The sequence below is a fragment of the Suillus subalutaceus genome (genome assembly GCF_016647625.1).
Source record: "Suillus subalutaceus strain FC151 chromosome Unknown DFJ58scaffold_154, whole genome shotgun sequence".
Lineage (NCBI taxonomy): Eukaryota > Fungi > Basidiomycota > Agaricomycetes > Boletales > Suillaceae > Suillus > Suillus subalutaceus.
The window spans coordinates 1-126,340 of NW_024540403.1; the positions used below are offsets into that span (position 1 = coordinate 1).

At 45.2% G+C, this 126,340-nt stretch overlaps 28 protein-coding genes across 28 annotated transcripts; 12 read left to right on the forward strand and 16 right to left on the reverse strand.

Annotated features, from left to right (window-relative positions):
• Window positions 1–18,361: 18,361 nt before the first annotated feature.
• DFJ58DRAFT_718674 (DNA breaking-rejoining enzyme) lies at window positions 18,362–20,202 on the reverse strand (the record flags this gene model as incomplete). The annotated part of the gene is made up of 3 exons (XM_041384508.1): window positions 18,362–18,400; window positions 19,083–19,557; window positions 19,607–20,202. 3 exons carry the CDS (start codon window positions 20,200–20,202, stop codon window positions 18,362–18,364), a joined length of 1,110 nt encoding a protein of 369 aa, XP_041238264.1.
• A 1,133-nt stretch (window positions 20,203–21,335) lies between these two features.
• On the forward strand, window positions 21,336–22,047 carry DFJ58DRAFT_718675 (uncharacterized protein; the record flags this gene model as incomplete). The annotated part of the gene is made up of 4 exons (XM_041384509.1): window positions 21,336–21,440; window positions 21,479–21,650; window positions 21,700–21,945; window positions 22,010–22,047. 4 exons carry the CDS (start codon window positions 21,336–21,338, stop codon window positions 22,045–22,047), a joined length of 561 nt encoding a protein of 186 aa, XP_041238265.1.
• Window positions 22,048–27,166: 5,119 nt separating this feature from the next.
• Window positions 27,167–27,697, reverse strand: DFJ58DRAFT_668180 (uncharacterized protein; the record flags this gene model as incomplete). Its single annotated transcript, XM_041382677.1, has 2 exons — window positions 27,167–27,546; window positions 27,595–27,697. The coding sequence occupies 2 exons, from the start codon at window positions 27,695–27,697 to the stop codon at window positions 27,167–27,169; spliced, it is 483 nt and encodes a 160-aa protein (XP_041238266.1).
• A 1,792-nt stretch (window positions 27,698–29,489) lies between these two features.
• Window positions 29,490–34,434, reverse strand: DFJ58DRAFT_733659 (uncharacterized protein; the record flags this gene model as incomplete). Its single annotated transcript, XM_041386324.1, has 15 exons — window positions 29,490–29,642; window positions 29,691–29,978; window positions 30,030–30,326; window positions 30,937–31,187; window positions 31,231–31,322; window positions 31,376–31,986; window positions 32,038–32,376; window positions 32,424–32,495; window positions 32,526–32,855; window positions 32,903–33,008; window positions 33,056–33,222; window positions 33,275–33,524; window positions 33,573–33,799; window positions 33,831–33,846; window positions 33,905–34,434. 15 exons carry the CDS (start codon window positions 34,432–34,434, stop codon window positions 29,490–29,492), a joined length of 3,729 nt encoding a protein of 1,242 aa, XP_041238267.1.
• Window positions 34,435–38,222: 3,788 nt separating this feature from the next.
• DFJ58DRAFT_845945 (uncharacterized protein) lies at window positions 38,223–39,060 on the reverse strand (the record flags this gene model as incomplete). Its single annotated transcript, XM_041393228.1, has 2 exons — window positions 38,223–38,807; window positions 38,890–39,060. The coding sequence occupies 2 exons, from the start codon at window positions 39,058–39,060 to the stop codon at window positions 38,223–38,225; spliced, it is 756 nt and encodes a 251-aa protein (XP_041238268.1).
• Window positions 39,061–41,126: 2,066 nt separating this feature from the next.
• Window positions 41,127–42,908, forward strand: DFJ58DRAFT_845947 (uncharacterized protein; the record flags this gene model as incomplete). The annotated part of the gene is made up of 8 exons (XM_041393229.1): window positions 41,127–41,224; window positions 41,272–41,418; window positions 41,471–41,591; window positions 41,647–41,864; window positions 41,912–42,050; window positions 42,098–42,232; window positions 42,284–42,426; window positions 42,473–42,908. The coding sequence occupies 8 exons, from the start codon at window positions 41,127–41,129 to the stop codon at window positions 42,906–42,908; spliced, it is 1,437 nt and encodes a 478-aa protein (XP_041238269.1).
• A 1,214-nt stretch (window positions 42,909–44,122) lies between these two features.
• DFJ58DRAFT_860846 (uncharacterized protein) lies at window positions 44,123–46,361 on the reverse strand (the record flags this gene model as incomplete). The annotated part of the gene is made up of 7 exons (XM_041394025.1): window positions 44,123–44,322; window positions 44,413–44,665; window positions 44,697–44,969; window positions 45,046–45,136; window positions 45,190–45,590; window positions 45,960–46,106; window positions 46,236–46,361. The coding sequence occupies 7 exons, from the start codon at window positions 46,359–46,361 to the stop codon at window positions 44,123–44,125; spliced, it is 1,491 nt and encodes a 496-aa protein (XP_041238270.1).
• Window positions 46,362–46,757: 396 nt separating this feature from the next.
• DFJ58DRAFT_845949 (uncharacterized protein) lies at window positions 46,758–49,390 on the forward strand (the record flags this gene model as incomplete). The annotated part of the gene is made up of 8 exons (XM_041393230.1): window positions 46,758–47,320; window positions 47,640–47,662; window positions 47,726–47,825; window positions 47,922–48,171; window positions 48,202–48,348; window positions 48,399–48,711; window positions 48,764–48,933; window positions 49,040–49,390. 8 exons carry the CDS (start codon window positions 46,758–46,760, stop codon window positions 49,388–49,390), a joined length of 1,917 nt encoding a protein of 638 aa, XP_041238271.1.
• A 1,733-nt stretch (window positions 49,391–51,123) lies between these two features.
• Window positions 51,124–52,203, forward strand: DFJ58DRAFT_718678 (P-loop containing nucleoside triphosphate hydrolase protein; the record flags this gene model as incomplete). Its single annotated transcript, XM_041384510.1, has 6 exons — window positions 51,124–51,229; window positions 51,280–51,411; window positions 51,461–51,730; window positions 51,782–51,825; window positions 51,856–51,867; window positions 51,928–52,203. 6 exons carry the CDS (start codon window positions 51,124–51,126, stop codon window positions 52,201–52,203), a joined length of 840 nt encoding a protein of 279 aa, XP_041238272.1.
• A 34-nt stretch (window positions 52,204–52,237) lies between these two features.
• Window positions 52,238–53,898, reverse strand: DFJ58DRAFT_860853 (uncharacterized protein; the record flags this gene model as incomplete). Its single annotated transcript, XM_041394026.1, has 5 exons — window positions 52,238–52,723; window positions 52,780–52,995; window positions 53,097–53,448; window positions 53,472–53,696; window positions 53,764–53,898. 5 exons carry the CDS (start codon window positions 53,896–53,898, stop codon window positions 52,479–52,481), a joined length of 1,173 nt encoding a protein of 390 aa, XP_041238273.1. The 3' UTR covers window positions 52,238–52,478.
• A 1,045-nt stretch (window positions 53,899–54,943) lies between these two features.
• On the reverse strand, window positions 54,944–56,112 carry DFJ58DRAFT_813402 (uncharacterized protein). The gene is made up of 6 exons (XM_041391603.1): window positions 56,069–56,112; window positions 55,560–55,958; window positions 55,308–55,507; window positions 55,127–55,257; window positions 55,054–55,078; window positions 54,944–55,019 (listed from the first exon to the last, which is right to left on the reverse strand). The coding sequence occupies exons 2-6, from the start codon at window positions 55,882–55,884 to the stop codon at window positions 54,948–54,950; spliced, it is 753 nt and encodes a 250-aa protein (XP_041238274.1). The 5' UTR covers window positions 55,885–55,958; window positions 56,069–56,112; the 3' UTR covers window positions 54,944–54,947.
• Window positions 56,113–57,668: 1,556 nt separating this feature from the next.
• On the reverse strand, window positions 57,669–59,669 carry DFJ58DRAFT_733667 (phosphoenolpyruvate carboxykinase-domain-containing protein; the record flags this gene model as incomplete). The annotated part of the gene is made up of 10 exons (XM_041386325.1): window positions 57,669–57,982; window positions 58,008–58,054; window positions 58,108–58,190; window positions 58,240–58,289; window positions 58,358–58,523; window positions 58,607–58,936; window positions 59,061–59,084; window positions 59,136–59,218; window positions 59,270–59,527; window positions 59,579–59,669. 10 exons carry the CDS (start codon window positions 59,667–59,669, stop codon window positions 57,669–57,671), a joined length of 1,446 nt encoding a protein of 481 aa, XP_041238275.1.
• Window positions 59,670–60,303: 634 nt separating this feature from the next.
• Window positions 60,304–61,812, forward strand: DFJ58DRAFT_813413 (ubiquitin-conjugating enzyme/RWD-like protein). The gene is made up of 5 exons (XM_041391604.1): window positions 60,304–60,485; window positions 60,542–60,723; window positions 60,776–60,939; window positions 61,053–61,064; window positions 61,132–61,812. Exons 1-5 carry the CDS (start codon window positions 60,348–60,350, stop codon window positions 61,644–61,646), a joined length of 1,011 nt encoding a protein of 336 aa, XP_041238276.1. The 5' UTR covers window positions 60,304–60,347; the 3' UTR covers window positions 61,647–61,812.
• A 2,606-nt stretch (window positions 61,813–64,418) lies between these two features.
• On the forward strand, window positions 64,419–65,752 carry DFJ58DRAFT_689912 (uncharacterized protein). The gene is made up of 5 exons (XM_041383373.1): window positions 64,419–64,553; window positions 64,601–64,843; window positions 64,897–65,024; window positions 65,077–65,182; window positions 65,232–65,752. Exons 1-5 carry the CDS (start codon window positions 64,551–64,553, stop codon window positions 65,595–65,597), a joined length of 846 nt encoding a protein of 281 aa, XP_041238277.1. The 5' UTR covers window positions 64,419–64,550; the 3' UTR covers window positions 65,598–65,752.
• A 37-nt stretch (window positions 65,753–65,789) lies between these two features.
• Window positions 65,790–66,480, forward strand: DFJ58DRAFT_718682 (uncharacterized protein; the record flags this gene model as incomplete). The annotated part of the gene is made up of 5 exons (XM_041384511.1): window positions 65,790–65,792; window positions 65,914–66,055; window positions 66,111–66,176; window positions 66,229–66,376; window positions 66,429–66,480. 5 exons carry the CDS (start codon window positions 65,790–65,792, stop codon window positions 66,478–66,480), a joined length of 411 nt encoding a protein of 136 aa, XP_041238278.1.
• Window positions 66,481–66,585: 105 nt separating this feature from the next.
• DFJ58DRAFT_718683 (uncharacterized protein) lies at window positions 66,586–68,460 on the reverse strand (the record flags this gene model as incomplete). The annotated part of the gene is made up of 5 exons (XM_041384512.1): window positions 66,586–67,448; window positions 67,496–67,590; window positions 67,650–68,101; window positions 68,153–68,290; window positions 68,344–68,460. The coding sequence occupies 5 exons, from the start codon at window positions 68,458–68,460 to the stop codon at window positions 66,586–66,588; spliced, it is 1,665 nt and encodes a 554-aa protein (XP_041238279.1).
• An 86-nt stretch (window positions 68,461–68,546) lies between these two features.
• Window positions 68,547–72,872, forward strand: DFJ58DRAFT_813431 (Nrap protein). The gene is made up of 12 exons (XM_041391606.1): window positions 68,547–68,683; window positions 68,735–68,811; window positions 68,862–69,182; window positions 69,234–69,402; window positions 69,452–69,925; window positions 69,976–70,031; window positions 70,083–70,184; window positions 70,240–70,364; window positions 70,413–71,937; window positions 71,987–72,175; window positions 72,227–72,364; window positions 72,413–72,872. The coding sequence occupies exons 1-12, from the start codon at window positions 68,638–68,640 to the stop codon at window positions 72,533–72,535; spliced, it is 3,345 nt and encodes a 1,114-aa protein (XP_041238280.1). The 5' UTR covers window positions 68,547–68,637; the 3' UTR covers window positions 72,536–72,872.
• Window positions 72,873–83,316: 10,444 nt separating this feature from the next.
• On the reverse strand, window positions 83,317–85,341 carry DFJ58DRAFT_845959 (uncharacterized protein; the record flags this gene model as incomplete). Its single annotated transcript, XM_041393231.1, has 7 exons — window positions 83,317–83,604; window positions 84,034–84,221; window positions 84,304–84,407; window positions 84,462–84,590; window positions 84,639–84,684; window positions 84,714–84,885; window positions 85,093–85,341. 7 exons carry the CDS (start codon window positions 85,339–85,341, stop codon window positions 83,317–83,319), a joined length of 1,176 nt encoding a protein of 391 aa, XP_041238281.1.
• A 481-nt stretch (window positions 85,342–85,822) lies between these two features.
• On the reverse strand, window positions 85,823–86,466 carry DFJ58DRAFT_845960 (uncharacterized protein; the record flags this gene model as incomplete). Its single annotated transcript, XM_041393232.1, has 5 exons — window positions 85,823–85,952; window positions 85,997–86,049; window positions 86,142–86,255; window positions 86,295–86,376; window positions 86,402–86,466. The coding sequence occupies 5 exons, from the start codon at window positions 86,464–86,466 to the stop codon at window positions 85,823–85,825; spliced, it is 444 nt and encodes a 147-aa protein (XP_041238282.1).
• Window positions 86,467–86,955: 489 nt separating this feature from the next.
• DFJ58DRAFT_845961 (uncharacterized protein) lies at window positions 86,956–87,619 on the forward strand (the record flags this gene model as incomplete). The annotated part of the gene is made up of 5 exons (XM_041393233.1): window positions 86,956–87,021; window positions 87,054–87,128; window positions 87,163–87,282; window positions 87,375–87,427; window positions 87,472–87,619. 5 exons carry the CDS (start codon window positions 86,956–86,958, stop codon window positions 87,617–87,619), a joined length of 462 nt encoding a protein of 153 aa, XP_041238283.1.
• Window positions 87,620–89,070: 1,451 nt separating this feature from the next.
• DFJ58DRAFT_733676 (uncharacterized protein) lies at window positions 89,071–89,546 on the reverse strand (the record flags this gene model as incomplete). Its single annotated transcript, XM_041386326.1, has 3 exons — window positions 89,071–89,328; window positions 89,391–89,407; window positions 89,459–89,546. The coding sequence occupies 3 exons, from the start codon at window positions 89,544–89,546 to the stop codon at window positions 89,071–89,073; spliced, it is 363 nt and encodes a 120-aa protein (XP_041238284.1).
• A 1,134-nt stretch (window positions 89,547–90,680) lies between these two features.
• Window positions 90,681–91,825, reverse strand: DFJ58DRAFT_845962 (uncharacterized protein; the record flags this gene model as incomplete). The annotated part of the gene is made up of 7 exons (XM_041393234.1): window positions 90,681–90,799; window positions 90,923–91,016; window positions 91,074–91,210; window positions 91,266–91,368; window positions 91,508–91,527; window positions 91,571–91,660; window positions 91,765–91,825. The coding sequence occupies 7 exons, from the start codon at window positions 91,823–91,825 to the stop codon at window positions 90,681–90,683; spliced, it is 624 nt and encodes a 207-aa protein (XP_041238285.1).
• A 1,208-nt stretch (window positions 91,826–93,033) lies between these two features.
• DFJ58DRAFT_733677 (uncharacterized protein) lies at window positions 93,034–93,652 on the reverse strand (the record flags this gene model as incomplete). The annotated part of the gene is made up of 3 exons (XM_041386327.1): window positions 93,034–93,151; window positions 93,222–93,579; window positions 93,628–93,652. 3 exons carry the CDS (start codon window positions 93,650–93,652, stop codon window positions 93,034–93,036), a joined length of 501 nt encoding a protein of 166 aa, XP_041238286.1.
• A 1,722-nt stretch (window positions 93,653–95,374) lies between these two features.
• DFJ58DRAFT_718685 (uncharacterized protein) lies at window positions 95,375–96,298 on the forward strand (the record flags this gene model as incomplete). Its single annotated transcript, XM_041384513.1, has 6 exons — window positions 95,375–95,519; window positions 95,593–95,735; window positions 95,841–95,932; window positions 95,981–96,029; window positions 96,070–96,146; window positions 96,169–96,298. The coding sequence occupies 6 exons, from the start codon at window positions 95,375–95,377 to the stop codon at window positions 96,296–96,298; spliced, it is 636 nt and encodes a 211-aa protein (XP_041238287.1).
• A 3,372-nt stretch (window positions 96,299–99,670) lies between these two features.
• Window positions 99,671–100,091, forward strand: DFJ58DRAFT_733679 (uncharacterized protein; the record flags this gene model as incomplete). Its single annotated transcript, XM_041386328.1, has 2 exons — window positions 99,671–99,768; window positions 99,827–100,091. 2 exons carry the CDS (start codon window positions 99,671–99,673, stop codon window positions 100,089–100,091), a joined length of 363 nt encoding a protein of 120 aa, XP_041238288.1.
• Window positions 100,092–100,193: 102 nt separating this feature from the next.
• On the reverse strand, window positions 100,194–101,304 carry DFJ58DRAFT_860869 (YIF1-domain-containing protein; the record flags this gene model as incomplete). Its single annotated transcript, XM_041394027.1, has 5 exons — window positions 100,194–100,340; window positions 100,405–100,452; window positions 100,503–100,626; window positions 100,749–100,951; window positions 100,999–101,304. 5 exons carry the CDS (start codon window positions 101,302–101,304, stop codon window positions 100,194–100,196), a joined length of 828 nt encoding a protein of 275 aa, XP_041238289.1.
• An 8,526-nt stretch (window positions 101,305–109,830) lies between these two features.
• DFJ58DRAFT_733681 (eukaryotic translation initiation factor 3 subunit C, N-terminal domain-containing protein) lies at window positions 109,831–110,463 on the reverse strand (the record flags this gene model as incomplete). Its single annotated transcript, XM_041386329.1, has 2 exons — window positions 109,831–110,040; window positions 110,089–110,463. 2 exons carry the CDS (start codon window positions 110,461–110,463, stop codon window positions 109,831–109,833), a joined length of 585 nt encoding a protein of 194 aa, XP_041238290.1.
• A 5,844-nt stretch (window positions 110,464–116,307) lies between these two features.
• On the forward strand, window positions 116,308–118,952 carry DFJ58DRAFT_845966 (uncharacterized protein; the record flags this gene model as incomplete). The annotated part of the gene is made up of 15 exons (XM_041393235.1): window positions 116,308–116,368; window positions 116,419–116,545; window positions 116,668–116,812; window positions 116,894–116,962; window positions 117,025–117,236; window positions 117,327–117,382; window positions 117,453–117,648; window positions 117,714–117,836; window positions 117,893–118,058; window positions 118,154–118,174; window positions 118,280–118,426; window positions 118,451–118,538; window positions 118,593–118,673; window positions 118,722–118,753; window positions 118,806–118,952. 15 exons carry the CDS (start codon window positions 116,308–116,310, stop codon window positions 118,950–118,952), a joined length of 1,671 nt encoding a protein of 556 aa, XP_041238291.1.
• Between the last annotated feature and the right edge of the window lie 7,388 nt (window positions 118,953–126,340).

Genomic DNA, 126,340 nt, shown 5'->3' on the forward strand with positions numbered 1-126,340 from the left:
CTGCGACGCTTTGGCATCCGTATATCTGTCAGAATCCCGAACTCAGCAACTCTACTCTCCCATCAGCTTCTCCATTGTCTCGCACTCATACCATCCGTTCCGGATCGCTGATTCTTGTGCCTCTAGGGATCGGCCCTAAGGGGGGGATACTGTCATATACCATATATCCGGTTACAGATCCGATGATCTGGATCTCAGATCCGATCCAGATCCGATGAACATATCCATCGTCCGGTCCACAGATCCGCTTTGATTCTTATTTCATTTCCTGTTCATATAACTCTAACTATCGTTCAACTCCTTTCGGTATTCTGTACACCGGTATACCGGTTATCCTTTACTTCCGCTTTGCTTACTGATCCGCTATGCTTACTGATCCGCTACACTTACGAATCCGCTTTACTTGTACTTCATTCCCGGTTCATGATTCGTGATCCATCCAACTTACCAATACGCTCCACTTAGACTTTGCTTATACTTTCGTACATAGCCTCGCACCTTTGCTTATTGATCATTCCGTTAGCTATCCGTAGTATATAAACCTTTGTATATGCGCTGTAGTAGATCAGTTCGAATATCATCTTAGATTGCACTCATTCCGACTGGACTCTGAGTCCCTCCGTTATCCATCCGGACTTGAGTACGCTACTCTTGTCTACTCCGAGACTTAGGATAGATTCCTATAGTCTACATATCCGCCTCTGTCTTCGGACAGTCCTCACCCGTTAGTTTTCTAGTCCGGATCCGATCCGGATTGGCCGTTACTCTATACACGCGATACTTTAGCTCTCTGAAATAAGGGGCAAGACTCGGGAAAGGGGCACAGCGCACGAGCTGAGGCCGAAGCCCTTCGGATCCGATACTACTTGAGTACGGTCTTAACAGGATGTCTTAACCTTTGGACCTCCGGACGTCCTGTCCTTTGGACCACTCCTCTTATCCTATCCTGCTTTGGACTCTGTCCCTTGCAGCCCATCCTCTATGTGTTTCTATCTAGGGAACTTACCTTGGGAAGTCTTACCTTCGGATCTGATACAGCGGATGAAACTCCTCCGGAGTTTCCTATACTGCTCTGGAGGTTTCTTGCACTCATCCAGGAAGTCCTCTAGCACTCTACTAGAGTAGCCAGCCTCCAGAAGTCCTTCGGACTTCGTCAGATTCCATCTGGACTTCATTCTGAAATTAAGGGCACGTACTCTGGGTAAGGGGCACAGCGCACGAGCTGAGGCCAAGCCCTTCGGATTCCGTCTACCCTTGAGCTACGGTTATAACACCCACAGATGACTCTGCAAATGTGTCTGGAGAGAAGGAGAATCAACTGTCATCCAGGAAGAAGCGCAAATCTCGCACTAGCAAGCAGTCCTCACAGTTGAAGAATGTGCAGCCAAGGAGCCGTGAGATCATATCGGACAGCAAGGTCGAAGAGGTCATTAGCAGCACGGAGGCTGCCCTTGGCGTGTAGCTCATTAGTTCACTGTATCAAGTTTCATCACATGTGCATAGCCTCAATTAGAGTAGCTATAGACACAATATATACATATATTAGTCTATATAAGCAATCATGTTCTCTCTGCAACTTGTCTGAAGCGAAACGGCCAAGGAACATTGAAACGCGAGCTCACTGTGGTAGACAGCGAGCTCAAAGGTTCCCGGCAAGCGCTGAGCATTGCCGAAGCCAGGAACCACGTCCTTGGCAACAGTACCATTATTAATAGCACGTATGGATGTTCCCAAGGTGCATACTCATCAATTCCCACAAGTCCGAGGGCAGCATTATCCAGCAATTATTCATCCAAGCGCTATATTACTTGATCACCCTCTAATTAGAGGCACACACCCGGTCCACAGGTACCTCTAATTACAGGGCCTATGTGGGAGTCACAGGTGAATTTGGTCACCTACTCCACTTGTGTTTGCCAAATATATATCTAATGATGTATTTTTTAAGGATTATGATGGAGACTTCCATCCTTTTATAACAAGTCTCTCCTTCTACCTACTATATAGTTTAGTAACCTTGTATTGTACAAGGTGCCTCTGTAGCCTCTCTTCTCTCTTTCAATGTTGTAAACATCTTTACCAATTACAAGTAAAACATCTTAATGTTTGCATTTTGGACTTTCATTGTGAATCTAATTGGCACCTTGATCTATCAAAAATCAGAAAGCACACTCTGCTTAAGATTGAACTTGACTCACAGCTGAGAGGTCATCATCAGACCTAAATACTAACCAGGCTTTGGGAAAGTTGACACTTTCTACAATCCTTGTGGCTAAATATTTAGACCCATAGGTCACACTGACAGAGTCTCCTGGCATTATGTCATAGCCTTTCTCCTTAGTGAACTTTAGGGTAGGGAAAATGTACATATGGTGAACTGCAGAAGCAGTGACTGCAATGAAGGGTAGTCTGACATTGTGCTCAAGCCATCACCAGAAGGGTGGTATCCTGAAACTACACCATGATCCCTCCTGGAGTAACCCATTTGATAATACCAGACTTTTTCAAGTGCTCTTCCCTCACTACTTGGATGAAGTCTTCAATTTCAATGGATTTATTCATGAACAGAGGTTCAACATGTTGAGGTGAGAGGAGTTATCCTTGAAGCAAGTGCTTTAAGGGCTGGCAATCCAAGTAATATTGAGACACCTGGACCTACAAAATGGATTAAGAAAGTATTTCTTTGTTATAATGGAAACATACATTCCCATTGGTCATATGTTGACATATATCAAATATCTTTCCTGGTGTTCCAATAATATGGCTTTGAACTCCCAAGTAAATTTCCATCTCATGACATCACTGCAACATATAGAAAATCCCTTAGGGGATTAAGACCGTAACAAACTTGCTGGTTTGATTGGGATCAAAGACATAGGTGATGTTGTTTTTGTATTTCCTGCCTTTGATTTAAACCCACAAGTGATTGGGAAGTTTCAGGGTGGCACATTCAGGAGTAGGAAAGAGATGAGAATATTATTTTTGGACTATCAGAGATGATGTATACTGCCCTGGAGACTAAGGTGACACTTTGACTGAGAAGTTCTTCTTTCAAGGTGGTTGACCACAAATTGGTACAGAGTATTGAGTTAAGCACTATATAATCAAAAAACACTTACTTTGAACATAAAACAAGTACATCTTTTCCTTAATGTGAATCTTTGAGGAGGTGAACATGTTACCTGTGTATTTTTCTTTGAGTCTGTCAACTGCTTCCACAAACTTGAGCTTGGAGACTGGTAACCTACCAGATGGCCAGGATTGCAAATTGATTTCCTGGAGGATTTGGCAAGTACTTCATCCTTACAAGTCTGAAGTTCATGAGAGATAGTTCATCATCCGCATCTCCTAAAAACAAAGTTTCCATGCCCTCTGACCAATCATCTACAATATATTGGTTGCCCAAGTAATTATTTATTACATTTAGTGTCTTGCTGTAGCTGGTGGTGTTTGATATTAAGAAGGACTTGAAGATGTCCCATGTGTGAAGATCTGCTAATAGTGACCCCAGTCTCAAATCAGCTGTGTTCACATCAGTTAAGACATCATGGAGCATGCCATTTGTGGCAACTAACTTGGGTTTCTGGTACATTTCATGCAAGGATCATCATCAGAGACACTTGCAGTGTGTTTAGACATTGCTGAATGTCTACTTTAATTTATTGTAGACAAATTTAGATGAATGCACTGCATAGTTCAAGAATATGCTAGGTCTATATTCTAAGGTTTGTAGTACTATGATAAGATCATGGAGGAAGAAAAGAGAGCTGCAATCACAAAGGTCAGCATTTCATAGGGATGTCATTTTTTGACAGCTTACCAGATAATGTTGGTGGACATGGCAAATGGCCACAGTACTTAAATCATGGGCCATGTGATGAGATCGATATTTATATAGTCCCAGTGTTATTATCACCAGCTGTTCAGAACAGTGAATGGCTAGTGGAGCATAAGTACTGAGTTAATAAACACCTCTAAACCCTCAATAAAAGTCCTTATTGGTACTAGATTCAGTGGTGTATGTATACCCTGTAAATGAATTTAATAGTGTATCAGCAGGCTCAGATGTAACTCACCATATATACAGCTTCATATATGTCCTCTATGGCTAGGGTCAGCAAAATTACTTGCAAAGGTAGCATATGAGCCACCTTGAGGAAAATCTCCTTGAGGGTCTCAACTGCATATTACTAGAATATTTCATGTAAGCTTAGAATATGTCAAAAGATAAGAAACCACTGAGTGACTGAACCAGTCAAATATAGTCTCATCATTTTTATCTGTAGGGAGACTGTAAATATGGTCTATTTGAATCTGCAAGGACATTATGGAGAAAGATCAGTGATATTCTCTCAGATGATAAGTTAGAATAGTGGTTAGCTATCTTCAATAAGCTTGTAAAACCCTACCTAAATCTTATATCATTCATTTGTATTTTACATTAATGTGTTGATCTTCTGAGTGTAAAGAATATAAGATAATATGCTCAGCCCCGGTTAATGTCAATAGTGTACATCATTAGACACTATCTATGATTGCAAATAGTAAGTCATAGGCTTTTTATGCAACCTGTTACATCTGCTTCATAACATGAGTTTAGCTGATCATAGTCAGATTCTGTTGATGAATCATTTAGCACTTAAATAATCTGTAGGGGATAAATGGTGGTACAAAGTTGTGAGTATAGATTAACAAACTAGTGCTACAGCATAATCAGTCATTTCAGCTTAATATTATATAGGAGGTGGAGTGCTGCCAATAAAAGGTCATGATGTTCCAAATAGTAGAATATATATTACAGAGCATAATTAAAATCTAGCTTTTTAAAAGTAACTAGCTTATATATTCAAGATATAAAGTGAGAGTTAGATGCATGGAGAGTCACCTTATCCAGAGTACCAAGGCTAATGATAACTTGAAATGCCTGGATTTATTCAATATAATCATAAGTGCTATGATCATTAAAAGGGACTATAAAAATATTTAAGTTTCATCTATATAAATAAGTACTGCCAGTTTGCTGATAGTGTGTGCCTGTTAGTTAAGAAGGGAATTGAAAACATATTAGGGCCCTGTCTGTTAGTGACAGAAAGGACTTAACACTCTTATATTTGCTCATGCCTAATGCACCCATACCACACATTGATCGCCTAATAAAGAATAAGGGCAATTTTCACCCTGATCGCGCATTGCAGGTCAAAGAATTTGCCGGCTTTCATGCAAACACAGCTAATGTTACAGGCAGAGGTGGCATATCGTACGTGCAGGCATATTGCACTTCAAAGAACATGACATATCAACTGAATCCTGGAGTATTCCACCAACGTCAAGCTATGGAGCTTCTACAAAAGGAGACGGAAGAGAAGATCATATGGGACCTGGATGTCATGAGTGAGATCTTTTTCAAAATAAATGTTCACATATTACACAAGTGTTTTGGGAGGTAGCATCTAGAAAACTATACATGGTAGGTAAAGAAATAAATATGATAGGACAAGTACGGTGGACTGCGTCCAACGAATATGCATACATATGTAGGTTAGAAATGCATAAACAACTTGAGGCAAGACTGCAGCGCTTCTCTGCTGATAAGGTCTCCTGAGTCAGTTTGACTAGTACCAGGTTTGCGATGTGTCTTGATGGCTGAGTCGAGGTCTTGCCAGAAACATTCGATAATTGCCTTTGAGATAGCCCTTGCTTGTCCAGTGCTATTAGTATCCAAGGATTTTTCTTGTTGGAGCCAGCGGCCAAATACTTGTGTGCTTGTAGGACCATGACACATAGGGAAATGAGCGGCCTGGTGTATATCCCTTGTGGTGGTGTTAGATAGGTATAAGTTCATTGGGAAATAAGAGTTGCTTACTTATGCGGTGGTTTATGTGCGGTAGGTTAATGACCATGTGTTGAAGTGTCTCGAGTGTGTGTTCATGCATTTGGTTAGTGAAAGATTTGCCCTTTTTGATGTCCAAGTAACGAGACAGTTCCATTAAATGCAGCCATTCAAAGTTGAGGGCATGCCCCCCATTGGCAAGTGTTTTGACAGGTGTGTAGACTTCATGGAATTGTCCCGGTGGCTGGACACTTGTAAATGTTAGTTGGGATCGGTGGTGTATATGTTGAGGTACCTACAGAAAATCCCCTGAGAGAAGAGTAATGACTTCAATATGCCATGTGGATTCAATATACTTCTGATTCTTTTCATAGTCCGTTAATAATTTGGCCAGCCTGATCAGCACAGTCCGACTGATTAAATGTTCATCTTTGGGCTAGAATAATGGCCATTTTTTCATTCCGATTGTGACTTTAACATATGTGGCGCTGCTGTCTGAGTCATGATGAGGATAAGTGAGAAATCCGCCATGATGGAACAGCAACCACCCCCTTATGGTGAAGTTATCGGGGTGGACTTGATCGCTGACGGGGCAGTCATTTGTAGTTTGATTCCATCCGTTTACAATGCCATGATTGAGAGTACTACACGTGAGGTGAGAAGTGATGATGCAAGAGGTGAGTATGAACACAGTGATCCAAATAGTCCCAAATGTGCTTGATAATGCTCATATCCAGACTATTTAGGGGCCAATCCTAGCGTATCAACCATCTTTTTCAGGAACCATTCTCATAACAGTCTTGAAGTATGCTTGAGATTGTTGTCTTGCTGAAAATAAATCTTCATTTTGTTGATTTTGAGGTAACAGAGGGTCTCAAGGAAGTCATTGTTCAGGATCTCAACATATAGCATAGCATCTATGTTGCCATCAATGCAGGAAATGCAGCCTAAACCTTCAGCTACTATTAAGATGAGAATGAAGTGGGCCACTTCTAGAGGCTAATAAGTGACCAGAGATGATCAGAAGTAGAGTTCAGAGTATGTATGGCTGAATTTAGAACTTTTCCATCATCCACTTGTGATGCCCTTACTTAAATCAAAGAGATAACTTGTCTGGCTCTTGAGAAAGATATCCCATTAATAAGATCCTAAGTGTGCATATATGGAAAAGCAGAAGATGTTAGTAAGTTGTTGTAAATAGTTATTATGTAGTTACTCATTTTGGACACTTGAGTATCACACCAATAGTGAACAGGGACTAGGTCCTGTCATAGCTTTCTTTTTGCTAGGTTCTGTGGCAGTCATTAAAGCTGTTAATGTTGGTCCTCTGGCATGTAGGTTCTGTGTATAGAATCTGTACTTCAATGATGTGGTAGTGGAGGACAGTGATCCACATGCATGCATTGCATATCTTACCATCCTAAAGCTATTGAACTTTTGATGCAGGATTGCAAACTGTCACAAGTATGTCAATTTAACATAAGTACATGCAAACCTGGCACCAAATGTACTCATCTAGTTCCTCTTCCACTGATTCTGATACATTAACTTGTGCATTATGGTATGTGATTATGGGATCATGTCACTTCAAGTGTCATTCATGAGCATCACTATACAAAGCTCATTACAACTTCATACACAGTTCAATGTCTTGTTCAAGTTCTATCATCACTATCAATGCTTCTTCCATCACACAACTGGACTTTGTAGACCTGCTGGGCTCTGCATCCCACATCCTAAATGTTGCCTTGCCTATAGCCTTCCTGAGAGCTAGAGTCAGTGGTATAGGCACTACACCATCAATCTGTTTAAATTGCTGTGGTAGATGTCAGTTTATAGGTGGGAAATTTAAACTGCAGCAAGCACTCACATCATCAATAGCCCTGTCCATCTCCTTTGCCTTCAAGGTTGTTTTTTAGAAAGGAAACATAATGATACTGGATGGTATACTAACCATCCCTTCATCCTCAATGGTGTTTTCTACCTTGTATGGTGCAGTGACCTTGGCCTGGCCAAGTTCATTGACAATTCTCAGCAACAACTTAATTACACTATTGCACAATTGCTGTTGTTGGTGTAATTACTAAGTTGCTCATGCAGTTCAATAGGAAGGATGCTTTTGACAGTATTGTCAGTCACATTGATAATCTCAGTGATGTGCAGAAGGTCATGTTTTGTAACTACAAGTCTCACATCACAATTGTTGGGAAATTGCAGCAGCAATCTACCAGCATATTAGCTCAATTGAACTTCACGATAACCCTGGAAGCATATAATAGATACCATACACACTTAGAATTGTTGTTATTCTTGATTTCATGGTAGTCACCTATGCCTGTAACTATTATGTCTCCCATGGATTATAAAATGACAGTCACACGTCCAGTGAACAGTTGATGTACTAATTGATTGTTGAATTTCACTACATTGACTTCTCACTCAATAATGTCTGCTACAGGAAAAACCAATGCTTAACAACTTATCAGTTTCGTGCATCCATTTCTCACTCAATATCGTCTGCTGCAGGGAGAAGTGATGCTTAATGACTTCTCAATTTCATGCATGGACACCCAGCCGGACTTTGCGGTTCGTACTCTTCTTTTACTCTATTTCTCATTCAATAGTTTTCACCAAGGTTGAAGTTGAGAACACTCTTCTTATTACCAAACACAGTGCTTTAAAACTATAGAGCTTTTATATCTCCCATGGATTATAAAATAACAGTCACAAGTCCAGTGAACAGTTGATGTACTAATTGATTATTGAATCTCACTACATTAGTGGTCCAAGGAGGGTTCTTGTTGAATGTCTGTTAAGAATCTACATACCTCAGGATTCCACCTTTAGATAGAAGAAGAACAATAACAATCTACTTACATATCATAAATAGGAGCAGTTTCATGCAGTCTGGTGCATCTTGCTAGATCATAAGTTTGTCCATACTTATTACAATGACATTGTGGTTAAGTGCTATGATAGTGTACATCAACCTATTTTCCTAAGAATATCCACATATTCAGCATCAATGTTTGACGATGTTGGATTTTTGTGTAACATATCACAAAGAATGAACCAGGTATGTATATTTTTTACTAAGAAAAAAGCCCATATGATAAATACATATATAATGCTCCTGTCAAAGGAGCCTTAGTCAAGAGTGTCCTAAAAGATTTTTCATTAGTGCCTAATTGCTCTCAGAATGTGAATCTAACATTAATGCATCAGGAAAATGTGTTTGAGGTTATTTTTACCTGAGGTAGATTATTTGACAAAATTTATACTTAGCAGGTAAAAACCATAAATGGAAATCTGTCACACCCACCATTGCTGACCAAGTGCACCCATCCCACCAGATCTGTTCTCTACCTCTTCATTGTCCTTCAACATCCTTCAATATGAAAAGACTGACTATTACGAAAGGTCCACTGCACTGCCAGTAGGTCTCCAAATTTATAGATTTACCAGATTTATGACCAACATTTGGTGGTCCTGCACTTAACTTCTGCTTAACTTGCCTTAACAGCTCAAAACTCAACTTAGTTCACCTTCTGAGCCTCCTTGGCTGGTGGCATCCCATTTTGCAGCACACTCTCTGTGGTTTGCTGACCATGCCAAGGACCAAGCCAAAATCTTATGAAGGGCCTGCTCCTCATGCTTTTGAGGCCAGCTTGAAGAAGTAATGAAAGGGATCACCCATGGAGACTGGCCATTAATAAAGTCAAGGACATGAAGACCACTAGCAGGGGGGCCAGTTCAGATTTGGAGACCATGTCTATTAGTACTGGGTCTTAAATGTGAGGATCAACCTCCAAACCTTTCTTGTATTATTCCAAAGAATCAACACTTTTAGACAGAGAGCACAGGAAATAAGATGAGGAGACAGCTGTGCCCTAGAACCAGCATTCACCCCTTATCTGGTGGGTTGCTGTCTGTATCAATCTGTCACTCATCAAATTTATTCTCTCTAGCCCCCCAAGTTAGCTGCACAAATTACTCTAATTTTCTTCTTCAGAGCTTCTGAATCCCATAAGACAAAAATTTGTCCACCATTTAGAAAGAGCCACAGGTACTAAAAGCAAGTGCTATGCTGCAGAGATGGAGCCAGAGTGGAGTTTTTTAAGGGACCTCCTAAAGAAAGGGCTAATATCAATGATGGAGAAGAGGAATCTCAACAAAAACCAAGTAATGAAGAGGCTACCTGGCAAACTGATAGATCTCCTCCTCTTCCTAACACAGCTATGTTAACCAGAATTGTGGAGTTAACAAACCTGTGCTCCTCAAACAATATAAAACAAAACTGGAATCTTCTAGCTGTTATCTACAAACAAACATGTGTTACTATCAATCCCACCTCTGCAGAAGATCTCACTTTGAAAAAGCTGATCCACAAGTGCCAGACTAATGATGAGCATAACATATATCTCTCCTTCATTTCTATATTAGACATCATCCAGCTGGCTTTTTATTTGGCCTTGTATGCTCTTGGTCATTTGACCATTGCTATCTATTGACTTCAGTGTGCTATTCAGTTTTAAACTATTGCCTAGAGCTAGTAGTCTGATATGTCAAAGCAAGAACAAAGTCTTTCAAGATTGCCATTATCAGGGATGAACAGATGGCTTGATCATTGAAGCAAGGTGACACATGATATAATATCTACCATTTGCAAGGTTCTTCATTCTCCCAAATGTAAGTAACCTTGTAGTGTTATTTGAATAACTACTCATTCTACATAGTGTGGGGCAAAGAAAATGAGACTGTAACACATGCAGCTAGGATAGTTGAGCTCATGACTACAATAGATATGCAACCTTAGTCACAATTTTAATTCCCTATCCTTTGCAAAGGGGCTGGATGGCTGCTCTAAAGATATCATTTAAAACTTTTCTGACATATCAGGATGTGATGATTTACTGTCTAGTCTCCCTTTCAAGTACATTTTCTAATCTTGTAATTTATGGAGTCATCTAAAGATCTGATTCCTTCTAGTACATATAAGCATCCTGAATAAGACTAGATATCCGGCGTCCTTTAATATATCTTGATATCAAATCACCTCATTGCATGCAAACTTTTGTCTCCTGTCAATAAAGAGAATCATTTTTGGTGAAATAGTCGAGAGACAAAAGGCCATGAAGGCTGTTAGGGTTATTGACCTGTACAATATTCAGCCCAAAGTAAGTTATCTTTTCTCACATTTCCATTTCCAGTTTAGCACTGAAATTTTGATATGAATGAATGAACTCCTTGCTGGCAGCATTAGAAAAGATGGCCAGCATCCATATATCTCTCATGAGACCATCAAACAGTAGGTTTGTTCACTCTGATCTATTCTCATAATATTCATGGAAATGCTTTCAGCCAGCATGTAAAGTTTTCAAACAGCTCCAGAATTATCTTCATTTGAAGATGCCTAGTCAAATGAGTTCTACTTAACTTTGTATGCTCACTGTACCCTTTACTGGCTTAGTACTTAACATCCAGTACAGCACCACCAATCATTTGGATGCTGATGGTGATTTAATATGTTGTGTTATTGTCATATACCATATTCCCGGGTACAGATCCGAAGATCTGGATCTCAGATCTGATCCAGATCCGATGGACATATCCGTCGTCCGGTCCACAGATCCGATCTGATTCTTATTTCATGTCCTATTCATATAACTCTAACTATTGTTCATCTCCTTTCAGCATTCCTGTACACTGGTATACCGGTTATCCTTTACTTCCATTATGCTTACTGATCCGCTACACTTACTGATCATGCTGTGCACATACTTTGATTATACTTCGTACATAGCCTTGCGCCTTTGCTTATTGATCATTCTGTTAGTTATCCGTAGTATATAAACCCTTGTACATGCGCTGTAGTAGATCAGTTCGAATATCATCTTAGATTGCACTCATTCTGTCTGGACTCTAAGTCCCTCCGTTATCCGTCCGGACATGAGTACGATACTCTTGTCTACTCCGAGACTTGGGATTGATTCCTGTAGTCTATATATCCGTCTCTGTCTTCGGACAGTCCTCACCCGTTAGTTTCTAGTTCGGATCTGATCCGGATTAGCCATTACTCTATATGTTCGATATCTGGAAGCCTTAACGGATCTGTTACGAGACTTATCCGTCTCACTAGACGCGATACTCTAGCACTCTGAAATAAGGGGCAAGACTCGGGAAAGGGGCACAGCGCATGAGCTGAGGCCAAAGCCCTTCGGATCCAATACTACTTGAGTACGGTCTTAACAGTTATTTCACTTTGGTCATCTGCTCAGTGATGGACACTTTGTCTAGTATGAGACTGCACTCATCTTTGATATTGTGGCAGGTGATTTTTTTATTTTTCCATCTTCAAAAATACCCACTTTAACCTTCACTTCTCTGGTTTCAGAGGTTCCTTAGCTTTACCTTCAGATGGATTGACAGATTCTTGAGTGAGGGACAGAGATAGATGGTAGCATCATATAAATCCTACTTTCAATTTCTCAATTCCACTCTAATAGATCATCTTACAAATTATGTTCAATCACTTTAGTTGTGTGCACTATAATATTTGAAGAAACTCAGTGATGTGATACCAAAAAAGCAGTCTTCACTAGTGCTTTTGGGCTGGTGCCATGCTATTTTCCCCAAATGTCATAAGTTTTTGTTTCAGGACTATGTTTTAATCAGCTAATCACATGAGAACTATATCCACTTACCTTGAGAAAAATTATACCATGTATCATACAAAACTCAATGTGTCTTTTAGCTTTTTTTCTTATTAAAGTCACATCTATGTGTTTCCAAATTTGTATATGTGGACTGACCTGCCTAAAATTTACCTTTAACATAATCATACCAGTCTCTTAGTTCACCAGTACCAACAGGGTGATACTTCACATAACAAGCATTAACAATGGTCTTTCCATTCCACATGACAGTTCAGTGCTCATGTTTGTCTTCATATTTTTTGAGTACTGATATATCAACCATCAAATTTCACATGATGAACATTAACTCTTGTATTGGAGTTATTTAGCTTTCCTTACAATCCAAGTGACTGGCTCAGCACATCTTACAGTCATTGTTCACAGACAATTTATTCACTACATGAGATAACAAATGCCCTGAGTGCCTATATTTAAGGTACATTGAGAACAGCTCCCTACTGTAGAAAAGGTTGGGGATGATGGTGATTGTTCCTCACTCAACCTGATGCTCTCCTTGTCAGGTGTTTAAGGTGTGAGCTCAAATGTTGATGAGTCTCTTGTCCTCCTACTATCGGTATACACAAGCTACCTGTAATGTATTACTATAGCTAGAAAAAACACATTAATATGGTTGCTACCAGTAGGACTTGAGGCACCACTAAGGAATTCACTAGATGAGAAGTGAAAAGCACATGCTAGTGCTGCAGAAAGGTGAGGTGAGGGGTGTATCTGGGTTACTTGGTTGGAAAAAAAACTTCCTTTGTTTCTTTCATGATCTCATTCCCCTTGTGCATTGCAGAAATCTATATAATCCACTTGTCGCCAGTCCTTTCAATACAAACTTGAATATGTTTCTCTTCCACTCACTTCAGCTTGTCCATACAGGTATCTAGATGGCTCAGATCGTCATTGCTCTTCTCAACATGCCCTTATACATCATCTTAGTCACGTACCTGGCGTGGCTGACCTTATCTACTGGCTCTTTAAGTCAGATTCCTTGTTCTTTTCCTTATGCTTCTGATTTTCTCACTTCATGCTTGCCACCGCCATCTGAATCACACCCGGGTGTGGACTATCAACAAGCCTTGCAGGTGGAATTTGATGGGCTTGATAGCCTGCTCTTAAGCGGGATGGAAGCTATGTCTCTGTCCCAGCATATGATGCAAGCCCGTTTTTCTTTGGACAATCTCATTGTAGTCATGCAGGCCAGTATTCTTGGTTCTCGTGATATGCTATCCGAGGAGTTATTGAAGACCAGTATGGAAGCCAAAGACATTGCTGTCAACCTCCAGCAATTTATGCACGGAGTTCAAAGCACTGCAGACATGTGGGTGTCTTGAATACCTGGATTGTCATGCCTGACTTTGTCCTACCGCAGATAACACTAGTAGGGAACACTGTTTCTCATCATTTTTGCTTTTCTCATGTTTTGCACTGCATTTTCATGGTGTAGTGATGTCTTGCTGATCTTTTAATAGGTGAAACTTATGCTGGTCCCAAAGTATACCTTGGACCGAGATCCCTGGACCGCCAGCTGAATAGTGAGTGGTTTCTCCGTGGACACCTTCTTCACCCTGAGCTGATTGGCCAGAGACATGGACATGAAGTCTGCTAGTGATCCAGTATCCACTAGAGCTTGGGCTGGACATCCATTTATGTGGACAATGATGACCATTGGCTTGGGGATCAGGTGTTTGAAATCACGCGTGGTTGCCAAGTTCCATTGGATTGCAGAGTAAGCACCCTGGGCCACATGTTGCCTGCTGAGTTCAACCAAGTGAAACTGATTCTTTGTTTCAGTGAACTGAATGTCCGGCATTGCGAACAACTGGTGCTCCACCTCCTCAAGAGTGCGGTCTAGTGGGCTCAACAGCTCAGTGTAGAAGAGCTAGTGGTGATAGTATCCACCATTCAGCTCCTGTTCCATCATCAGATGGTCCAACCTCCAGTAAACTCTAGTCAACCTCTTTAGGTATCACCCAGTGATATTCAGCTTAGGTAGGTGTCATTGGGTCTAGGTGAGTGAATCCCTGGGAAGTTTGGCTCACTGTTCAAGATATCACAGATCTTATCTGAGATCAGATCACCCATAGGGTGCCTTATATGCATTAATTGGACAAAGGATCAACACACATCTAGTGAGACGGATAAGTATCATAATGGATCCATTAAGGCTTCCGGATATCAAATGTGTAGAGTAACAGCTAATCCGGATCGGATCCAAACTAGAAACTAACGGATAAGGATTGTCTGAAGAGAGAGGCGGATTATATAGGCTATAGGATTCAATCCTAAGTCTTGGATTAGACAAGAGTAGAAGACTCAAGTCCAGATGAGTGCAATCTAAGATGATATTTGAACTGAAGTACTACAGCACATGTACAAGGGTTTATATACTATGGATAACTAACAGAATGATCAATAAGCAAAGGTGCGAGGCGATGTACGAAGTATAAGCAAAGTATGATCAAAGTGTATTGGCAAGTTGGATAGATCATGAATCATGAATTGGAAATGAGCATAGTTAAACAGATCAGTAAGCATAGTGGAAGTAAGGATTACCAGTGTACAGGAATACTGAAAGGAGATGAACAATAGTTAGAGTTATATGAACAGGAAATGAAATAAGAATTGGATCAGATCTGTGGACTGGACAATGGATATATCCAACAGATCTGGATCGGATCTTCGAATCTGTACCCAGATAGGTATATGACACCACCTCTGTCTTTGGACCTGTTAGTTTCTAGTTTGGATCTGATCTGGATTAGCCGTTACTCTATACATTTAATATCCAGAAGACTTAATGGATCCATTACAATACTTATCCATCTAGCTAGACGCAATACTTCAGTACTCTGAAATAAGTCTTAACAGGAGGCGAGTGATTTGGAAGTGAGCCACAGATATATGCCATCAACGATTGATCGCTGTTGCGTAGCTCAAGTTGATTCCTAACTGTTGTGAGCCCATAGTTATGAGGTAGAGAAAAGTAGCTACTCACCTTCTCACTAATGAGTTCAGTATAAAGATATATGAATCGGTGGGCTTCACTCCACTGACATAAAACTCTCAAGCTTAGGCATGTCAGCTTCATCAGCAGTTTGAATAATGTAACATTACCTTTGACCATAGGCTGTCAACATTATATACCTCCTCTGCTTTTGCTACTAGCTCACGTTCATGCTCGGTCCATACTGTATCTGCTGCACTTTCCTGAGGCATTGGAATTTTGCTATTCTCCAACTGGCTTCCATTGTATAATGTGTTGATGACTTCTGCAGAAATATGGACTGAAGGATCTTGCTGAGGAACTTCACCCTTGTTGATCCCAGGGTGAGGGGGACACTCTACCAATCTAAATGTCCTTATTGGATTTCATCAGTCATATCAAAGATGTCAAATATATTATATACTTGACAATGAAGGAGTTGAAGAAAAGGTCCGAAATGGCAATGTTGGTGCAGTCAATCAGAGAAGGAAGATTATGTGTCGCCAGAATAGAGGGTAGAAACAAGGGATCAATTGTGATGGGAAATGTACCCCAGAGCATATGAATGACTGGGATTATCTTGTCAATGACGGTGTGTCCAATCACAGTATCTGCTTTGGGGTAAGTCTAGAAAACATGAGGCATTGCAGATGTCCTTACCAGGATCCGGGTGCCTCAAGGCATTTCCAAGATGGCAGGCAAGGTCCCCTGGCATGGAAGCCAGTGATGTCCTGAGGCCTAGACCCACCACCAAGACAAGAAAGTAAACAGTACTACCACCCACCAGAGCTGCAAACTTAGTCCCCATTGTATGCCAATGCTGGAAGGTGCGGTAACTGGGCTTGATTTGAAGGGGGGTGATTTCAGCATCGTATAACTCTTGCAGGGTTCTAAATGTTGATGAAGATTGGCACGTGGTGGTAGAGCACCCAACTGCTGGTACTATTATGAGGGAGGGAAAACATGATGAATGCATTTGTTGTGTCTTCTCTTCGCCAAACTGCTAGCCAGTACTTGTTCTGATTACTTGAGAGCTGGTGTAGGCACATCCTTGGGGACTGGTGTGAAAAACACAACCTGACTAGGCACTTGTAAAAGTACTCAGCCAATATATGTCTAATGCTCTGCCTATGCTGCTATACTTGCAACAAAGATGCAAGAATGTTTGACCCAAGGGAATAGCTACTAAGGACAACTTAAGATAGAAAGACCCAAAAGAGCACTAATGCACGGGAACAAGCGGAAGTCAAGGAAAGTGGACACTGAGTCAAAGGAGGGTAATGGATAGCAAGTGAGATCAAGGTATTGATTGCAAGGTAAGGAAAGTCAATAGGGGCTATAGAGCGCAACTACAGGGGTGACTACTTCTAGTAACACCTAAGAGGAAGGAATTACAGTAGAAGGGAAGTAATGTCAAAGTAGTCACCATAGGCTTCTTATACTAGTAAACTATACCATCTCAGACTCGGAAGGGATAGGATGTACATGTAATAAGACTGTAGCACTTGTTACAAACTCGAGGCAAGGCAAATTACATACTGGCAAATTACATACCAATGAGGTAGGATGGACAATGGATGGATTCCGACATTCTGAGTGGATCCTAGAGCACAAGAACAGTGCACTGGATAAGCACTAAGCACAGGAACAAGCACTAGATAGAGCGGATATGCACTAATGCACCTGTAGACACATTGCTGGTAGATCTGATAGTGCTATCAGCGCGGGAATAGCGCTGCAGGGGTGTGCGCGCATAGCACGGGAAAGTGCAGACTAGTGTCGGACAAAGGTTATGGCTGAGACAAGTGAAGACTGAGGGGAATAGTGAATGACATGAGGTCTAGGTTTGGTCCACCCAATCAAGGCTTATGCAGGCATCAGGAAAACATTGCTTTCCTTATTTGCTCCATATTGTTCCTTATTTGCCTTAATTCACACAATAAGGTAAATTTAAGGCTGTTTGTTCACATTTAAAATAAGGAGAATAAGTAGGTCCATCTCCTTAACATAAGGAGTTTTCCTGATTTTAAAGAACATAAGGCAGTCAACAGGATGTCAAAAGTGTAAGGTGTTCCATAAAAATCTATCCATTTTCTACCACTGACTTGGTTTGAACTCTCAACCATGCTTATCACCAGCTGAGATCACATGATCAATTCTCAAACTTTTGACCAGCATTTACCAGTAGGCTACAGGACCTTATACTCACATAGGCAGCAACCATATTATGCTTAACTTTCTTAACAAGAGTTGTAGTCGGAGTCAAGGTGAGTATATTGGTAGCCTTATCTTGTCGATTGGTTATCATTTGATTGAGATATAAGCTAAAGAAATCCGAAACATCAGTGATAATGAAAAAATGAAAGTTGTTATGCTTACTATGTGCTACTTTGCTAGAGAAGCGACTCGTCTTCACCAAAATACGAAACCAAACATTGGAGTTTCCCATTTTGGTGAAGATGGTTATCTGAGTTTGAGAGAGTTGACGACTTAGACGCAGTTTTGATGACTATGCCACATTGGGGGGGTTTTGGTCTGAACTTGTTTGTATCGCATGTAGTGCTGAACTCTGATTGCTATGGTATGTGCGAAGTGATTGAACAACAAGTTTAAGAGCTAAGTACCAATGCGAGGAGAAGTCACATGACTACTAATATCGCAATCAAGGTCTCAAAACTTGTGTTGATCGAGAGCAGAGGGAAGAGCTAGAGTCAGCGACGATGTGAAGAAGAAAAGACTGAGAACCTCGAGTGTGAGGTAGTTGAGGCGAGAAAGAGAAGAAAACACAGTGCAAACCATGAACGGTGTAGCTACAACAGCTGTGCTTGTGTGAAGTGCTCACACTCAGGTGTGCAAAAGGAAGAGAGGGAGTATAGAGTCAATCTTACATGTTAAGGCCGTACTCAAGAGGTATCGGATCCGAAGGGCATTGGCCTCAGCTCGTGCACTGTGCCCCTTTCCCAAGTCTTGCCCCATATTTCAGAGTACTGAAGTATCACGTCTAGTAGGACAGATAAGTATCATAACGGATCCGTTAAGGCTTCTGGATATCGAACATATAGAGTAACAGCTCATCCGGATCGGATCCAAACTAGAAACTAATGGATGAGGACTGTCCGAAGACAGAGGCAAAGATACAGACTATATGAGTCAATCCTAAGTCTTGGAGTAGACAAGAGTATCGTACTCAAGTCCAGACGGATACCGGAGGGATCTAGAGTCCAGACGGAATGAGTGCAATCTAAGATGATATTCGAACTGATCTACTACAGCGCATGTACAAGGGTTTATATACTACGGATAACTAACAGAATGATCAACAAGCAAAGGTGCGAGGCTATGTACGAAGTATAAGCAAAGTATGTGCACAGTGTATTGGTATGTCGGATGGATCAAGTTAAAGCAGATCAGTAAGTATAGTGAATCAGTAAGCATAGCGGAAGTAAGGATAACCAGATTACCGGTGTACAGGAATACCAAAAGGTGATGAACGATAGTTAGAGTTATATGAACAGGAAATATCGGATCTGGATCGGATCTGAGATCCGGATATATGGTATATGACATTACACCAATATTCTAAGAATGCCCGAGATTTCCAACAGCCTTGGATGGCCACAACGTCAGGAGGAACTCCTCTGAGGAGGAGTTCCATTGCACCTCCAATTCTAAAACAATGGCCTGTTAGCTCTAACAATCCAGCTCCCTTCCAAACTTGGTTGCAGCGTGCAAGGAACCATGGACGAGTCATGGGTGCCCACCCACCACTAGCGGTCTCAAAGGCAAATGAAGGAGCTTGGGGGGGTATGATTGCATTGGCTGATATGTGGTGGTTGAGAGCAGACATGGGGTTCGTCAAGTTGTCGACTCGAGACAAGATGATTTTGGCACCGGTGCTGAGTGGTGTTTTTGACCAGGGAATGGGGAATGCTGACCAAGATATGCTGTTGGCGGGAGACCTGTGGGTTATATTGGCGGAACGGGCAACATGGCGGGAGGGGTCAAAGGAATTAATGGAGCTCATGATTAGTTCTCCGAGTCTACAAATTGGTGTGAGTAACACAAGGTGAAGATGTATGAATAACTAACCTACAACAAGACCAAAAGGCGACAGAAGCGACTGCGAAGATGGAGGCATCAAATGCGTTTGATAGATCAAGATGATGGTAAAGCACGTGCATGTGTTCGAGTGTGACTGGTGGTCTATGAGGGCATTTTGACGACTCTGGGACTAGTTTCTTCACCCCCAGCTGTGGACATGTGTAGTAAGGCATGACCATACCATGGTGCACTATGCATATTGTGCCACAAGTGCAGGCCAGAGAGCCAATTCTCAACCGTTGTTGTTGCAATTGGCCAGCCCAAGAAGCAATGAAGAGAGCAAGAAGATTGTCTGATGCTGGCATGCGGCATGACTCTGGGATACTCTGAGAGTTGCAGAACTGATGAAAGCGAAGTAAACCAGCACCATAGTTTTCTCGTGTTATCGGTTCGACAGAAACTAACAAGATGTTGAAAAGCTGCATGATATCGCCGAGAGTGAAATCTCTGACGAGTTCTGAGTGAAAAGTATTCGAGATTGGTGCCGTCCAATGGCATAAATGATCTCTTGCAAGAACATGTGGTCTGAAAGAAGATGGTGCGATTTTGCAACCCATCAGCCTTATTCTGGGCGGATTCAACATAAGTGAGGATGTGGGTGACGTTTGAGCACATTGCAATAGCTTCAGAACATCAAATGCAGAGGTTGACTTAGAAGTTGTGGCTGTGGCCGCGTTGGAAAGCCCCGATAACTCCTTCGTTATCAGAGTGAATCAGGACGCATGCATCCTTCCATCCTAGGTCAAAGAGAGTTAGAATAGCAAGTTCTATTGCGACTGCTTCCAACCAACCAATGTCTCTCCCTTGGCCTTTCCAATTGCTTTGCAGGGTCCATGCATTCCATCTTCCTTCCAGAGTCACACCGATACCCCAGTCTGTCAATGTGTTGACCCAAAGGTCGAGGTCTTGTGGAGAGCTTCTCGGGACTAAGCTGTGAGGTACCAGTGCTGAAGAAAAGAGCATTAAACCACCATTTTAGGTCAGAGACAACTGAAGGAGGGGGATAACGTGAACTGAAGCAAGATGGAAATGATGAAATAAAAGTGCTAAGGTTCCATAAGTATGAATGGCCTCTCAGGATGACGAATGTGATATGAGACAATGTGCCATTGATACTCATAGCTTCCTTCAATGAGATACACCCCCCTGAAGCGAGACATGACAGGATGTCTGCGAGTTTGCATAAATACTTTGTGCATTTCTCATTGGGTAAGGTCACTGTGTGCAGGACGAGGTCCCAAAGTAAACCTAAGTAGATGAATAGTGACACAAAATCACGCCACTTGTGAGGGTGCCATGGGACTCCGAGAGGCTTGGATCTGGCATATATGTCAGTGAGTCTGTGATGGTAGAGAAATGGAGCCAAGGATCCGTCAGGAAGGATGGTGCCTCCGCTGTAAGCATAGCGAAAAAGGGTGTGATCATCTACCCATTTCTTTATAGGACCAAAGTCCATGCATTGAAGGATATCCACTGTGGCATCAGCTACATGCCCTTGGATTTCTCTGGCCGTGGAGAGATTAAATGGGAAAATGTGGTCGATGAAAAGATTGCCATTGACCTCGACGACAAGGAAACATTTGTGCTTAGGCCACATGGGGATTGTGTGATAAGCTGCCTCTATATCTAGAGTGGCTGCTTGGGTGCCAGCAGGAGTGCAAGCAACCTGCTTAAGATATTCTGGGAAGGATTTCCCTATTCCAACATTCATCTCTCCATGACCCCTGATGTCCTTCACCAGCTGTATCAGGGAATATTCAAATACATGGTTGCCTGGTGTGATTACTTCCTGCACCCCTTAGAGTTAGATTCTAGGATGAAAGTGCTCCCACCCTGCTTTTTGGGGTTTGTCATTTCCAGAATGGATGGAGCGAGCTCTCCCAGATCTCTGGTAGAGAGAGAAAAGAGATGGCACACATCTTACTGGGATGCTTAGTAGGAAAGGTTCCTAGAAGGGTCATACTTGCCTATCACTCCTTACTAGACTTCATCTATTTAGCCCAGTACCCCACCCATGACAATCACACCCCTAGTAGGCTATCTTCAAGATGCTTTGGACACGTTTCACAAACACAAGGCAGTGCTTATTGAGCTGGGCATACGTGACCGCTTCAATATTCCCAAAATACACAGCCTCACCCACTATATCAACTCTATATGCATGTTTGGTGCAATGGACAATTACAATACTGAGGCTTTTGAGTGCCTCCATATTGATTTTACCAAGGATACCTGGAGGGCTACCAATACAAGGGATGAGCGCCCACAAATGGCTTCCTGGCTGGATAGGTATGAGAAGGTGTCATCTTTCCAGCTATACTTGGATAGTCTAGGCAAAACACCTAACTCAGGTGAAACTAATCCCCCACCTCATATATCCCTAACAAAAAGGCCCCATCATTATGGTAAATTGCTTCAAAATATCATAGAGTCCCATCACTGCCCAGGACTGATAAGGACCTCAAAAATTATCTTAATCAATTGCAGAGAAGGGATATAGGTGAAGGTTTGGGACATAATAAATTGGAGATGATGCAGCTTCCATTTGAAAAGCTTGACATATACCATGGTTTCAAATTTGTTTTGGAGGAACAGGGGGAGGATGCGGTGGATGGCAGTAGACCAAATGACTGGGTAAGAGCATGCCCAAAGACTAGAGGTCCCCATGGTCAGGAACATTTTGATACTGTTGTGGTGATGGGGACTGATGAGTGCGAAAGCACAGGCCTTCAAGGTGAGTTGATTTTATTTATTTTTCTTGTTAAAACCTTATTATAGAATCCAGGTACAAGAATCGGTAGGCTATATTTATTGTTCAAGCTACCCCAATAGGTCTATGGTGCTTTTGCCTTCCCAGAGTACTGGCCAACAGAACCCCTTGCCTACATCCAATGGTATACTCCACTGAAACCTGCACCAGAGAAAGATCACCTTATGTATCAGGTGAAGAAGATGCCTCTCAGGAATGGTAACATGGCCCCAGCAGATATCATTCCTATCAGCAGCATACATCAGACATGTCAGCTTATTTCCTGTGTTGGTGCTGGAGTCGTTCCAGAAGAATGGAGATCAGAAAATGTACTAGATAGTTGTGATTGTTTCTTGTTAAATAACTGGGCCATCAAGTATGCATACCAAACACTGTATTAGGGTAGTGATATCATATGAAACAAATTTGATCATCCACAAGGCTTCTTTGGAAAAATGAGTTCAATAATAGCTGTTATAGCTATTAGAGTCATGAAAGATGGGAATGAAATGGAGGGTTGCTATATAGCCACAAAAGCTGTTATGATTGGGACCTTTTGGACCCCCTATCTATAAAGCTCTCTATAGCAGAACAGTTTTTCCTGACAGAGGTCAGATTGCACCAATGAGTCCTCCTCTAATCGCCAAGCCCCATCCATTATAACATGGTGAGTGTCTGATACTCGGTACACTACAAATCATTGAGCCAAGAACACCTCATTGCCAGACAGGTTGTCACCAGGGTAAGGTGCATCAGGTCGTCTCATACCTGTTTGTCCCCCTGGTAGCACCTGTACAACTTCTTGCGTTGTTTAGTGCTATAATCCAGGGGGAAGCAATAGTTGAACAGCTTGGTAAAGAACTCATCCAATCTCCAGTTGCCCAGGTTGTCTGACACTTGTCTCTGGTAGAATTCATGTGCCTTTCCCTTTAGGAATTGAGACAGCATGAATACTTGACGGGATCGTGAAATGTTCCTATCCTCTAGGTACGCTGTTCCTTCGGTCATAAACCGACGGATGGCACTAGAATCCTCCACACCGTCATCCTTGGTGGGAGGGATTCGTATTAAGGTACTTTTCTTTCTAGAATATTTCCCCTTCTTACTGCTCTTATGCTTCTTAGAACATTTCTTCCACTTCCTAGCAGTCGAATCAGACTCAGAAGTCTTGGATAAGTCACTGGACTCGCTCGATTCAAGACTCTAACTGGCCTCACTGGATGACAAGCTTGAGCTCTTGGATGATTCAGACTCTAAAGAACTCGATGACAAAGAGCCTGTCAAACTCGGTGAGTCTTCAGTGTCTCATCCCTTCCATTTCTTAACATTCTTTTTATTAGGTTTGATCTGCATGACAGCGCATCCCAGATAGCTTTGGGGGCTATCTGGGCAACAGCATCCATTGCTGGTGAGGTAGATCTTTCCCCTATTTAAAGGGTTTGCTTCCCGTCTTCTCTAGCATCTCCTTGACAGGGTTAGAGCCTTTTGGCTCCTTCCCCGCTTTAGATGCTTTATCCTTCTTGGGAGGTCTGATCTTAACCTTCTTAACTGGTGGGTCATTCCTTTATCGAGCTCCTACTTCAGCTGCTGAATCTCATTTTCAAACAGCCTTGTCATTCGCTTCTCAGTGGCCTTTATGGCTGCCATTATAGGATCCGCCAGATCCTCCCTGTTCTCCTGCTCTGAGGCTTCCTTCAACCATTCATGGGTCTGAGCCCAGATCTCAAGGGCTTCTCTCTGGGTGTCAAGATCTACTTCAGACTCATCCAGGTCAGCATTTCCCAATTGTGTGGGTCAACTCCCTTCCATTTGGGGTTGGAAGGTCCTTCCTTGTGAGACAACATTGTCTGCTCTCAGGAGTCTGCATTCATTTCAGTGTGTTTCCTTTCAAGGATTCATTGCCTCTCCTCTGCAGTAAGTAGTTTCTCTGCTTCTCTTACTAGGTCAGCTTTGGGCTGACTCTTTACTGGCACTATCTTACTGCCTGTTTAGATTTCCTGTGGTCTCGCTCAACCATTGTCCAAGGTGCATCTACCTCAGACTCATCAGACTCACTCGAGCTGACGAAAGGATTGTCTAATGTTTTATTTGTAGATGATGCAGAGTTCGGGGCTACCAAAGTCTTATAGCTACTAGGGGTATCTTCAATGCTCAAGACACCAGTAGACACAACCTCAGTGCCAGGCTGAGGAATGTCTCCTCTCGTCCTTACCATGTGACTAAATGAGCATACAGGTCTCAGGACAGAACCGTCGACATGTGAGTGTTAGACTTCTCCACCATTGAGCTATTACATTTGGTAGGTACTGATGTAAGTGATGACTCACTTCAGGTATCAGTTGCATTTTCAATGCTGGCAATAGGTGCAGAGCGCAGGGGGGTAACAAGATGGCATGATGGTAGATGTCCAGTTGGTATGTTTCAGTGGGCCTAACTGGGTTGGTGCCAGAGTCGACAGTGGGAGAGAGTTTAAAGGGTAGAGTAAAGCTTTGTAGACTTTAGGATGTCAAAAAAGATGTGATGTTGACTATTTAGCAGATAAGGCTCGAAGGCAACAGCATAATAGAGAAGAGTGCGTTCAAACAAAATACAGGATCAAAGTCTCAATTCTCGTGGTTCAAACAACACTGCCCTAACTCTACAGCTAACTAAGGCTTTTAAGGTGAAAACAAAGAGTGTCAGGTGATCACAGGAACTAAGGAATGAGGGTAAGGAACGGGTTGCAAACAGCTCAGCTGATGGCCATCAGTGAATTGATGAGTCCGTGATATGGTAGTCATAAGAAATATAGGATGATATAATTCTGCTCCTACTAAATATACCTATGTATACAGCGAGAAATATGAGTGATCAGTACATAGCCATGGATGTTTGAAAATCCATTTTACCATGAGGAGTTCGCGACAAGATCGTGGCATTGCACCATTGCAGTGATCAATGTGCAATAGCATCAGTAAGTCACACTTGTTGAATCATACCATATTCCTTCATTTATGCTTTGAACTACCAAGTGATATAAGACTTTATTGTGGAAAGCACCATTAGCACTTGTAACCTAATGTAGATTCTTATGAGAGTTCCTGACAAGGTTATGACTTTGCACCATCACAATCAGCGAGGTATGATAGTGTAATTAGGTACCATTCATTGAGCAACAAGAGTACAAGGTGGAGCCGCCGGGAAACCTGCTTATGAATTTGGTCATGCTCTAACTCTTGTGCGGCGCAATCAAGATATATAAGTGTCTTTATACATTCTAACAATTACAATAACAAATATTTTGGAATACAAAGCAGTAACGGTTCAAAGGCTAATTAAGAGGGAGTGGTGGGTGGGAGCAAGGAATGATAAGGATAACCATCGAGAGATTAAAGGGTGCTTAGGTCGATGTCGTAGGTATGTCGAAAAACAAACTTGGATGAAGGAAGATTACGCTAACACTCATGGTGCCGGGAAACTCCACAGGCTACACCTCGGCACCTGTACAATGCTCGAGCTTACAGGATGCTTAGGTAAGATTTGAAAAATTTCACACAAGTTCCTTTTGACTTTGTTTCACTGCCACTACCACCACCCTCTCAAGCTCAGCGTCTGCTGTTGCCATCTCATCCAGTGCACACCAAATTGTGCTCTTTCCTCCCTGGCCCCTTGTGGTGGTCCCTCCCTGGCCTTTCCTCGGGGTTCCTCCCCGGCCTTTCCTTGTGGTTCCTCCCCAGCCTTTCTTCGTGGTTCCTCCCCAGCCCTTCCTCTTGGACCCTCCCTGGTCCATCCTCGTGGTTCCTCCTTGGCCCTTCCTCATGGTCCCATCCTGGCCCTTCCTTGTAGCCCTTGTGCTATTCCCTCTCCACTATCTTTTCCTGTTCTCTTTTTTTGTCCAGTAACTACATATGTATTCCAATCTAAATTTTTTGATTTTGTTCATAAAATGAGTGTTAAGATCGAGAATTATTTGGTGCTGGTGATAAGATGGTAGGTAGTTGCAGGCAATCTGTCATGCTTGCACTTTTGGTAGTTCTGTCCAATTTACTCCGGGTAGTATCATTCTGATAGATATTATATAAATTTTGGGGTAGACAGAGCTTTGTAAACCTTTATATTTTCGGGTCAATTACCCGATGCTTCAGAGTTGTGAACCTCCCTTTTGTTATGGCATTATTGATTAATCTAGCTCAACTGTCGACTTTTGCCACACCTTCACTTTAATTGTGAGTTTGAGTGAAATCAGGACCTTTTTCTCAATCATAAAATTTTGTTGGAAAATCAGGGAACCTTCTTTCCTCTCTAGTATGGCCAAACATAACAATGTGATTGTCGATAGCAGAATTATGCTGGTTCTTGTGGTTATGTACTATATATCGTGATATATGGCCTTCTACTTTCCTCATGAGTTCACTGATGGCGACATCGAGTGACTCACAATGACTGGTAAATGAGTGTAGTAAGTAAAGTGAAACAGTTATCGGTCGGGGGCTGTAGGACAGCACCACCATTACACTAGTGTCTGTGTCAGCCCTGGTACACCTTTTGTGACCTTGCACGTCCTGCATCAGCAAAAGACCCATAATTTTCGCTTGTCAAAAAGAAGTTTGATGCTTATGGTGAGCTGATGGCTCTGCTAATGGAGCAACATGATTGGGTGAACTGATTTTTCGGTAGTTACAATGAATATCTCAATATTCAACCATTAGTCTAAGGTATGCATTCCCACACCCAAGGCTAGGGCCACTCATAAGTAGTGAAATCTTGATAGCGATTAATACATGGATTCAAAACTATGTTGCTATTGTGAGATACTGATACTATGCGAACTCTGTACTCAACGTGTGATAACTCTCCTTATCTGCAAAATTGTTCAGAAAAAAACGATCATAGCTCTCCAAACAAACAGCCGAAGAAATCTTTTCATCCATCTTTTCACCATATTCTGGGATTAACTCAACAGTGTGCGTTGCACTCGTCAATGGGACCACACCACCACATCTGTGTTTACCATGTTGGTCTTCCACATATGAATGCTCAACTGTCCACATCGCACGTTCAGGGCGGTCGTTAGGACTGGCAACAAAGTGGTAATACTGAATGTAGAGGAGTGGACAGGATAGATATGATGGCAAGACCAGGTTAGAAGCATGTGGAAGATTCAGCAGAAAAATAAGTTGAACTTGTGCAACACAAGTTGCTGTTTAATCTTGTTAGTCTTGGAACATGAACACAAGAATAGACATACTGATTTGGCCATCATCGCCTGTGATGTCGACGAGGACATTATCACAGTTTCCGAGGGGGAAACTTTCACCAGGTGGATATGCCTGTACCACTCTGCTTGGCATGATCAGCCATGGCTGGAAGGCAGAACAAAGTTGCAGTCGAATTTTTTCCACGCGCTAAAGCGCCTGCATGTGTGGTCCCAGTGGGTATGCTCACCAGTGGAGAAAGAACAATGTCCTATAAACTGAGAGAGCACATGATCAAAGTCAATGAGCAAATATACACTATGAATATCGGTTGGTGACAAAGATTTAAAATCCGATGTCAGCATCAGATGGAAGGCAGTGAGGGCATCTCCAGAAAGGATGCCCTTGAGTAAATGGTTGCGAACTGGTCGAGGACCATGAACAGAGTGTGTTTCATCAGGGAGAATATGAGAAATCCAGGAGAGCACCAAATTGATAGTTGTCACAGCCTCATCTTCAGTGGATATCACATTGATAAGTGATGCACCACAGGAATGTAACAATGCGTACAGGTTAAACAGTTTGATCGACTCCTGCTGATTGAGAATCCATACAGACTGCTCACAAAGTCATTGGCCCACTGATTTGTTCGTACAAAGAGATCTTTGCAGTGAGTGATGAGCAAACACTCCGTCATATCCACCGAAAACTGCATAAAGGTGCCCAGTCTCTTGACTGTGCCTCTAAAACTTTGTAGCAGTTCGAGTTTGGAAATGAAAAAGTCTTCCTTAGAACCCTTTTTTCCCCTCCTTGCCTGGGCCTTGATGATAGCATCTTTGAATGTATGAAAGTCTGAAAGAGCCTGCACCATCGAAGCAGGGTGTCTGCAGAATAAACTGGATTTTGGGCAAGATGAATGAACTCAATGAGGGCATGGAGTGCGCAAATAAATCTAGGCGGAGCAGCACCTGCAATTGAAGCAACAATGGTGCACTGGATATCCCGATGCTCACGGCCTGTCATTTGGTTGACATGTGTGATGCCTTTGGTGAAGTGGCGCGTCCCCACCTGCTTGTGCTGAGCGATGAAGCGAGCATCGAGCTCAGGTTTTCCTACTACCCTCCTTGGTCCAGTTGAGTGAATGGTCGGCAAAAAATTTGAGGCAGGTATGCCATATCTCACCAGCGAGAAAGACAGATGGGCACGCATATATCCAATCATGCCAATATGGCATGTGAACTCCAGATAGATTGACCACTTTGGCTGCCTTCTGGAATTTGTCAAGATCCCAAACATCAGTCGTTTTGGAGATCTCACAGATAAGTTGCAGTGTATGTTGACCAGTATGAGGAGGGTAGAGAACTCCATCACCAAAATTTTCTTGTAATGCTATCGTCATAGGAGATGCATTTTTGCTGACCGCTGTGGGAAACACAACAAGAAGAAAACTCTGTAAAGTACCCTTCAAATGTTGGGTCAAAATTGCTATGCCTAGCTGCTATTCGACCCTAAAGGATTTCTGTACTAGACTCAGAGCTCAGAGAGTAGAAATATCATCAAGCAAAAGACTGTGATTCAGACTGGTACTGACACTGGTGAAAGGGAGACCTGATTATGTAAGCAGTAAAAATGCGAACATAAACTAAGGAAAGTGGATAAGTGACGGTAAGTAAAAAGGGGAAATATCAGCCCAGGGAAAACTATATTGTCACACCACAGCTATCATGGAAGCCTCTGGAAGGTCGCATACGTGAGCGACAAGTGGCGTAAAGACATAATGAATGAATCTGGAAGGATCAGGCATAAAGCAACCTGTCTTGGCTGCCAGTTTGAGGTTGGCGCAGACAAGATCAACACACTTATGCCACAACCACGCCTGAAGAATTGTTTGATAATCAGGATGCACACAAAACTTAGCGATGGGCATGTAAGTGATACAGCGCCAAGCTCAGAGTGTGGCCTTAGAGCGAACCTCTGAATCAAGATTACCGATAGTGATGAAGATGGGGTGCATCTCAAGCCCCCCGGTGGTTCTCATCACGGGAGTTCTATCAGATCCTAAGATGATTGGGACTTGCGTAGCGCCTAATGGGAGACAGTCCTATATGAAATCAATCTTTGAGTCTTAGACTAAGCAGGGAAAACTGACCTGAATTTTCCATGCGAAATTGCCGCTCATATAATCTCCATACTTGCGCTGATTCCTGACATTGAGTATGTGTGGCTGAAAGGTAATGTGATTGGCAAAAACTGGGTCGCTGAAAAGTTGTTTGACAACCTCTAAAGCATCGCACCAAATGAGTTGGATGGGACAAATTGTCTTGTAGCCCGTAAACTCTAGATTTGAAACATTCCATTCTGCAGGGCGGGGTGGGGCATCCATCCAGTCAAGAAGTTGATCTTTTGAGGTGAAGGATGGTTTTGGGCGAGTGTTAAACTATGAAAGAAGAGTCAGACTTGCGGAATAGTACTACTTAGAGTCTCCTACCCATTTCAGCTTCAAGAACTTGTCAATCTGCGTCTGGTTCAGGTTTTCAACCAAGAACATAGCTAGTTCCCACTCCCCTTCATCATGAAAAGGATAGTAAGTGTTTACCTCCTTCCAATAATTATACTGATCTTCCTGCAACCTGTCAAATAGGTTTTTGCCAAGACCAAAAACATATCCAGAGCGAGGATGAAAATGGCCAGTAGTGTCCAATGTCGATGGATGTGAACCTCGCAACCCAGGAGGAACGGGCGATTGTTGTGGATGTGGATGTGCTTCGTGCAGCCAACAGGTAGACTGTGAATTGTGATGTAGAACAACTGCTTTGATGGAAGAGAACTCCCCACTGCAGTTGGGACACAGCCTGGTAAAGGTACATGCACAGATAAGCATACTGGCAACAGTGAATGATACGTACATTTGCTTTGGGCGATAAAGTGTTGCAGTCAGAAATTGCTAAGATAGCGGTCTTGTGAATTCAACGAACATCACGTGCATGTGACAAAGTGTGATGCTGTGTGGATAAGTGTCGCAAAGGTATGCTGAACAGTGCTGAACTCATGCCAAAGCATGCTAAGTAGAAGTCGAAGAATATGGTATTGGTACGATGAATACCATCAACAAAAGCGACAAAACCATTAATGGCCAAATATGCTAATTTACCTATTCTATTCCAATGCCAACCTGCTATGGACATTGTATGCGCAATGATTCGGGGTGAAATAATTCGAGGTGTTTGTATCACTCTACCAGCCTGGCAAGCATCTTGTATGTACATTCATTTAGTGTAAAATAATTTAAGCTGTTTGCATGATGCTGCCAGCCTGAGATACACTTTATAAGGTTGAATATCAAAGCTCGCTGTAATCATCTGCCTCATCCTTGACCCCAGGACAGCATCATCTACCTCACTGGTGGCACCTCCATCATCCCCCCCATCTTCATCTTCGTTCTCGTCACTTTCTTCAAGCTCCTCGATGCTATCATACCCATATTCTTCTATCTCATCCTCATCTGCCTCCTCATCCGAATCAAGCCCTGGCTGCTCCGCACCTTCAATCTCAGTATCCTCCATCTCAGCGTCGCCATGCAACTCTCCCTCATCTGAATCAAACTCTGCATCTTCAATCTCCATATCATCCATCTCATCATTGAACTCTTCTTCAGCATCAGTCTCCCCCTCCCTCGTCCAACTTGTCACGGTCAGACAAGAACCAGTTGGTGGCTTGCCAGGTGGATTTGTGTCCAACTCCACCTCCACAGAAGTGCATCATCATATCTCGATCGACGAACCTAATGGGGTTCTAAGGTAAGACATGGTGGCACTAATAGACAAAAAAACTTACATATTAACATACAAAAAGGTCCAATCTTCATTGTTGTTGTGAGTCAGACGTGCAATTGAGGGCGGAAGAAGGGTGTCAGTGTGACCATAGTGAAATGCAGGGACGAGATGAATTCCGTGGATGACTTGCTGTGGGTCCAGGAAACCAATGGCTCCAGGGTCATCACTCGGAATGAAACCTACCCGTTTGAGCCTCTTCACCTTCCAACCAGCAGTGTAGGGGTGCCATTCTGTTCCAGGATCTCGGCCGAACCATCGGACCCAAAGGAAGTCCATTTGCTGGGGTTCATGGGATTTTGAATGCTCGCCAGTGTGAATAATGAGTGTGTGGAATACGCCAAGAATTTGAGCATACCAGTAAGGGTGGCCATCACCACCATCCTCATGTGCAAGGAGCATGACATCAGCATTAGTCCGAGGATTAAGTGAATCTTGATCACAGCGCAAGTCGTAAGTTGTGTAGTTGACACAGAGAACCTTGTGGTGAAATATCTTTTCATGGATGAGTATGACGGTGCTGCGCTCAGCAGATGTGAATTCTCTCTCATCTCCATCATATTCTAGCCCGCGCAGGCGGGAGAGTAGATGCTCTTTCAGTCGAGGTAGAAAGTTCTTGTGTGCATTATTAGTAGACCTCAATTCCACATAGATATGACAACTTACGTTCAATGCAGGATCACTCTTGTGTTGTGCTAGCCACTTGTATATATTGATGTGATACCGAGTGCTAGTGGAGATGTGATAGTGGTTTTGTGGATCACTGTAGGGCAATGGTTGTGAGTCCTCAAAGCGCAGTGCAGGTGCATCAGGAGAGGACAACTGAAGTACTCTCTTCTGCTTGCCTGCGTCTTGCTTACCCTTTCCCTTCTTTTCATAAGGAGATCCTTCTGCCATCTTAAACAGAATACGCTCGCGACGTTGTTGCTTGGCTATGCCAGCAGTGAATTTCGCCTTGCTCACACAAGGATAGAACCATTTGACTCGTCGGTGTTCACACTCTCCCTGTAACAAATCTGTAAGTAAGTGTAGATAAAGAAACAAGTACATACCGGCTGTGTTGAGTAGTTATTACTCGTTCCAAACTTTTGGATTGCTTCCACATAATCACCAAGGGCATGGAGCTTATAAGTTTGAAAGTTAAAGTGTCATACTTTTGGACTGCTCATCTGCTGACCAGACCTTCGAGGTCCCTGGTCAGTCGAGTTTCCAGTACCTTTTGCAGCCTTGTTGGCTTTGCGATGACCTCGTGCAGCTTCTTCGCTTGGAAGATCCTTCATAACATACTCCTTTGCTGTTGCCTTCATGAAGTTCCTGAGAAACTGACCACGTCGTGTCGTTGACAAGTCAAGGAAGTTGAGAGTCATGTCAGTGTGCATCCGCAGCTTCGCCAGACCATGCCACATAGCAAGCTCAAATAAGAGGTCAAGGAGAGGCTCATTGTAGAGTGATGGGAGGAGGCCCTCAAATACAGGTATAGCGCACTGAAGATAATGTAAATAGTTGTATGGAATCCAAATAACAAACATACCTGCAATAAGTCTTCAAAGTCTCTCCCTGCAAGGTGCTTCATACCAGAAGCATTGTTGCTGAAACGACGTATTGTTCCACGACCAAAGGTTGGAACTTGACAAAATCTTCATGGACACCATGAGAAGAATCTCGCACATGCAAAATCACTTACCTTCGATTCAGTTTCTGGATTGCCTCCTCACCATGCACATACAAAATGCGAATGAGGTGAGTGAAAACTGCTTTCCATACCCCAAGTTTGAACTCATGCAGGAGGTCAGGGACAAAAAGTTCATAGAAATTGACCCCGAAGTGTTTCAATTGAGTTGAAAATGCGCTCTAGAGTGTAGTGAGTCAGGCTGGTAGTGAGCTGATGATAAACAGTACTTACAAGTGTTGGAATGAGTGACCTGGGACCAAGGTTATCCTTCACATGCTTGCTAGTTATATTTACTCCCTTCCTGTATAGCCAGTCTTGAACCATGGTTATTGTCGACCAGAGCCAATGACTGTCTTCGTGAATATAACGCTCTCGCCTGTATCGATCAACCTTCTTCCCTAAGTCCCCAATCTTGCTCTTCAAGGTTAAGCAGCGAGGGCATGGACACTGAGCAAGGAACTTTATACAAGCCAGTAGTGTTCTAAATTTTAAGATCAGTCACAATCCATTAGAGATACTTAGAACGTACTTCTCGGGATAGTCAGCAGAATAGGTAAAGAAGCGAGGAAATATGCGTTGTCGAATCCCATCAAGACACTCAATTACAATACCAAATTCATAGGCATGCATAAAGTCGTTGTCCATGAGAAGTAGCCAGATGGCCTGCATGAGCTCGTGACGACAGTGCGTAAGAACCTGTGCTGTAGCAGCTTTACCGAAAGTATCACAATAAAAGTCTTGTATTATGTCGGAAAGCTAGTGAATGAATTAGAGAATGTACAATTACTGTTTTTCGGTCATACCTTGGGTATATATGCAATATGATGCGCAGCAAATGCAGATGTTTTACCTCATATATACTTTGATTGATTTCCAAGAAACAAATATATCGGCCAAAGAGATGTGGTCCCAAAGCTGGCAAGATGGGTAGAGTCAGACCAAAGCATGATGGCCGCTACTACAGTCTCCAGGGTACACCCATCCTCGCGTGGTTGAGAGCGTATACAATCATGTTCTTCAAGCATTGCGGGAGAAGTGTAAATTTTGGAATAGATACGTTCGGGAGGCCTGTCAGGACTGGGGAGATAGTGTTGTTCAAAAGGTGTGAAATGAAAATGCTCGGCCGATGCTTCATGGAACGCATTTTTGATAATTTCGATAGGACGACGGTAGAATAGACCAGGAATGGAAAATTCTGGTGCATCCTCCAGTGACTTATGTGCGACTCCGTCTGCGGGAATACGGATCTTCACACTCGTCTCCTGCCAACCATCGTTTGCAGAGACTGATGAGCGAATGTCTTCTGGATCACCATGATACATATCTAGGCGCTCAATCTCCTTGGCAGCACGGAAACCCTGAAGGTCAGCCCTATCAAACACTGCGGGCATTTACTCATTTTCCTCCAAAGAACATCCAAAAAACATTGATTTAGAAGATAGAAATTTCCCTGTATTTTACTTGTGAAAACATTGAAAAAAAAATTTGATGTCTCAAAGATTTTCTGTACATAGAACATGAGTCAAAAATTAGTCATTTTTTCTCAAGGAAAATGCTAAATTTTTCATTTATTTTCTTTCAAATAACAGCTTACAACAATGTTATTTTTTTTTTCTGTGTTTTTCAAATGTGCTGTGCATCAAGAGTCTCAATTACTTTATCCTGTTCACTACATGTTTGATCCACGAACATTGAAAAAAAGATAACAAAACATACAAAATATTTTTTGAATGTTTTGTTGAGGAAAAGCAAAGAAACTCTCAAAAGTTCCTTTTCATATTTGGTAAGAGAAAATTTGTGAAACATCTTCCATGTTTTGTAAGAAAAAATAAATAATGTTTGCAGTATATTCCTCCTGGACAACACTTGTAAAAAAATTATTATGTTCAGAGAAAAAAAATGAAACATGATTGCAGGATGCTCCTTCTCAGAACATGAATAGATTATACATTTTATTCTGCACCATAAAATACAATATGTTCTGTGAGATATCATTAAGACATACAATCCACTCACTTTTTTTAAGTCTTGCAGCAGTGTGGTGATTGAAATGAGCTCCAACATTTTACTGGAGGTTGATGGTGTTGAGCATGGTCTAGGTGCACAAAGGATGGATTGCATCATTATCTAAGCTACAAAGGTGTGTGTATTGTGCATTTTGCTCCCCAGTGCTCAAATCTGATAATCTATCCTATATAATATTGTTGTTTTTCATGTTGAGCAGCTACTCCAGCACATCACCATGTCACTCCTTCAAATGCATGCATCTCACACCTCTCAATCCTTTGCACTGCCTGTCTTCTCACACCCTCTTGCACCTCTTTCACATTCATTTGCACCTTCTTTGCCCTCACCTTGTATGTTCTGCATCTAGCAAATTCTATTGATCCATGTATGTATCTACATGAATTATGAGTGTTTTTGGCCCATTTGATATATCTTGCAAACATTTGTGCTTGTTTGTGCTCATTTTCAGCTGTTCTCACTGTGAATCCCTGGTAAGTTTTATTCTGCATTGTAATTACTAACAAATAGCTACCTATTTTTTTTATTTTATAATTCCAATTTTTTGTCCTTTCAGAGTAAACTCTATGTAGGACAATGTGATCTAGTCTAAGGGCCCCCAGTGCCCTGTGCGCATCTCTGAAACCGCGAATGCCCTGGTGTAGGGCATACCCCACCAGTCTGCTGTTCCTGCCAGCCATTTTAGATGGCATTTCAATGAAGATGAGATGACTTTGGGTATGTGTGCATAAGTAGTAAATAGCTATCAAAATGGAAAGTGTAACGCATACTCGACCCTTGCGGGCTAGTACAGGAATCGGTCTGAATACAGTGATATGGGTTTTCTGAAGGACTGGAGGGTTGATGGTAGGTCCTGTCGGATTCACTGATTTATTCCAGGAAGAGGCACAGTGATTCCATGTAGGCTAGTTTGTGGAAGGAGGTTTGGAGGGAGGGAGGAGGATCAATGTTTTCGATGTTACAGTTATCTACAAGGGGGGAAAAACGACGGGTCATCTGTCTGCAGGCGTGCAAGGGAGCGGAACATCACCAAATGATGCTTTCAGTCTGCCAGAACCATTGATGAAATGGACTAGATAGCTAACTAGTTACTAACAGCCATATCTGTTGACATCAAACAACTATTTAGCTGTGAACATCTCTTACTCTCGCATGTCTGCTCACATCTTTCAGCCAAATCAACTCATGTACTGCTTTGCCTCAGCACCTGGAGCAGTCTCTTTGACTACTGACCCATGGGTGGACCCTCAACAAGTCTGGGTTGGGTGCAAAACCTGTACCCCTTGTTGGGGTGTGGGTGTGGGTGAGGCCTCTGACACCCTAGGGTATACCCATGTGGATCCCTATTTGCTACTGATTATGCATATTGGATCTAGATTGGTGTTTGCATTTGTGATATATGCATATTTTTTTTCAAGCATATGGAATGAAGGCATTCACTGGAGTGAAAACTTTTAAAACAAGAATCATGAATGAGTACACAAAACATCGTCATGCAAAGTAGAATTAATGTAGGAAGACATCAAGTTGGTGGTGCATACAGTTGGGTGATGAGGTATCGGGCCTGGGGTAGATTGGGAGGGCACACTATGCCAAATGTATGAGGCAGTTGGCTGCTCATTGTCTTGCAATGTTCAATAGAAGTTCTAATTCTGCTGCTGCCATATATAATGGACAGACCACCCTCATCATGCTCCTTCAAAACTACTACTTCTCTCATGGTCTGGTTTTTTTTTTTCTGGTCCAAACCCAAACCGAACCTAAAAATTTTCAGTAGAGGTTCTCTTCATCAGGCAAGTGTTGGATGTTACAAGAATGGTTGATGAGGAAGAGCAACTTGGAAGAGTAAATGAGAGGCATAACTTGAATTATTGCATTAGACTAGGGTATGGGTTGACCTGTGGGTACCAACATTTTCAGAGACCTACCCATACCCACCTAGGTCAGAGCATCATGGGTGCAGTGTAGAGACTCATGTCTCTACAGGTGCATAATGAGCATAATCTCACTTCCTCTCTCAATGCCTTCACTAGCCACAGTGAGCCGCACTTACAGCGCAGTGCAGGACAGCTGCCTTAGCACTATGGCCAAGCACAGGGCATGAGCACCAACAGTCACATGCGCTTACACGCCAGATCCCATCACATGTCCTTTGAATGTCCTGTCCATGTCCTTCCCAGTCCATTGGTGCATATTTTCTCTTATCAGTGTTATCCTGACAATACTTCCGTGTCATACGACATTCCTTGTGTCATGGACCCTTACTTATGTGCCCTTACATATGATACATACTCACTTGCTTGGCTCCACACCATGGAAAAGTGCTTAGCAATACTTACTTCCATTCCACAACCATTGCAGTCCATAGCAGCAGTTATCATCTGAATCCACTCGAGTTTGTCTCACTCACGCTTGAATGCACCAAAGCACTTTCAGCCGCTCTCATCTATGATCTTTGATTCCCTTATTGATTGCCACCCTTACTAAGAGTATCCACTCTCAAGCCTTAGGAAGCACGCTGGAACTTAGTAGCAGCCCGGCAGGCACCTCTGATTTACCTGCCATCTTATCAGCACCTCTTCTCTCAATGAGATCTCACAGAACATATTGTATTTTATGGTGCAGAATAAAATGTATAATCTATTCATGTTCTGAGAAGGAGCATCCTGCAATCATGTTTCATTTTTTTTCTCTGAACATAATAATTTTTTTACAAGTGTTGTCCAGGAGGAATATACTGCAAACATTATTTATTTTTTCTTACAAAACATGGAAGATGTTTCACAAATTTTCTCTTACCAAATATGAAAAGGAACTTTTGAGAGTTTCTTTGCTTTTCCTCAACAAAACATTCAAAAAATATTTTGTATTTTTTGTTATCTTTTTTTTCAATGTTCTTGGATCAAATATGTAGTGAACAGGATAAAGCAATTGAGACTCTTGATGCACAGAACATTTGAAAAACACAGAAAAAAAAAATAACATTGTTGTAAGCTGTTATTTGAAAGAAAATAAATGAAAAATTTAGCATTTTCCTTGAGAAAAAATGACTAATTTTTGACTCATGTTCTATGTACAGAAAATCTTTGAGACATCAAATTTTTTTTTTCAATGTTTTCACAAGTAAAATACAGGGAAATTTCTATCTTCTAAATCAATGTTTTTTGGATGTTCTTTGGAGGAAAATTAGTAAATGCCTGCAGTGAAACTCCTTCACCAGGATCACTTCATTGATGAGGCGATCCAGTTCCGCCAATGACTTCATATTAGAGCCGCCATAAAACCAGCACATCAAGAGGAAGGTTGTGACGTTGAGAAATGGTGCAAAGTAATTGACCTTTACAGCCTGGAGGGAAGATCCAAAACCAGACCACCATGGCCGAGCACCGGTTAGCTCGTGCCGTCGACCAAATGTGGATGCGTCAGATATAGATGCCAGGGACACAAGGTCATCTGGACTGTGAGTAGGGAGATTGCCGTGATAAGTGCGATAGATGCCGTAGCGGTTGGGATTGGTGTGTATGATGGAATCCTCAGCATCAGAAGATGCTTGCTCTGCATTTGCTAGGGAGATAGGATCAGTTGGTTCCACCTGAGATTCATTATCAGGGGGCTGCGGGAGAATGACAGCCACAAGGGGAGGCTGTTCATCACGGAAGTGCTTCGGTAAACGAATATGGCGGCCTGGTCGCCCAGAGGGACGGATGGGAGGAGGTGAAGGGCTTGCAGGCTGAGGAAGCTATATGATATGGATTCAGTACTTAGAGGGGGCTCAAAGAGTGCGATACAAACAGGTACATCATCCTCAGCTTCAGCCGTACTCTCTCAAATTTCCTCTCTCCTGCGTCGAGCTTCTTCTTCCTCTTCTTGATGCTGAACTTTTGCAGCTGCCTGGACTTCGCTATTATGGCGCTGTTTCTTGAGTGTATCAGAGGCAGCACCAACAACCTTTTTACAGTATCGTTTGTGTGTAGAGAGGGATCGACTGTCATCAAACGAGCGCCCACATCCTGGGCACCTGTGAGTTGAGGGCATGGGCAGTGGGATTGTCGCTCACCTGTGAATGGTCACTATAAATATTGCTGGAACTGAATTGTTAATCAGTCACAGTAGCAGGGTTCGGCACGTACATGCGATCACTGATGTAAAGCACGGGCTCATACCAATATGGTACTAATCACACTACAGGTGAGATATGACTCAAGTAAATTGAGCATGTATTACATTACATACATAACAGATTACTAAGGTAATTGGACCAGGAAGTAAGAAAGAACAAGTGAGAAAGGGCGCGTGAGAATGCGAAGGCAGGTAAGAAATGGCGCATGAGAATGGGAATGAGCGAGCGACCAGGAAGTGAAGCGCGAATTGAAAAAAACTCACCAATCGACATCCAGACCCTCCTCACGGCAGCACAGAACAGCGTCCCAGCAGGTGAGGGTGAGAGGCGGGTGAGGGTGAGAGAGGCAGGTGAGGGTGAGAGGTGGGTGAGAGTGAGAGGCAGGTGAGAGTGAGAGGTGAGTGAGGGTGAGAGGCGGGTGAGAGTGAGAGGTGGGTGAGGGTGAGAGGTGGGTGAGGGTGAGAGGCAGGTGAGAGTGAGAGGCGGGTGCAAGAATGAGAGGCGGGTGAGGGTGAGAGGCGGGTGAGAGTGACCGTCTGCTATTGCGATGAGGTGGAAGTCGGCCAGAAGTCAGGCCAGAAATAAGATAAATAGCCTAGTACAAGAAACAAAGTCAGTACACATGGTAGGTAGTAGGAATAGATGTGATAAATGCTGTCAGGCTCAAGTGCTCAGAGTCGCCTCCTAGAGGCGTGTCCTTGCAGCCTGACAGCCTCTGGTCCAAGTCACCTCCTAGAGGCGTGTTAGACCAGGAAGTGAAGTGCAAATAAAGATAAAATAAAAAACTCACCAGAGTTATTGTGCTCGCGGTACCAAGTACCTGTTGACCCCTGCATGAAGCCTCAACACAGACTGAGGAAAGACACCAAGATTGAGGACAGATGGTGAATATGATTTGTGGTAGTATCTAACAAGACGAGCGAAATCATGCATTTGGCAATTCAAACTCCACCAGCAAATTCCGACGGTGCTAAACTTCCAGCGCTGATGCGTCTATCTCTGTTTTCTTATACATTTTCCTAATTTCTAATTTCTAATTTCTAATGTCTAGTACTACACTACCTCTCGCTGTTGACTGCAGTGAGAAGCTCGATGTCCGTGGCAATTGCATTGCCATGGACATCGAGAACATTCTCATAGACTGGCCAATATACATGGTCGAGTTCACCCCCAAGAAGCCGGGACCTGTAGTAAGTGCATATATTACAATATCTGTGTCATTGATTAACACACGTTGATCCTACAGAAACTAATGATACATTTCAAAAATGCCTCAAAGGGAGTCTGGGTCAAGGATGAGGACAGTGACGCCGAGACAGTGACAGTCGCGACTTGCAAGAGGTATGCTCCCGCTTCCGTGCTCACTGTGAGCATACAAACTAACATATCATCTGTTTCAAGCTCCTCCGCTTGTGCTAGTACCACCCATGATGCTGACACCACGTTGGTATCTGATACGCCCTCTGAGTCCAAGTACGTTGAGTCATGGTTTAGAGCTCTGTGTCTGACCTCAACGTACCTTCAGGGATGACACACAGCTTGTCAGCGCAACTCCGGTACACTTCATTGGTATCCCCAAAAACCCCTCAACTCTCAAAAAACGCAAATTCGGAGATGAAGATACCATTTGGCCCCCTTGCCGCTCTCGCTACAGAGGTGTTGATGACATACCAATCTCAGCTTTCCATAAACTCTCGATTCTTCCTGCCCCTGTAGTGGCTGAGGATGAAACTGTATAGATGTCTTACTTTGTACCATCACTGTCTTGTTCCGTCATACTGCTGTCTGTATATCATTGTTGCGCATACATGTACTACTAGTAGCAAATCAAAGCCGTCGTGACCATCACATGACTGGCCCAAACAACGCATCAACACAAATATGAACTCCAATTCTTATCATACGCGCCTTGCCCTAACTCTAACTCTTACATCCATCATGCCGTCTCCATCTCCACCTCCTGATGTCCCCAATCGCATGAAGGCCATCCTTGAGAGCTTGGAAAACATGCAAGGCAATCGGAAAAGGAAAAGAACGTAAGTGGTTTTTAAATTATTTGATAGGTAGCACTGATATGAGATAGTGATGCTTTGGATCCCTTTTTGAAGGCCACAAGAGCCTTTCCTCTGCTCCACGATCCCTTTGTGGATATCGGCGCTGTATTCCATGATGGGATTAGGGCCGATCATGGGGAAGAACTTACCGATGAAGACGAAACACCCGAAGAACAGTAAGTCCTCTTTTCCTTTGGTATATATTTATTCAGCTCATGTTGGCTTCAGTAAGGACCACTTATACCGCATCAATGTTTTCCGTGACTTCATCAAGCGTATCCCAGCCATCATCACCACACTCAGCAGCTTCGAGGAAGATCCGGCCAAGCTAGAAGACTTTATTAATGCGGTGAGTGGATATATGTGCTTATATGCACATATTTTTAGTCATGCTTCATGTGTAGCTTCGAAATTCTGCTTCTTTGGCGCGTGCTAAAGACACCTGCAAGCTGAAAGACCTCTGTCCGACATTTTTACTTGATGACCCTTCAAAACCTGGCGCCACTTTGGACCCCCCTATCGTCAAAGGACAACCCAAGTCACTCCATGGGTGGCACCACAAATCTACTGCGCGAGCACTCTGTCCTATGGTCGACGTCAAGAAATTTGATGAAGACCCTCAGTATACTATTTATTTCATTTTTCGCCTTCACTTACACTTTATTTCAGAGCATTTATGGATGGTATTCTCAATGGCGAGAAGAGACCACCATCATTCAAAAAACTCCCATCATGTCTATATGACGAGTCACTTGCTGACCTGAAACTGAAGCGCGCAGGGTTTCTGCGTGGCAAACCTCTCGAATGGGTACGATTCTTTTTAATTTCATGACCTTCTCATTTGTGTTCTTGTAGACATTCCGCGCTATTTTCATGGGACCTCTCACGGCACTTGATCCAACATCACACAAAGGGACCAAACACCCTAAAGGCGTCATTCATGGTATGATGGAACCTTCCGCCCCTGCTATTGCCTATGCCACTATCCAGGTATGTCACCATCCTACCTACATTATGATACTGATATATAGACTTGTCCAGTTGATTATCTCATTATCATCCGCAGAACAGTGGACATCGGAAGTCACCGGACTCGATCTCTATGAGTTGTACCTGTCAATCGTTGACTCACTGAAATGGACCGATCATCCTTGGGTGAAAGAGACGCTTGATTACTGGACAAAGTTCATTTGTTTTTTTACTCAACTTCACATTCTCATGCACCGAAAGGGTGGCGCCTCGACTAACCCAGACCTCAAGGAGAAAGAACGGCAGACGCACAGCTGCAGCATTTGACGACTCTGACTCTGACGACATGGATGGCTTCCTCGACGACCCCCCAGAATGGCCATCTCCTTCACCCGAGCGTTCATGCGGACGTCCCTCTGGTCAGCGTCTGCCCCCACCACCTGAAGAACAATGGTGTCCCTCACCCCCACTACCTGAAGAACAACGGTGTCCCTTGCCCCCACCACCCGAACAACAACGACATCCCTTGCCCCCACCACCTGAAGAGCAGCATCAGGTAACACCACCGCAAGGCTCACGTCATATTGACAAGGACGATGACGACAGGTTGACTCCTCCACCCTTGACTCCTCTGCCAGTCACAAAATGCAAGGGTCCTCCTGTTAAGTGTGGCAGGGGCACTCGTCGAAGACGCTGAATCGTGTATCTCATTGGGACTTGCTATTCTTGTCGACTCGCACTACAGTGTTACTTGGACTTGCTCGTATTCACTGATTTGTACTACCATGCGCTCATAAATGGAACCAGATTGATTATTTATATCTCATGTGTGATGACAAGTGTGAATTACTAACCTGGCATTGATGCTATGATAGCTGCCAGCAATTAATGAGGGACCTCACATGCATATCGTATATTTGCATATATATCGTGAAAATGCACATATGGCCTAGAATGACATACATAGCGTAGAATTACATACAAACCGTAAAATCTCATTCATGCCATACCATCCTGCTAACGAGCATTGATACAAACAGTCGCATATATGTCAATTTAAAGGTATGTGCAAACATGGCACCAGTATGTACTGTCTGTACCTATTTTACTGATTTTATGCCGTGGTATGCGATTATATGACAGTGTTGCTTTTGTTGATGACTATAGGTAGATTAAGAGCAGCAAGAAGCTTAAGTACTAAATGAGTTATAACATTAGTAGAAGATGTGTATCACGTGAATTAATGTGTTGTTGGGAGTGTATTCAGACAATCAAGCTCCTCCATAATGGATTGTGGGAGAACATGATGACCACAGTATTTTTTTATTGCCCATGTGGCTTGCGTACCATTCAAGCCTTTATGATATGCATCAATAAATCTCATGGATCTCATAGTGAAGCTTAAGATTGGTCAGCTAATTTTAAATGAACTTTGAAACAACCAAGGCAGCGCTCACCATCGCATTGACTCCATTGGGACGGCATCAAGTGATTCAATAACATTCCGTTCGAGAACTTCTTCTGATGAAGATCGGTCCTTCATTCAATACAACCGTTTCACAAAGCCCCAACACTGTTCTATAAAATTAAGTTCACAATGAAACTTCGGCAAGAAGATGACATCAAAACTTTGCGTGTGACACAAGATTTTGAGATGTGACTCCACATTAACGAAGTCTGGTTGAACATACATCAGACAACGACAGCAACAAGCTCTCTCGCCATTAGTCGGAGTTGGACACTTGAAATCCTTGCATTCAGCATGGAGCTTGGAGGCATCAGCATAGCCTTGTTCAACTAAAATCTGGGCCATGCCCTTGAAAAATCCGGCTTTTGGATGACTGTCGGGAAAATACAGTGACTGGGGATTGCCATTCGGGAGCCTCGCTTCAGCCATAGGAATTTTTTCTTTCAATAACTTTCCATCAGGCCTGAGAATAGTGTTACCATTGGTGTCCTTGAGTGTCCTGGGTACCCCCCAAGTTGCAGAAGGGCCTTTGGCATCTTTTGAGCAGAAAGGGCATCCTCAGCTTGTTTGAGGTGCGTGGTTGCGTTATCGAAAACTAGAACATGGTCTTCATGTGAATACCACTTCTCTAGGATGTCCATTGCTTTTGCAGCATGTGCCAAAATATCCTTGTTTGTGAAATATCCATCACGTGCTTTTCCAGCTCAGAAGAGGACTTGAGAACTCTCCTCACCATCTGGAGAACAGAGCCACCCATAGTCTGCGGAGACAAAATCGGCAACCATCAATGACGCTCCTTCCCCTTTCGGTTGAGGGATTGCACCTTCGGAACTATGCACCCATCTTTGCTTCCGTTGATCATGGGCATAAAAGGTTGACTCATCATGAAACCACACTATGACCCGACAACTTGACAGAGTTGTACCATCGGTCTCAATGTCCTCAACAGTAATGTCTCCCTCCCGCTTCCACTTTGTCATCCATGTCTGGTAATGATTCCACGCTGGCAGAAAAAACATTTTGCCGAAAATAGACAACATCTTCCTGCTCATGTCCATCAGAATACTGCCCCTTCGGTTCTTTCTTCCAATGGTAACCAAGGTGATTCATCCATCGTTGAGCTGTCTGTGGTGAGATCGTTTTTGTGAAACCGTGATGTGCCTGATTTTCAGGAACATTCAGGTAGTCAATAAGATCCTGTGCACACACATATTTCCCAACACTCTGAAGGTGGAGCTTCAAATCTGCAGCGAGGGACTCGTCGTAAATGCGTGAAAAATTTGAGGCCGCCTGTGGATTGGAAATGCATTACAGTCCTTGATATAAGCCTCACTCCAGCTTTGCAAGCACTGAGAAAGGTATGTACCATGTGCTTTTCCAGTATTGCGTGCCGCTTGATCTGCAGCACACATCCAATGCCCACCAACTGGATTTGCAGGATGTGGCCTACTGTCACTCTCCATGATACATATTTGTGTATAACCACAAGAAGTCCCGCATCCACTCTAACCTTTCTTTCAGGACAGTATCTAACTTTGGTGGGTCCTTATAACCAACTCCATCTGAACAGGGTGGTTTCAGCAATGCCCGCAGGTCCATGTAGGCATGTCTAGCCTCATCTATGCTGGGGGCAAGTCTCAGCTCGATGCTGTAATCTTGAGTCATGCCATTGCTGTCACTGTTGGCCTCATTATCACTAGCACTACTCTCAGCCTCAATATCAACATCCATTATTTCTTCTTTGACATGGGAAGTACTGCCAGTGACTGGCCTGGGTGAGTCGATGATTTCTTCAAGAAGAACTGTCGTTTGATCATTCTCCTTCCAATGCACTCCACGGATGGCAACCATATTGTCCTTGCCATCTTCATCAGGCACATCTTCACAGAAAGCATGATAGGAGTGAAAAACCTGCAATAGGGGTCCCAAAAAATGTGGTCACTGTATCACAATGAAGTTAGCTTTTAGTGCATGAAGTGTAGTATAGCACCTTCTTGCTCAATGTCCAAGGTCTTTTGTTTTTTCCTACTAGTAGATGCTTTGTGAGCCCGTGCTATTACTAGATTGTCTCTCGAACATTTCTGTGAGCGTGTTCTATTGCCCATGTGTCTTCTAGGCAGATGATGGTAATGGCTTCATGGCAAACTGCATCGGAGTTATCATGCATAGTACTGTGCCACTGACAGCCACTTTGAAATTGGAATTAAAGACTTTCCACTTCACTTCTGTTCATTCTGAATAACATGAAATGTTCACAATATTACTACTGAGGTAACTGACCACATGATTGATGTAGAAAGGGCCTGACCAATAGTTATTGCATTTTTTGTCTTTTGTCACTCTTTCATCATGTTTGGCACGTGACATTTGTCGAATCCACAAGACTGCTATCTTAAGTCTTTCAAACTCCGCTGCTTGCAATGCTGACTATATTCACAGTGTGACAGGATATCAACATATCAGCTTGCAATTGAAGGCCGGAGAGATATTAAGGCCAAAGAAACACTAGGCTGAAGTGACGCAGTTTCCTGAACAATTTTCAGTCCGCTCTTTGACCCAGCATGCCCCTTTCACTTCCATCTTCATCTCCAACACGAGACAGCAGTTGCCCCCCTCCATCAAGCAGTCCCCCATCGTCTCCTCTATCAGCTTGTTCTTCAATTCCTGGGTCACCTTTTTCATTTCAACTCACATCTCAGGGAGCTCTCCTGATACCGGACATTCTGACTTAAGTACTTCACTTAAAGGTATCTCCTCAGTGGAGATGACACCACCGCCTATGACTCCGGCTTCTGTGACCAAAGGCCTATTTTATAATCCATCCACATCTCCAGACCCCTCCCGCAATGCTTGATGTCAGTTCATACATGAACGGATGAGCAGAAAGCTCATTCCATACCCCCCGACCCAGCTCCACTCAAGGTTTGTTTTGCAGCTCATCTTATGGGGCGAGAACACAAACCATATGTATCCGGTGAATCTCTTGTCAAGGTATAATATATATTTCCATTATCCAGTTCCAAATACTTATCTATATGCTATAAAGATGCCGGACACTTGGAAAATAGCCTCTCACAAATGCGTCCTTCAACACTGTACAAAGGATACCAAGCACAACTTGCTGCTCATGAAACTGCACGCCAGTGCATGCTGGCTATCACGTGGGAAATTGAAGAAGCTGAGCACTTCATCGCATTCCTCAATGCCATGCACGCCAATAACAAAGACCGGCTCAAATTTACGGACACTCAGTTACATAGCTATAGGAGCCTTTTTCCTGAGCGTGACTGCATAGAGGTCGACAATGATCGAGACTACCTTCAAGCAGTCTATGAAGACAAATGCGAAATTCTCAAGGTCATCTCATATCAAGCTGAGCATGTGGCAAAGGTTTTAGGCTCGCATGTCAGCAATGCTTTCCAATCTGGAGTTGGAGCATCCAGATTCCCCTCATCGCAACCTGAGGTTATTGATGATGAAGCTGACGGTGTCAGCAGGGCATCTATGAAATCCGGGGGATCCAGATCCCTCACCGGCAGTGGGGCTCTGGATGAGAAAGACGACCCCAAATATCTAGGAACCTGTGCGGACTATACCACAAGCCTTGGCATTCGTCCCAAAGCCTCGTGCAGTGCCGCAATGTAAGTTCCTATTGTGGTAAGTGGAGTACACATGTCTGTTCATTATTCCACACTGATCTATTGATAAGGAACATTGTAATACACACATCGTTCTTCCTTCATAGCGCTTTTCTTGGCTCTATTGGTTTGTCATATGCATACTGTTTTTGTACATCCTTACCCCTTTATTTCTCCGCTTCTTTAGCTCACGTCACAAGTACCAATCACTGAGTCACAAGATGTAAAGTTTGTTTGCGTTGTTTGTGTCCTTCCATTTGTATTAGAACTGTAATCAATGCGCCCTTTACCCTCCCCCAAATGATTCTTCCTGGATGACTAGCAAATGTCCCCCACAGTGCAAAGGTAAAGCAAAGATTGCAAAACCTCCTTGAGGGTCCGGTCTCAACCCTTCCCATGAACCCGCAGACATGCAGATCAATTTCCCTGACGAACAGCCACAACCTCCAGCTCAAATGTCCAACTTCAATCCACATCAGCGGCAGCACCACTTAGACGCACACAGCTAGTAAGTGCACCTATTTATTTTTCTGTACACTACTTAAATTACTGGTAGGCTGAGCCCGAGTCATTTGAACTCTGGCCACTACCTGGATTCTTTCAGCACCAGCTGTGCAAACCCAAGCTACCAAGATTCCTCACACTACAACTACTCTAGCGCCAGGTACACTAATTTGCTGTCTGGCACCGGCTACAGCAACTCGCTGTCCGGCGCCGGCTACACTACCCATCCTCAGCAGGACTTCCCCACTCATTCTCAGCAGGACTTCCCCGCCCATTCTCAGCAGACTTCGGCCATTCTCAACAGGACTTTGGCCATTCTCAGCAGGACTTTGCATATGCTGGACCATCAGGTAAGTTCTTGCCTGCACTAACAAGTCTAGCGCTTAACCTTAACTGAACTTTCCACCATAGCGCCCAGTTGGGTCGGTGATGACGAGGAATTCCAAGCCCTTTCGGTCCCGCCACCAGATCTCCAACACTTATGGCCAATGTCGATGGGCGAGATCTCCAAGTCCCATGTGATACATGTAAGTATCATTAGTTTCTACACCATTGAAAATCAACCTGACAATACTAGACCACAGGGCCCGCAAGGACATCCAAAACACGTCATTGTGCAAGATGCATGCCCCCCACACTATGTCTTGTTATTCCCTCTGTGACACCCACAACGATGGGGACAGCGGTGGCACCTGCACCTGCAGAATCTGCTGAAAGTCCCACCACTGAGATCAGTCCCAAGACACGCAAAGAAGCGATCTCGGTCTCGAAAGAGCACATCCTATCCATTATCTTTTCCGAAGACGCATTAGCATCCCTCACAGCTGACAAAAAATGCATCGTCAAACAAGTCATTTGTGATGTGAGACCTGGAATACCAGCACTTCTCAGTATGTATCAACACACGAATACTGACTTATATTAATTCTTTGACCCTACTAGTTGCAACTCAATGGATGACTAATGACAAAGACGTCGGAAATATTTGGTGCACAGTGACAAAATTTTGCACTACGTTCACAATGATCATCCACCAAGCTGTTGTGATGGGATATTCCCTCTTCCCTCCACAGGGCTGTGATGTCCCCCCAGATACCTTTCGCGTTGATCGGGTACAGTGCCTTGTTGTAGATTATCCTTAAGTGTTCATGCATCAATACTCCTTTACTGCAGTAAGTTTTATCTATCTTTGAGAACACATTGATTTTATTTTGTTAGGACAGTGCGCTTGTCATTCACATGAAATTCAATAACCCATTCATCCTTCACATCCTGACGAAACTTATATGGTGTTCGTCCTACCACCTACACACATTTCTCGATGCATCACCATGCCACCAACTTCGTTGTGCTATTAGCATAGCCGGCAGCATTACAGAGCTTGTGTTGATGGAGCAGGGCGTGTTACAAATCGCACCGGGCAGGATTACTCCCCAGATGATGTTTCCGACATTCGAGAAGATCAATCTGAACTTTGGTCAACTCAGTGACACTGAGGAGGGCAGTTCTAGACGAGTTTACAGACAACATTGTCGTTTACGGGCGCTCGCAACAGCACACAAACATTGAATTGTCTGATTTTGAATTCGAATAAACATCATGTATACCATTAATATATTCACATTAGAGACGTTCAAAGTTGGGCGCCCACGCCCAACGCCTACACCCATGACCCCTTCGCCCACGGAACGTCACCTAAAATGTTGTTTGCATAATTAGATAATATGAACATAAATCTAAAAATTTAACAATTAGCTGTCACCTTGTACTCACTGTCACATCAATCAGATCTGCGCATATGGCGAAGAAGAAGGATAGCGGTTGTCACAATTCTGATCGTTTGGACTGACAACTTAGTCTGGCAGCTATTGGCGCAGATTGAGTTATCAGAGAACAGAGTTGTGCTTCTAGGCAAGTGGAAGAAGGGTGAGGTGAGTGAGTTAAAGTTGTTATATGATACGAGATATGATGTTTCTGTGCCAGAACACGTCAGGTGATAGCAAAGTGACAGTATATCAGCGCATGGCAGCTTCTGTTTTCCCGCAATTACACAGCCAGAATGCTGTTGCGATGGGGGACCGAGTCAAACAAAAGTACGAGTAGTGAGTGTTGTGCTTCTCTCATTATTTTCTACCTTACAAGTCCATCATGCAGCTTAACGAAAAAATACAAGGTGCATGCTCGACGTCTCTGGACAACTGGTGAAGGTGTCCAGTCTGATGCGAATGGCAACATCTCCAACAACGAATTTTTCGAATGCTATGTCCCCGCTGATGGACCTAATACAACCACAACTCCAAGGGCACAGTGTATTTGGGGTATGTTACTTATGTTTCTCAGAATAAAGCGAAAGTGGTCGGATGGAGAATTTGCATATTCCCAAGCAATGTGTAGGGTGCCAGCTTTTGCCACAGGGGAGCACTCTTGTAGATAACGAGTTTGTTGAATAGCAAGAATGCAAGATAAGTCACAGTGCAGCTGTGCTGCTGCCTCTTCGAGGGTCACTTTTGGCTGAAACAAAGTACATAGAACCATAAGCAAGAGATATGAGTGAAGGTATTGCTCACGTGATGTTCGAAAACGGGCCATTGAGTGTGATATGTGTTTTCGGACAGTGTTAAGTGTAGTCAGTTATCATTGATTATATAATACATTCGTTCAAGTACAAAACGGGAAGTGGTATATGGGCAAGGGGGGTCGTGGGCGTAGGCGTTGGGCGTGGGCGCCCAACTTTGAACGTCCCTATTAGCTAATACTACTAATATCTCACTCGTGAAAAATTCGATGCCATTTTATGTATTTGTATCATGTCCGATTCAAGAGACTAATGTTTTACTGCACCGGCAGTCCAAGAACGGTATTTTTCTCTCGGATAAGCTAAAACGTCATTTACGAACGCATGCCCTGAGCTATACCAAAAGCGAGTTGTTCAGAACAACTTTTGAACTCGCTTTTGATAGTTTGACTCTTTTAGATGCTGGTCGGCCCTTATCGGCCCTTATCCGAGTTGGGGAATTTCGGTGATGACTATCTACAGTGACGATGTGTCATACCAGGCGCTCAGATTCAGAGGGTCGGATATCCTGGGATCGAAATATTCTGCTCATTATCACTTTTGTTGAAGTTCACCTTACATAAATTTGGTACGGGCGCTGTGGTACGGTTCTGCGCACCTTCGCGTCGACTGCAAGCCAAAGCCATGAAAATCCTTTGGTGAGGTGAAGGACTTTTATGTCTGTGTGCCAGTGTCTGACAATGCGTCCCAGTAGGACCTCCCATTTCGTCCGCCCTCTACACCCCAAATGCCCCGCCGCGGCGGGCCAATCCAAAAACGACATATCGAGCACATAAAGAAGGTAATCTTTGTAGCAAGCGGAAAGGGGGTTGTGGGCAAGAGCACAATAGCAGGCACGTTTCAGCAGCAACTGAACGGAACTTTTGAATGACCGCGAATGAAGTAAATCTTGCTTTCTCCCTCGCAATGCTGTCTCATCGACCACGAGTTGGCATACTTGACTTGGACATTTTTGGACCTTCTATACCTACCTTGATGGGACTCCAGCATTCGGACGATCCACATCTAACTCCCGGTTCGTTTCCTGGCACACACCGTGAGCTTCCGGGTGACTCTGTTACTAGCTGGCGCTCTCCTCCCCATAATCAATCATGGCGTTCCTACAATGTCTATGGGCTACCTTGTCCCTCGGCCACCGCCTGACTCCACAGAATTTGAAGGTGCGATTGTCTGGCGCGGCCTTATGGTTCAAAAAGCCGTGCAGCAACCCCCCTTCGATGTTGACTGGCGGGACGCTGGTGGATCTGGTCCTGGGCTGGACGTACTAATCATAGATATGCCCCCGGGGACGGGAGATGTCCCTCTTACACTGGGACAATTAGTTGTCGTTGACGGTGTGCTTCCACGAGCTCTTCAGATGTTGTTCGCCGTCTAAAATGAAATAGGCGCAGTCATCGTTTCAACTCCACAGGACGTCGCACTAACGGATGTAAGAAGAGGAATTTCTATGTTCGAATAGATCTCCGTTCCGGTAAGTATTATACATATTGTCCTTCGACCTCACCCTCATTTTGTTCGCTGCCATCTACAGATAACAGGTCTCATCCTTAACCAAGCGTCCTTCCTATGTCCTTCTTGCAACACCGCGCATGAGCTATTTGGGACTTCAGCTAATGCATCGCGCCTTGGGATCCCTCTACTAGCGCAGCTCCCTCTTGTTGAAGGTGTGAGCTGGGGTGGAGATCGCGGCATTCCATACGTCCTTGAAGGAAAACATGGAGGTGGAAAAGACGGCAGGGCGGGAGAGATGTGGCGAAATGCGATGAACGAAGCGGCAAGCAACATTTGGGAGTTAGTTCACAGCTGAGTGAGTACTACCATGAAGGATCCTTCTGTACGTAGCTTTGCTTGCGTTTGCCTTGGAATTGCACAAGGAGCATTCTTTGGAATCATCCTCTGAGTGGGTATCGACCTGTTTCCGCTACCTTTGACGATAGACTCTACTTGCTAAACCCTCACTGCCCGTCACAGCTCTATTGCATCTGCCATGAATAAATAATTACAATACAAGAAATGAGTCCGAGTGTGCAATCGCACAATATAAACGGTTAAATGAGGACAATACTACGCAATAGACCCGTATCAACACACTGAGAATCCTCCAAAGTCCAAAAACGCCTCCTCTAGTGACATTTTTCGAACAACAAGCGCCTCGACGATGAGCCGAGGTTCTAACATTGCCGCCTCGATCTCAGCAGTAGGACATTTGGACGGAACCAACATGATCTCAGGTGGGGAGGCCAACTCGTCTGCAACGGGCTGGTGACGATATGTTTCCGCAAAAATAGAAGAGGGTGACCCAGAGCATACTTCGACATTTCGGGGGTCTATTTTGAAGATAAAAAGTCAACCACTGGAGCGTGGACAAGTGAATTTAGGCTACCTTCGAGGTGTACATCATCACGCACTGAGGTCTCGACTTCAGGAGGCGCGGACGCCACGCGTAGGTCTTCAGGCTCAAGTGTGACGTGAAAGGATTCCAGGCCTGAGACAAGCTCGCCCATTTCCTCGGGCATTAATGGTTGGAACGTGCGTGAGATGAGGATCACGCTTGGCCTCACGTCGCTTGTCTCTGGCTGTGCGGCGCTTGGATTGTTTGCTGCCAGTCGTTGAGTGGACTTGATAGCTCGGTTGGGTGTGTATGGTTGTGAACATTGGAGTGGTGCAAGTGATGCTCGGAATGTGAATTAGGCTGATTACGGGTGTGCGCAAGTAAATGCTTAGGTTTCTTGCCCTTGCCCTTGCGCCTATCCGAGTGGCCTTGCATGGTGCTCGCAACACGGCGGCGGAATGGACGAGGCTTATACACGGTCGCAATTTCGAGGTCCAGGGTAAGTGCCGCGCCGTCTGATGACTGGTCACCTTTCTCATCGTCCATGCAGAATACTTCCACATGGCTGCTTGTTGTTGCAAGATCATCGTCCGCATCAGTAGTCTCCAGTTCGGTCTCCGTAGTTGTTGTCGTCTCTGAGTCCTCGTTCATCAATTGCCTCCGTCTCCTTCGTTTGCCTCCATCCCCGCCCCAGTCTTCGACAACTCCGCTCACCCTCCGCTGGCACCTCAATCTCCCTTCACCACTATAACGCTGGCGCCAATCTCGCCAGCCATCTCTTCCAGGGTACCCAATGTTTCCTCCATCTCCCACCTCCCTAGCCCTATGAGTACGCCGGAGTCAGCCACACCAAGTTCGTAGTATGCTTGTCCACCGCCTTCCAGAAGACGCCATTTAAGTTGTGTGACAAGACGGGTGAAACGAGAGGGGGAAGGAGAAAGGAGATGAAGCTTGTACTCTACATTTCCCTGTGAGTGGTAGATACAAATGGTAGGAAAGGTATTAGCGCATGTAATGAACAGTAATAAAACGTACCTCTTCGCTTTCCGGAACCAGCTGCGGTATTCCTCGTCGAAGGATTTCGTTGTGTGTTGGTGTCGGGGGTACGGAAGTGAGTGTGTCCCATGGGGAGGGCACTCGTGGGCTTTCCGAATCAGATTCACCGAACATCCAGGACTCTGTGCACCCGTAAGCTTATAGACCTTGGAGAAATAAAGATGCAGATGAGTTGTTCAGTGTATTCGAGTGATCATCGCTTTCCGTTCGTCCTTATGAATCTTGCAATTGCCACTCGACGATCGAGCTACAGTAGTTATTAATTAAAATTAATTGAAATTAATTGAATGATTCGAGTGACTCACGATGACTTGTAACAGCAAGTATAACCTATCAAAATCAAAATGACAGAGGCCTGTTGACACGCCACGTCCCACATGTCCTTGGCACTACTACCAACACTGATCAGTATTACATTTGTGATCCTGGTTGTTAGTAATAATTTTGCATTGGACGGCCGACACACGAGTGAGTTGTTCTAAAAAGTATAACCTTAGTGATGAATCATGAAACGAGCGAGGGTTTGTATATATTAGTACTGTATATACAATACCGTGCCGGAAGAAAGATAGTTCGTCCCATCCTTGAACACTTTCACATTTCCGCTTATCCACACTGACCTTGGCCGACTGAATCTAGTCGATAATTCCGATATCACTGGTATGTATTTAATATTTGTTGCTTTGATTGAGATCACGTAGCTAAGAGTTCGTCAGGGCATCAGACTCTTGCTGATTACCCCCCTGCAATGCGCCGTGATGCGCAACGATCCTCTGCACGAAGAAAATTTCCGCAACGACTGTCTGGCATTCACCGAGCATTTCACAGCTGCCAACTACTCCTTTAGCCTTGAGCCCCCCTCGATGCGCGCGTGGAGTTGGACATCTGGACATTGTGAGCAACCAAGGGTGTGCCTGCTTCTGAATAGGCTGATCAGACCCACTGGTTCGTGAGCTGCAGCCATCGACATCAACTTCACGCCGCATTCATCCTTGTCATGAATGTATGAATGTATGGACAGTGTCATGGTAGTCGCGATACGTCCACGAGGATTGTACAAATTTCCAAGAGTGAAATCGACCAAGTACAACTACAGATACAGCTACAGGAACATAACGCGGTACGAGTTTGTTAATTCTTAACGCCAGTTGATAATGCGTGTTCTAATCATAGAACACCAGAGCTCTCAGCTCGATGGATTCCCGAGGCGGCGTTCCCTCTGGAGTGTTCGGGGTCTTGGAAGCCAGTATGAGGGGTCAACCTCGCGACACTACCATCTTGTATCGAGTCAGAGCTGAGACCATTTTAGCATGACTGAAAGCTCCCGGGTTACTTTGCTCACCATTTGATAAGAACATACTCTTCTGGGGTCATTGCCTTCATATATTTCCACTGGTGGTTTGGGTTGTATTTGACTCCAAATGTCTCACCCTCGCGGTCAGGGTATATATGAGCGACAGGCACAAAGTCTTTCTCGAAATCGACACTGCGGAAGTCGCATAGTGCAAGCGGCCCAATTCTACAGCTGCATGCGATATAGGACGCCAAAGGTTTATGATTTGGAAGCGTCTGCGAAGGAGGGAAGGAGCTTCTGTTGGCGGGAGGTGCCTATGAACACGACCAATGGACGCCGCAGGCGTTTGGGTCTGCGCGAACCCGGGAGACGGGTTGACGTTTCTGCGGGTTAAAGTTATCCATTCGCCTGGGCGACGGCGACGAATAGCTGTGACATAAATTAGGATCAAGACGTCATTTCAACTTAGTGGTCAACGTACTGTGATCGAAGATGACAATTTTGGTTGCTCCCGTGACCCTCCTGATGAGGTCGATGCTCTCAGGGTAGTATTCGCGCTCAATCTCATCATCATTCAAGAAGCTAGTAAACTTTGACGCTTCTCGCCCATACTGAAATCCAGCATTGTCAAGCTTGTAAAGTTCCTCCTTCCCGCGCACGTCCTCGACTGGCATATCATGCGGGTCCTCGACCCAGTTGCGGGCTGGCTTTCCCGTAGCGCTATCTGCATAGACTCTATTGTAAGGCCGAGAGCCGTCAGGTGGAGCGAGTAAGTAGTTGAAGATGGCAATGGTGTCAGAAGCCATAGTTAGTCCGTTGGTGTTGAATGTAAAGCGGAATGGAAGCGTCCTTGGTATCACAAGTTACATCCTACTTATATGTCCTCAAGGTCCGGGAAGCCGCTTGGCTTACATATCATAGGATGAATTCTCCTGGCTGAATATTGTCAATGTGGATGAAAATATCTCGTATGTACACATGGCTTGCATATGACGCCACCGAACTGCGGGATGAGCGGATGATCCAAAGTTGTAGAGCTTCTTATATGTCCTTACCTTAATTATTAAATCTCCCACCAAATCTCAAGCATCAGCAATCTCCATTGGGACGAGAATGATCGGTTTCGTAGCCAGTCGTAGCCTGTCGTAGCCCAAGACACCGTTGACTGCATTGAAACTGCTCTGGTATACATATGACGTGCACGGCACCAGTAATTATTAATTATTGATGATGTCGATCATTGACGTGGAAAAAAAGGGTAACACAAGTGACCCCTATAGTAGAGACTACCGGTGAAGCCTGGAAATATGTCTCTCAAAGGTCGAAGAAGACAGTAATCCTCACCAAAGGCATGATTGCCGAGCATATAGCTGCCAGGCAACAAGCTTCTAGGTAATGTCGGGTACAAGGGTGTAAAGACCATCGGCAACAAACAAAATGCCGCCATGCCAGGGTGCCTCATTGTAGGCAGGCCACAAGATCAACTTATCTATTTTTTTGCAGTCAAGGATCGACGCGAGCAGCGTAAAACTCGCACAGCAACTTGAAATGGTCACATGGAAGCATACATAGATAGTCCATGCCAAGCTCGATCGAGTTGTAGGTGCGAAACGGGTATACAGTAGTATTAATGCAACTGGGAGCCAATGCAGAGCCGCCTGCCGAATCCGGATGGCATGGATGGAGTACAATGAGGAAGTCGCACGGCATCAACATGAGCCCTATAGCTAGGCTTGAGTTGGTCGTAGAATTATGAGCAGTACTCAGTCCAATATCCCGACGAAACGTGGAGGAGAACACAATTCAGAAAGCGCACGAACCTACGCATAAATGAAGGTTCAAATGGACTGTGGACGTCTGTCCGGGTATACCTAGGTTACTGATAAGCAGTTACGAATAATAATGCTCGCAGCCAGGTCGAAAGCCACAAGCATTAATAATAACTGGCAACAGAGAGACGGCGGACCTTATGATGGATGTACACGGAGTTTCAAAACCTAACCTAACGTCCCGGGCCGGCCATTTTCGCGCTGGAGTCACCGTCGACGACGTTACTAACCTCCTCGAAGCATTCTGATCGACAAGTTCCTCGCCACCCACACAAGAGTCCTCGAGAATACAAATGCACTAGGAAGCTCAGCGCTCAACATTGGTATGTAATTTTACTCTTTTTCTATATATTCCAGCTTATGATGAGCTCATTTCATGCTCTCGACTTGTCTTGTTGCCAGCCTGGCAATCCCTCCAAGTCCATAGTGGCTCCCCTCCCGCATACGGACATCCTTGACCATCTCATACGGTAACTCATTACCACTGCCGGTCAACAATATTCTTTTTGTCACCAGCTTCCGCGTAAATGGTCTGAACAGTCGGGTGAACTGTATGTACACCTTTAGGTTGATCGAGTACAAATAATAGTATCGACTAATTTGCGCAGATTTGAGGCCTAGAATGACAGGTATTCATTTTGCTAGGTATATACGACAAAGCATACAGAAGCTCTAAGTACAGTTTAGATTTGATCCAGATAGCGATGGATCATTCAAGTAGCCTTACATATATTAAATTATAAAAGGAGAAGGAAATGACTCTAATCCACACGTGGACCCGCCAACCTCACGCTCTCTTGTACATCACCCTCGTACAATTTAAACGCCTTCTGGAACATGCCCGCGAGCTTGCGAACCTCGTGCTCGAAAGCCTGCTTGTCCGTCCAAGCCAGAGATGGGTTAAGCACTTCACGCGGAACACCATCCACTTCAGTAGGAATCTGGAGCCCGAAGACGCCGAATGGTCTCGTATTTGCTGTCGAGAAGCTCCCCAGAGTGTACGGCATCGACGATGCGACGGGTATACTTAAGTGGGCAGCGCTTTCCCAATGCCAAACTTTGCCACCTGTCCAGCCTGTGTTGATTAACCAGCAGGATACGTTGTGTTGGACATGCGTTCAGCCAGCATTTCTGCGTAGCGTCCAGGCTAAAAATGCAAGGATTAGTTCAGAGCCTCTAGAAAGAGATTGAAACACCCACGTGTAATACGATGAAAGGAGCACTGTACAGGTCGAGAATGTCGGGATTGGTTCAAGGACGCCATCTTCCGTGCCAGGTGTTTGCTACGAGCGTGACTTAACGAGTGGACAACGAAAGCAAAAATATACTCACGAGGGTAGCCAGCAAGGAAGTGATAGCTTGCTTGATCGGGGGAAAGTTTACTGACAGGCGGAAGGACACCAAACGCATCGCACGTCAACATGATAATATTGCTCGGTTGTCTGTCCACCATGCATGGATCTTGGCATTTGAATGTATTCAATCGGGTATGCGCAGCGCGTGTTCTCCGTGATGCTAACATCGTCATAATCCGGCACCCGTGTCGCAGGGTTGTACACGACATTCTCCAGAATGGAACCAAAGCGAATGGCGTTGTAAATCTCTGGCTCCTTCTCCTGCGACAAATTGATGCACTTGGCGTAGCATCCTCCCTCAATATTGAACACTCCCGTATCTGACCACACGTGTTCATCATCACCGATAGAAGGCGGTTAGGGTCAGCAGAAAGAGTTGTTTTTCCAGTTCCAGAGAGGCCAAAGAATAGAGTGACATCGCCCTTTTCCATTCCGACGTTGGCAGATGAGTGAAGGGAGAGTTGGCCAAATTTCACAGGCTGAAGGTAGTGCATGACGGAGAAGACACCCTTCTTCATCTCTCCGGCGTATTCGGTGCCGAGGATCACCATTTCCATACGTTTGAAGTTGATCTCCACCGAGGTAGTGGATGACATGCCCTTAGTGAAGCGGTTCGCAGGGAAATTGACCAGCATTGTAGATGATGAAGTCGGGCTCGCCAAAACTTGCGAGCTCTTCCTCGGTCGGGCGGATCAACATGTTGTTCTTCCGGATCGTCAGCAGAGGAAAAAAAATACGTGATAATGGTTACGCACCATGAACAGAGCATGATAAGCACGAGCACATATGAACCCGGACCTTGATACGGTATTTAGGATCCCACTGAAAACAATGAGTCGTACAAGGCGCATGCACTTGTGAGACAAGACTTACACCAGCGAAACCATCGAAGACATAGACATTGTCACGCGTATTTAAATAGTCGATAGCACGCTCACGGTTGATCTCAAACGTGTCTAAAACAGCTACTGAGACAATAATTCAATACACAATAGAAAGACACTCACGTTCATCCATCTTGATATTCACGGAGCCCCACCATATATTGTCTTTACTAGTCTCCTCAAAGACAATTCGCTTGTCTTTAGGACTTCTACCAGTCTTCTTGCCTGAGAAGTTGATGAGTGCGCCAGAAGAGGAGATGATCGCGCCTTCGTTCCGGATGGCATCTTCGTAAAGCTGAGCTACAGGCGCATTGCGTTTGAGCTGGATCCTGTCCATGTCAAACCCTGCCTGCGAGAAATACTCGAGGTCATGGCCGATGACTGTTTGAGAAAAAGTTTAGTAGATAGGAGTAAAGAAGTAGGTGCACCAACGTTTATTGTGAAATTCATTGTCAGAAGCTTGAGCGTAATGTCTGTGTAAGATATGAGGTGTGACGTAGGGTGTCTGGTGCGGATGAACCATGGTGGTAGACGGATACGAAACCTTAAAAGATGCTGGTTGATGAAATTTGAAGCCAGGTAGTGGTTTTATACCAACGGCGAGCCATTGCCGGGAATGTCCCTATCCCATAATCCCCCGATACCCTGTCACAGCGCAGGACGGGACACCGCCGGAACAAACAGGGTCAATATCACAGATGGAACAGACTTTATAATAGCATAGTCTAGGGAAAGGGAGGAAAGAGGGTACCCGTAGGCTGAGATAGCGTTCGCAAGCCAGCGTAGGCCAGTATGATATTGATCATTCAACCTTCGGGTGATGGCTTATAAACTGATATGCAGTGGCCCAAATTCAGTGTTGCGCCGACGGAGTCAGGATGCCAATATGAACATCATTTCCACGTGGTACCGCCTCAGCCCATTGGAAAGTACCAAGCCGCTGTCGGGACTTCAGTACTCAGTGGGGGCCATGTACACTGATACCGGGGGATAAATTCATTGTCAGGATCAACGTAATTTGGCTCGGCGGATGGAGTGAGTGCGAGCACAGGGTAATTTCCATACAATGGGCCATAATATATACTATGAATGGACACACTTCCCTTACGAAAGTTAAAAGCTGCTTCAGTCTGCTGGCATGGTGAAGTTTTGCGAAACCTAGGTTGTGAGTTGTACCGCAGCGCCAATTGGTAGTAAGTATATGACAAGAAATTCTGAGTTGATCAGAGTCACACGCCCGTGCCGCTATGTTTGGAACCTGGTACAAGCATACTCATTTCAGCTCACTTTCGAAACTTCTCTCCCACAAGCAAACATGCCTCCAGCTCTCTCCAATGCCGTGCGTTGCATGTCTCTGATATAAAGTATCTAATTGTATTGATAGCATCGTTACAGATGACTGTAAAGCGCATCCACAGGGAGGTCGCAGATGCCAAGAAGGAGGACCTAGGCTCCATCACCCTCGCACCCTCCACCGACAACCTCTTTCGCTGGGCAGGTACCATCCCTGGACCCCAAGGGAGCCCATATGAAGGCGGCGTGTTCAACATCAATATTCAGCTGGCGAACGACTATCCGTGAACACTTTCCCTACCCAAACTAGCGTGTTCACTAATCGTTTTGTGATAGTTTCTCGGCGCCAAAGGTCACCTTTGTAACCCGGATATACCACATGAATATATCGGACAAGGGCAACATATGCATTGATATTCTCAAACAGAACTGGTCACCTGCGTTGTCACTCTTCAAGGTCATGCTCTCCCTCTCATCCCTTCTTACCGACCCTAATCCGCGTAAGTACTATTTTCAATCTTGATCCTTTCATTGTACCTTTTGTACTTGGTTTGGACCCGCATACTTTTACCCCGTGCGTCTATTTTGGCTGACCAATGTTCTTTGTTCCTAGAAGATCCTCTTGGTAGGCTTCCCCATCATCCTGTTCTTGTCCTATTTTTCTGAACCACGATCGCTTTGTGCGCACACAGTTCCCTCGATCGCAACTGAATATATCCGGAATCGGGTACAACACGACCGCACAGCCCGGAGGTGGACAGAGCTGTATGCCCGATCACCCGCATCTGTGCCCGTACCGACTCCACCCATTGCATCCACGTCTACGTTCTCCCCCCGTGTCTCCGCACCCACATCTACATCTACGCCCACGACCTCAACCTCTACAACTCAAGCTTCCGGATCACGTCAGGGCAAATCTCGCGCCTCAACCAATCAACCTGCGCGTGGCTCGGGCTCGTCGAATGTTCTTACCGAGACAATTGATATTTCTGACTCCGATGACGAGTTATTGCGACTACCGCCCATGCACAAACGTCCACGCGGCTCTTCCAATGAAGTGGACATCGATCTTGTGGAGGTAGAGCAACGTGTAACCAAACGCCGGCGCGCAGGTGGCGGTGGAAGTGTGGTTCCGAGTGTCTCTAGAGGCACCAGAGGAAGTGGGAGTATCGTAGGAGCTGGGGAAGTCATTGTCATTGATGATTAGTACGGCGTATGAGGGCTCTTTGAATCACATGATTGGAAAACCGCCTATCACAACAACTATATGAATCTCCTTCAAAATAATCTTACCATATAAAAAGACCTCACTAGTAACACACGTATTTTATCCCTGGACCCTTTTAACTTTGAAGGGTACAGGTTTGGTTTCATTCCACCTGAGTGACATAAGAAATCAAGGTAATAAATAAACCTTGGAAGAAGGACTGATCACCTGCAAATCATGACGCATTGACGGTCCGGCAGTTTGTTTCTGCACGTCGCACGCTTGTCCTCTCAGCACCGTCTGCCCGTGCACGTACGTTCTGCACCGCCTGTTTTTTCGTCACCCTCCCACCCTTCTTCTTTCCCTTTAGTATGGATCTCCATCGTGCCTCCGACACTCGTGTCTTTTTCTCTCCTGCCTGCTGAGGTCTGCTTCTAGTTTCATTACTCATCAAAAGCACACATTATGGAGTCTCGCATCTACTTTGCCTTATGCTGCCGTGTCACGTACTACTTCTGTCTCTCGGTTCGCAATAAAACCTGTCCGAGTCCCCCGAGCACATGGAGCTGGGAGAACTCCGCTTGCCTAATGGTTGGTATCGGATGCTCGCTAGAAATTTCCGACATCTTCAATGCCCTGAAGTCTCCCACAGTACGACCACGACCTAGGGCACCCTCCGAATCCACGCTATCACTTTCCTTCAGATTTCCCTGACTCCCAAGAGGTGCTGAGTCTCAGCTAAAGAAAAGATGCAGGAATATCTTGTTTTCATCCAAGCTTTAAACATTGTCAGGACATATAGCTACTCACTTAGATAAATACTACGATGAAAACATTTCCCAGACCGTCTTATGTCTCCTTTACAAGAATCCACTTCGCAATATCACATAACTTAAATCAATACCAAGACGAAAATGGGAGTGAATAAAAACGAATCCTCCTGCTCTCTGCAGAACACTATACAACGTGTTAGCGCCACCGAGCATCTCCCGTGTTACACACCATTGCCAGTCGATATATGCACACGCTCCTGGAAAGCAATTGAGGTCAAGCCAGTTGCTGCACCAGCGTCAGCTACGAGCTTAGCGTGATGTTCTCGAATGCCAAGGATCAGGCGTGGTCCCAGCACAAACGACTGCACGACCGTCAAAATTTGAAGGAAGCCATAATAAAGCTGAGTTTCTCGGGAAAACTGGTCCTATAGCAATTATGAATCGTGGTCGCGTGCAGAGGTCAGTGGGGGGTTGGCATACCGCTGAGATCGTCGGAGACAAAATAATGAGGCTGAGGCAAGAAACAGCAACAAAACTAGCAGTTTTGATCCCTCAGCGGATAAAGGGGACCACATTCACAATATGAGCTCACCTCGCAAAGTAAAACACGTGAGTTTTCATCAACACCGTAAAATAGTTCCCGAAAATCCCTCCTGCCGAATGTCGTCGCAGCCCACGGAAGTGCTTTACAGCAATCCAAGCTGCGAGACACAGTACGAGGACCTCCCACACAGTGCTGAGTATCCAAGTGATGGAATCCAGAAGTATGACATCTTCTGCAAAGCCGATCGAGCACTGGTAGGTGCCAGAGAGAATGAGCTCCTCTGGTATTCAATGAGACGCACATTTTTTGTCGTCCACAATTAAGCGTACCTCCTGAAGAATGCGTCGTCGAAATTATACCGAGCGCTCCATTGATAATATTGACGATCAGGAAGGTGACAATGAGAAAAATCTGGATCTTTCTGGATCCTTGATACATGGCTTGTAACCGAGTGATGATGATGACTTAGTCTAGTCAATATCACTGAGGTCCTGCAAGTGCCAAGCTCACCCCACAGCATTGCAAATACCATAAAACCCGTCCAATTCCATACGACGTACATAATAAAGCCTGACAGATCGAGTTAGTGAGCAGCCTCAGATAGCACACACTCCAGACAGACTCACATCTGCAGTGTGGCAGTCATTAGTGAACCAAGAAGTTAGTAAAGGATCACACCAACTCCTACAGGGTGCTGCCGTTAATTGGAGGGAATGGCAGGCATTGATGCAGAAGACTCACTGCATCTGTCACCGAAATCGTCGGAATACCACCTGTACGCCGCCGGTCAGAAGAAGCAAAGACATAGAATCTAAGAAGACATACTCATCATGTCCAAGCTAATTGTGAGAAATGATGCATCAGTACAAGGACAGTGCTGAACCTTCCAAACATACACGGCAGATATTATTCCAATATAGCGCACCTAGGATACTTTCAAGTCAGTACAACATGTCAACTGTGACAGGCAAGCTACATACACTGAGATACAGAACTGTCATTAGGGACCAGCGTTGCCTCTGGAATTAAGGGTATTATGTGTGTTCTCTAACATGAGACTCTACTCACCCAGACCAGTTCAACCTGTAAAACCATTCTTAGTAAGATGGCTATTCTAGTCATAGTATCAACATACCTCTTGGCCGAAAGTAAGTGCTGGAAATATTTGTAGGTTATCAGCAATTCTTTAATATTATCATGCTCACCCCAATCATACACCACTACGACGAAGGAGGCAACTACGAAACCGCAGTCAAGGTTAGATCGAGACATTGTCAGCATCAATATCCGACTGCTCGCCACGAACCTACAGAATAGCTTAAAACACGATATGAATTGATGGACGGCCACCAAGTAGGATCATTTGAGATGATGACCATATTAGTAGAGAATGAGGGTGAGGGTGAGATAGTATAAAGGTGCGTCACAACCGCGTCCGACTCATGGCGCCGGACCGCGGCAGGACCTCGTCCGAGTCATAATACCCGGATTGTCGGACCCCGTAAACCCTGTTCGACTACTACCGTGACGCTTCTTAGCAGAACGCGTCACCCTACGCATTCGATATATTGTCTGTAATCTTGAAACATGGTGAGCTCCTTCAGCAAAGATGCATCCATGATTGACCTGTATTTTAGGAAATTGATCCTCTGGCCGATGCCCTTCCGCCACGTTACGCCATCGAGTCCGATGACGAGGACGAATACAACCCACTAACCACCGGACGAGCTGATCAGGTTCCGATTATAAACATCGAAATCGAGGGCCAATTCACCACTGGCTGTCCCCTTGTCATCGCATCAGGCCCTGCAGGAGACTTTTGGGCTAATGGCGCAAACCTAGGTGAACAGCAGGGTGCAATATTCGTCAACAATATTCAGGTTAGTGCATGCTCTAGGCTCTTTAATGTACGGACACAGATCAAGTATTACAGGCGGGACTGCTTTTTAAGCCCTCATCAACCCGCGCGGTTGTACTGGTGTCCGAGGCTACTACGGCGTTGCCGTTATGGTCCATGAACAAGTATGTGAATGATATCCTGAATCGCCTCCAACCGTCCGCGTGAGTACTCTGTCTGCTGCTGTGAACAAAGCCGACCGTTTCAACCTTTCAGCATTTCCATCCTTGATGTGTATTCCGTACAAAACTACATTTCATCAGAGCCCTTGCCAGTGTATGAGGCACCCGTTCGCTATTTGTCTCTACGGAACATATACCTGGTATGCATAGCATCCATATTAAGTGAACTTCTGACCGAATTATTTCTAGGATCCCTTCCAAAGTTTTGCGCCTCCAAATATTCTTCAGTCGACTTCGGCAGCATTTATGTCTGCGATGAACATACGCACTCTATCTTCGTCCCATCAAAGTAATGCAGTGATATTACTCCTTCCATCACCAGAGATACCCCGCACCGCGCCATCCAAACTATCAAGTAGTAAACTTTCACGACCGTCGGGGGATCAAGCATGGTCTGTTGAAATGATGGTGGAAGTAGATAAAAAGCTGTTTGGGGTGGTTGATGCGAAACGATCCGGTACTTGGGCACTCAGAAGTACGCCTGCAGGGAGTACATTTGGTTCGTCAAAAAAGAGGAATCTTGCGGAGGTTGGTGAGGGCAGCATGTACATATAACTGTTAAAAGTCCAGGAAGTAGGTATTCAGTACTGCGCAAATGAAAAGGAAAGTTGGTTCATATCTTCAGTGTCTGTGATGGTTCACAGACACTGATGACATGAAGGCTAAACTTTCCTGCAGTCGATGATTATATAAGCCATCATGTACTGGTGAACCCAACTTGTGTTTGATGGCATCGACAGAGCAGCCATGGTGAGTCTCACGTTTAAACATTTATACGCGCCAACTTTAACCGATTCTTACAGAGTGACAATGCAGGTCCGCTATTCCGCGCTATCTAGCTAGCATATCGCGGACTGATCGCTTAACAGAGTATAAGGAGGCCTTTGCGCTCTTCGACAAGAAGGGCACAGGCGCTGTTCCACGAGAGACATTGGGCGATCTCCTCCGTGCCCTCGGCCAGAACCCAACCCAGGCTGAAGTGACCGAGATCATTGCGAATGCACCACGAGAAGGTCAGTTGGATGCCTTTGATTGATGTTGGTAATGTAATAATTTACGTCGGGGCAGTTGACTACAAGACATTTTTGACAATCCTCAATAGACCAGATGGATTCAAGCCTGCAGGAACACCTGGTACGTTTTACATCGTTCGTTGTAGCATAACAATCCGTTGATCGTTATGCAGAGGAGTTCATCCGAGGATTCCAGGTGTTTGATAAAGAGGGAAACGGTTTCATTGGGGCTGGAGAGCTGAGATATGTGCTGACGCAACTCGGCGAGAAGATGTCTGACGAGGAGGTCGATGAATTGCTCAAGGGTGTTCAGATCGGCCCGTAAGCAGCCAATGTCTATTTGCTGTCGTACACGACTAACCACTTAATTCAGCGACGGAAACGTGAACTACGAATCATTTGTGCGCACAATACTTAGTCAATGATCACAACACCTTGTCTTCCAGTCAATACCTGGACCTCACTCTGTATCTATTCTATATGTCCATCCATAAAGATAAATAACAACAAAATGCATTATGACAAGAGTTCTAATCACTTTCTGACTCGTACTCGTCGTCAGAGATCTGACTATTAACGGACTCACGTCCAGTGATTAATTCCATGACAATTTGTTCTCCATCTCTCAGTCCTGTCTCTGTCAAAGACGCATTCGCCTTCCACCTGAATTCCCTCCGGGGGTATGTTGAAGCGAGTGTAAAGCCCCACCACGCGTGTCCTGCTGTCCTGTTCTGGACATAAGAATCAAGCTGTGGGATATCATCGATAGCCCCCTCCGGTGCTTGGGAAGGGTCATCTTCCGAGCGAGAAGTGGACGGGATAAGCTGCGAGTCGGCAAAGGCATAGAGAGCAGTAAGGGTCGCCGACGGAGGAAAACTACGGACAACTCGTCCATTGCCGGGCAGTTTGACGGCCAATCTCAAGCCGCGTGCCTCGGGTAACAGGAGACGGTTGCGCATGAACTTCCTCCATTCCATACGTATTTCGGCTTGATGCTTCTGCCTAGCCGAATCTTCCTGCTTTCTTCTTGCGTCTTCCGCTTGTTTTCGTACACGTTCTTCCTCCTCTTTCTCTTGCCGCACTCTCATCTCGATGGCCTCACGATCTCTACGAGCCGTCTCCCTGAACGCGCGATCCTGCTCCTCACGTATACGCCGGTCACGGTCACGGTCTTGTAACACTGTCTTGAATCGTACAAGAAATGGTGTTACACGTGGAAGTAGCTGCATATTGAGATGGTCGATCAATACTGGAGCAGTTGCGGCTGCACGACCCTGGTGACGTGATAGGATGGTGACAACCGGGGCAGTACCAGAAGGAGCACCATGGCGCCTGGGCTGAAGCGCAAGGAAAGCCACAAAGGGATATGTAGTAGCTTGCAATTTTTGCGAGGCTGGACAAGGTTTTATCATTGTAAAAGGTATATTAAATGCAACATACCATCCCATGCAGCTTTGTCCCGAATATCCCCGCCCCAGACAATGAAATCATTATCCAGCAAAATCTTGACGAAAGCTGCGTCGGTAAGGGTAGACCTGTGCTCAAAGAACAATATGACACATCGTACATCGTGTACAGGTGAACGATTACGTACCTCTTAAAATCTGCATCATCGTCGTGTTCAGCGCTCACGAGGACAACACATGCTATACGCCCTTCTTTCTGGCAAATGTCAAGGACCTCTTCATAACTGCCATCAAAGAAGTCTGGCAGAATCTTCTGATTATCATCCGAAGCCGCAGGTGGATATGTATGACGTCTCGTAGTTGATGGTCCTGCTTCGAATCCTGTCGTGACCGCGTTCGCCATGGAACGTTTCGACGAGCATGCACCTGTTTCTTCCTCGAGTTGTTGCACCCACCTCTGGGTGATGCTTCGTGAATCCGGAGAGGTGGGGCGGTGAGAATGATAGGAATTTATAGTCATGAATGGTAGGGACGGTATTGGTATGCGGAGAACGCTAAACACGAAGCGCAGCACTCCCGACACGAGATGCAATGGAACAGTGATTAGAGACCATAAAAAACTCCAATTGGACCGCGGGTTCTGCAAGAGGTATCATTATCCATAGACAGCTAGAAAATTGAATGTTCGTACACCCTGACCACGGTGAGAATGTCTAATTGTGGATGACGAGTCTTCGATGTCATCCAGCTCCAACTGTTCCATTGGAGTGGCCTGTGTTGGCGCCATGACTTTAGGGGCATCATTGTCGAACAGGAGGTCTGTGGCTTTCTGCGGACCCGCGTTCAACCGCGAAGCACGGTAGGTTATAAGTCAATACTCACTTGAACATCCCATGAGACACTTTCAAGTACACTAACTACGAATTCTGTGTCATGTGGACCAAGGATACTCTGTAGCTGTTGTAACGCTTCAATTTGAGGGCCTTGTAGTCCGTCCATAGAGAAAGTGAAAGAGCAAGAGCACGCGGCAAGCTTGCTTGTTTTGCAACCCCTACTAAATGGTCACGTGAAACTAGCTTTTTTCATTGCGATCATACTGACAGCGGCCGCAGGCCTTGCAAGGTCTCAGACTCTACCGCGACGATCATCAAAAGATCACCAATACATGCCAGTGAGATGAGCCAAGTCGAATCTGAAGATACTAATCGCCACGGCAGAGAGGGTATGTTTCACCTCATAGTAAATGTGGTCTGAACTTATGTGATGTCCAAAGAACCTCTTACTGGCCATGAATTAAGAGATATCAAGGATGCAGCTGATCTTTATCAGTCTGGCTCATTCAAGCTTCAGGTTTAGCTAGATCATTCTAGTGATGACTCGTCAAGCTCACCTTTTTTCAGATTGATGCACTCCTCCCCAATGTCCGACCTAAAGAGTCTGGTCGACAACAGCTTGAGCGTTTTCTTTTTGCTCTGCACACCCACTGCATCTCTATTCCTTCTATTGAACCTCTGAATCCTTTGGCAGCTGCAAAAGTCCTTGCAAAACAAGGTGTCGCAGTTCCGTTTGCGTTTCCTCTCCCGTCTCGAGATGTCAAATGGAAAGTTGCATTCGAGCCTCCAAGGGAAATCTGTATTGTTGGAAGTTGGGGAAACGGAATCACTGTAAAAAAGCAGAGTGGCAGTCGGTTTGGCGTTGACCTGTCTGTGGAGATGCCCGAGGTGCGCTGCTTTGCTCCGTCGTCTTCGTTACTACTGAAGGACGTATCGCAGACTCTTTTTCAAGAAAAAGATTACCTTGATGGGCGCTTCTTCCACAAGAAGTCCTACTACCTTGCTGTTTTAGCTCAATCCATTTCAACCGCTTTTGATGTGGAGACCTTTTACTCATCTGTGCATGGAGACCCTCGCCTCACTACGTTGGTTCTTAGGCCACGGAATGGTATAATTCTTCATTTTGATATCAGCAAGATAACTGACGTCTTTACAAGGGAGTACATCTCATGATTTTTCCAAAAGTCATGCTGAAGTTCATGTTATCCCTGTTCTTTCATCATCGAGTCCATTATCGCCGTCAAGGCTCTTCCCATCGCATTCGAATGTCCGCACGCCTTCGTCCTCGTCCCTACCACCTTTCCCTACTCCAATCTACAACAACGCCATCCTTCTTTCCACATATGCAAACGAAGCCCTCAAGTCTACTCATGGACTCAAAAATGCACTGCCAGCCTTTCATGACACTTACACCCTTTTAAGAGTGTGGGCTAACCAGCGAGGTTATGGCGACGGTGAATTGTGTGTGAGAGGCTTCGAGGGAAAAGGCTCGTTTTGGGCAGGACTACTACGTTATTTGATTTCGGGTGAGGAGCTTGTTGGTACGAAGAACGGGAGCGCAAAATTGAGGAAGCCGTTGGGAAAGGGATTAAGTTCTTATCAGTTGTTCAAAGCTGCGCTCGATTTTTTTGGTGAATTCTTCGTTCTCCCCTTTCATGAGATTGACTGATAGGGAGTTTAGCAAAGCAGAAGTTCGGCGAGACTCCAGTGTTCACAAAGACGATTAATGGACATAGGGTACGTCTCTGTACACGGACATGGAACTTGCCCATCGATGTTTCTTTCTAGTGCCCTCCAGAGGAGTACATTACTCACCACCCAGCTGTATTTGTGGATGCAACATCTACTATTAACTTTTTGTCTGATGTTCCTCTCACCTCACTTGACTTGGTGAGCTTCGCTGCCAGCATTTGTAAATACATGCCGCTGACTGTCAATCGTCAAGCTAAGTCACGATGCTAAGGAGACCCTGGAGCAATTAACCAACCCTAGTACATCTTCTGACACGTTTGCTGACTGTTTCCTGAAAAATCGGTTCAGACTCTCCTCTCGTTTTGATGCGGTGATCAGGCAAGTGTTTTCTTTGTTCTTGTGGATTCCACACTCAAACGTTTTCAGAGTGGATTTGTCGCAAGCTTCTCGGAACCAGTCTACTTCGGCTCTTGTAGAACATGGGTCTTCTGATGCAGCCCTTCTGGCCTCTATCTCATCCACCCTGCGCCGAGGTCTTGGCAATCGCACCCAAGCGATAGCCATCCTCCAGCCTGTCACCCCTTGCCGCCCCATATCCTCCGCAGAAAGCCCCAGCACGTCCACGGTCCACATTGGGCTTGTTTATGATCCTACCCATGCTTTCCGTCTTGTTGACCACGGACCTTCTGCGGAAGACCAAGACGCAAACATTACGAAAGAATTTCGGCATCTATGGGGCAGCCGTGCTGAGCTTCGTCGATTCAAGGACGGTCGTATCACGGAGAGTGTAGTTTGGGAAGTTACGACGTCCGATGAGCGTGCTCATATACCGGTTTCCATCGTCCAACATTTACTGCAACTCCATTTTGGCATTTCTGCCAAATATGTGAGAACGTTGCAGACGCCATTCGACAGCATACTCCGATTACCAGACGATGTCCGTCGTTTACATCGAGTTACGGGTGGGTATAAGGCTGCATTAACAGCATTCGATGGTATCGTCAGGAACCTGAAAGCACTGGACGAGCAGCTACCACTGGCACTACTGAACGTCAGCCCCATATCTGAATACCTACGGTATACCTCAACATTTGCTCCACTACCGATCCCTGCCTCGGCTTCAACGGAATTACCGGAGTCCCTGCGTTTTCTCCCAACTATCCCCATCATCCTTGAATTCGAGAAGTCATCCAAGTGGCCGGATGACTTGAAAGCAATTCAGAAAATCAAACTCGCTTTCTTTGAAATCATCGCGCAGTCACTTATGACTTCAAACCCCGGACTCAAGGCGTCAGTTGCTATCGGCGATAGCACAAATCCATTTCAAGGATGCGCGGCACTAGAAATATTCACTGCTGAAGGCTGGTCATTCTCTGCGTTCATTTGGCACGATCGAGAGGCGACTTTGCTTGACCGAATTATTGACCCTAGCAAGATGTTCGTTGACTCCAGCAATCAACAATACAACGCGCGAGAACAACGCGAAGCCAAGGTCGCCAAGGAACTCTACACCCGGCGATTCATCCATGCTCCACGACACCATCGTGCCATCGCTAATCTTTGCCACAAGTACAGCGCATACTCTGGCACCGTCCGCCTTGTTAAGCGCTGGCTTGCTGCACATTGGCTTTTGCAAACCCACGTCTCAGAGGAGGCCATCGAGATCATTTGTGCGCTACCATTCGTCGGTGGAAAACAGAAATCGACAGAGAGCCCTGCTACTGTACCTCATAGTAAAGAACGTGGTTTCTCCCTCGTTTTAGAATTCTTAACAAATTGGAAGTGGGAGGAGCCACTTTGTCTTCCGTTGTATGAGGATGATCCCCCAGCAGCGGCACCTGAAGTGTGGACGTCAAATGGTCCAGATGCAGTTGTTGTTCGCCGTCTTCGCGCAATTGCTAAGGAGGCCAGCAAAGCACTCCGTAATGCGGAGACAAAAATGGATATCAAGGTTGATTGACAGACTTGCATGTGATGACATAGCTGACGTTGTACTTCAGAATCTCTTCTTACATTCCACTGACGATTACGATATCGTTATCCAACTAAACCCCGCAGTTCTACCAAGGTACTACCAAAACGTCAACGCGGAATCGAGTGTTTGGACTAGAGACTCTCATCTGGGCATAACGGAGTCGACGCCTCGCCCAGGATTTGATCCTCTTCCCCTGTTTCTCGCCGATCTGCAGGTATGTCTCGCGTATGAACGGAATGTTCCATTGACAATTCTTCCGGTCCAGAGCACGTTCGCTGATACACTAAAATTCTTTGCTGACCCCTTGGGAGGTGATCGCATTGGAGCAATTTGGCTTCCGGGTCTGGAATCACCGCGTTCCTTCCGTGCACTAGGTGGTTTCTCGAGTAAGCCATTGCTCAAGGTATGTCGGACCCATTGAACCATCTGTATCTCAACCAATATTTGATAGGGGGATAAAGCGAAGGACAAGGAACATGTCATGTTAAATCGACAGGCAGTTCTGGACGACATAGGGCGATTAGGAACAGGTTTGGTTCAGAAAATTATCGTACATGTACATGAACGCGTGTAGTCATATGCACACGTCATGTATAAACAATTCAGCGAAAGCGGCAATCCTACAATATCACGGCCTCAACAAGAACAAAAACCTGGAGACCAGAGGGGGTATGGTCATTTGTGTCGAATCGGCTGTCTGCCTCATTTACTGGCTTTCGTCTGAAAGGTCATCGATACTGATTAGATTACTAATTGGAATACAGTCCGAATCTACAAGGGAGCTCCTTTGTCTTTGAACCTGACCGTGTCGGAGGTGAGACTTCCCGGTGGTAGTACTTGCCTCGGAGGGCTACATCACCGACCTCAGATCTTCCAGACCTACATGTCCTTCATCATGCCTGAACGTTTCTCGATCACGAGTGCTAGTTTAGCCACTGTGTACTCGCTCAGTGCGTTTGCCTTTTGTAGGTTATTTCTCTATGGAGGTCTATATCCAGCACGTAGTAATTGGTGCATAGTGCTGCCTAGCATCAGGTAGTATAACACTTTGAAAGTGTCCGTCTGGCGTCTCATTGCCTCTACACTTCTTCGCTGGCGCGCACAGTCAGGCTGTTCCACTATACCCTCAACATTATATGTGCGTAGTACCTGCAAGACCCCTCTTTGTTACACATAACTGTGAGTTGACTCGCGTATACATTCGGGCTCTTGGAAAGCAATTGTAGTCAAAGCAGTTCCTTCCGAGTCAGAGTCGGCCAGAAGCTGGGCGTGATATGCTCGAACGCTGAGGATGAGGCGTGGTCCAAGCACACACAACTCCATGATGACAGCGATTTGATCCAGACCATTGTACTCGTTAACTCCCGCAGAAGCGAAATTCTATAGAAATAATGACGAGTGGTAAGATCCAGATGTCAGTTACAGATTGTACGTACCGACATATTTGGGGACAGGCTGCCGAATCCGAAACAAGAGACAACAACAAAGCTAAAAATAAGGAACTTCAAGAAAAATGTTAATCACATTCACATGACGAGCTCACGATGCAAAGTAGAGCACGTGTGTCTTTATTAACACGGCGAAACAGTCCCTGACTGTCCATCCCGTCGATTGTCGTTGCAGTTGACGGAAATGTTTGATGACAATCCATGCTGCAAGACACAATGTGATGACCTCCCATGTGAATCCAGTGACGAACTTCCAATCATAACCAATCAAAAGTGGGATGTCTGCCTGGTGGTTCATACACTGATAGGTGCCACAAAGGATAAACTCCTCTAAGATTCTTCTAATGAGTGTGCATTTGAATCTGTCACAAAAAATCAAAGCTTACCCCAATAAACATAGTTCTCTACTATCGCGTGGAGCACTCCGGTCGCGATTGTGAGAGCCAGGAGCCATTGTAACAAGAAAGACAAGTATCTTTCTGGACCCCTGATACATGGCGTGCAACCGAATGATCATGACAACTTTGCATGATATTTTAGTCAAGTCGGAGTTACTGCAGTTGAGGAGCTCACCGCCTAGTATGACAAATATGACAATAGGAATCCAGTCCACTATGTATGAAACGATATTGCCTGTAAAATACAGTTACTGACGAACCCCGCAGATGCTTCAAACAAACTCACAGCTGTTTGAGTCATTATGTTGAACCAACACTTTACAAGAATAATCTTACTCACCCCTATACGGCAGAAGTATATTTAGTTGGACGGAATGGTAAGGCTCGATGCGGAAGACCCACCGTATCTGTCATCGAAACTGACGAGAGACTCCCTGCATTTCGCCAGTCAGGAACAACGAACACAGTTTATGCGAGAACATACACAGGATGCTGGTGCTGCTCATGAGAGATGGCTTGTTAGCATAGTGCCAACTTACTCAAGTTAGCCTTGAAAACATACCCACAGAATATTATTCCCAGGCAGCGCACCTAGAACATTTTAAGTCAACACAGCTCTTCAACGGTGATTGCCAAGGGTGCGTACACTAAGATATAGTACTGTGATGAGGGACCAACGTTGAGACTGCCCCGAAATTCTTACATTATTATCCGTGCTGATATGGGATGCTGCTCACCCAGATCAATTCGAACTATAAAACCGTTCTTAGCGAGATGGATGCTCCGGTAATGGTATCGACCTACTTCTTGTGCAGATATTAGCGCTGGAAGATACGATAAGTACATCAGTAGTTCCCTCGTGTATATATTATCTTGCTCACCCCAGTCATATACCACCACAACAGAGGATGCAACTACGAAATCACCACTGATTGAGTGAGAGCGTCGCTAACATGAACCAAATTGCTTTCAACGAACCTACATAATAACTCTGAGAAAATGCATAATTGATCAGTGGCCACCAAGTAGGATCATCTGAGATTCGGCTCATATTCAAGAGATTGATGTCAGTGAATAGTGAATTTGGTGGAATAGTATCAATGAAAGCGTACACATGTTCGAACGCTGTTATGTAGATCTGTAAAGCAGTGCCATTTGAAGACACGGTTCCAAAATATTTTTTCCAAGACTATTCTCTATTGCCACACTTGTATCAGTACAGCCTCCGAATCAGGCCGCCGAGCACACGACTTGCTCGGGATGACACTGCCTCTCAGTGAAAGACTTGTGGATTAACAAACAAAATCGTTCGAAAGAAACAAAGAATCGGCATCGTCAAATGAGACAATATGAGAGGTATGTTATATCGTATAAGCCGATTTTGCCAGTACCAGTAGTGTAGTGATAGTAGTGACATATTCCTACGCTGCTTTAAATTTCTCGCTGCGAGTCTAGGCGTGATGTTCCGGCCCGGCCAGCCGCGGAAAATACTTGAGAGTGAAGTCCCGCCAAAATAAGTAACCTCGAATCCTATTAGTTCGAGGCTCGAAGTCGAGCAGAAACAAGCTTGTAGACCCGATATTCAAGCTTTTCAAGTGTATTTAATGTATATTTGATACAACCCCATACACCCACACGATTTTCTGAGTTATCCACGTTATCCACCTATGAATTTTGGCCTTGGGTTATCCACCGAGTTATCCACGTGGATAACTAAATGGATTTCCACGGAACACTAGCCGTGAGGCCTTGAGGATGTGCGGATTCGGCCTTATAGCACGCGGCGACCATTCTAAAGATATCTTCATAGTGGTACTAGATGAAAAGGAAGAAGATCCTGTATCTGTACTCAGTAAGACGCAACAGCTGCACCAAAGGCAGGACTCATGAGAACTGAGATGCCGTTCTCTGAAAGTCGACCAGGAAGTATAGAATAACCGCGAACGCAGCTTGGATAACGAATATGAATGGAATATCGACTATTGTGCGCAAAACTTTCAATGAACGGATATTACATTGCTGCCTTGTGCAGGAGGACAATTGAACGCTGAGCGAGAAGGATAGTAACTTGCCGATACTGGACTTTGTCACCTAGGAGGAATCTGCAGGCTGACTTAGAAAATTCACTGTTGGGTCATTTTAAGAAGTTGTACTACGCTGCAGATTTGTTCGACAGCGAGTGGACTTAGTAAGATCTAAAAAACTATGATAGTTTGACCCAAGTTTGAACAGAGGAAGCAGTGGCTCGGAAACAAAGGGTTTCCGTACTCTGTAGCATATTTGGACTTGATCTTCGACAGAATGACGCTTCATTAGATCAAGACACTCACAAGCTCTCCAGCAGGTTGTGGTCGACACCATCTGTTAGTGTACTCTTATCTCTCGCTTCTCTCGTTATATCATCTTGCTATATACTGCACCGTCGTCACCTTATTAATATGTCATGGTACTATACAGTTCTGCGCGTCTGTATCACAAGCCACTGATCGTTACATAACGCATGATCATGATACATAGTCTATGCATGCTCATCTTGTTCGCCTCAGCGTTGTTCTGCTGAGTTCTATTCTAGAACTTGTACACCATCCACCTCGAGCAGAATGATGGAAGCAGATCAGACCGCCGTTCGAATCGCCACAGCTAGTCAAACATTTGAAGGTCATGAAGATTGTGTCTGGGCAGCCGCAGTCTTCCCCAATAGACGCCGTATGGTGACGGCCTCGTACGATAAGACACTTCGTTTGTGGGACTTAGAAGACGGTGTTGTATTGAGGATAATGGAGGGGCATCGCTTCGGCGTAGGAAGAGTTGCAGTATCAAGAGATGGGCAATTCATAGCAAGTGGTGATTTGGACGGAGAGCTCATCGCCTGGAACAGAGACTGCGAATCTCTCACAAAACCCATCAAAGTCCATTCCAAACAGATATCGTCGCTTGATTTTTCCCAGACAGCACATTGCTCGCGAGTGGCTCATGGGACAACACAACGGTGCTCTGCAATACAAAAACATGGCAGTTGCAAGGAAATCCAATCGGTCATATTGGTAACGTGGTCTGTCTTCGGTATTCGCCGTCCGGTGAACATCTTGCCATCGCAACAATGGTTTGTATCCAAATATGGAATCCAGGCAAGAAGGAAATTGGAATGCATCATAGAGTTCAACGGTCACTATGCGTACATTCCCAATCAATCTCCATTCAATACTTCACTCGTGTGGATGCCCGATGGCAAACAGCTTGTCTCAGCTGGTGATAAATGTGATCCCACCATACGGATCTGGGATTCATCGACCTGGAAGCAGGTCAGTGAACCCTGGAAGGGCCATACCGGCATTGTCCACATGATTGCCTTGAATCCCACTGGCACCCTTCTCACATCCGCATCCAATGACCACCAGGTTCACCTTTGGCGACTTTCGGATCGACGAACTATCGCCATATTCAAGCACACCAATGAAGTGTATTGTGTCGCCTTCTCCATGGATGGCAAGCACATCCTGAGTGGAGGATATGATAAAATGATGTCAAAGCGGGCAGTACCTTGTCTGGAAGACAATCTCAAGGACAAGGCATCAGATGTAAGTTTCTGTTCATTTTCTGTCCCTTCTTCATCTCATTTTCTTCAAGGATGTGTTACGGGAGGACATCCCGAAGGAACAAGTGGCAGATAATGTGAATTCCTATTCGTCGCCCGTCTTCTTGCATATTGATCCTCGATCTTGATGTCAAGGCTCAAAAGTCTGATGTCGAGGCATTTTTCTAGCCTTCACTCTCCCCACGTAATCTGATCATGTGTGATACAGATCCTCATCATCAACATGAAGCCCATGATGCATGCATAAGTGGTGACTTGCTCACAGCTGACAGCCTGTCAACACAAGATATTGGCGCCGATGGCAGAGACTACAACTCTTATGCGAATCGCTCGTTTGTCAAGTCAAGAAAAGCTGACTGGGACTGCGCACTTGATGACGCACTTAAGGTGAGCCGCACTGTCACGCCATGACTTTTTTAACACCGACTAACTTATATGGCGCTATAGAGCATCAGTATCCAGCCATCCCTGATGGGCTATATCTCCAAGGGCATCGCCCACTGTGGAAAATGACAGTTCCAGGACGTGATGAGAGCATTTGACCTCGCGTTCATGTATGTGGATGCAGACTTGAATAAAACTTGTCTTCTACTCTTGATTAAGGTATGACAATCGTGTCTCATGTACTCGCTACTTACACGACAGCTGTCAGGCCATCACCCTTTTCAATGCGAATCAACATGACGAGGCAATTCTGCGCGTCCAAGAGCTGGCTACCATTCGTCCAGATCCAAATTCTCTTGCCTGTGGTATTGTGGAAGTGAGTCCTCCTGGCACAATCAATCCCAGATCCATGCGTTGATGCTGATTTTGCGAACCTCGCACTTCAGGCTTATCTACACATCCAACTGGGAATGAATGCATTAGACAATGCACATTACAACGAAGCTACTGGCCACTTCACTGCTGCTGTCAACACTATCGGTTTCTCGTCTATGTTGGCTATCCATTCTAAATATGATATCTTCGTAGTGGTAGGTTGATTGCAATGCAACTGAAAATAATTTTTTCATGCCCGACTGTGCTTTTCTAGTTATTCGGGTGGGACCTCCAGTCCTTGTGGCGAACTGCACACCAGAATTGGTGCCATGCGCTCCTTCGGGCAGGTAGACTTCCAAAAGCCATCAAAGCATACCAATATGTGATGGATACGGCTGATGAGGCTACGAAAGCTCACTGCCTTGATTGGTCCACTGGCAAATCTTCGTGATGTCAACCGGGTATAATTCTCAACCCCATCTCACTTAGCTTTCAAGCGAGGTTGCAGCGCGCTCTATGCTGCGGGCGGGGATGATGCCCTCGCTGCGGGTAATTATGATATGGCTGTCGAGCTTTACTCTGCGGCGATCCATCTCGATTCTGCAACCAATACCATCTTTGCAAACCGCAGTAAAGCAAGGTCGGGACAAATGCTATGGGACGATGCACTCCTTGACACAGAAAAGGTGTGATGACAACTACCATTTTGTATTTGACGCTCATTTTGATGGTGCGCAGGTCATCGAACTCAACCCCTCATCTTACTTTGGATATCAGTTGAAGCACATGGTACTTCATGCCGCACATTGATATGACGAAGCCATTGAGGCGTTCAAAATTATGCTCTCCAAATTGGAGAATGCTCCTGACACGCAAACACAAAGTACGTCCCCAAATAACCACATCCTTAAACATACTTGACTCTTTCTCCAGAGCTGCGCCAACAATACGTCAATCTATCCGAAGCAGAAGGAGCTATTCAAGAGACTATCAAGGCTCAACTTGATGATGCCCCGCATCGTCTGCTCAATACCATTACTGGGTGCTTATGCGATCGAGAGGTACAGATCGATGCCTTCAAGACAAGCACAGAGTATAAGGAACTTTTATCATCATCATTGGTGCATGTAGATCTCCGAATGGAGCACACCAAAGATGTCGTGGCAACGTACTTCCGTTGTGTCATGCTATCGCATCGGTGGGAAGGAAAGGAGCCACTGCTGCACGACATCCAGGACAAGGTCGTTAATGAGTTGAAAGCAGTTGGCGGCATCATGAAGTTGCAGTCTTTCTGCAAAACTGCTCACGCTGCGGGGTATCACTGGGGGTGGATTGATTCATGTTGCATCGACCAGGCTAACAACGTTGAACTCCAAAAATCACTCAATTCCATGTTCGTCTGGTATCGCACCTCGGCGCTCACGATGGTCTACCTGTCGGATGTTCCGCCTTCGTTGAAGCCGGGCGCACTGGCAAGGAGCGCATGGAACACGCGAGGATGGACCGTACAGGAATTCCTCGCCCCAAAAGTCATCCGCTTCTACCAAAGTGACTGGACCCCGTATCTCGACGACCACTCTCCCAACCACAAACAGTCTGTTGCGATCATGCAGGAGTTGGAGGACGCGATGGGGATAGTGTACAAACCCTTGTCGCCTTCCATCCTGGAATGATAAACGCCCGCGAGAAACTGCAATGGGCGTCGCCGCGTGTCACCACAGTGGAGGAAGATATCGCGTACTCATTATTTGGCATCTTTGGTGTTCAGCTCCCTATCATGTATGGCGAGAAGAAGCAAAAGGCGCTGGGGCGACTCTTGCAGGAGATCGTCGCTGAGTCTGGGGACATTACTGCCCTGGACTGGGTCGGAGCATCATCGGAATTCAACAGCTGCCTGCCTGCTGACATCACTTCATATGAAGCCCCACCGTACATGTTGCTATCTATATCTGAAGATGAGATGCAGAGATCGGTCTCGTCGCTACAAGACACTGTGATTATTGAGTTAGCTTTGAAATTGTACAGCTCACTTGACCACCTGAGCGCTCCACGTTTTGCTCACCGCCGGCTGCATTTGCCATGCATCGCATTCCCTGTCACAGAAGTCAGACGGAGACCAATTGAATACAAGGAGACCCACTTCACGTATGAAGTCAAGGCAGACGGGCTTCATGACCTGAAGATTACCACGGAGAACAGGTTGCTTCAGTTCTCACAAGGAAGACCCACTCGACAGTCATTCTTACTCGTCCGTCCCTGGGATTGTCGTCTCCTCGAGCTGCCTGACTATGCAGACGATACAGAGAGCGTGGATGATTTTGTTCTCCCTGGGTCGCCCGGAGAACGAGGCCCGTTGGATTCAGAATTGGACGAGCGTGCAATGCGATTGATTATTCGCCTTGGACAGCCGTTCAGCGCATTCCTGCTAGTACAACAACGTGGCGGAGAATACAAGAGGTATTGTAGCTGTGTGTATTCATCTGTTTTGGAAGAAATCAATCTCTCCAAAGTTTTCATTTTCATCATTTCCTTCTTTACATGGCATGTACCTCATCATTGATTTACGGTCGACTCCTACCATCAGAAATATGACGCTCCAAAGCGAACTTTAATAAATTGCGCAATACACTATCGAGTGCGCGATACACCAGCGATACAATATCGGTCCAAGAATCCGTGCACTTGAAGTGCCACAGTGTATTCGGTGTTGCATTCGGCATGTGCTTGTAAACCAAAATGTGGTCGTGTGACTTGTCACTATTTACAGTCCAGCTGATGGATTTCCGCCCACTGAATTAGCTTCCAGAGCAAAAGGGGCGCCACCAACATTTTGTCATGCCTTTAGGGTACAGAATGGCGTGATCATATAATTCGAAATCATAAGAGCGTGACAGAATATGCTCTGGCAGACATTCGTTCTGCAGAGACTACTAAGAGGAAATTTAGAAACAGCAACAGCAACGCACGGACATTATAAGCACATACTGCACACGCGCCCCATTTTTGGTAAGCGGCTGACATCTTCTCCTGCCATTCAGCAATTATCCGCATTTTATTGTCCATGGTACAAATCATCAAGAAATGCAAATCATCCTCGACGGCAATGTCACATGTGGTGTTCAAACTCGGGCTAGCCTCGTGGAACCCCTTTTTGCTATAGAGGTCAAGCATCCTAGAAGTCCACATCACATCCATACATCACTCCCTTGCAAAGCCTCGACTCACTCGACTCTTCCATGTCACACCGGACTATATCCAACTCGGCCGATACGGACCTGTTGCCTTGGCTGCTTGCAGGAACCCAGGGTTGTCTGTACTGTCCCTTACTTGTCGTTTTGGTCATCGCGCACCTCGGCCGACCGTTCCATCCTGTTGGTACCGAATCCTCCCATGTCCTGCCCATGTCTGCCTATTTCCATTGGTGCATTTCAAGCTTATTTTACAGGCTACATCAGCAAAACCCTGATTTGGCTACAGTGCCACAGCCACACAGTGCATCACAGGTCACACAGAGTTTTTTGTAAAGGCTCTGCAACATCACACAGGTACTTATTCTATGTAAAAATGAGTGTAATGTAGTCACAAACATATATATAACAAGATGGTATGCTAACAATTATGATTTATTGAGAAATTGTGTAGTGTGCAGTACTGTGCAGCGCTGTACATGGGGGGACCTCGCTGTGACACTGTGATTGCTGTGCAGCGCTGCACAACGCTGCACATAGGGTTAGGGTTTTGCTGATGTACCATGTCATATTAATGCAATAACACAGGATAGTTAGCAGACAGGTGTAATGTATTCACAATGACAGACAATGTAATGCATTTTCTCGCACACTTTTCTCAGTACCTAATGCATTATATCTCAGATTCTGTACCTGATCACGACGCGTGTATGCAGCCAGCGCTATACCTGCTTCCTATATAGCTTGATAGCATTGGGTCCTTCAACAGGTTCATTCATGCCTGTGCCCTACCCACTCATATTACTAGGTGCTAACTACCCTCCCATAATATACCTGCCCTTCAACTCAAGGCCCTCCACACTTGCTGCTCATCCTGCCAAGGCCCTACTAGTAATTGAACTGTGATACAGAAGTTGAAGTGTGGTATTCTACTTGGTCAAATTCAAGGACTTCGATGACTATAGAATGCGCCTGACAAGCTAATCAAGAAAACTTGAATTAGAATTGTAAATTGTGAAGCAAAGGGAAGAGTACGTGACTAAAGCTCTGACAAAACAGCCATTTTATTCACCCTTGTTCCAGTCATGCACAGAAGGAGGCGAAAAAAAACTCTCATAGTCAAGATTTTGAGTGGAGGCTGCTCAAAGATCATCATTGTACCTGCCAGTGGCCAAGACATCCTGGCCTTGCAGACAATCGAGTTGGTCAGACACCTGGAAGGCGAGTTCACCCAGTCGTTTCTGTGTTAGTGCATGTCATTGATCCTATTTAACTGGCACTCTGCGAATAGCTGCTTTGCAACAGGGATGACCAGTGAGCAGGCAGCTACATCAGGCCGAGGAAATATTTCCTTTCTTGCACAGCTTTCTATGAGTAACAAGTTTCTAGATCATTCCTTTGCCTGGCATCTGATTGCAGACTTGAATGTCTTTGTACTTTGTTGCGTCTCTCTCCATTCAACCTGTGGACTAGTACTTACCTCTTGCCTTTGGAATTTTCATCCTCTCGTGGATCTTTGAAGTGTTACTTAGATTGTTGTGTGGACTCAATGATATTTTATGGAGCATATATCAACATTTGTGTCAGTGGGACATTGATACTTTTGCTCGTTCTCATTTTGAATGTGCTCGTTACGTCCGTTGTACCATGTTTCAACACTATGTAGAGGTCATTGAATCCAGCGTGTTTCTACTCTGAAGCCACCAAGAGCAAAATGTCCCAAACCATTTCATCATTTTAAGTCCTTCGAAATCATACTGACTAAATCTAATTTACTTGATTTGAAACACATTCCCCATCAGACTCGCGCACTAGCCTCACATCTCGAGCACCAGCGATCGAAAGCAAATATTCAAGTGTGTTTCTGTTTCCTGTTGTAAAAGTCCAGTAAGTAACAAGGGGAGTATATAGAAACAGTGGTCTTACTTTCTGGACTGCAGGCCTGCGCCAACAGTATTACCCTTCCATCACTTGTTGTTCTCTTTATCAACAGAGACAGGTGGGTGCACACGTGCACTTGATGACCCAATTGCATTGAGAACATGCTCATGTGTGGATGGAACATGGCGGCATGTTGTTTGATGCAGACCTTCCTCTTCTAGACCAGCAAGAGGGTCAAATGTGTTGGAATCTGTCACATTCATGCTGGAGGTGCTTGATTGGGGTTGTAGCAGGTGGTAGATGATTGGAATGAAAGAGCGGTGTAGCAGGTGGTAGATGATTGGAACGAGAGAGTGGTGTGTTACTAGACATGGCTGTATAACCCGAGAATGCAGGTAAAATATGATCTGTTGGTCCATGAGCAATGGGCAGGGAATATTGATAATCAAATGAGTCGGAGGAGTCATCCATGAAGCTAAAGTTGAGATCATCGAGACCAGATGTGAACGGGTCATAGGATGGCACTGGTGGTAGGCTTGCGATAAAATTGTTGATAGCAGACATATCCAAGCTGGGTATGTTGAATTGGTTGAAAGTGGGGGGGACATTATTATTATCAGTGATGGTTGTTGCTACAGTAGTGGTCCAAGCGGTTACAGGTGCTGGTGATGAGTCGACCATAGACCTTTGGTCATCATACACGAGTTTGAAGGTAATGCATTACCGGAAATGCATTACAGTATTGTTAGAACATGTGATGCATTAGTGGTGAGAATTCAACAGATGATTAATGCATTACTTACCATGACTTGGTCAAACTCATAAAGGCTGTTCAGCCCCAGCCCAATATCATTCATAACCCCAAGCTCTTCATTCTCCCTAACATTTCCCTCCTCCTCAGCAGCCTTTTCCTCTTCTTCTTTGCTACCCTCCCAAAAAAGATTGTCCAACTCGTTGGCCAACTCATCTGCAATGGTACCTGCATCCAGTGCTGAAGCCACCATCTTATTGTCATGGGTTGATTGAACAAGGTAAATGACATTGCCATCAAGTAATAATTGATAGATGCTTACATAGTGCCAATTCGACGAAGCTTGCATAGGCTGTTTGGACTTCGCTGAACCCAGTATATTCAGCCGAAAACTCGTCCCCCATCTCCGTCTCTCTGAGATGGTAGCTGCATTATCCAGTGAGTTAATAGTTTCAGGCATGTGGGAAATTCAATACTTACTCAAGAACTACAATGCCTCCTGTGGCTGGGTTTCGTCCCCACGCGATACATGTGAACTTAAGTCCACCCGTCTTATGGGACAAGTGGCGGAAGATGCAATCAAGATGCGCCCCAAGTTCACTGAAGGCTCTGCATATATAGGTAAAAACAAGTTATTTTATATGAAGTAGGACATACTTAATCTGCTCCTCTTGTTCAACTTCCGGAATGAAACCAGCTTTAGCTAGTTCACATGTTTTTTTTCCGGTTCACAAGGGCTTTCTTGGTGCCTTTCTTGGACCTCAGCCTTGATGCTATCATCTTCAGCTGCATATTTAGTGCAAGTGAGGTCCTTCCATTTTGCAAGCTTTTGGCCATGTGTTGTGATACCCTTGGCCTTGATTGCCGCATCTGCTTCCTCCTTCATGCGCTCATTGTAGAGAATCTGTGAGTATACTTCCACTTCTTGTGGAGCTTGTCCTGATACCTCATCTCCTCCATTCAGAGTTTCGCTGAGGTCAAGCGCCCCTTTTAAGCCTGCTACTCATGCAAGACATGCGACATTAGTCTGCCATCTATACCACACTTTGATCTGCTATAAGGTCTCGCAGGTTAGTATGGTATAACCAAATTTTACGCATTGAATACTTACTGTTTTACGACTACTCTTAGCCTTAGTTAGTATTTTTGTCTGGACCTCTGTGAGGTTGCCCTCCAAAGGGACACCCATTATAGCGTGTTGGTGCTCTGGCCATTGCGCCTCAAATGCCACCCACATGTCGAGAAAGAATACCATGTATACTTTTGCCTTTTGACAAATGATATATTCGCTGAGTAGACTTAACAGGAATTTTTCTTGTTCTGCAGTAGCCCATGGCTTTGGCCCACGATGACCTTGCATTGTCAAGTAGATGAGGTGAATGTAGGAGATGATGGTCCTGGAGTCAGTGGGAAGGTGGAGATAAATCCACAGAAATCAATGTTCTTAAAAGCCAGCCCTCGGCTCGGTTGTTCTATTCACTATTTGGTGGCCATCAGTGCAGATTGCAGGAGTTAATGTTTAATCAAGCTGGAGGGGGTCCAACTCAGAGTTGGCACGCACCAACCAAAGATATTTCACTGGATGGCAACTCTCAGTGGCAAGTAGACTATTTCCGCACTTATGAAACAATGATGTCCGAGCTCTACTACCAAGTGAACCACTGCCTATTTTCCAGTCTGTTGCTCATGCAGTTTTAATAAGGATGAACCCAGCTTAGCTATAGTTACCAATGAATGAGTGAATGTGCTGTAGAGACTCGCGTTTCTGCAGGCACATATGGGCACATTTTGCACCTTTTCACAACTCATGACAATTGGCCTTCAATGCACGACTCGCACCATCAGCTATATTCGACTTCTATCATGTCCCTAGTCGTTTTACATGTAATGCGCAGCTTTCCTGCGAAATGCGCCATAGGCGTGACACATTCCCGCACACGCGCTTTGCGCGCTTTCTTGTGCTTAAGCACCCTGCATCACCTATCATCCAGGAATGTCCCTCTATGTCCACCCACCTCATTGGTACGTCATATGCCTTGCCTCGTGGTTTGTAACAAGCATTGCAGCGCTATTACATGTCATTACGTATTCATAGCGCTTATTGCTCCTATCCCTTCCGCTTCCGATGCGATTTCCATAGTATAAAGTTTGCTGACTTACTACTCCATCATTATTACTCTCCTTTGCTGTACTTCCCTTGCTATTGGGTTTTACTCTAAAGTAGTAGTCACCACTTGGGCACACTTTGTGTTTCCAATGGTTATCGTTATCCGCCTATACTAGACCTTTATCTGCACTCATTATAACACTCACTCTGCATTTGCACTCGCTTTGCACATCCGCTTCCTTATCCGTTTCCTTATCCGGTATTTTCCGCACAACGCGCGCCTTAGCGCTCACGTTCCCACACTCGCACTTACCTTAGTGCGCTCTCTCGTGCTTCGTGCTCACTTCGCTTTTCCTTCTCACGCTTTCGCGCATCCATCGCACTACAAGGGTCTTTCTTTCATCTGGTTCTGTGTTCAGTAGCAGTCCCCTTTAGGGTCGAACGTTCTTGCATTCTGCAAGTATAGCAGCTAGGCAGAGCCAAGACTCACTTATACTGGTTGAGCATTTTTAGATATTTCATATCAGCCCAGCCAGGTTGAGATCACCTCATCGGCTCAGTCAGCCCAGGCCAGGCCAGGCCATTGTACGGCTGAACCTAATCCATTTAGTTTGACAAGCCTATTAGCCCACTCAAGCCCAAAGCCTAGGCTGTTGTTGAACTTCCGCTAGACAATGAATTACGATACTCACGCTGAGGCGATCTCAACCTGGCTGGGCTGATATGAAATATCTAAAAATGCTCAACCAGTATAAGTGAGTCTTGGCTCTGCCTAGCTGCTATACTTGCAGAATGCAAGAACGTTCGACCCTAAAGGGGACTGCTACTGAACACAGAACCAGATGAAAGAAAGACCCTTGTAGTGCGATGGATGCGCGAAAGCGTGAGAAGGAAAAGCGAAGTGAGCACGAAGCAGCGAGAGAGCGCACTAAGGTAAGTGCGAGTGTGGGAACGTGAGCGCTAAGGCGCGCGTTGTGCGGAAAATACCGGATAAGGAAACGGATAAGGAAGCGGATGTGCAAAGCGAGTGCAAATGCAGAGTGAGTGTTATAATGAGTGCAGATAAAGGTCTAGTATAGGCGGATAACGAATAACCATTGGAAACACAAAGTGTGCCCAAGTGGTGACTACTACTTTAGAGTAAAACCCAATAGCAAGGGAAGTACAGCAAAGGAGAGTAATAATGATGGAGTAGTAAGTCAGCAAACTTTATACTATGGAAATCGCATCGGAAGCGGAAGGGATAGGAGCAATAAGCGCTATGAATACGTAATGACATGTAATAGCGCTGCAATGCTTGTTACAAACCACGAGGCAAGGCATATGACGTACCAATGAGGTGGGTGGACATAGAGGGACATTCCTGGATGATAGGTGATGCAGGGTGCTTAAGCACAAGAAAGCGCGCAAGGCGCGTGTGCGGAATACTGCACATTGGGGAATGTGTCACGCCTATGGACGCATTTCGCAGGAAAGCTGCGCATTACAGTGTAAAACGACTAGGGACATGATAGAAGTCGAATATAGCTGATGGTGCGAGTCGTGCATTGAAGGCCAATTGTCATGAGTTGTGAAAAGGTGCAAAATGTGCCCATATGTGCCTGCAGAAACGCGAGTCTCTACACCAAAACTAATATACATTTCCTATAGACTATGAGACTTCCTCCTCCAGATCCCGATAGGGTAAGCATTGACCAGCTACCAGGTAGTGTTGCTGAAGTCCAATCCACGGATCTGCTCCTCCAGGGTGTGTGAAATCGCCTTGTAGAAGTAAAGCATGATGACAGCCAAGAAGATGGACAGCAAGGATGGGGTGGTTGGACTGCTTAACTTGCATGTCAATATCTTTTGCCACATTCACCTCAATGTGTTCGATCTTGAAGAACTGTCCGAGACTCTCGCGTTCCATGAGACCTTGGGGCGTATTTGGGATCAAGCAGAACTCAAGATTGATGTTGATGCCCTTTTGTGGGAGACTGCACTCCATGAGACCTGTGAAGTCCTTGGGCCTGATGGTAGCAACCTTATCCCTGTAGAAGAATGAGACCTCCTTGAGCATGAGCTGGACTGCTCAGGTTTTTTTTTTTTTTTTTTGTTTATTGTTTATTGTCCGTTGGGGCGAAGCCCTATGTTGGACATAACCTACATGTATGTGCGTATGTGGTGTGTGAACTAATTATCTTATTTGGTGTCCATTCTTAACAATGGTTCGGGCGTGAGCGGGAACAGTAGAGCCTTTCTGGAGGCTATGGGACGAGTGATGTGGAGTTGGTGGGTTTCTTGGCCTGGTTTCTTCTACGTTCTCCTCTGCTCTTCTTCCTTCGGGGGGGTCACGTCGCCAAAGGTGTGTTCGAAGTGTTTTGTGCGTGCGATGTACTTCAGTACTGATCTCATCCCTTTGTACTCGTTGAGCAGATATTTGATATTGCACTTTTGTGGGCCTACTTCGTGTCGCATGGTGTTGCACTGTCTGGTGAATGATGGGCATGTGAATAGGAAGTGGTGGACTGTCTCTTTGTGCATGTTGCAGCTGTCACACTTTGCTGATGGGTTCCTTGATATATGATGCAGGTGTTTGTTGAGTGTGATGTGGCCCGTGTGAAGCTGGAACGGGAGGGAGCTGTGTCTCCTTGGCAGAGATGCAATTTTTGTGGCGAATTTGTTAGAGGGGGCGGAGTGGTCTATGGTGTGGAGCGTGGTGAATCTGGGTGAGTGAGTCCTTCGCGATCTTTATGGCCTTGTCTTTGATTCTGCGATATTGTATTTGCTTTATTGCTGATATGCTCTGTGGTAGTCCTCTGATTTCCCCATGGCTTGTTAACAGTGAGCGTGGTAGTGCAGTGGCTCTCTGATGAGTTCCCTCTGGCTGCATCTTTCACCTCTCCATCTGTGGCTTTGTTTCCCGGTATCCCTTTGTGGCCCGGCGACCACCTTATGATGAGCTTCCTTTCATCATTGTCTAGGATGAGTATGCATAGGTCGTCATGAAAGGTGTCCATTAGGTGGTGTCCTGGCTGTGAATGGAAGGCCCCAGTGGCTCGTATGGTGGCCTGATTGTCTACTCCCAGTGAGCATCTGGATGTGCATGAGTGTGCCAATGGCAGTGGTGGTTGACTGCGACCCGGCAGGAGCGGTGATGTCGATGTCAGTGATATTGTGGATATAGGCGTGCCCAGGAAGTAAGCTTAATGATGAGATGTCGAGATTCTCAAGCACAAATTTGATCTCCCTATCAACATACTTGGTTCTATCAGGCTCGTCAGTGGATGCTGGGAAAATGCGCGGTTGACTCAGGAACTCACCTTGGAATTGGAATGTTCTTGATAATGTGCAAGAGAGAAGATATCAGTAGCTTGTGCAGATCACCTACCAGACATGCCTTCCTCGGAGATGATAAGATCGGTGTAGAGACTGGAGTCTCCACAGGTGCATATGGGTACAGTCCACTTTCCCTTCATGATGCGCTCACTACTTTTGCAACGTGCCCCAAACGCGACATATGCGCTTTCGCGTTTCACATTTAGCGCGTTTTGCATTTCATATTTGGCGCATTTCCACACATATGCGCTTCACATTTCACGCATTCACATTCCTGCAGTTGCGCATCTGTAATAATGCGCTTTTGTTCGTGTTTCATGTTTGTCACATTTTGCCTTAGCGCATTTGACCTGTTGCAGTTTGTCACCTTTAGTGTGCCCCAGTGTTTTGCGTTTTGTTGCATTTGTTGCATTTTTTGCATTTGGTACAATCACATTTTGCCTTTTGTGTTGTCACATCCTATGCAGTTGCCTTTATAGTGCTTTGCCTTCTTGCATCCTCGCATTGATGGACCCTCGCTATTGCTCATTCACACTTTCCTGATTACGCACACATGCGCTTTGGCACGTACCAGCGCATTTGAGTGCATTACATCGCACTTCATCGCACTTCCCTAGGATCTGTCGCCCGTCCTCCGCATGTCCTGTCCTAGTCCTCCAAGGTCCATTGGTGCGTGCTCTTTTCACTAGAACTCATATACTGTCACACAGGCACTTGTACTTATTACTATGTTTCATTATGGACCCTGACTTACCTCATCATATACCTTAGTGCTCCCTACTCAGTTCTGAGGCCTGGGAACTCACTTAGCATACTTACACGTCAGCATGTTCATTTTTCTGTTACTTACTTCCATTCCACTACCATCCAAGTGTATAGCACGAGTTACCATCGAAATTCACAAGTTTCCCTCCTGTTGGCACTTTTGCACCCCTAAGCGTCTATTGCCATGTCTATCATCCCTCTTGGTTCTCTAATTGATTGCCATCTCGACTTGAAGCACTCCGTTGAGGTCATGCAAAACGCACTTTTCCGCATTTTCCGCTCTACTAGCACATTTTAGGCGCCTTTCATTAGCACCTTTCGCTTTTGGGTGCATTATCTGCACCAGTGTCCCACATAGGCTTCTAGACCTGAAGCACTAGTCATTGATCTCCCTCACCCTTATTAGAGGAATCATTCTCAGTAGCAATCCCCTTGGGATGACTTTTCGCTCATATCCAGAGGAGTACTTGAGAGCCCACTTCCCACTCTTCCCCCTTAGCATTCAGCTATCATTCCTCGCCCTCATCGGGCTTGACTTTGAGCAAACATCTGTACTCTGCACAGTGCTTGATGTCAACACTCCTGTCCCCAGCATCATCCCAGGTAACAGTGTGCTGAGCTTGAATGGCTAGATGACACATTAAGTTGTTCCAGTGTGCCCCAAATTTTGTGCCGATAGAAGTTTAAATGAGAGTGTATTTTCAATTTTGTCAGAAGAAGACATGTGAATCGGGATGGAGATGTGACTTACACTTATTTGAGAGCTTTGTTATAGGCGGAAATGATGATAACAGGGAGGATGTTGTGTTTGAGCTGCAAGAGGGATTGAGTGAGAATTTCTCCAGCTAGATGATCATGATAGGATGATGAGAAAACGACATGTTTTCGGAGCTTGGGAATACATTGAGGATGATAATGCTGGTCATACTGACACCACATTCTTCATCTTGAGTACGACTGAGTTCAATAAGATTCTTTCCTGCAGGAAGCTGTTTGGATAGCATCAGCAATGGTCTATTCAAAGTTTGAGAAGCATGAGCTATGAATGATACGAGAATGACCCAGTAGTACTAAATGTTGATGGACAGTCACACATGAGTCAAGGTGAACACTGGCCCATCTGTCCTGCCCGCATAGTTGAATTATGGTTGCAGATCGTGGTACATGCCTAAAAGTTGCAAGAGCAAGCACCAAGCACTGAATATTTGAATATTGAATCTATGAGTCAGTAGTGATAGGCTGGGTGTAGTAAGAACTATGTCGTCCTGAAGTGGTAACTTGGCTGAGCCCTAAATACTTGAATTGTCATTCATTTCAAGTACATATCCACACTCACATAGATCCAGTGTGAGCATCCTGTTTGTTGTGCAGCCCAATGAATGCAACATTTTTAACTCACCATGGCTAGAGTAAGCTGTTGAACCCTTATTACTCTCTATCTCGTTGATCCTTACAATTCGAAGCCGTCCCACCTCCCTCTCCACCGCCTCTCCAAATAATCATACCCAACAATGTCCAGCTCAGATATAACATCAGTGCTCCTGTCATATAGACCTGAACTAGTCAGAGGCGCATGTACAAGGTAATTCTTACCCTGCGTGGTGTTTTGAACATCTACCAATCCAGGCATCACATTCTTCAGCAGGTAGAACATCTAGGAATGTAGGCATGGCTTGAAAGTTCATTATAGATATGGTTCACAGGGCTTTGTTATGAGGATGCGCATGGAGGGGTCAAGGGATGCAGAGATGGCTACGTCAGCAAGCTCACTCATGTCGGTTGTTCCCCAATCTCATCTATCGCATGCTCAAGCCGAAGGTCATGTTATTGATTTGATCTAGGTCAGCAAGCTCACTCATGTTAGTTGTTCTCCAATCTTATCTATTGCATACTCAAGCCGAAGGCCATGTTATTGATCTTTGTGTTCAGCTGGCTAGGTCAGCAAGCTCACTCATGTTGGTTGCATCCCAATCTCATCTATCACATGCTCAAGCCAAAGGTAGTGTTATTGATCTAGGTCAGCAAGCTCACTTGTTTTAATTGTTCCCCAATCTCATCTATTGCATGCTTAAGCCTAAGGTCGTTTTATTGATCTTCATGTTCAGCTGGCTATGTCGGTAAGCTTGCTCATGTTAGTTGTTCCCCAATCTCATCTATTGCATGCTCAAGCCGAAGGTCGTATTATTGATCTAGGTCAGCAAGCTCACTCATTGTTCTCCAATCTCATCTATCATATGCTCAAGCCAATGGTCGTGTTATTTATCTAGGTCAGCAAGCTCACTTGTTTTAGTTGTTCCCCAATCTCATCTATCGCATGCTTAAGCCAAAGATCGTGTTATTGATCTTCGTGTTCAGGAAGATAACGCCAATGTGGAAAGGTAAAGACGTTTGTTATATCTTTTTACATCAGTGATTCTTTCAAGATGAGACAGACACATTGGTGACTCTGGGTCGAACCCTTCGCTGATACTTGTCACAACTGCCTCTCCTTTAGGCCAGGGAAGAGATTTATACTGTGTTCAACACTATCTACATTACACTGTGCAAGTTTAGGATGCCTTGACATTGTCTCTGCATGAGACACGGCACCACTCATTGACAGGGCAGTCATAATCTCAGTGAGTTTCTTTCAGGACGGCTCATTCAATTACATTTACTAATAGCCGAAAGGCTGGGAAATGAACATAGTGTACGGATACTCCCCCTCCCTCTTAACTACTAGTTACAATAGTTTATTTTTATCCATCTCCTTTTCACTCGAGTGGCATTAAAGAGAACCTTACGAGTGCCTGTAGGAGCCAAAAAAAAAGTGAAATCACACACAACGGTAAATGCATGCGATGAACTAGTTGTATGATAAATTCAGGGAGCTCTGAGTCGACATTTATGTACTTCGCCCTTATGAATGGCAGTACGAAGAAGAACTTCACCAACAACAAGTGAAGTAATGGCATATACCACATCAGAAAAGCCTGTGATGCTTTCTGTGACTTCATCCATAGATACAAGTCATCAGTAAGTGTGTGTAATGAGGGGCAGAACTGACTTACCAATTGTTAAAAACACCAATATATCGCCCGCGGGTGACACAATAATAAGGTCTGGATGCTGCAGCCACAGCAGGCATGTTGTAAAGCATACCGTGGTAGAGGTAGACAAAGCAATTATCAGCCATTGCATCAATAATCTCTGTATATAGGGCTTCATCATGTTGTGCCCACCTGACATCAGCGTCTACCTCTCCAGCAAAGTATGGTGTGAGGGTGAAAGGCAGTATTTCGGGTAGCCGAAACAGTGCACTGGTAAAATTCCTGAGGGATGGATTAGGTGGCGATGAGGGTGTTGGCAGAATTACGCATGGACCAAGTGTGACCAGTGCAGTGTGCATGGCAGAGAGTGCAGGGCTGCCTAGTGGCAGATCAGTGTCTGCAGAGATGTGTTAGGAGAGCTACTCACCAAGTGTGACTGGTGCATTGTACATGTCAGAGACTGCAGGACCACCTGGTGGAGATCAGTTTTGGTAGAGGTGTTGAGAGAACTACTCATAAACTACAATGGACACAGCATGCACAATAGAGAGTGCAGGACCACCTGGTGGGCAATTATTTTCTGCAGAGGTGTTAAGAGAGCTACTTACATTGCGCATGAGGCTCAGACCCAACTCCTGGGCCAACCAGTGTCTGACCACCTTCAACACTTCAACCTGCTGAAAAAACTGGGGCTTCACTCTGAGGGAGAGTTTGGAGGAGAGGCACTTGGAAGTGTACAGCACTCGCAAAGGCAGTATCCAGGATCAGGTGGTGGAGATTTTTCCAAGTATAGGACTGGACTCGGGCCTGTAGATGAGCCAGGTTCAGACATCAGGAGTGAATTTGGTGGGAAGACATAAGTGATAAGAATGGTAACCAGCAGGCTGATTTATAAGGCTGCCGCACATCGAGCACTTGAGCATGTAATGCATTACTCAATTACTAATACTTTCACCTGACTCTTACCAACACATCTGAATTGTGCCTGTATGGTACTACTGTATGATCTTACATTGAATCTTGGTGAGTATGTGTCCTTGTAATGATGCAGAAGTCATGCACACTGTCCATCCCCGACATGTAGTTTCATTCAACAATGTCAAGCGCCGGAAGCGAGCCAAGCTTAATGTATACACCCCACCCAACCCAAATTCTCCTAGTGTTCACCAAACATACACATTTATATCACACAGTCAAGGCTTCCAGGCACACAGCTCTTGTGTTACCAGCTCTCAGATCACCGAACTTCATGTTGGAACTGAAGCTAGTGCAACAATGATCGATGAAGTTTTTGATGAGCAATTTGGTTATGATGCATGTAATGTCCACGACAGGGAGCATGTGGAGGGCGACAATAAAACTAAATGGAAATGCACAGCTGGTGTAGGTCTCCTTTTGTACCTACTAGTGATAAGCCCTTCTCACTTGTCCTTCAGGACCACCCGCTTTTATTATGGATGAATGATTGGGATATATTCTTACTTGAGCTCCTTTGGCATGAGGGTAGAAGTGATTATGCTGGTGCCACCGTGCCGTCTTGATGTCCCTCAATTTTGGTGTATTGATTGCTTGGGTACAGAGTTGTATTGTAAGGGTTGCATTGTCACCTTACACACCCAGAATCCAGTGCATCGCATTCAGGTGAGTTGATTCATACAATATTGGGACTGCACACTCATATTCAATGTTGGGTTAGGAGTTGTCAAACTCTTGTTTTATGGCAGTATCGCTAAAGGACCTAGGCCTACATGTGCAACTTGGACACTTTGCTGGAGATTCGTGTTTGTTACCTAAGTGAGCTTTCAATGATGATTTCACCCTCATCGATACTAACAGTATTCACACCATCGGACTGGATTTTTGTGGTTGTGAAACTGCTCAAACACAGACAAAGCAATTACTACGTGCCACCTGGTTTCTAGCTACAACCGTCGATCCACGCACTGCAGCAACCTTCCACATCCTCGAGCAATATCACCTTCTGTCATTTGAGTTAAAGCCTTCTGGATATGAGTTTTATCACTCAATTGTGCATCTGACTGATAACACTGGACTTCAAGTTCAAAAGGTGAGTTATCTGATTTTCTGCCTTATTGTATGTGTCTCATCACCTATGGCATCAGGATCGTTATGAGCCTTTCTTACAGATGGTCCATGAATGGCGTCACCTCAAGATGCTCAAACGAGCAGGCCGAGGACATGATCCAGCTAGTGTGGTGAATATGCAAAGCGGCGAATGCGCTGTTTTATGTCCCACTTGCCCTCAGCCTCTTGAAAACCTTCCAGACAACTGGAAAGATGTTCTGAATGACAAGAGGTGTGTATCATGCTCATACGTAGATTATTTGTTCATGCTTCACAATCCCTTGGTGGCTATATGCTCTCTTCGCAGCTATCAACACAAACTTCCGTCTCAAGAGATGTATTGTGTCTAAAGATACTACAGACCCTGTGCTCAGTCACGGATGGGCATACTTTGTAGATGAGATGGCATATAAGGTATACTTGCAAGGTCATGCTGGTAAGCCACAGGAGGTAAGCCATTCAATGACTCATTGTGATTCACTCTGACTGCTTTAGCAGAAAAGTACCTGCGCATCACATAACGCAGTCAATATGGCCAATACAAAAGTGTCTCAGGGACTTGCTGCAACTGAAGTGGGGACGATAGATTGTGCACAGCACAATGTGAAGTTGCCCAATGGTGTCGGAGACTTGCAGAAGGGTGAAAGGTGAGTTATACTAACTGGCAAGCAACCATCCATACTGACTGCACATAGATACAGTAATATGGATTATCTGTTTCTGTCAACCCTCTGTGGACACTGTGTCCGAAATGCTCAATGTCTCATATGATATCGCCTGCCAGTGGCACAAAAACCTTTGGGAATGCATGTCTACGATGCCTCCAAGCCTCCATCTGGACCCTCTTACTAAACTCATCAGGTTTTTACAATCGAATTGCCAGTTTCTCGTGCCTTTGCTCACTTATTCATTGCCAGATTTTTGTCCCCAAATTCCATCTGCTGGCGCACATTTTCAAATGCCAAACTACGTATTTGCACAACACTACTCCGAAAGATGGGCGAGGCTCATGAGGAGAAAGAAGCTCATAGAATAACTTTCAAGGAGCTAGATGGCGCATTGCAGCCCGAGGCAAGGCTCATGATCTACAGCAAGGTGTCAACCTATCTCTCCACCCTGACATCTCACCCAGCGTGTTTATTGCATCAGGCATTGATATCAAAGGTGAATAGTATGTAGTTTATTGATTATAATCTGGATGCCTCACTTATTCATTTTAAGGTGTCATCTGAAGGCAGATATTGCCCAGCTTGGCTTGCATGCCACGGACACTAAGAAAGCTGCTATACAGCATCAGCAGAACTCTCTGCAGCACAAAATTGGTGCATGGAGGCATGTCCAAGCCCTCTATACCCCTGCAGTCCAACTGTTATACTCATATTCATTCCAATCTTCCCTGGACCTCATCACACCAGACGACACAAAACTCTACTTGCCATCAGCTATATGCACTAAATCTATGCATTGCAATACTCATATTCAGGTTACTGAATGGGAGCTCCGTTTCACTCAGGCTGGGGATGCACTGGAGGAGCTAAGGCAGAGCCTCCACCTACATGACTATATGTGCACGTTTAAGAGAGACTGGGTGCGTGGTCAGAGTGCAAACACTCGCGCTCTAAATGCTTTGACTTGAGTGGATGCGAAGGTGTCAGCTGCAGCTAACAAGTATCATGCTGCTCATGGAGCATTATCTGCACTCACTCCCCCACTCTGAAAGGTCGGCTGGAATCTCAAGTACAAGGAACTCGACAAGACAAATGACATACACAGGCATGTCAGTGGCGAAGACAGGTGTAAGCGAAGGGAGAAGGCAGTTGTCATGGATCTGGCTAGTGGAAGGAGTCGGAGACGATCAGGATGAGGTGATACAAGACAGTAAGCTTTCCATGAATGTATGATTGACTGGGATACTGACACAGTTTACAGGTCTTAGGGTTGAATGGTGTAAGGCTCGGGCATGATCTATGCGATGGGCAGAAGAAGTCAAACTGCTTGATGAGGAGATGTGTAGGGTCCTCCAATTCCTTAGGTGGCATGCGGCATGGTGGCATGAGAAAGGCCATGAATGTACACTTAATGCTGCTGCTGCTGAACACGAGGGTCTGGTTGCCTATGTGTATCACCAGGCTCAACTTAGGCACACTATCGCCGACTGTTTTGAGAAGATGTGGATGGCACATCTGTCAATTACTTCTGACCCCCCCTCCTCCCTGTTAATTAGTTAGTTATCAAGTGCTTGTTGACATGTCAATAGAATTGAGTGATTTGCTATAGTGTAGAATTGTTCGTGAATCACAGAAAACATCAACTTCATGCAACTTGTCACATTATGTAAAGCACGCGGCGGGTAGTGTGCACTGTGTGATGCATTACGCTGCTTAGCCCCAGTGTCTTGTGATTACATTCGATTAATGCATTTACCTGCATCTTGTAGCTACACTTGTTAATGCACAATGTGTTTCTTGTAATTACACTGCATAATGCATTAAGCTACCATGATGTTGTGTATTTTACCATTACTGAATGAACAGCAGGTGTTATTACATGTATTCCCGCAAGCCTTATTACATATTGACCCAAATACCCTGCGTTTCATTACTACTCTCGCCTGTGCAATTCCAGATGTTCATGCAGTTAGATAAATAGGACTCAAGTTTCGTATTATCTCTTACTTCCCTTCTCTGGACATACCTGCTACCATTGTAGGAGTTACCTTAGTTAGTCTTGATTGTGCAATTGATCCCTTTTTGCTTTTCATCTCGGACGTGCCTTAACCGCTCTAAGTGCATGCTCTCTAAGGTTTCTATACCTAGGCCTTGTATAGACTCGGACCGCTACCACAAGTCTAGACTCAGCAACCCATACCTAGTTTTACCTCGCTATACCTAGTTATACCTAGACTTTCTTTACCTTGGCCTAGCCTTACCTGCTGCTCCCATTGGCATCGGACTCCTCTACTCATGTCAGTGTTCATCATCGGTTTCTCGCATTGGTGTCCATCATCGGTTTCTCACATCGGGTGTACCGTCAGTATCCCGCGTTGCATCGGACATTCTCAGACTCGGACCTTTGGTCAGTCAGAACATCTCAGGTCTTAGATCTTAACTCCTTCCTTTCTCTTCCCTCGCACTATTAGAAGGAAGTGCTTCAATAGCAGTCCCCTTGGGTCGATGTACTGCACTCGCACCCATTTGGATTTAGTAGGTTTGTTGGTATAGCTAGTTGACTACTATTTCTTTCACCACAGCGACATCAGGAACAGGATAAGGAGCACAATGATGTGCAGTGGTGTTCTATTCTTGAGTGGCTAGATGGTCTATGTTGGATAAGTTGGCACGAAATGAGGCCTTGGCAAAAGCATGTGTCTGTTGACTCGACTGCTCTTGCGGTGCAGGAAGAACAATGTCATCGTTCAGCTGAGTATTGACAATGCTTTGTTCAGTGACCTTGGGTGAAGGTGACATCCTAGTTGAGGCTTGTGTTTCGGATTTCGCTTGATGGGGGCTTGGGGGATAGTTCATCGAGGTCGGAGTCGAATGTTAACTCTATCACATCATGGTTGACAGGCACACAAGTCGGGTTCTTGACCTGAGTCTTCCGAGTGCACGTTTTAGCTCGGTTGGCAATGTTAAGCACAGGATTAACCTCTTCGATGAGTTCTGAGCCAGCAGATAATGTAGTTGGAGGGCAGATGCTATCTGCAGCTAATGTACTAGCTGGGATATATGATGTGGCCGCCTTGTAGCATAAATAGGTACTGTCCATGTCTGTGCACCAACAAGGCATGAAAAGCATGATGATAGACACACATAAACCAGCTGGCGTGAGTCAAGAATGGGAGGTTGAACGTTGGATATTGAATGATGGTAGTATGCAGGTGAGATGTGGACATTTGATATAGATCCCTTGGTAGGCCAACTGGGACTGCGAGTTTCAGTAATCATACAGCGAGGCCCTGAACATCCTCCTCACGCACCTCTTGAAGGTTGTGCCAGTTAGTTTGAGAAAGGATGTGTGTGTATTCCAGAGCTGGTGAACCAGGGTCACACAGGCAGGGACTGTGCACTCTTGACTTGGGCTGCTGGCCCCTGCTCCAGCAGTTGAGAGGATAGGCCAATGGCATGAGGGAGCATGATCACTGTGTAATATTCAGTGGCCATTGTTCACGTGCCCGCTGGTGTTCCAAAGCAAAACCGCAATGAAGCTTAGATGTAAATGCTGAAGGGTGAATGCTACAGCATATAAAACACTTTGAGCCATCCAGATAAGCCACTCACAAGCACACAGCAACATCGACAGGTGGGAAATATTGACGATCAACACTCTAGCACAGGAACTTCGGTCATGGCGAAGTCGAGAAGCGAATAGCACACCTTGCAAGGATGACTACACCGCAGAAATTTTCCCTCTTTATCATTGCTAGGCTCTTGGTAACATCAACTCTCAATTTGGATTTCCCAGGCGGACAAACTGATGATCGGTCTGGACACAGCACCATTGGATGAAAGTTCAAACAACTGTCAATGTCAGGCCTACAGGGCTTTCATACGAGGGGAGCTCACCACAGAGAACATTTGCCTCTTACTGGAATACTTCGCTCACAGAGACAGTCATGGCTTCTACACCAATGAAGGCAGCCTCCATGAAATCAATGATGATGACCTTGGAGGGGTCATGATAGCAACACTGGCAGATGACCAGCAAATTATCAGTGGATCTTGGGCCAAGACCACTCGGCAATGGGATTTGAAGGCAGATAAGAAAATTGAGGACACATGGGGTGTTTGTGGAGAGGATATGTGATTCAGAAAGATACAATCTCCCAATGAACTCAGCGCTCACAGCAGGAGCATATATAGCAGTCTATATTACCATAGTGCGACGACTCGAGAGCACACCAAGTATTCAAAGTCTTACCAAAATACCCATATAGATAACCTGCAAAACAACCCTCAGGAATAAGAACGTGATGCAGTGTTTTCTAGATGTGAGGTTGACAGTGCCTACATTGACGGGCGAGTCGGGAAGGACCACTAAGCGAAGGGAGCAGAGCTACACAAGTGCGAGTGTGAGTGTAAGTAGTGAGCAATATGTATGTTACATGGATGGGACATACTATGAATAAGGTGTTTGCAGCAAATGCATAGACAAATATGAGAGTGTGCTCGAGTGAGCAACAAAATGAAAAGGGTGCAATGGGCGGACTCACCCAACAAACTTGTATTTGCCATAAGCAATCAAATCCACTACTTGACCCGTGCCTTGGACATTGAGAAGGTAGCAGCCACATTGGACGAAGAGAAAGTCGATTAGGATGATGACGAGAGTGCGTGTTGCACTTGTGCGATTCCGGGGTGGAATCGTTCTTGAATACCGGTCTGTAGCACTGCTACGAGAATGTAGGTGACAAGTGCCATGACTGCATAACAAATGAGAGGGGATGGAGGATTGAAAAAAAACGCATGGGGTATGTAAAGGTCTGTACTGTTAATATCATCGCAAGGAGGTTGCCACTCTGTGTGACCAGCCTCTGTGCGACGGACTTTTTGTGTCCAAGGTTTGTGGTGCCAAGGAAATATGAGGAGCCGGAGTTTGTACATTACATAGGAGTTTGAGACATTGAAGTGGTGTTTTAGGACATTGACTGATATTATACTGGCAAACTAGTCATGGTGAGCAAGCAGAGTAAAGAGAAATTTAGAGCATGTACATTTTTGTGGACATAGTCATGCCCCACAGCAACAGCTGTTTGACCTAAATGCATCGAGAACTGAGCGGTAGTGTCATTCATGCTCCAAAAGTCGGGAATGTGTTGGAGTTGAGGACTCAAGATTAGTGGAAATGGAGGATGGTATTGAGTGCGTGTGGCATATTGTTGGTTTAATGGTAGTGAGCTAATAAAATGTTGGTAATCTTGAGGTGAGACTGGCATTGAAGGTGGTTCTGGTATAAAGGCCAGGTGAGTCGGAACTGGGTGTTGAACGTTGAATGTTGAAGAGGTGGAGGAGTAGGACATCATGGGGGTGGGTGAGCATGTCGCTTGCACACATGACACAAACAAACAAAAGCAAATCCCCGACTCCCCACATATTGCAGTAACATATCTCCATATTATACGAGTGAATGGACGTGCATAATATCCCATATGATACGGGCCAGCGGACCATGGGCCAAAGGTAGATATATCCTCGACTGTGACGGATGGGCCGGGAGTGTTATTATTCCCGATGGAGACGGGTTGGCCCAGGTGGGGAATATGTAAAGTAGATGGGTGGGCCGATGGACATGAATTTTCAATAGACGGATTGGCCGAGGTAGTTGGATATTATGTAGATGGGTGTACCAAGGTAGATATGTATCAAATAGCCGGGTATATCAAGGGTGCTTGTTATCACATAGACAGGTGGGCCCAGATATATATCATATTGGACAGGTGGGCCGACAAATTAATATTATTTTGTAGACAGGTGGGCCGACGTATTGGTATTATTTTGTAGACGAGTGGGCCGAGGGAGCGGTGAAAGATTTATTATATACGGGTGGGCCAATGGTAGACATATATTGCATAGACGGGTAGGCCGACATAGGGGTATACAGTGGCTCAAAAACTGTCCGCATGTTTTGACATTTTTCACTATCTATGATATTGTGTGAGAATGAACAAATTCCTCAAGGACATACTTATACCACATTGTAGTATGGCTTCAGGGCTTTTATTTGAGCCCTACACCGTGGGAATCGGCGGAGATATGGTGGAGATATAAGGCTTATAAAATGATGACTCATGTGGACAGTTTTTTGAGTGTATATTAAAACTATATAAATCATTATTTATGACACCATAAAAATCATGCCACTATTATATAAATTATAAAGTGGTGTCATTATGTTATTTTATGACTATATCTAACTATATAAACCAGAATATCTCATGTATCATAGTCATAATCACCATGAAAGCCATCTCCTCTGCTCAAAGAGATAATATCCTCTCTCTGTCTTATGCTGGCCTCTCTGCTCGCCAAATTTCCTCTAGAACTGGAATATGCAAGTCCACTGTGGCCAAGTTCATCAAAGAAAGCCACCCAGACAAGGAAAACTCTTGTGGAGGACGTCCATCCAAGCTTACCTCTACTGACAAAAGGGCTATTATCCAACATATCACTACAGGAAAGGCTGATAATGCTGTCCAAGCCACCCATTATATCAATTCCACCATCACTACCCCTGTCTCTTCACAAACTGTGAGGAATGTTCTCAAGGCAGCTCATCTCAAGGCAGTAACAAAGAAGAAAAAGCCTCTTCTCTCCATCAAACATAGGCAGAGAAGACTAGCCTTTGCCTTAGCTCATCAACACTGGACTGTAGAGGACTGGAAGCATGTTATATGGTCAGATGAGACCAAAATCAATAGGATTGGGTCAGATGGGAAGGTGTATGTATGGAAAAAGAAGGGAGATGGCCTAACAGACAGAGAGGTTAATGGGACTGTCAAGTTTGGAGGAGGTTCTTTAATGGTATGGGGCTGTATGGGATGGAATGGTGTGGGAATGCTTGCTGAGGTTGAGGGGAAGATGAATGCTGAGCAGTATGTGGACATTTTAAATGACCACTTGCTGCCTAGCTTGGCAGAATCAGGGATTGATGAAGAAGATATCATTTTCCAACAGGATAATGATCCCAAGCACACATCCAGAAGAGCTAGGGAATGGTTTGAAGAACATAACATCAATGTTCTTGACTGGCCAGCACAGTCTCCTGATGTCAATGTCATTGAACATCTCTGGGGAACACTCAAGAAAAAGCTTCAAGCCTATGAAAACCCCCCTAAAGGAGTATGGGAGCTTTGGGAGAGAGTAGCAGTGGAATGGGGGAAGATCACAGCTGAGGATTGCCAGAAATTAATTGAGAGTATGCCTAGAAGGATAGAGGCAGTAATTAAAGCCAAGGGAGGTCATACAAAATACTAGAATACCTGGTTATTACTGTAAAATACTTGAGTCAAAAAACTGTCCGCATGAGTCACCATTTTGTGAGCCTTGTATCTCCACCATATCTCCACCGATTCCCACGGTGTAGGGCTCAAATGAAAGCCCTGAAGCCATACTACAATGTGGTATAAGCATGTTTTTGAGGCATTTGTTTGTTCTCACACAATATTATAGATAGTGAAAAATGCCAAAACATACGGACAGTTTTTTGAGCCACTGTATAATATAAACGGGTGGGCCCAGGAGAATGATAATTGTAGACATGATGGAGCTCAGCTAGTTGTATATCATGGAGGTAATAATTCAAAGTCATCTAATGATGTAGTATGGCACAGAGCCTTGCACAGGGGTTAAGTGGAAACTCGAGCGAAGTGTACCGAGTTCCAAGACCCGGGTCTCGACAAACGAATATGTGATGTCCAGCACACTTCCGATCGTCTGGTATTTCATTGAGCAATATATGATAATAGATCTTTGAAAGCCAACATCATCCAAGCCTACCAAATGCCAAATGCCAAGTTCCAACTATCGAAAATCAAGTGAAGTGTACCAATATCTGAGCCCTGACTATCAAATCCCGACAATCAACCATTGAGTCCCAACTACCGAGTCTTGAAACCCGAGTCCCGAAGCCCGAGATTTGAGTCCTGAAACCCAATGCCTGACCATTGAATCCCAACAATCGAGTATCAAGTCCCGACCAACGAGTCCCAAATATTGAGTCCCGACCACCGAGACCCAACACCCGACACCCGACACCCGACAACCGACAACCGACAACCGACAACCGACACCCGACACCCGACACCCGAGATTTAAGACTCAAGTTCTGACTATGGAGTCCCAGATATTGAAAATCAAGTGAAGTGTACCGAGATCTGAGTCCAACCTGAAGGATTCCTTAGGCTGGACTTCCAAACCTTTGGATTTGTCCTTCCATCTCTATCCAAGCTTAAGGATTGATTCCTTAAGCTGGACCTTTGCCTTTCTGGCACTTCCTGTCTTTCCAAGACTTATGTCTACTTCCTGTTATCTCCGACTCCACCTAAGTGTAGCCTACCTCTGTTTGCTTCTACTCCAGACCTTGTCCATGGTAGCCTTTATTCTCCTGTCCTATAATCCTGTCCACTCCTGCTGACCTCCGGACCTTTGGATCTCCGGACATCTTACCCTTCGGATATCAAAACCTTCAGACATTGTAACCTTTGGACATCATGACCTTCAGACATCATAACCTTTGGACATCTTAACCTTTGGACATCTGAACATTCAGATGGCGCAACCTTCAGACGTCCTGTCCTCTGGACCACTCCTCCTATCTGATCCTGCTTTGGACTCTGTCCCTTGCAGTCTCTCCTCCATGTGCTTCCATCTAGGAAGCTTACCTTCAGAAGTCTTATCTTTGGACCCTATGCAGCAGGTGAAACTCCTCCAGAGTTTCCTGTACTTCTCTAGAAGTTCCTATACTCCTCTGGAAGGTTCCTGTGCTCATCCAGAAGTCCTCCAGCACTCCACCAGAGTAGCCAGCCTCCGGAAGTCCTTCGGACTTCATTGGATTTCATCTTGACTTCATTCTGAAATTAAGGGCATGTACTCAGGAAAGGTGCAAAATAAAATATACTGACTACCGAGTGCTGAGCACTAAGTGTCGAGTTCCAAGTTCCGAGTTCTGAGTGCCAAGTGCCCCGATGCTTTCGGGTATTAACACCCAGATAGCCCTCGCTCTCAGGGGCCCATCAGAATGTAGATCATCTCAAACGGATGTGATTTGAGTGAGATATGAGCAAAATACTATATACCGGGTGAATTTTGGCATCAGAAGTTCAATGCTTTCAGGCATTGACATGCAGATAGCCCTCGATCTCAGGGGTGTGGGAGAATTCAGATTGTCTCAAATGGATATAATTTGAGTGAGATATATGCAAAATACAATATATTGACTACTGAGTGCTGAGTACCAAGTGCCAAGTGCCAAGTGCAGAGTGCCCCGATGCTTTCAGGCATTAACACCCAGATAGCTCATGCTCTCAGGGGCCCATCAGAATTTAGATCATCTCAAACAGATGTGATTTAATGTGTCCCAAGTGCTGAGTGCCGAGTCCCAAGTGCTGAGTGCCGAGTGCTGAGTTCCGAGTTCCGAGTGCCGAGTGCCCCGATGCTTTCGGGTATCAACGCCCAGATAGCCCTTGCTCTCAGAGGCCCGTCAGAATTTAGATCATCTCAAACAGATGTGATTTGAGTGAGATATGAGCAAAATACTACATATCGGGTGAATTTCAGCATTGGAAGTTTGATGCTTTCGATGTTTTTGATGTCGGGTCTTGATGGTTTCAGGCATTAACATGTAGATAGCCCTCGATCTCAGGGGTGTGGCAAATTTAGATTGTCTGAAACAGATATAATTTGAGTGAGATATATGCAAAATACCACACACTGACTACCAAGTGCTGAGTACCAAGTGCCAAGTGCCGAGAACCAAGTTCCGAGTGCCGAGTGCCGAGTGCCGAGTGCCGAGTTCCGAGTGCCGAGTGCCCCGATGCTTTCGGGCATTAACACCCAGATAGCCCTCGCTCTCAGGGGCCTGTCAGAATTTAGATCATCTAAAACGGATGTGATTTGAGTGAGATATGAACAAAATACTATATACCGGGTGAATTTCAGCATTGGAAATTTGATGCTTTCGATGTTTCTGATGTCGGGTCTCGATGCTTTTGGGCATTAACATGTAGATAGCCCTCGATCTCAGGGGTGTGGCAGAATTCACATTGTCTCAAATGGATATAATTTGAGTGAGATATTTGCAAAATACTATATACTGACTGCCAAGTGCCGAGTTCCAAGTTCCAAGTTCCAAGTTCCAAGTTCCAAGTTCCAAGTTCCAAGTGCCGAGTGCCAAGTTCCGAGTGCCGAGCTCACCGATGCTTTCGAGTATTAACACCCAGATAGCCCTCGCTCTCAGGGGCCCGTCAGAATTTAGATCATCTCAAACGGATGTGATTTGAGTGAGATATGAACAGAATACTATATACCGGGTGAATGTTGGCATCAGAAGTTCGATGCTTTCGATGTTTTTGATGTCGGGTCTCGATGCTTTCAGGCATTGACATGTAGATAGCCCTCGATCTCAGGGGTGTGGCAGAATTCACGTTGTCTCAAACGGATATAATTTGAGTGAGATATTTGCACCATACTATGTATATACTGACTACCGAGTGCTGAGTGCCGAGTTTTGAGTTCCGATTTCCAAGTGCCAAGTGCCGAGTTCCGAGTGCCGAGTGCCCCGATGCTTTCGGGTATTAACACCCAGATAGCCCACGCTCTCAGGGGCCCGTCAGAATTTAGATCATCTTAAACGGATGTGATTTGAGTGAGATATGAGCAAAATACTATATACCAAGTGAATTTCACCATCAGAAGTTTGATGCTTTTGATGTTATTGATATCAAGCCTCGATGCCTTCAGGCATTGACATGCAGATAGCCCTAGATCTCACGGGTCTGGCAGAATTTAGCCCATCCCAAATGGATAAGAGTTGAGTGAGATATGAGCAAAATCCCATATACTGTGTGTATTTCAGCATTGTAAGGTCAATGCTTTCCATGTTTGCAATGTCTAGCCTCAATGCATTCAGGCATTCACAAGCAGATAGAACTTGATCTCAGGGGCCTGTCACAATTCAGATCGTCTCACACGGATAAGACTTGAGTGAGATATGAGCAAAATATTATATATCAGGTGATTTTTGATGTCAGGCCTTGCACCAAGGGTAAGCACATAGCACAACAGGAATAAATCCTGTTGTCCTAGTATCCTTATATATTGCATATACTATTGAAGGGATGTTGGGGATCATATTTTGCCTCAAACAGACATGATTTGAGGGAGATATGAGCAAAATACAATTTATTGGGTGTGTCTGAGCTTCGCAGGTTCAATGTCTTTGTTGTCAGCCTTGTGTGGGAAAAATTCTAAACATCAGGAGAAACATAAAAACACATCATCAGGGACTGCATCAGGTTTGCTATGATCACACCTATGTATAATATGATAGATTGGCTTCCAATGTACTGTTCCAGTCCCTGAACCAGTATCTGTCAGTGGTATGTATCTCTAAATACAAAAAAACTCGAAATTCAAGGCAATCACTGTGCACTGGTGCAAGAAAGTTACAATCACAAGATATATACATCAGCAAAATATGATTTTGCCACACGGTTACCAGAAGGTCACAAGCTTTGACAATGCTTACTAGACTAAGGATATGATTGTCTTAACTCAATAGTCTTAACTTGCTAGGCATAATATAAGCTTTCTTAATAACCATGACTGTCATATCTTCCATAATAATCCTAACCCTCACAGCTTATGTATTATGTAGTAATCAACAATCATATTAGACTATCAAGTGAAGACTATCGTGTAATGACTATCAAGTTAAGACTATTGTATTTTATTCTAAGTCTGTACAATAGACCTGTGATACTTGATGAGTGTCAGCCTGAACAGCATATTAAAGATCACACTATCATACTACACATAGGTATAACTATTGAAGACATGATGTAGTGCCTTATGATGTGTTTTTATGTGTCTCCTGATGTGTTGAGAATGTCCTACATTACCTCATATGTCCATGTGAGGCCATATGAATTCTGCGACACTCCTGACATTGAGGGCTATCCACATGTCAATGAACACAGTCATCTAGGCCTCACATTGAAATCATTGAAAGCATCAAACTCCTGATGCTGAAATACGATCCGAATTCTGAAGGACCCTGGAGAGTGAAGGCTATCTGCATATCAATGCCTGAAAGCATTGAGGCCCGACATCAAAATCATTGAAAGCATTGAACTTCCAATGCTGAAATTCACCTGATATATAGTATTTTGCTCATATCTCACTCAAATCACATCTGTTTGAGATAATCTAAATTCTGATGGACCCCTGAGAGCAAGGGCTATCTGGGTGGTAATGCTTGAAAGCATCAGGACACTCAGCACTCGGAAGGCACTTGGCACTTGGCACTCAGCACTCGGTACTTGGTACTTGGTAGTCAGTACTCGGTGATTCGAGTCTCGAGACTTGAGACTGGTGATTCACAAGTCAAAATTTGAAACTAATGTGTAGTATCTTATGTATTTCTGTACTCATTTCACTGACTACCGAGTGCCGAATCTCGGGTCTTGGGTATCAGGTCTCGGTACTCGGTATTTCCAGATGACAAAAATGTATATCATCTTAAATTTGAATTTTCTTAACTCGTAACAATGTATGAGTTTCCAGTTGAGTTTTGAATTTTGAGTTTTGAGTCTCTTGAGTCCCAAGTCTGGGTGTTCAGGGCTCGGGTTTCAGGTTTCAGGTTTCAGGTTTCAGGTTTCAGGTTTCAGGTTTCAGGTTTCAGGTTTCAGGTTTTGGGTTTTGGGTTTTGGGTTTTGGGTTTTAGTACTTGGTACTTGATATTACCCGATGTCGGCCCACCCGTCTATGTAAAATTCTGCACTTCAGCCCACCCGTCTATCTAATATGACCCCACGTCAGCCCACCCGTCTATGTAATAAATAATTCACCTCACCCTCAGCCCACCCATCTATCTAATATTACCCCACGTTGGCCCACCTGTCTATGTAATAAATAATTCACTTCACCCTCGGCCCACCCATCTATCTAATATTACCCCACATCAGCCCACCTGTCTATGTAATAAATAATTCACCCCACCCTTGGCTCACCCATCTATCTAATATTTCCCTACGTTGGCCCACCCGTCTATCTAATAAATATTTCACCGCTCCCTCAGCCCATCCGTCTACAAAATAATACTGATACGTCGGCCCACCCGTCTATATAATACTATTTGCTATACATCTCTCCTCAGGTCTATAATATATGTCAATCCTACTCTACATATTACCCACATGGGCCCACCCATCTCCATAATGATATTTCTCCCGGCCCATCCGCTATCATCGATGATATATATAACATCAGCATAGATGGGCCCACCCGTCTCCATCGGAAATAATATTCCTCCCAGCCCACCCGTCAACATCGGGTATATACATAACATCGGCCCATAATCCGCTGGCCCGTATTACATGGGATATTATGTAGGTCGGGTGACCTGTATAATACGGGATTTGTCACTGAAGGGGCTCGACTCCCAACATTGTGAGGAAGCTAACGAACATATATACATTCCAAAAGACAATAAATATTGACACAACAAGAAGTTCATCGTACTCTTGTCGTCTGATTACAGAGACCCTGGGCAAATTACGAGCCATGTCCATGGGGACCACTGCACAGGCTTCCTTGTGTCCTGTCTCCCCTTCCTCTACATTAAAGCGCTGTTTGGCAGACACCATGAGTGGCAACTCCTTCACGTGCTGTGTTGTGAAGATGTCTTGCAGCGTCACTTGAGCCTCTTTTATCAACCTACATCTGAAAGCACAAAGCCTGAGCTGTATAATGGTCCAATTATACAAGATCTGCATTGCAACATCCGCAGAATGAATTGACTCTTGCAGATGCAATATAAGTAACATGTCTTATACCGTATAGAATCCAATGTACAAGGTGTGATGGTTGATGTGACTGGGCATGGTGCGAGTGTGCAGAAGGGAGTTGTTGGCTTTGTAAAGATGAACACAAAGGGAGTGAATGAGGAACAAAGCAGTAGCAGAAGATGCCAGAGCAAAGCTGAGAATTATCTCCGACGAAGCCAATGAAGACCCAAGAGTAGAGATGACAGCATCAGACTACAAACATTATCAAAAAAGTACTGCAGTGGACTGACTTCAACCAACCTCATAGATATGCTCCAACTGTTGCATGATCACTTGCGCAAGGGGTTCCAGCTGGCTCGTCTGTTCATAGAAAACTTGCAAACAGCTAATAGTACGATAAAGTACTTTCTCGTCCTGAAGACGGTCGATATACTCCATCCCATGGGTATCGATGTTTTGGAGACTCTTCATGAATTTGTCATCCAGATGGTCTACAAAGCTGATGATGCTGCCACAAATGTGAACAACCCCATCACTCTCAGTTGCAGGATGGCGCTCAATGAGTTCATTATAATCCTCTGTGTCCTCCTGCACAGAGTAGGACGAGTCCATGATCACTATCAAGATCAACTTATCGACTTCATGTTGCGCCGAGAGCCACAGATCAGTTGGCATATACGATTTGATTGATAAATGGTAGTTGAATCAGGATGAAACAAGCGCCAGGCTGAGGATGCGGAAGCATTGATATGATGTGACCACTACTTCTAAGAGTTTCTCCAGAATCCGGATTTGTTCTCCTCGGCCAGTGCTCTGTGACGTACTCAATTGGAAGGTAGAAAAACAAAAGAGAACATGCAGCCAGTACATGATCTTCTTTTAAAGCCAAAGTCTGAAATCTGGAGGACTCGGGAGCTGGAACGCACTACAAATTAGTCGTCAGCGGCGACTCAGTGCTGCAGTTCAAGACAACAATAATGGTATTCAAAGTAAAAATATCAAGGTTCTGAAATGCTGTCAAATTCTTTCAGCACTCTACGGAACGTCGGCAGACTTCCAGCGGAGTCTGAATTCGAAGTTGGTCCATGCGTACACCATGCCTGCTATACGCCCTCGAGTACGACGTTCAGAGCGACTCAAGATCCAAGTGCAAAAGCTCACCAATTCGCCGATAACTATCCAAATGCAGCCTGCACGCGGGGTACTAGGGGAAGGGGCGCGGCTAATCATGGTACAAGGGGACGTGGGACGGCTGCTACCTCATCCAGCACTGCCGCATCTCATGGTGATACTCCTGGTATCAGCAAAATCCGCTGGGAAACGCCAAACTGCAATCGGACTTCTACACTTGTAACATACCTACGCAATCATCCTGCCAACCGTCGAGTACTTTTTTATGAAGGAAAGAAATCTCAGCCTAATGATGACGGCCCTCCTTCTGGGAGTGACAAGGGCAAGATCTACGCAGTAATCGCCAAACATATATTCCAGAAGGATGAGATGTATAAGTCCGTGTATGCTGAGGATCAGGCAAAGTTCACACAGGCCGTGGGCAACCGTCTCACTTAGTATGTTTTTCATATACTTCCTCCCCCCTTTGTACATATACACTGAACGCTACATTTAGTCTCAAGGGGAAATATAAGACTAATCGTGCGCGCTTCAAGCAGACAGGGGCTGGAATCAATCCAGAGGATCCTGGCGCTGCAGTCAATCTGCTAGGTATGTTTTTTAAATAACAATTGGGCGAAACTAAATTAGTTGTAGCGCAAGTTTTAAATGACTTCCCGTGGTATGAGGATCTTGACGAAATCTGGAGGGATAACCCTGCGTATGCTGCCAAAACCTTCTCATCCGCTCCTGGTACAGACCGTGCAGGGGACCTTAAGGCCCTCACCCAACCAACAAGCAAAGAAAAAGAACAAGCCCCCCCTCCTGATCCTGACGGTCACATTGAAGATTCGATGGCCGTCATTGACAATGCTCCCAACACTTGTGATGTTGAAGATGAGCGTGTTGACAGTGCCGCCAATCCTTCGTGCAGCGTCAAAACTAACCTACCCTATGATACCACGGAACCTGTCATTAACGACGACTTCACCATGGGTGAGGAGCCCAATTATGATGGATTTGAGGAGCAGCTGGACACCATGCAGGAGGATCAGGCGGAAGTAGAGCATGAAGAAGGACTTACGATCCAGCCGTCCCTCTCTAACAAACGCCCACTCTCCTCCCCCTCACTGCCCCCTACACACACTCATAATCGCTCATCTCACGGTACATTCAAAAACCACGCCGATCGTGCAATGGGCCATGGACCCATCCGCTCACCGAAACTGCCATCATCCATTGCATCGTCTTCCATGAGGACAACGGCACGCACACGCTCTACATCATCAGGGCTTTCGTCGCCAACTTCCTCCTCACGCCAACCGAGCACCACGCTCAAAGATAGCGGTGCAAAAAAATCTCACCTTGGGAAGAATGTTGGGTCAGAGGTTGACGGTGTCCGTGGGCAAGTCGAGATGCTAACCAACAATATGTCATATGTATATACCATGAAGGCAGCGGCGTCGGAATACAAGATCGCCAAGGTCAATGCTCTCCGTCAGGAATGTGAGCTCGACTTCCAACGTGAGAAAGCTGAGATCGAACGCACCGAGGCCGTCTTCATACATCAGCGCTGTCAAGAGTCCAAGACTCTTGACCTTCAAGTTCTCGAAGCTCAGGCTGAGGTTCACGCTGAGAGAAAAGCTGCCCTTCAGCTCAAAATTGAGCTTATCAAATTGAAGGGAGGTGCTGATTAGGGTAAGCCTTCATTATCGTCGTCCTTCGACGTTATTGATTTATCTGACTCTGTTGTACTAGTGGTTTGTTGTTCGCTTGCATCTCATGTCTCACATCTCGTGTCTCATGTCTCGCGTCTCGTGTATCGTGCTCGCATATCATTCTTGTATGTTTTACAACTCATCGTACATATGTTTACATGCTTCCTGAGCCTATATGTTGTTACATGCTTGCTCCTATGTTTTCTACCTATTGCCAATACATTTGCCTTGTCAGTTCAACAAATAGTCCATCAACTTTGCACGAACTTGGTGGCCAGGAGTACCCTGATATGAGGTATCTCCAGGACCCACCCCATCTACATCATGGTCTATGTCCACTGCAGGTACATGGGCTTGAAGGGCTGACTCTTCAGTTGTGCTCTTGATCCCACGGTGCTCTTCAAACCGAATCACCATGTTGTGAAGGATGAGGCAGCACTGGACCCAGTAAGAAATATATGTAAGGTGTTTGTCATGCTGCAATGGGTGTCGAAGTTCTCGAAGAGACTGAAAGCAGTTTTTAAGAGCAGCAAATGCATGCTCCACCCGGACACGAACCTAAATCACCAAAAATAAATGGACACAAGGAAAAATAAAATAACACACTTACTTTGGAAAGGGCAGTGTTAAATGCCTTCTGGTCACTGGTTAAAGCCCCATTGACGGGCTTCTTGAAAGGGGGGATGCACCATGGCTCTAATGGGTAGGCACTATCTGCCCAGATCCAATGGTGATCTCCAAGAAGTGTTGCATGATGATGGTAAATATGAGTAGATCGAAATGCATATGCATCATGTGCACTGCCAGTGTGACCGATAGCATAATCTGCTATAGCAAGATTGTGGATCATAATAACCGCCTAAAAGAATTTAAATTAGAGAAAGAGCTGTAAAATAAAATAAAATAAAATACCTGGCAGTTGAGGGAGTACTGAGACTTCCTACTATAAAAAGTCTCACCATAGAGACCTGGCTTGTCACAAAGGTTTATCAATGATCCATCAGCAGCTAGGATACCATTCCGCCACTCTGGGCAAGTACGGTCCTGAACATACTTCTGGGAATGACCAGCATCATCAGAGTCGAGAGTAGGAAAGAATATGAATTTGTCATGCTTTGCAAGCAGGGCAATCATGATACGATTGGTGCAGTTGGTGACTGACCCAATGCTAACACCTGCCCACTGGCAGACATCCTCATTTGAGATTGCATTGCCATAGTGGCCAGCACGGTTAAGAAATATGGCAAGTTGGATGGCAACGGGAAGTTGGGGATTGTTGGATTGATTATGGAAAATAGGATCATCAATGATCTCATCGAGTATATCGTCAAATATTTCTGGAGAAACGCGTAACTTCTTCTGGAATAGCTGGGGGCGATGAGAAGTGAAGTGATCGAGTAGCTGGATTTGTGGAGCTCGCATAGGGGGCTCATCAGGTCGGTGAAGGACGCGGGCCATCTCTACCTCATCCCGAAGAGTAGAAAGTGAGCCAAGAAGGTGAGCAAATTGCTCGTGGATCATGATTGAGTTGATGCTTGAGTTGCCAGAATGTTCTGAAGCATTGGACATAGGGGACATGGGGGACATGGGGGACATGGGGGACATGGGGGACATGGGGGACATAGGGGGACATAGGGGACATAGGGGATGAAGGGGATGGGGTCCTAATATCAGACATAGCTGAGTCTGAACTACCATCATCTTGTGTGGCATGTTCAACCCATGCCATAGCCACATCTAAGCTAGCAGAATCTATCTGGTTGAGGAGTGCTTGACGTTGTGACTGGTGAGGCATTGGGGGTGGTATCTTATCTCTCCGATTGATGACTCAAACCGATCTACGCGAGATTTAATCGGAGTTTAAATCTGATGTGGCACGCACTTCTGTCATCCTCGCTGTACCAAGTAGCGATCTCAACATCTCAAGGTATGTGCTGTCCCTCACCTAGGCATATGCACGGGTTTATCAAGTCCTGCAGTCGAAGCGCCTTGGTATTTTTTTTTATCACTGCTTGCTATTATTTGACCATCTTGTGATATTTCCAGCTGCACCCGGTGACCCACTTGCGATACCCTCCATCTTCGACACAACGCCTGTCTCCAAGTCCCAAAAATCCAGCATCGTCTCTGCACCGAGACACCAAGTCCTGTTTGGTTCGAAAACGGCCATTTTGGGTACCTCGGTAAGTGGTTATAGGATTCAAGGCCACAAGATTTGACGTCTGAAGTTTCCTACCCCCAACTAGCTCTCCCCCAGCCGTAAACTACTGTGCCGGTGGGTCATCGTTGCTGGGCGCAGCTGGCCAGTCGTCGTTTCACGATTGCAGTCGTGCAACAGAGCCTGTACTCCCACTAGGTGGGCTCAGTAGTATCATCCGAGAACACGGTTGGGGAGGCAGTAGCCCCCTGACGAGAACTTCGCAGGTTCGAAACCGCTACCATCCCCGCCATCCTAGTGTCCCTCTTACCCTAACTAACAGACCTCTATCCTAGGAGACAGGTGCAGCAGGTAGCTAAGGACATGGTCTGCCTCGCGACACTCTGCTGGACGCTCTGGCTTGGGCTTCGCTTTTCCAAGCCAGTCACTATCGAAGTGTCTTGTTGTGCAAGCCCGTGATCATCCGTCGTTTATCGGGGGAAAACTGCGACTGATGATAAGCCGTCTTCCTGACCTTTAAACACCTGCAGGGGTGTAGTGATTGGAATGAGCATTGACATTTTACTGGAGGTTGATGGCGTTGGGCACAGTCGAGGTGAACCTTGGAGGGATTGTACATTTTACCATTGTTTGCTAGCTCGAAATACATGCTTTTTTTTGTATGTGCGCGCATCTAACCCTAACCCTACATCAGAACTTCGAGAATTTGAAGTGTTTGAACCGCCAAGTATTTTGAACGGAGTTTAAAATTAAGCTTTTCAAGCGGTTCTCAGAGCCTTTTCAAACCAGCTTTCAGAGCGGTTCTGAATCGTTTCAGAACCGTTTCAGAGCAGTTTCAAATTTTGCTTTGAATACCATTAATAGCTGAGTGAGTTTATATTAGTCATGTGAAGTTCTTCAAGGCACTGATGCAGAATCCAAAGCACATGGCCAGCAACAATATGTAAATAAATTATCAACTGCCGACTCAGAATCAGCCAACGACCATGGTTTGCATCTTCATGACTCTTCCTCAGTGGATCCAAGTCTTGCAATTGATCACATCCACCTGTGACTCCCACGTAACTACTGTAGTTAGTAGTGACAGATGGGGCCCTCCACACCTCTAAGTAGTAGCGGATTAAGTGAACCAGGGCTTGGTTCAATAATTGTTCAATAAATAGGTGCAGGGACTTTCAGTATTCTACCCAGTAAGCCTGGCAACGGTAACCATGGCTATGAATATAGATGCCGCCGGGTGACTACATCCATACCTGGCGCTGGCAATGTCCACCATATCTCTGTTGATGCCATGAGTGTCTCGCTATGACTATTTCTTATTTTAATGATGGCTCATGTAGATCTAAGGCTTCACGAACTCGCCACTTACTGTTATCAAAGACTCGACATTAAAATGAATATAGTACAGACCAGTATGTACTCCACTGCCTTTGCCTGAAAGACCGTATTTCATATCAGTCTACCCTAGCCCAACCAATTAGACGAAGGATACTTTCGCAGGATAACATCGTACCAATTGAAATCATAAACAAAATGTCTCAGAAGTATGGTTTCAAACTCGAAAAACGACGGTTGGATCACGAACGGTCACGATGTGACCGATGCCCTCATCCACTTTCAATCGACGATTGGCACCACCATCAGATAATGAGCTGTCAGCTCGTGACAAGAGGACACCCCATCACCCCCCTGGTCAGCCACCCTCAAGCACACTTGATCCTGCGCCAAAAACGAGAGAGGACTTTGGGGGGAGGGACAAACAAAAACGAAGGTGCGTGCCTAAAGCACCAAGGGCGAGGGATCGCGCCGACTCATAGCCACAAGCAACAGATATGTCGCAGGCATCATGGACACGAAGGAAACAGCAAACTGTTTTACTCACTGATGGCATAGTGCTTTTGATTTTGCTGTTTGGAAAGACAAAGGAATGGGGAAGCTCTCAACAAAAGGACAGTTAGCACTTGGGGGAGGAACGAATGAGAAGGACGCAAGGATGGGAGCCTGGCTGCTAAAGAATGCAGAAGGTTATATATGCAAGGTATTGCCCATGCCGTCACTTGCTCGCTGCCACTAAACTTTGCATCTGTATTATTTCTTTCAAGTGCAGATCCTCCACTAGCGGGTGATCTGCCCCATTGCGAACTTCGGCCAATTCCAGCAGTGGCATTGCTACCGTGATACATCAAAGGTATGCCACTTCTATCTTGGCTGCCGGTGATCCCCATCTGACTCAAACAACTCAATGATCAGGCAGAGCAGCATGCTGTCACCTCACTTGTCATCTCACTTGTTCTTGAAGCCCCCGGTGATATGAAGATCAACTGGAGGTGTCACACTGGCTGTGAACGTCTTTTTTGCCCGAGAAACACCTGGTGGACTAGCATCACTCCCTGCAACACTCAAGGGGAACAGTTGGACTATGGCCTGTTGGTTGGAAAAAAGACGGTCCCCATGCTCGCTAAGTCAGTTTCTTGGTTCCGAACAGCAGTTTTCTTAACTATATTTCTGTCCCTTCCCTTCCGCCCTTCATGGCCCTCAAGTTCTCGAACCAGACCACATGCCAGGCAAGTGGCTTTATTTCAAATTCATCCTCAAGAGGGGTTTCACGGTGAGCTCTCCCTCTCACCTTCGAACCATCATGTCTACTACACTACCTGAATCTGTCCAACACTTTCCAGGTCTCTGTGGCCTCCTTCCATCTGTGTCAGCCAGCAGCCTCGAAATGGATGACATCGTGGAGGACATTACTGCTGAGCAGGAGACTCTTGTTGAGTCAAAGTCAACAGATGGCATGATCGACTTTGCGAAGCTCCAATCCACGCTCATGGATGCGTCCAAGGGTGTTACTGAAGGCATGGACTCAGAATACAAGAGGTTTTTGTTCATTCTTTCTTTGGCCCTCGCAGTTTCTGATGGTGGATTACTGCTTATTTGGGCAGGCAAATGAATCAGGCAGTGGTGTTCCTCACTGGCATGCACCTGCTGCACAAGGACAAGGTTTTTTTTTGCAAGAGACCACGTGCTGACACACCATGGCTGATTGTGGCCTGGATTATGAACTCGTGAGTGATACTGTCCGACTCGGAGATGTTGATGATGATGATGGAGCTCATTGAAGGTGCGACTCGATCAACATTGATGGCACACAAAAACCATCGAGCGAAGAGCATGGCATGTACAGCCATGCACAAAAGATGCGTGCCTCTATGACATATGCATTTGGTAGGCTCCAGGGCCTTGGGAATATGTGGTGGCACGAGTCAGATGTTGGGGGTGGTATCATGGTTTGCAATCCCTCCATATCAACAGAAGTGTCCTCTTTCATGTGCTTGCTCCGACATCGCAAGGTGACCTTTTCTGACTCTCTGATTCTGACCAGCCCGAGTTACTCAACACCTGGGTAGGTCAAGGCTGGCGAAAGTGGCAAATAGTGCCCGTGCCATAATGACGGTGAGCAGTTCCTGACTTCCCAAGCCATCAATAATCATAGTTAAACTCTTTACAGGATATTCTACTCAAATTTTACCACAACAACCACCTCAATGAAAACTGGGCCATTCATCCTTACCAGCCTGGCGAGCGTCTTAGCTTGCACTGCTGGGGTGGTGGCCATGCCCAGAGGCTGTTGCAGGCCACATATACCATAATGTTTGTGTGTATGCTGCGCTTTGATGAGGTCCTCAAGATCCAGGCCCATGACTTTAGAGTGTACAAGAAGGGGGTGACACTACACCTCCCTTTCCACAAGACACATCAGAATGGAGGTGTGCAATATGGACATGCTGATGTTGATTTTTTTGTGTCTAACTATCATCCAGATATCAAACCATTCCATCTGTGGGTCTTTCCACCGCATGAGGCCCACATCTGCCCTGTCAGGACCCTCACAGCCTGGTTGGGTGAGTCGAGGATTGAGTCTGGGTATGTTTTTTGGAAAATTGCCTCAGGTGATTGCGTAGTGGAGGCCGACACCCCAATGGTGAGTTCTGGTGATGCTCTGGTGGCCAGAAACATTGCTGATGCACTTATAGGCCTCCGAACAATTCTTAGAGCTTTTCCGCAACAACTTGCTGGACATTGGCATCGATCCAGCCCCATATGGCACCCACTCGTTCCTGACGAGGAGGCTGCCAGTACCTACATATCGAAAGGCACTGGGCACTAAGGAAGATCTGTGAGTGGGGAGGCTGGAGTGCCGAATTTTCAAATTTGACCATAGTCAAATATCTCATCTCATCAAATGACAACCCTGTTGAGCCAAGGGAGCATTTCTTCAATCCTGATAGACCCCCCACTGTCAAGTGCCCACACTGTGGGAGATGCTGCCCTTGTGGCTAATTTTTCTATGTTCCATCCTTGTTGTCTCTTCTTTTCCTTGCTCTGTTTTGTTTCTGTTCCTCCCGTTTTTCCAGGGTCATATGAAAGTTCCTGTACGCTCACACATAGACTCATTGTCACCAAAGCAAATCCCAGTGAGCTCAGACTCTGGCCTAGATAGTATACAGTACTCCATGTATATCGCAGTAACTGTGCAATGTGCTCATTTAATCCTCCTCTTCTTTGACATCATCAAGGTCTCCTTTCGCATCCTTACCCTCCTTTGGGTCTTTGACACCATCATCCTTCTCCGAGCCTTCATCACTGTCACCCTCATTCTCCGAGTCTTCATTGTCGTCGCCCTCATGTCTTTCAAAATCTCCGTTACCACCCACTCCTCCGATACATCTCGCATCATTTCAATGACATCCATGGCCTCCACGTAGTTTTCTAGCTGTCTGTATACCTTCTGGATGACACCTTCAGTAAACCCAAATTGCTCTGAGAGTAGTTTGATGGATGCTGCAAAGCTGAGATGGGCAAAAGGGAGGATGTCAACAGTGTGAATGTCCAAGTCAACATCCAAGTTCTCAGGACTGCCACTGCTCATCTCTCTGGTGTATTGTTGAATGGTGTCGACATGGCAGCTAGTATGACTGCAGTAGTAGTGCCGTCAGTGCAGGCCTCTGTTGGAGATGAGATTTGAGCAGTACATACTGGTAGGCACCTTCAAGTTGTGAGTGGTTCTGAAGTGGTTCGAGTTCAAGTACTGGAAGGCCCCTAATGTAATCAACGCTGTTTGTTAAGCCCCTACTGGCCCTACGTCATGGTGCACCATTCAATTTTCTAATTTTTGGACTTCTGCCACAAAACATGTCCATAGGCTGCACTATGAAATAAATTTTACTTTGTGACTACTTAGTATAGTGCCTACAGTCAATCATGGACCTCCTTCAAGTTGCTAGCCATTAGTTCCTTGTATTTCTTTGCGATCGCAGATGGTCTTGTCATGGCATGCTCCTTGCCCCCTTTGCGATAAGTGAAGAAGAAGTCCGAGCCAAATTCCTCAGCGAGCACGCCCCATGAGGGCAAAGTTTGCATCCTTGTGCTCTTCATGGAGCTTGTGAACGATGGCAGTGAACTTCAAGGGCTCGCCATTGGCACCACTGAACTTGGCCCAGAATTGCTCTGGGGTGCCTTGTCGGTACAGCTCAACAATGTCCTGTGGAACAGAAGCAGGAGACGAATCAGGATAGTTGAGGTCAGCTATGGAGAAACTTGCACATACATGCCAGTCAGCTCACTTGTTTTTCGTGCCTTTCCACTGCTGATCATGGCTGTAGCGATAGAGCAAAGGCCAGTACTCAATTGCAATTGGGTGGCCCTGGATGTTGATGACAGACATGCCCTGCCAGTGCTCCGTGTGATCGTCCCACATCCCATTGAGCCAAGCAATGTTTTTGACAAAGCTGATGGCAGGCGGGTCCGTGATTTCGCTGTCAGCCACTTGCAGCATTGTGCCATTCTCAAGCTTGAGAAGCCGCATCCTCTTGGTGCTCAGCTCAGTGGCCAGCGCAGGTTCCTCTGGTGTGCACACAGTAGAGGTGCCTGCATCCTGAGGCCCAGCAGGTAGCCCAGCTTGAACTGTGCTTGGCTGGAGGGTGCCTTGGACAATGTCGACCAGCCTTGTACCCACACTCTGGATGATTGCATCTTCCAAGCTCGCATCAGCACCCACAGAATGCAAAGAACTGGTGCTCACAGGAGTGGAGTTGCCAATGTGAGAGCAGGGAATGGTGCTCACAGCCGGTGCAAGCTGTCCATCTGTCGGTGCATATGGGAATGCATGATTGATGGCATCGGCCTGCCCATGCGGTGCATCAGTCTCTCGAAAAGGGGGCAGTATGCAAGTGGTTACTTACCCAAGGCAACAGCACTGCAACTTCGGCTGTTGTGCAGGTGTCTTTGGAGGGGGTGACTGTGGTGATGTCAGAGGTTGCTTCACTGAGTAACTCAGCGCGACACTGAGTTGATTGCTTTACACGACGTGCCTTGGTCTTGCTTGCCAAACCTGTCCGTGGACCTTTGTGAGCTTTGCGGGCTCCAGACTTGAGGCTTGAAGACGAGGTGACTTGAGCATGCTGAAAAAAATGACTGGGAGAGGTGTGGTTTCACATACCTATCCCATGCATTTCAGTTGTGGCTGAAGCCTTCAAGACGCTCAAGAAGAACGGCCTTGGTGCCTGAGGAGGGGAGGTTGAGCTGAATGCACTGCTGCCTCATTGCTTTGACGTTCTTAGTGTAGCTGCCACACCATTAGAGTCAGCTGAGGGCAAACAGGAGGGAAGGGGATCGAAACCTACACAGAAAGGTAGTGGATCTCCGGCTCGCCATCTGGTTTGAAGCGAAGTGGGAAAGGGAGTGACTGCTGGTCCGTGTTGATCGAGGCCCGGATTGCACTTGCTCCCGGATCAGTGGTGTGGGCCTCAGCAGACAGCTGCGGTGTTCCAGCATCGGACAAGACAGAGAGCTGAGCTCTCCGCTCAAACATGCGTGCATCAACACTGCAGAACGAACCGTGATCAGTCGAGGAGTCTGCGGCAGCAGTGATGCCCCTGGTGGCTGCATGGCTGAGGACAGGAGTCATTGTGATGGTGGTGGAGTGGCAGTTCACGATGCTGGCATTGCAATGCTTGGTGTGGGTTGGAATAAAGCAAGGACACCAGCCACAGAATGAGTTGAGCGGGATTTTTGGCCTCCACCAGGGGTAGGTAATTACAAGACTGATGAAGATCAACGCAATTACCAGGGCGAATGCGCCACCAACACTAATGGAACTTTGCTGAGGAGCAGGGATGGCAGTGGCTGCGCCCGAATTGGACTCGTTGTTTGAGGATGATGCAAAGGTGTCTGTGATCATTGGAAGGAGGAGGGCAGCAGAGTCTGGAAGCAGCGCAGTCATCAACAATGGTGGCATTGGAGATGAGCTTGCGCTCCAACGCAGCTGCGACCAGCGCTGAGATCTAGCAAAAGAGGGGCTTTGTTAAGACCGTACTCAAGTCATATCGGATCCGAAGGGCTTCGGCCTCAGCTTGTGCGCTGTGCGCTGTGCCCCTTTCCCGAGTCTTGCCCCTTATTTCAGAGTGCTAGAGTATCACATCTAGTGAGACGGATAAGTATCATAACGGATCTGTTAAGTCTTCCGGATATCGAACGTATAGAGTAAACAGCTAATCTGGATCGGATCCGAACTAGAAACTAACGGGTGAAGACTGTCCGAAGACAGAGACGGATATATAGACTATAGGAATCAATCCTAAGTCTTGGAGTAGACAAGAGTATCGTACTCAAGTCCGGACGGATAATGGAGGGACTCAGAGTCCAGACAGAATGAGTGCAATCTAAGATGATATTCGAACTGATCTACTACAGCGCATGTACAAGGGTTTATATACTACGGATAACTAACGGAACGATTGATAAGCAAAGGTGCGAGGCTATGTACAAAGTATAAGCAAAGTATGTGTACAGCATATTGGTAAGGTCGGACAGATAACGTATCATAACCAGGAATGAAGTATAAGCTAAAGCGGATCAGTAAGTGTAGCAGATCAGTAAGCATAATGGAAGTAAAGGATAACCGGTATACCGGTGTACAAGAATGCCAAAAGGAGATGAACGATAGTTAGAGTTATATGAACAGGACATGAAATAAGGATTAGATCGGATCTGTGGACCGGACGACGGATATGTCCATCGGATCTGGATCAGATCTGAGATCCAGATCTTCGGATCTGTACCCGGGAATATGGTATATGACAGGCTTCATTAGTACTGGTCTCGAAACGGGAAACATATGCATAGAATCGGTTCCTGGGGGCCTCCAACCTGCAAGGAAAAGGGGGGGAAAGCACCGTCATCAGCAAAGTACTGATTTCGTGACACAGTGTCACAACAATAACAAACATTTACAGAACTACACAAGCGTCACAAACAACACAAGCCAACAAGCAATTGACATTACAAATATCTACAGAGCGATACAAGCAGCACAAACAAACAAAGTAACAAAGTATGTACTAGTAGCGCTCGAGATGATATCATACTAGAAGTGTGAAAAATAAAAATATCTTGATGTTGCCAGGATTGTTTGTGACAAAGATGTATGTCAAGAGGTTGTCTGCAATCATCTCAATGGTGATAAGTTATAACGAAACCAACAAATGAGCACTTACCATTAAACCTGAGTCTGAGCGAGCGAATGCTGCAATACCACTCTTCTTGCGCTCCATGTGCATGTGTCCAACATTGAGATCCGCATTCAATAAATGGCAGTTTGCTACCTCCGCACGACAGCGCCACAGGTCGAGAAGTATAGATTGATGTTCCAGAATACAATCGGCAAGATGTTTCTTCTCCGCCTCACATACTTTCCGTTTCGCCTTAGTTGCCTCCGGGGCGAGGTCAGAGTCACCTTCGGACTCAAATAAAGAGTAGTTTACATCCTACCAAAGACAGGTAAGAATAATAATGTACCACAGCAAATAATTGAGGCTTACAAGGTGAGTATCCATAGCAAAACGAGCCTCCCCTCCAATCGAGCTTGATGAGGTGTGCGGCGAAAAAATTGGTCATTGGCTGGTGAGGTTTTTGAATGGATCTGAGGTAATTGGGAGATGTGTTAAAAAGAACAGTGTGATGCTGACTGTATTCAGAGACGAAGATTGAGGAGAGGTTCCGAGTTGAAGCTGTGAGAGTTCATGAATGATATATGAGTGATATGGATACTACTATGTGAGTGGCAAATATTATGATAGAGTACAACCAATAGCATTACACTGTGTGAATTCTTGAGTCTGAATCAGATGTCAACATGTCCAAAGTGCAGGAAAATGTTTACCAAGGAAAGCAGTGTTACTCGACATCTCAGCCAGCCCCGAATGTCGTGCCACAGCTACTTGCGTGACATAGTTGATATCTCTCAGTTTACGCAGGTGCAACCACCACGGCGCGATGGTTCACCTTCAGCTCCAGAACCTGACCCAGATACTCGTGTCGAGGATCAACAACAATCTAACGACTTTTGGAACATCGGCGATGACTTTGGTTCACTCGACAATGATTTTGGAGTGGCTGGGGAGTCTTTGGAGGAGAAGTATGAGGGTGCCGGGCTTGTTATTCGGAAAATGGGTTCAACCTTTTTGGATGTATTTGATGCCGATGAATTTGCGGAGTACAGGAAGGACAATCTCTTCTACCCTTTTGTGTCCAAGGAGGAATGGAAGTTGCTGACTATCTCCTTCGCTCATCCCTGAGTATGGCAGCAATTGATGAATTCTTGAAGCTTCACATGGTATGGATTTGTACTCTGACAGTGATTATTATAATATAAACTTATCTTTCAGATCCAAAATTTACAACTATCATTCAGCAACGCTAGTGAATTGTGTAGTCGTGCCGAGATGCTCCCCAGCGGACCAAGCTGGAAATGCCAGACCATTCCCTCACTTCATCCTACAAAAACTTCCTATCCGCTTATTCTGGCGAGATCCTATTGAATGCCTGGAAAGCCTTTTCAGCAATCCTCTGTTTCATGATAAGCTCATTTCGTCCCTCGTCACGTGTACAAAACGGCAGCGCGGCATGGGACGTGCAGGTATGTGCAGGTTCAGTCTACTCATTTTGCACTGTCTTGAGCCCCTTCAGTGACAAATCCCGTATTATACGGTCACCCGACCTACATAATATCCCGTGTTACGGGCCAGCGGATTATGGGCCGATGTTATGTATATACCCGATGTTGACGGGTGGGCCGGGAGGAATATTATTTCCGATGGAGACGGGTGGGCCCATCTATGCTGATGTTATATATATCATCGATGATAGCGATGGGCCGGGAGAAATATTATTATGGAGATGGGTGGGCCCATGTGGGTAATATGTAGAGTAGGATTGACATATATTATAGACCTGAGGAGAGATGTATAGCAAATAGTATTATATAGACGGGTGGGCCGACGTATCAGTATTATTTTGTAGACGGATGGGCCGAGGGAGCGGTGAAATATTTATTAGATAGACGGGTGGGCCAGTAGGGAAATATTAGATAGACGGGTGAGCCAAGGGTGGGGTGAATTATTTATTACATAGACGGTGGGCTGATGTGGGGTAATATTAGATAGACGGGTGGGCCGAGGGTGAGTGAATTATTTATTACATAGACAGGTGGGCCGACGTGGGGTAATATTAGATAGACGGGTGGGCCGAGGGTGAGGTGAATTATTTATTACATAGACGGTGGGCCGACGTGGGGTCATATTAGATAGACGGGTGGGCCGAAGTGCAGAATTTTACATAGACGGGTGGGCCGACATCGGGTAATATCAAGTACCAAGTACTAAAACCCAACCCAAAACCCAAAACCCAAAACCTGAAACCTGAAAAACCTGAAACCAAACCTGAAACCTGAACCCGAGCCCTGAACACCCAGACTCGGGACTCAAGAGACTCAAAACTCAAAATTCAAAACTCAACTGGAAACTCATACATTTTACGAGTTAAGAAAATTCAAATTTAAGATGATATACATTTTTGTCATCTGGAAATACCGAGTACCCGAGACCTGATACCCAAGACCCGAGATTCGGCACTCGGTAGTCAGTGAAATGAGTACAGAAATACATAAGATACTACACATTAGTTTCAAATTTTGACTTGTGAATCACAGTCTCAAGTCTCGAGACTCGAATCACAAGAGTACTGACTACCAAGTACCAAGTACCGAGTGCTGAGTGCCAAGTGCCAAGTGCCTTCCGAGTGCCGAGTGTCCTGATGCTTTCCATTACCACCCAGATAGCCCTTGCTCTCAGGGGTCCATCAGAATTTAGATTATCTCAAACAGATGTGATTTGAGTGAGATATGAGCAAAATACTATATATCAGGTGAATTTCAGCATTGGAAGTTCAATGCTTTCAATGATTTTGATGTCGGGCCTCAATGCTTTCAGGCATTGATATGCAGATAGCCTTCACTCTCCGGGGTCCTTCAGAATTCGGATCGTATTTCAGCATCAGGAGTTTGATGCTTTCAATGATTTCAATGTGAGGCCTAGATGACTGTGTTCATTGACATGTGGATAGCCCTCAATGTCAGGAGTGTCGCAGAATTCATATGGCCTCACATGGACATATGAGGTAATGTAGGACATTCTCAACACATCAGGAGACACATAAAAACACATCATAAGGC

Coding starts and splice junctions, on each gene's coding strand:
- DFJ58DRAFT_813402 (XM_041391603.1), bottom strand. CDS start 55,884: ATGGCTTCTGACACCATTGCCATCTTCAACTACTTACTCGCTCCACCT. Junction 55,258..55,307: donor GTCCTATATCGCATGCAGCT/GTAGAATTGGGC, acceptor GTCGATTTCGAG/AAAGACTTTGTGCCTGTCGC. Junction 55,079..55,126: donor GAGTATGTTCTTATCAAATG/GTGAGCAAAGTA, acceptor AAATGGTCTCAG/CTCTGACTCGATACAAGATG.
- DFJ58DRAFT_813413 (XM_041391604.1), top strand. CDS start 60,348: ATGACAAGAAATTCTGAGTTGATCAGAGTCACACGCCCGTGCCGCTAT. Junction 60,486..60,541: donor CTCCAGCTCTCTCCAATGCC/GTGCGTTGCATG, acceptor GCATCGTTACAG/ATGACTGTAAAGCGCATCCA. Junction 60,724..60,775: donor CAGCTGGCGAACGACTATCC/GTGAACACTTTC, acceptor GTTTTGTGATAG/TTTCTCGGCGCCAAAGGTCA.
- DFJ58DRAFT_813431 (XM_041391606.1), top strand. CDS start 68,638: ATGAGCCAAGTCGAATCTGAAGATACTAATCGCCACGGCAGAGAGG. Junction 68,684..68,734: donor TAATCGCCACGGCAGAGAGG/GTATGTTTCACC, acceptor TGATGTCCAAAG/AACCTCTTACTGGCCATGAA. Junction 70,365..70,412: donor CGTTTTGATGCGGTGATCAG/GCAAGTGTTTTC, acceptor AAACGTTTTCAG/AGTGGATTTGTCGCAAGCTT.
- DFJ58DRAFT_689912 (XM_041383373.1), top strand. Junction 64,844..64,896: donor TATTCGTCAACAATATTCAG/GTTAGTGCATGC, acceptor CAAGTATTACAG/GCGGGACTGCTTTTTAAGCC. Junction 65,183..65,231: donor CTCTACGGAACATATACCTG/GTATGCATAGCA, acceptor AATTATTTCTAG/GATCCCTTCCAAAGTTTTGC.